General features: G+C 33.7%; 3 protein-coding genes across 3 annotated transcripts in view; 1 reads left to right on the top strand and 2 right to left on the bottom strand.

Moving 5' to 3' along the window:
• Positions 1-15332: 15332 nt before the first annotated feature.
• Positions 15333-44626, bottom strand: LOC114337586 (prenylated Rab acceptor protein 1). Its single transcript, XM_028288068.2, has 3 exons — positions 44401-44626; positions 31899-32108; positions 15333-15695 (listed from the first exon to the last, which is right to left on the bottom strand). Exons 1-3 carry the CDS (start codon positions 44472-44474, stop codon positions 15395-15397), a joined length of 585 nt encoding a protein of 194 aa, XP_028143869.1. The 5' UTR covers positions 44475-44626; the 3' UTR covers positions 15333-15394.
• Positions 44627-57898: 13272 nt separating this feature from the next.
• On the top strand, positions 57899-118081 carry LOC114337585 (sarcoplasmic calcium-binding protein). Its single transcript, XM_028288067.2, has 5 exons — positions 57899-58244; positions 94072-94221; positions 107053-107220; positions 108821-108961; positions 112896-118081. The coding sequence occupies exons 1-5, from the start codon at positions 58143-58145 to the stop codon at positions 113124-113126; spliced, it is 792 nt and encodes a 263-aa protein (XP_028143868.1). The 5' UTR covers positions 57899-58142; the 3' UTR covers positions 113127-118081.
• Positions 118082-134593: 16512 nt separating this feature from the next.
• LOC114337588 (nuclear pore complex protein Nup88) overlaps positions 134594-144179 on the bottom strand; it is a 579124-nt gene continuing 569538 nt past the window's right edge. The window contains exons 10-13 of the mRNA XM_050646001.1: positions 142523-142749; positions 137896-138055; positions 137010-137098; positions 134594-135203 (exon numbers count right to left, since the gene is read on the bottom strand). Coding sequence (XP_050501958.1) covers positions 135137-135203; positions 137010-137098; positions 137896-138055; positions 142523-142749 — 543 coding nt within the window. The 3' untranslated portion in view covers positions 134594-135136. The remainder of the gene's footprint in view (positions 135204-137009; positions 137099-137895; positions 138056-142522; positions 142750-144179) is intronic.

The following is a 144179-nucleotide window of genomic DNA, read 5'->3' as shown; positions in this document are numbered from 1 at the left end:
TCTTGGCCACGTTTCATATTTCCCTCCATTGTTGTCGGTCCTGAGCAGCTATTTCCCATTGCTGTACTCCCATTTTGCGTAGATCACTGGCTACTGCGTCCTTCCATCTCTTTCTTGGGCGACCAACTGACCTTTTTCCATCGGGCCTTTCCCCGAATGTGGCGTTTAGAAGTCTTTCGTCACTTGATCTTAGTACGTGACCCGCCCATCGTATCCCATAGGTTGTGACATAAGAACTGTTCTAGGAGGGTTGTTCTGCTGTGATTTTGCTATATGTCCTGCCCATCTTAGTCTTCCTATTCTTATAAGAGATACTACGTCTTTACCACCAAATATATGTTTATATCTGTGGTATACCTCGTAGCTAGTTGTACCTCCTCCAAACACTATTTTCACAGATGCCACCGAATACCTATTCCTCTCAGGACACTTCGTTCAAATATAAGCAGAAGGTTTTTTATCTGCCTTGGAGATGGTCCATGTCTGCGATCCATATGTCAACACTGGTTGTATAAGGGTTTTGTATATGGTTATTTTTGTTTTTGGCTTCTCATAATCATAATATGTCTACTCAGTCCAAAATAGCATTTGTTTGTTAGGATTATCCTTCACTTGATTTCTTCCGTCATGACGTTCTCCTTGGTGATCAGGGAGCCTAAGTATGTGAATTTGTCCACCACTTCAAAGGTAGAGTTATCAACCGTGAATTGGTGAGCGATGTTTCTGGCTCTATTGTTGGGTGTTGATGCCATCATCTTAGTTTTCTCCTCGTTTACTTGCAGGCCCATATTCTTTAAGGCATTTGAGAAGGTGGTATACATTTCTTCTAGCTTGCGTGTTGTGCGGGTAACTAGGTCCACGTCATCTACATATGCCAAAATTTGGGATGATTTATTAAAAATATTTCCTCTGTTGCCTATTCGGGAATTTCTGACCGCCTTTTCCAGAGCTATGTTGAAAAGGAGACACGCCAGCGCATCTCCCTATCGCAGCCCAACATGCGTTTCAAACGCTTGTGATTTTTCGCCCTGTATTTCGACTTTGCAAACAACTTTACGCATTGTAGCCTTAACCAATCTTATCAGTTTATCAGAGATGTGGAATTCATCCATGGCTTCATAAAATTTATTTCTTAGGACACTATCATAGGCCGATTTAAAATCTACGAAAAGATAGTATGTGTCGATATTGAATTAATTGGTTTATTCCAGTATTTTCCTTAGCACAAAAATCTGGTCTATTGTTGATAGACCAGGCCTAAAACCACTTTAATATTCTCCAAGAAGCTCCTCTGAATGTGCACTTAGGCGACCATATAAGATACTCTAAAACATTTTGTAAGCTTTATTAAAGAGGGTTATTCCCCTATAGTTTCTTCATTCCAATTGACCACCCTTTTTGTGTAGCGGGCAAACGATTCCAATACACCACTCTTCCGGGATTTGTTCCTCATTCCAGGGTCTCAGTATTATTTCATATATTTGATTAGTCAGAGTAGCACCTCCACATTTAATAACCATATATTGGTATACCATCACTTCTTGGGGATTTATTATTTTTTAGATGTTTTATTGCATCCCGTACTTCTTGAATTGATGGAGGCTCTAATGGTGTATTGTTGCTTGCTCCTGGGGGTGGTTGATTTGGATCTTCTACTTCGATTCCTTTTACAATTTACAAGAAATACGGAACGATAAATTAATAGACATGGGGTATCTACAATATGCATTCCACAATACGTCAAATTATATAAACAGAAATCCAACGAATTTTGATTCCTATACTCAATTTGTGAGTAGAACTAAGGTAATGAAAGGCAATTTACTATTTAATTTGGTTTACGTTTCATCCTCTTGGATTCGGCAGAATAGCCCGTGATATGCTCTGAATCGAAAAACTATTTACAATAATTATTTATTTTACATATCATCATCATCAATGGCGTTACAGCTCATTATGAGCCAAATCCTTCTTCATAACAATCCTCCATTCGTCCCTGCCTCTGGCAACTCTTCTCCGTGCTCTAATTCGAATAGATTTTAAATCATTTTTAAAAGTAGTGTTCGCGCAGTACAAATCGAGCATACCCAGAGTAAGTTCGTTAGTTTCCAATGCGCAGGCGTCAACCTGGACATGCTCAGGATTTTTCGCTCCGCGAACAATTTTCGGATTCGCATTCGCAATGTACTGACGGGTTGCATACATTAAGGTTAGAGAAGGAAGCTTTTTGTTGTCTCTTTCTTATTTCGAAATAAATGTCAAAAAAAATGCAAATGCAACAAATTTGTATGTCAACAAAGAGAAAAAGAAAAGAGAATAAAGGCAACAGGCAAAGGATTAACTTTCTATTCAATAATTCAATGCCTTTCTTAGAAGGTAGAAATTTGATTAGAGTCTTTCTTTATTATTTCCACTAATTCCACAATATAATGTGGTTATTTCCACTCTGAAATCCAGCTTACATTTTTGTAGAGAGTAAAAGATTGTTGATATGTAGATATAAAAATTACCTTTAACTTCATGAGGGTTGAACATTATCTGAAGGAAGGAATAATTTAGTAAAACAATCATTTCCAATTTTGATATCTACGTATTGAATTTAATGGGTTGTGGCATTGGTGTTGTGGTTTATTACACCACAAAAATAATGAAATATAACAAGACACAAGAAATAGTTTCAGAATAAGTTTGATGTATTGTTTATGTTTCATTATATTCAATAAGAGACTAATTTAACTCATAAATTAAACTGAAAAATAAACCACAAGAATATGTAGGTACTTATAAGCTCATTTAGATAGAAGAAATTAAGTAAAAACAGAGTACAATTTATTGTAATACATACTACCGTAATAGATAATTATCGAATATCGAATGAAAATAATACATGAAAAGGTACCTACTTATTTATAAACATACGAAATGGAAAACATTGACAAAAACAACTAAAAAAGCTTTAATATAAAAAATATTAAAATTTGTTTGAAGAATATTTAAATGACACAACACTACATAATTTCAAAACTTTAAAAACCAGAATCTACATCTACAAGTTGTTTAACAAAACAATATTTTAGGTTAAGAATTGGAAAGGGTAAGAACAGAATGTCAAGAAATTCTTCCCAAATATTTTGTGCGCCTGTGCGAACTTAAAATCCGAAACAAAATCCTCGAACGTCGAGAGCGTACCCCGGGCATGTTCAGGATCTTTATTCTGTACTGCGCGAACACCGAATTAAAAATCCGGAGGGTGTTCAGAGGGAAAGATTTGGACTCCGCGAACGCCCAATTTTGTAATGCGCAGGCGTTCTCCCTCTGGGTATACCCAGGACGTACTGCGCGATCAAAAGTTGTCTTGGTACCTACGTCTCGGTTTTCCTCTTGCTCGTTGTCTTATCGACTCTCTTCGGTCAAAAACTTTTCTGATTATGGCATCTTCCTCTCGCCTGATTACATGACCTCTATCTAAAGCGTGCTACCTGAATGAATTTTACATAATAAGGTAAAACAATATGTTCTAGTTTTTAAATTAAGTTTAATAGAAATCATTGAAGAGTATTCCTACAGAATGAACTGCAAAAGAAAATTATGTTCTCAGTTAATGTAACAATTAATTGAATATTAGGGAAATAAGTATAAGGTAAATGTTTAAAATGCCCACCTCCAACGTCTATGCAAGTTTGTAACCGACATTCAAATGACTGAGCTACATTTGTTAACATTTGTAAGTCAATATTATTAAAAGCTTCACTTATTCTACTTTTCTCATTATCGGGTGTTGTTGTAGACTTCTGGTACAAAGGGCTTTTTATATAGTTCCACATGAAAAGATCAATTTTTGATAATTCCGGTGATGTGTTCACACACACTGGTCGTCCAACAGTCAATACCGAAGCAGTGTGTGAGAGTGTTGATGAAAGGCCAGGAACTGCAATGCGATCTGCATTGCTATGCTTACAAAGTTTAATTGACAAAAGAAGTAAAGAGCGATGACTTCATTCACAACGAAGAAAGTTCCTTGACTGGATTATTGTGCGTAAAAGAGTGCGTATGTATCAGCAAAGCCATGGAGGCCATTTGAATGATACATAACCCTATTCTATTTAGTTTATGATTCAATAAAAAATTACAACCCAAAAACAAAAAAACCGTATACACCCCGTAGACACCCTTTATAACGTATCAACTCGTTACAGGTAAACAGAGTTGACAAAAAACCCTCAACGTCACTTGCACCATATAAACGAATGGCTGTCATCTCTTCTCCTCACGGTTGCAGACAAATTGGTTTAACTGTACTAGCACTGTACTGTACATGCCAAAGGTGAGGTATCTATGTAGTTATTAATCAATGACTGTACTATGCATCTACATACATACATACATCAGTGGCGTAGGAATCCACCAGGGCAGTGCCCCGGGGCCCCCCGAGGTAAGGGCCCCCGCGAGACTCCTGGGAAAAAAGGAGGGTCATTGTCTAGTTTATGTACTTCTCGAATTTTGAAAAACTAAATATACGTACGTGCTCAGAATTTTCTTTTAAACAAAATATCTATTACTATTTTCCCGGTATTACTTACTAAATTTTCTGGGAAGGAAAAGGATGAATCAATTCAGCTGAAAAAGAAGCTCGAATCTTTCAAATTTGTTTTGCTGCTGGTTATTCAATGTAAAGTTCTGAAATGTATTAATATAGTGTCTAAAACTTTGCAGTCGGAGACAGTAGACCTACTTTCAGCCTACAACTTACTCAATAAAACTGAAAGAGATGAGAGAACAATTTGATGATTTCGTATGTGAGGCGACAACAATTTGCAACCGTTGGGGTATTCAACCTGGGTTTTCTCAGAAAAGACAGATCAAGTCAAAAAAACATTTTGACGAACTGTGTGAGGACGAGAGGTTGCAGGAACCGGAATCATGTTTTAAAGTAACAGTGTTTCTCCCTATGATTGACATATTGTGCAGCCAAATACAAGCACGTTTTCTAGGAATGAAATCTGTTTTAGATACTTATAAAGTAACTTTTCCTGAATTCCTGTCAAAAGCAAGTGAAAGTGAAATTCATAACTGTGCTGTTGAATTTGTGAAAAGGTTTCCTAATGACATCTCTCCTTCATTCCCATCACAAAGGACATCGCACACATCTTATGGAAAATATAATGTTACTCAAATTCAATAAAATTTATACCAATAGATTCGTTTTAAATTAACGATCAAATCTTATCATTGCGCCAACTCTCTATTTTCAAAAATAAGAGCAGAAATTGATATAAATAAATCTGAAATCAAATGGGTAGGTACATAAGTTAGAGAGAGAAAAAATATTTTAAAATACCCAGATTTTCGGTACTCCATAAATCAGCGGATTAGTTTCACTAATCCGCTTAGGCCCAGCGGGATTTAAGCTGTTATGAATAGCACTCAGAGCAATAATGATTGTAAACTAACATTTTATGGACTAGAAAAATGTGATTTCGATAAACTTTAATTGCAATTTGCGCCGTAATTAATCATAATTAAGAGTTGGCGCAATGATAAGAATTGATCGTTATATTAAAACGAATCTAATCGTATAAATTTTATTGAATTTGAGTGACATTATATTTTCCATAAGATGTGTGCCATGTCCTTTGCTCCGTAAAATAAACTTTCAAAACAGAGCTTAAAACCATGTCCACTGTCAAAGAGCTTGCAGATTTATTGCTCATTGACCATAGCTCTTTGTCTTCAACTTATCCTGATGTGTGTACAGCGTGCGTCATGTACTTGACAGTCCCGGCCACCGTCGCTAAAGCGGAGCGCTCATTCTCAAAGTTGAAGATAATTAAGAACTATTTGAGAAGTACTATGGGCCAGGAAAGACTCGCAAATCTGGCGATACTTTCAATTGAAAATGATCGTGCCAAACAAATTGACATTGATAGTGTTACAGATGATTTTGCTTCAGCAAAAGTTAGAAAGAAAGACTTTTTTAAATAAATACAACCTGACATGTCAACATTGTACATATTCAACAAATTATTAAATGATATGATATTTTAAACTGGTGTTTTAGTTTTAATCTATATTTCCTAAAGATTTAATAAAAAATATAAAAAAAAATATTACACCTAAAAAAATATATTTAACTGAATATGCAGAGTTCAAGTTAAGTTTATATAAAAAAATCATTTTGAGGCTAAGCATGATTAGCTTATTTAAAAGTAGATTAAAGAGCTAGAACTGCAAAATAGTTAGATATTTTAAAATAAAAAAAAAATAAAATCAATTAAAAAATTTGTATTCACCCAAAAGCAAGCTGAAATTTTTTTTGTAGTAGGGGCCCCGTGAGTGGACTTGCCCCAGGGCCCCCGGATTTATCGCTACGCCACTAACATACATACATAATCGGTTGCCTCTTTTACCATTAGGTGTCGAGGACTATGCATCTACAATTGACCTTATTGTTGTCTTGCCACCAATAAATATATCTTCTTCTTTAAGTTCCATCTTCTGTCGAAGGTTGGAAATCATCATGGCAACGCGGAAACTGTTGACTGCCGCTTTAAATAGCTCTGCACTACTGCATTCGAACCATTCCCGTAAGTTCTTAAGCCAGGATGTTCGTCGTCTTCCCAAGATTCGGTTTCCTCGGATTTTGCCTTGTATAATAGGTTGTAATAATGAGTATTTTTGCCCTCTCATCACATGTCCTAAGTAATCAAGTTTTCGTCTTATGATAGTTAGTATTATTTCCTGTTGATTTCCGATCCTTCTAGTTACTTCCACGTTTGACATTCTTTGAATTCATGATATTCGTAGGACCATGAACTTATTCAAATGGACTTGTTTCAATGTCCACGCTTTCAAGCCATAAAGAAGAGTAGATAACACGTAACATCGAAGCATCCTTAGGCGTAGTGCTAACCTTATATCCCTACAACAAAATTAATATATACATACGTCCAATTATCTTAAAATATTTTAAAAAAATGTGAAATGCGAAAAAGATAAGATATATTTACAGTCTTTAAACATTATTGTATTTATCCATCATAATTTTGAATGTATTTCTTATTTAATTATAGTGTTAACCTTCATAGTCAAAATATATCAGTATAAATTATATAATATATTATAATTTTTAAAAATTTTGCTAAAAACTTTTCTAAACCTGTGTCGATTTTTTGAAATTTTCACTGTTTTATCTATTAAACCGTTTTATGAATAACTTTTACACAAGGTTGACTTTAAATTGCTAAAGATAAAAGTTTTTTTAACATTAGTTAAATGTTGGGTGTTTACAGCTTATATTTTTAAACAAATGGTTTTAATAAAATAATGGATGCAGTACTTTTAACAAAAAATAATAATCAACTTGAGCGAGGGCAGGTTATCACTATTTTTTCTGTTCCTGATAATTGAATTGAACCCAAATAAGTCCCAAGGGTATGACCTAATCACAGTAAGAATCTTAGAGGAATTACCAAGAAAAGTCTTACTTTATTTTACACAACTGTATAACGCCGCATTCAGAACAGTATATTTTCCCCTAGTTTGGAAACTAGACCAAATAATCCTCATTCTAAAACCCAGAAAATCCCTGGAGGAAATAAACTTCTACAGACCTATTAGCATGCTCCCCATAATGTCTCAAATATTGGAAAAATTGCTGCTATCGAGAATAGAGCCAATTTTAATTACCTCATCACCAGTTTGGGTTTACGCCACAGCACGCTACCATTGAACAAATTCATCGGGTTTACCAGCAAATACGGTAATCACCGGAAACCAGAACCTACATCACCAGAAGACACAACAGCAACTTATGCAGATGACACAGAATTAATATCTTCTCATGAAGCCCAGCCGTAGCATCACACAGAGTCCAGGCTAACCTAAATGTAATACAAACTTGGTTAACAATCTTCGCAGGTAACATTTACAAACCGCGAGGGCGAGGGAGACTATCCTCTGGTATCGTTAAACGGCCAATCTCTGTCACAGAAAGAAAACATAAAATACTTGATAATGTATTTAGATCGAAGGCTCACACGGAGCAAACATATTTTTACCAAGCGAAAACAGCTGGGCCTTAGACTTGGAGTTTTGGAATTCAACTATGGAGAACAGCAGCTAGATCCAATATCTACATTCTTGAAAGATTCCAATCGAAAGTCCTCCGAATGATAACTAATGCTCCATGGTACGTTCCAAACAAAACTATCGTACGAGACCTCAAAATGTCAACTGTCAAGGAAGAAGTCTCCAAACTCTGCTAATGATATGAATAGAGACTAGCAGACCAGTCCAATAACTTAGCTCAAAATTTAACGACACAACAAATCCGACAAAGGCTCAAACTGAAGACTCTATTTTTGTCATACAGTAAATAACAAAGGAATGAAATACTCGTAAGTAGCGCTGAATATTATCTAGCTTTCGTTCCGTATGCGGATCCATATGCCATGATCGTATTTCTACGTTGGTATTCGAAGTCATGTCGACAGATAATCTGTTTTCAAATTTGCTTCTCCTCAGCCTATGTAAAAATCACCGGGGTTTCACGCAGAGTGGCGAGTTCAAATTTCGGGCATATCTATCGCTTGTAAGCAATTTTTTCAACTACATACAAGGAGTGCTGTTTTCGTGAATTTAAATGGGATTTACCAGCATTTGACAATGACGGGCTTCGTTGACTGATTTTGTGGAATTATGAAGATTGATTTTATTTATATAAATGAATATATATAGAATTAAATGTAGTAATGAAACACAGACTTACTCACAATCATTTAATTATACTTTGACGACCGGTTTCGATCTCTACATTATACAGATCATCTTCAGGTCGGCGTTACAAGTAGTTAAATGCTACAATAAAGAAAACCAGAGTTAGAACATTATCTGGTTGCACAAGTGTTAACAGAAAGCCAAATTCGAAAAAATTTTTTGCAATAAAGGTTTTCAACTGTTGACAATTCAGAATATTGATACCTACAAATGCACACCTATGAGTTAAAATGCTCATAAGCATATATGAGCAAATGGGTGCATGTAGTTTGTGAGTTTGTGTTGAAATTTAAATTATTAACAATTAAAACAAATTAAACCATTAAGCAAACTTAAATATGCATCCAAACTCAAAATAGCAATAACAAATAGATAGTAATATTGTTCAAACCTACTTACATGCCGTTACAAGGAATGCGTTGCCACTTAGTTGTTATCATATTAATTCGTCCAACTTATGCTGATTGGTTTGCTGGTAGGGTTATACGGCAAACACACATGTTACGCAGGTCAAAACAAAGTAAATTTTTGAATTTGGAAAGGAAAAAAATAGGAAAAAAAAAACAAAAATTTACTTTGTTTTGACCTGCGTAACATGTCTGTTTGCCGTATAACCCTACCAGCAAACCAATCAGCATAAGTTGGACGAATTAATATGATAACAACTAAGTGGCAACGCATTCCTTGTAACGGCATGTAAGTAGGTTTGAACAATATTACTATCTATTTGTTATTGCTATTTTGAGTTTGGATGCATATTTAAGTTTGCTTAATGGTTTAATTTGTTTTAATTGTTAATAATTTAAATTTCAACACAAACTCACAAACTACATGCACCCATTTGCTCATATATGCTTATGAGCATTTTAACTCATAGGTGTGCATTTGTAGGTATCAATATTCTGAAATGTCAACAGTTGAAAACCTTTATTGCAAAAATTTTTTTCGAATTTGGCTTTCTGTTAACACTTGTGCAACCAGATAATGTTCTAACTCTGGTTTTCTTTATTGTAGCATTTAACTACTTGTAACGCCGACCTGAAGATGATCTGTATAATGTAGAGATCGAAACCGGTCGTCAAAGTATAATTAAATGATTGTGAGTAAGTCTGTGTTTCATTACTACATTTAATATGGACTCACATATGCAACCAATTCAATATTTCAATATATATATAGAATTATTTATATTATTATAAATACTAAATAATTATATAAATAATTATTAGGGTTTTGGAGAATGGCGAAAATGTGAAAAGTGGGATACAGAAACCATAAATAGCTTTTATTCTATATCTATATATAATAGTTTTTTAACTTTGCTTTTTTCAGAAATATTTACATTCTCAGATAATTGTTTTAATGTATTGGAATGCAAGATAAACGAGATTGGTTTCTGTGTAAAAAAATTAGCGAATTTAAGGATGCTATTAACAAAAAGAGAGAGATGACTTTGAAAAATGCTGGAATAATATGATGGCAAAAAGTTTTGAGCCTAAAAGGAAACGCATACGCACTGATAATGTTGGAGATGTCCAATCGTGCTACCGCCGACTATACTATCAGATTTTAGATCAAATATGCCAACGAATGGAAAATAGGTTTAAGAATTTTGATGACCGACACTTTCGTTCAGGTAGAAGAATTGAATTACATTATAAATAGGTGTTTTTACAATTTTTTTATAAATTGCTACCCCTGTTTCAAATTTAACCGCACGTCCCTGTTTAGAGCACACCAGTGTGCCGCGGCACACTGGTTGGGAAACTCTGCTCTAAAGAGATCAGCGGTAGTGTAGTTAAATCAAGCTGTTTATTCAAATTGTTTAACCAGGAGATGCGTCTTCTTCTATGACTCCTTCAACCCTAAATTATTCCTTGTATTATTAATTGCAACAAGTTATAACGCTCGCCTCTCATGACATGTCCCAGATATTGCAGTTTTCTAACTTTAATTGTATTCAAAACCTCTTTATCTTTTCCCATTCTTCTCAACACCTCGACATTCGTGACTCTATCCACCCAACTTATTCTTAATATCCTTCTGTAGGTCCATAATTCGAAGGCTTCTAATCTGTCCGAAACATCTTTCTTTAATTTCAAAGCTTCCAACCCATAAAATAATACGGAGAACATGTAGTAGGTATCTCAGAAGTCTTATCTTTAAATAAATTGTAATATCCCTGCTACATATATAGTTGAAACAGTACATAAACAGTATATAGTACATATATAGAAACTTGTTAAATACTGTTAAATATTATATACTGAATTCGCTCTGCGGAGACACAACTGTCTAGTGCCGTTGGTAATTTATTTTTTGGGAAATTAGGTTGCTGGACTTGACTGGAAATTACTACACAACCAAACATACCTGTGCGCATTGCCAATATTTTTAATAGTAAACAGACATAAATAACATAAACGTTACGCCAATCAATAATTATTTAGTCACACCATTATAATGTATTGATAACAAATGGGAAAATTACTTATTGTACAAAATAAAAATATTTTGTAGAAATAAATTCCACAAAATGGTATGGGTTTAATACACTCCCACTATTTCTAATAATTCTTCTTTTTTAGTGAAAGATTAAGTTGATTTGAGCAGTTAATAATATGAGGTAGGAATTTTTGTGCTGTATGTTTCCTATTCCGAATATGTGAAAGTGAATCTCGACAAAGCAAATTCAGTACACTTAATACTTATTGTAATTATATTACAGATTGTAAATATAAATATATTGGGATGTTAAATAAAAAAAATTGAATTTAACTAAAAAATAGTACAAAATAATTAAATATCTGGTACACAGGAATCAAATTTGTTTAAATATTTGTTTGTTAATATTAAATGAAACTTTAGAATTAGAAAAGCAATCTGAAATTGTGCTATTTACTTTTTTTGGGGGGAGGGGGGGAATAAGCCACAATTTTACTTTAAAATTAAGTTTATTTTATATTTTATAAATAAACTCAATTTTAAAGTAAAATTGTGGCTTATTCCCAACAAAAATAGTAAATTGCATTAAGGGGTAGGCGCAAAATCTTGGTGCAATGCTATTTAAACTCATTAATTTTTTTGGATCCTGAGAAAACTAATAATAGTATGGTATAGTTAGACCCAAACCCAGACATCCAAAGTGAAAGTTATCCTCCAACACCAAATTGTTCTATATGGTCCACATAATGTTCAGAAAAAAGTCACACCATTTTGAGCGTCGGGTTTAGGGGGAGAGGGGGGAGAAATCTGTAAATTCGCAGTTGTTTACGTTTTTCGTCAATATTTCTAAAACTATGCGGTTTAGCATGAACAACCCTCTATACAAAATTGTTCTACATTAAATTTGAAATAAAAAAGGCCCTATGCATAACCCTTCTAAAATGAACGGCTCCAAAGTTACAGAGGTAGTATAGTATAATTGGTCCAAAAAAAGGCCTAACCCAGACATCCAAAGTAAAAGTTTTCATTCAACACCAAATTGTTCTATATGGTCCACATATTGTTCGGTAAAAAGTTATACCATTTTGAGCGTCCGGTTTGGGGGGGAGATAGGGGAGAAGTCGGTAAATTAGTAGTTTTTTTAGGTTTTTCGTCAATATTTCTAAAACTATGCATTAGCGTAAAGAATGTTCTATAGAAAAATGTTCTACATAAAATTTAAAACAAAAAAGAATATATACATAATTGTTATAAAATCAACGGTTCCAGAGTTACGGAGGGTGAAAAGTGGAGGTTTTCGATACTTTTTATATTTACCGATTTCTCCACCCTCTCCCCCCAAACCCGACGCTCAAAATGGTGTGACTTCTTTCTGAACATTATGTGGACCATATAGAACAATTTGGTGATGGAGGATAACTTTCACTTTTGGATGTCTGGGTTTTTGGTATAGTTATACCATACATTGCCCAAAAAATATAAAAAGTATCGAAAACCTCGACTTTTCACCCTCCGTAACTCTGGAACCGTTGATTTTATAACAATTATGTATACAACATTTTTTGTTTTAAATTTCATGTAGAACATTTTTGTATATAACATTGTTTACTATAAAGCATAGTTTTAGAAATATTGACGAAAAACGTAAAAAAACTACTAATTTACCGACTTCTCCCCCATCTCCCTCTCAAACCTGACGCTCAAAATGGTGTAACTTTTTACTGAACAATATGTGGACCATACAGAACAATTTGGTGTTGGAGGAAAACTTTTACTTTGGATGTTTGGGTTAGGCCTTTTTTTGGACCAGTTATACTATACTACCTCCGTAACTTTGGGACCATTTATTTTAGAAAGATTTATGCATAGGGCCTTTTTTATTTCAAATTTAATGTAGAACAATTTTGTATACATGGTTGTTCATGCTAAACCGCATAGTTTTAGAAATATTGACGAAAAACTTAAAAAACTACGAATTTACCGATTTCTCCCCCCTCTCCCCCAAACCCGACGCTCAAAATGGTGTGAGTTTTTTCTGGACATTGTGTGGACCATATAGAACAATTTGGTGTTGAAGGATAACTTTCACTTTGGATGTCTGGGTTATGCCATCTTTTGGATCAACTATACTATACTATAAGTATTTTTGAAAAATTTAAACGCAGAATGAAAGATTACAATATTACCGAGGGCTGAAAGTCCCTGAAAACTTCTAGAATGTTTATTTTAAGAAGTTACAGGGGTGAAAAAAAGAGAAAATTTAGTGTGAATTTTAATTTTAAATATTCATTCAAAAGAAACTTTTTGTTTATTCTAAGGGACTTTCGGCCCTTTTTAATGTAATCTTTCATTCTGCGTTCAAATTTTGCAAAAATATTAGTTTTCTCAGGATTCCAGAAAAATTAATGCATTTAAATAGCATTGGACTAAGATTTTGCGCCTACCCCCTTAAGATCCCACAAGAAAATAGCTTTAGAACAATAGTAATATTATGTTGATCTGGTATTTTCAACGAAATCATTGATGAGAGATAGAAACAGTTCCAATTGCTTTTTGGTCGAAAATCAAGGCCCAATAATATGATGGACTCGTCTTTTTTCTTTCTTGAATACCTAAAGGTCCTATATTCGACTAATTCTTCAGCTAATCTGATGATATATGCAATGTTGCTCTTGTTATATAATTGTACAGAAATATATGAAACCACGAAGGTCACTCAGGTAGAAAATCAAGGAGAGGGGAACGCGTTGTTGCAGAGAGTAAACATCAATTTAAAATGCATTGTGCACGAAATTAGTGGTTTTGCGACATTGCCAGATAAAATCGTTGAATTGTTGTTTATTTAGAATACATTTAATATAGTTTTAATAAACATGAACATTACAAGGGGAGTAATGGCTACAATATAGGGGAGGCTATACCTAACTCTTAAATATCTAGACAAATTTGCACTAACAAAAAAATGCGTCAAAAAATGTAATGTAAGGCCCCATTTTTTGACCATTTTTTATTTACATTTCATAATATCATCATAATTTATAATTTCATAATATCACATCATTTTAAAAATAATTAGTCTAATTGTAAAAGTTTAATACCAAAGTTTGTGTCGTTTATTTCTTAACAATTCCATCTTTGTAAGTAGATATGCATATCAAAATAAATACCTACAGACTTGAAGTTTTGCAGTCCATACAGGTTGACGGTTCACATTTTTTAAGATACTGAACTGAATTTTTATAATTCTAAACGCGGCCTACTGCGAATCCAAAAACATGATAAATTACCGATATTTTGCTTTGAGTTACAAATATCGGAAAAAGTTATTTGAACAAGTTGTTCCAAATATTATTCTAACCCCAAATACCAAATTTCATAACAAAATTCGCACTTTTAGTTTTTTCATTATTTTTAGTCAGGACCCTAAAATTCGTTGTCCCGAGATGCACGCAACGGCAACGGAGCCGAGAAGCTAGTTAGCCTCCGTTGGTAAATCTCCGGGCAGCGTGTGATGGCACCGTAGGTGCCACTGTTAGGAGACCGGGTCTCCTTAAACGCCTGCTGCGCTGCGCGGAGCATTAGCAACGGAGGCTGGCCGGCTTCTCGGCTCCGTTCATGCATCTCGGGATAACCCAGGGTCCTGCCTACAATAATAATAAAAAACTGGACGCAATCATGCGTTCTAATGCTAATGCTCCATGCCTATGGATATATTTAGTGAAAATATGGAATTTACACGTTGTATAATAGTGAGAGCGCTTGTTGTTTTTCGCGATTCAAGATAAACAAAACAGTGTAGCGTGTGTAAAAAATTTATGGGGAGGCTAAGCCTCCCTTGCCTCCTCTGACGAGCCGCCACTGCAAGTGCCGTAAAAAATAGGACACTAAGTGCACAATCCCGTGAAATTATACACAATTTTTTTAAATTTATGCAGAAGAAAACTTTAGTGTGAAAAGGGTAACAAGCAAAAAACCGAAAAACCTTTGAAACCCGATTGATCTGACAACGTCGCGTGACCAAAGTGACCTTGGCAGTTTCAGAAGTTTCTGTCGACTTGTACTTAAAATTAAAAATAAGGTTACTAAATCAACACATCTCAATAAAACACCGATTTCTCGAAAAGATATTAATAATAAAATTATATACATTTCCCATAAATATACACTTATTTAGTTAAACTTCTTCCAGTAAGGCGTAGGAATCGTCTTCTCTTGTAACGAGCGCTTCAATGTTGTAAAATGCCGCATGTAGTGTGATCACGACCATCGAAGCACCCAAAACCCAAAATATCGCCCCGTGTGCGCCTACCATGAAAAATATCGGTAGTGAACATAACGTTACGATTACGTATTGCTGCGCTAAGGTTAATTCTTTGCCGAATAGGACTAGCGGTTTTTCCTGTTGTCTCTTGTTTAGGCGGTAACCTACGTAGAATGTGCCGGCAATTACCAATAGAATGAGTGGAGAGGTTACGCTGAAAAACAAGAAGTTAGAAATTATATATGGTTCGTACAGTATGAAAACCGTTGCACGTCATCCGCGTCATAGCAAGTGACGTCACATGATATCAACACAGAATATTTAAGTCGTAGATCTGTTCCTTTTTAGAATAGTTTAGCCAAGTACACTGGAATTACAACTATTAGTCATATTTTATTATATACGCGTAGAACTAATATTTGAAGATTTCTATTAATGTAAACTTAAAGAAGTACACAATAACTTGTTTCATTGCATTTATACAGGGTGTCTGCGTAACTTGGAACCATATGGGAAACTTTTTTAATATCAATTTTACGAAAAAAAGTCATTCTTTATAAAGTGCTCTGCATAGTCTAAAACCTAATATGCAACTATCAGATATCAAATTTTGTCAACAGTATACGAGGTATGTCAAAAAATATGAATTTCGCTAAAGAGCAAACTACCTTTATATTTCAAAATATCAAAAAATTTTATTATGAAAAGTCATTTGTAATTAAAAACCATATTCAAATATGCAATAACAGCCTTCTACTTGAAAAAAAAAATTCTGAAATTTTCCTAAATTACCGATTCCGAACATCATTTTTATTTATTAGACATGTAATAACTCTTTTATTAATAATTTTAAGAAAAAAAGTTATTCTTCATAAAAATCTGTGCATGGTCTAAACCTCAAGAAGCAACCATCAGTTATCCAAGTTTGTTAATTTTATACGAGGTGTGTCAAATAATATGAATTTAGAAAGAATTCTTCCTAAATTCATATTAATTGACACACCTCGTATAAAATTAACAAACTTGGATAACTGATGGTTGCATCTTGAGGTTTAGACCATGCACAGATTTTTATGAAGAATAACTTTTTTTCTTAAAATTATTAATAAAAGAGTTATTACATGTCTAATAAATAAAAATGATGTTCGGAATCGGTAATTTAGGAAAATTTCAGAATTTTTTTTTTCAAGTAGAAGGCTGTTATTGCATATTTGAATATGGTTTTTAATTACAAATGACTTTTCATAATAAAATTTTTTTGATATTTTGAAATATAAAGGTAGTTTGCTCTTGAGCGAAATTCATATTTTTTGATATACCTCGTATACTGTTGACAAAATTTGATATCTGATGATTGCATCTTGAGTTTTAGACTATGCAGAGCACTTTATAAAGAATGACTTTTTTTCGTAAAATTGATATTAAAAAAGTTTCCCATATGGTTCCAAGTTACGCATAAGTGAATCATAATAGTTATTAAGGTACCAAGGGTATTATAAGGATAATAACGCTTGAGGTCAATGGTGTATTTACCGAGGGCCTTTGGCCCGGGGGATATACGTCGACCGAAAGCGTTATTATTATAATACCCGTGGTGCCTTCAACGTTTAATGTCCGACTAAATTATTCTTTATATGCGAAAAATTTGAATTAATTTTGAATTAATTAGTTTTCAAATAAGTACATTTACCAGCAACAGTAGTAACGTAATTGTGGTAACCATAGTTTTACTTAGGTTGATATTTGTCAACTTGACAGTATCTAAGTCGTTATTTAAATTTAATGCCCAAGGGCGTTATATCGTACTTAACAGACTTCGAAATAATGTCATTATTTGTCAAATAATATCCCAGTCAATAACGCCCTTGGGCGTTAAATTTAAATAACTAGTTAAATACTGTAAAGTTGACAAATAAAACCTAAGTAAAACTATGGTTACCATAATTACGTTACGACTATTGTTGCTAAATGTACTTATTTGAAAACTAATTAATTCAAAATTCATTCAAATTGTTTGCATATAAAGAAGAATTTAGTCGGACTCGGTATATACACCATTGACCTCAAGCGTTATTATCCCTATAATACCCTTGGTACCTTAATAACTATTATGAGGTACACTTGTCCGGAGTACACTTTAACTGCGATTGAACGAAGGTGATATTTTGGCATAAATTGGTAAAGCTTATTTGACAGTTGCGGTGTTGACACTTCACATTTGTTTTTATTATTTATTATAAATATTTGTTTTATTATATTTATTGTTTTTAATATTTACTTTAACGTAAGATTATTACTTAATTCTTGTTTTATATTTATAATGTTTTTATTTACATTGAATATTAATTTGTTTTGTTGTACAATCCACTTCTGCAATAATTATGTGATATATTTGATTTAAAATGAATTCAGGATTTTTTTGTAATTTGGCAACAATGTTAACTGAGATCTCTGATATAAATAATGACATGCAACGGTATTTATACTATCAACGTATAGTATGTTTATCAGTAAATGGTTGAGTTCAATTAGTTACCACTATAAACATCCTGGATTAACCGATAATAGTATAAAAGGCCCGGTTTCAGGTAAAATTTATTTCAGGCTTTATTATGGGAGTACCGTCTAGTCAGTGTTAATTGTCAAAAGACCAACTCTGTCTACCTCGGTTGCTTATCGCTCCGGGTGGGTCTTAACAATGGGCCAGATCAGATAAATTTAATAATATTTACGACCGCACTAATTGAACTCAAACCATTTACTGTTGAACAAATCATACTACCAACTATATACAGGGTTAGAGAGAAAAGACGCACCAAATCATAGAAGTGTATTGTAAACGTAAAAATGACTAAAAATAACTCAAATGCTAAACAAAAAAAAAACAAAAAATATTAAAAAACAAAAAATAAAACAAAACAAAAAAGTAAAAATCAAATCAAATTATAAATAAAAAATAATAAATAAAAAAAATTTAAAACACAAAGAAGGTCTAAACCGCCGAGGTGTTGAACCGGGTTGAAGCCTTAGCGCGGTTTAAAAAAACTTATATATTTATTAGTATTAATTTAGTAATAGTATTTAGTATTAGCATTTAGTATTTTTGTCTAATTCACTATTTGTAAATTAATTTAAGTTGGTTAGGGCCATGAATGAAGATGGTCAATTTAATGTTTCCACTTCCTTTTTTGTATTTTTATTTGTGTCCTTTTTATTTATTTAAGTATCTACCTATGTATGTATGTGCGTGCATAAGTATTATATGTGGGCACATGTAAGTAATATTTTTTTAATTGGAATATTGTAGCAAACAGTAATTTATTATCTTCGTGGCTGAATGGATCAAGCAATCCAAAGCCAATAAGAAAAAAACTCAAATGCTGTTACTCGATGTTCATTTGATTTCAAGTTATAGCGAGAATAAAATAACGTTTAAATAGTGCATCCTGAATGTCATATTATACTTCGTATACATAAGCCGTTTTTGAATGCCGGATTATTTTTTCCAGTAAGTCGTCTGTACGACAGCCAGTTATAGACGGTCGTACTACAGCAATTGACTTATTCCATTCATCCATGATACCCCTTACAGAATGCTGGAACCCTGTACCAGCTTGAACAAATGGGAACGACATGTTTTTGGAGTCACTTGGTAGTCTACAAAAAGTGTTTGCTTCCTGCGATCTAATGATTAGCAGTCAGGAACTCGATATACTGAGTTGCAATGGATATACTAAGTGACCTAATACAAACAACACAAAGGAATAAACATATTTTGGTAATGGTGTACATAATGATATTTTCAAAATTCGTATATTTATACTACTGCTGAACAACAAAAGGGGCGGAAATAGTTGAAAAGATTGGTCAATTTATAGAATAAGTTTTTTCGAAATGATAGATTTAAAAGACAATTGAGACGAAGAAGGATCGATACGAGATCTGTGAGTATACGTCATCCATAGAGCAACCTTTCAGATAGATTTATGATTTATACACAAAATTTTTACGCATAGCATCGGATGGCCAACACAGATATTGGGATATAGACCAGGGCGCATCTGTAAAAATATTAGTACATTTGGACGTTGAGAGGTGACTCAAATTTTTTTGCAGAAATTGCTTGAAAATAACTCAAATAATAATATTTGAGTTATCGTCCCTTCAAAAAGGTCCAGAACATTGTTTAAATAATCAAAATGTCAAAAAATGAAGGAAAAATTCGATTTTTTTCTTCGTTTTTTGATTATAACTTTAAAAGTATTCATTTTCGAGAAAAGTTGTACTGACATAAAAGTTGCGTTATTAAATTTCCTACAATATAGAATTGGTTAAAAATTTAAAAAATAGTCACCCTTGTTGCAAAATAGCAATAATTGCGAAAAAGCCATACAAAAACAAGTATTCGCATTTTACGTTTTTCAACCATTTATGCTACACTTAGGACCTTCATATTCCACTCAGAAAAACTTTATGATACAGTAAAACAATACTGTAAATTTCATTAAGATCGGTTCAATAGATTTTGCAAAATAAATTTTGCAATCCAGCTTTCGCAAAAAAAATTCATTTTTTCAAAATGTTACAGGACTGAAAATAAAGCAGACAGCAAGTTGAAATTTTTTTGCGTATAGAAGTGTACTGTACCTTTCATTTGCAATTTGCAAAACTAAAATCGATTAACTACCACGGCGTCAGGAATTTTTTTAAATAAACATTAATTATTGGTGCTATGCGCAGGACAGCGGATAGTTTGCTCTGATTGGGCATTCCAATGACCCTTGATAATGATTGATACATTTTAATTTTTATTACATTTGATATAAATAAATAAATTTGTTTATTGCAAAATAAAAACACATACTCTATCCTTTGGAATAACACTTTTTTTAGCAAAAACTTTCTTTGTTCATATATTTTAACTTAGAGAATAAAAGTTAAAAATTTTTAAACATATGCAATTGTTTAAACAATATTTCACAAACAATAATAAAATTAGTTTGATTTTTGTGGAATTAAAATATTAAAATACAACAAAATATAGAGTAAGAAAATAATATATTAGATAAAGATTGGAAGAAATTTTGGTGGAAATCAACTTGTGTGAATCGAACACCACTGTCCTGCGCGTAGCACCAAAAATTCCTGACGCCGTGGTAATTCATCGATTTTAATTTTGCAAATTGCAAATGAAAGGTACAGTACACTTCTATAAGCAAAAAAAATTCAACTTGCTATCTGCTTTATTTTCAGTCCTGCAACATTTAAAAAAAATGAATTTTTTTTTGCGAAAGCTGGATTGCAAAATTTATTTTGCAAAATCTATTAAACCGATCTTAATGAAATTTACAGTCTTGTTTTACTATATCATAAAGTTTTTCTAGGTAAAATATGAAGGTCCTAAGTGTAGCATAATGGTTGAATGGTTGAAAAACGTAAAATGCCAATACTTGTATTTGTGTGGTTTTTTCGCAATTATTGCAATTTTGCAACAAGGGTGACTATTTTTTAAATTTCTTAACCAATTCTATATTGTACGAAATTTAATTACACAACTTTTATGTCAGTACAACTTTTCTCGAAAATGAATACTTTTAAAGTTATAATCAAAAAATGAAGAAAAAAATCGAATTTTTCCTTCATATTTTGACATTTTGATTATTTAAACAATGCTCCGGACCATTTTGAGTGGGAGGATAACTGAAATATTATTATTTGAGTTATTTTCAAGCAATTTCTACAAAAAAATTTGAGTCACCTCTCAACGTCCATCTCAAAACAGATGCGCCTGGACTAATAGAAAAGGGCTTGAATTCCATTCCTTACACAATAATAAAAGAAGCACCCGTATTTTTTATGAAAAGGATAACGCCACTAAGGCCATGGGAAGAACCAGAAAAAAATTTAAATACCAACAAATGACAGAAATGGTGGAAAGAAGATCAAGGAGATGTGGAGAAAAATATACCTCCAACGTCAACACAGACATAGAAAAAGAAGACCAATTACTTTTGAAGCAGGAGAAAAGGTAAGAGCGTCAAATTTAAATAACGGTGTATGTGCCAAATTCCTACCAGTTTTTGAAGGTCCGTATTATAGGGCGCATAATGAAAATGGAATCAACAGTTATCTTTAAGAACACTAAGGGTAAGAACAGAACAAGTGGGTCAAAGTGGAGGTGGAGGTCGATGTCGATATCCATGTAAAACAAACACATTGTAGTGAATGGAAGAGAACAGAGCAGGTAAGTCGCGGCGGAGGTTTAGCGCGATGCCAACCAGGAGGTTTACATCGATGCTTTTGAAAATAAAATGAGTTTGTTTTACATGGATGTCTACTGCGCGGCCTACAAGGATGTTTCCCTGTGATTGATCCGTTCGAAGCCAAGTTGTCATTCATGCCTATTCTGTAACTCATTTCGATGATAGAAGTCAGGAAAATCGAATAGAAGTGGCCAAGTCGAATAGAAATAGTCAAAATCGGTATTCCACAACTCCCTCGGAATCTCTACAATCGGAATAGTGAATAGAAATGACTTCGACACCATTTACCCTGTCGAAATTATATTTCGATAATCGGAATTGTGTTTGACGCAAGCGCATTGTATTTTGTTTTGACGTTTATATTTTATATCCACTAAAAATAATTTATTACTACTTATTTATCATTATTTATAGTATTTTTACCTTTGGTATCTGCTTAATTTTTAGTCTGTGGTGGCATTTACTTAGGGAATTGTATATTTAATTTAGACATGTACGAGTATGCATCAAACCTAACCTTAAAATTGATTTGGCATCCGAAATTCAGATTCTGAATGCTGAATGTTTGCCAATCACAGTGTTGCCAAACATTTTTTGGCAATATCTTGTACAATTTCAATCAATGGCATAATGTACAAGAATAGATTGTACAAGAACGTTTAAAATATAAAGATAGACTTATAGCGTTGATTGATAAATATTGTAACAAAATAATTATTGACCTACCCTCGTATACCAGCTCCCGTCTCCGGACAGACAGAACACTATCGATGTTTCGAGATACGCCGATGCAGCGCCGATGACGTCCAAGCGGTCGAGTCACATGGACATAGCTGGAGATATATAGATATTTCTGGAATATCTGTATCGCATATATAAATAGGACATATTTGTAAATAGAGTTAGTCTTAAGCTAAAGTTTGTAAAGTAAACTTGTATAAATAAATAATAAAGTCGTATATAAATTACGAACCGCTGGTTTTATTGTAATTAGAAGTAATTACAGTAAACAACCGCTACAGTGGTGTCAGGTGTGGGGTGTAAATAAATGAAAAGTGAAAAAAAGACTTTTGAACTTTATTCGTCGGGAATAATCGGAGTGCGTTAATTGTTCGGTATTCGGAAAGACTTTTGAACTTTATTCGTCGGGAATAATTGAAGTGCGTTGATTGTTCGGTATTCGGAAAGACTTAGACATTTTGAAAAGTACGTGTGTGCCGACCAAAGATGTTGCTACAAGAACTGACCATAAAACAGCTCCGTGAACAATTAGAAGAGTACGAATTAGACAGCAGTGGGTGCAAGATAGTCCTACAAGCACGACTCAAGGATGTCCTCACGAAGAACGGAGATGACCCAGAGACGTTCCACTTCCAGTCAGCAGAACAAGTAATCTTATCGAAATTAAAAACTGTTTCTGAAACGATCAATGAAACTTGTAGAAAAAGCGACGATAAATTCGAAAATGTTGCTAAAAGATTCGATGAGACTTCTCAAATAATTAAAGACGTATGTAGTCAAAACAATGAGAAATTCGAAACCATTTCTCAAAAGATCGATGAAACTTCTATAAAGAACAACGAGAAACTTGAAGAAGTTAGTAGAAAAAGCGACGAGAAATTCGAGAACGTTGCTAAAAAATTTGACGAGACTTCTCAAGTAATTAAAGAAGTTTGTAGACAGAGCAACGAGAAATTTGAAAGTGTTTCTCAAGTAATTAAAGACGTTTGTAGACAGAACGACGAGAAATTTGAAGAGGTTTCTAGAACATTCGATAAGATACAGAAAAGCGTAGACGACAGTAAAGAAATGTTAGAAGAAAAGATCAAACAGCTAGAGAGCAGGATAACCGATACAAAAGTACAACCATCAGTTAATGCAGCAACGTTAGATCCTTTAGTGAAAGATGAAACACCGAGAGACGAAACATCGCATCATATGAGATTTAAATTACCACCATTCGATGGGAAGTCCTCTTGGTCCATATACCTTAGACAATTCGAAGCTATTGCGACCGCCAACCATTGGACCGAACAAGAAAAGGCTGTTTCCTTGACTGCTGCTTTGCGAGGTGATGCTGCAGATATATTAAGATCAATTCCTAAGGGTCAAGAAAAATGTTACCAGACCTTGTTCACTCGTCTAGAAAAACGCTATGGAGATGCCCATCTACAACAAGTATACAAAGCACAACTGAGAAATAGAAGTCAACGAGCAGGTGAGAATCTGCAAGAATTTGAAGCAGATGTGGCTCGTGTGGTGCGGTTGGCTTATCCGGAGTTGCCAGACAGCGTTTTAGAAGAAATTGCAGTAGATACCTTCGTCAATGGGCTGAAAGATAATGAACTACAGAAAGCTTTACGACTAGCAAGACCGAAAGTTTTAGATGAAGCACTTGCTATTGCCTTGGAACACGAAGCAGCTAGCCAAGCTTCACGAAACAATCGAGTAATAACCGTGGAAAAAGGCGATAAGAGAAAAGATGAACGTTTGGTGGAAATGGTACGGAGGGTGATTCGTGACACGATGCCGAAGAGACGCATGAAGAGGGCTGGAAGAGTTGGTTCAAATACAGATGCTTCCTCGATACGGCCATGCAGTGAAAGTTGTAATCACCGGCTTAAAGTAGATGAACAGCTTTGCCCTGTGAGACGAACTACCGTCGTTAATGAGCAATGGCAGCCACAACAGTTACAAGAAGCCCAAGAAGACGATCCATGTATAAAAAGAGTATTGGATTGGATGCGTCGAGGTGAGAGACCTAGTTGGCAGAACATTAGTGCATGTAGTCCAGAAGTCAAGGCCTACTGGAGCCAATGGAATTGCCTGGTACTAAAAGATGATCTTCTGTACAGAACCTTTGAGAACGATGATGGTACAGAATCTAAGCTTCAGTTAATTGTACCTAAAAGTAAAGTGTCAGAAGTATTGCGTCAGTTGCATGACGGTACATCAGGTGGACACTTTGGTATTACGAAGACTCTGCAAAAGGTTCGAGAACGGTTCTATTGGGTGAACTGTAAAGATGATGTAAGAAGATGGTGCCGGAAATGTGGACTGTGTGCATCCGGTAATGGTCCAGTTGGTAAAAAGAGAGCACCCATGAGACAGTACAATGTTGGAAGTCCTATGGAAAGAGTAGCAATCGACATTGCAGGTCCATTTCCAGAAACCGATGCTGGAAATAAATACATTCTGGTAGCCATGGACTATTTTACGAAATGGACCGAGGCCTATGCATTACCGAATCAAGAAGCTGCTACCGTTGCAGAGGTACTTGTTAAAGAATTCTTCAGCCGATTTGGTGTTCCCTTGGAGATCCACTCCGACCAAGGGCGAAACTTTGAGTCAGCTCTTTTCCAAAACGTTTGTAAATTGATTGGTGCCAATAAGACCAGAACAACACCCCTGCATCCTCAATCAGATGGAATGGTCGAGAGGATGAACCGAACGATGGGTAAACACTTGTCTAAAGTTGTATCTGAACATCAGCGAGATTGGGACCAACACATTCATTTATTCCTGATGGCCTACCGCTCGGCCGTAAATGAAACTACAGGTCAAACACCAACCTGCCTGATGTTGGGTCGTGAAGTTCGGTTGCCCTGCGACCTAGAGTTTGGCTGCAGACCTTCCGAGGAATATGTTGCAGGCGAAGAATACGTAGACCGCCTGAAGTTACGAATGAACAACATTCATGAACTTGCCCGACAACACATCCAGATAGCCAGTGACAGAATGAAAGATCAATATGATTCTCGCTGCAAGAATGAAAGCTTCGAAGTAGGTGATCTTGTCTGGCTTTATAATCCACAACGTCGTCGAGGCCTGTGTCCTAAACTGCAAAGACAATGGGAAGGTCCGTATGAAGTTAAGAAGAAAATAAATGACGTAATATACAGAATTAAGAAGTTACCAAACGGTAAACCAAAAGTTATTCACATAAATCGTCTTGCACCATATGCTGGCTCAAATGAAACAGAGGAAGCCCGAGTCCTCCAACAGGAGATGAAAGATGCACCACAGCCAAGTTTTAAGGAATTTATGTCAAATTACGCAGAAAAAAAGAGTGCTAGATTCGGCGTGACCACAGAAGTTCAGCAAGATCTGTTTGGTGTTCCAGAAAACGTCTCTCTAGCCCACTGTGTTGCACAAGACCTCGAGATGACTAAAGGAATCTCGTCCGTATTCAATAGAAAGTTCGGCCGCCTGGACGAGTTAAGGAATCAACAACCTAAAATTGGAAGAGTATTGCGATTGGAAGATGGTCCTCGATCTTTGCTGTATATAGTGACCAGGAAGTCTTATACGGACACGCCAAGCTACGAGAACATATGGCGTGCTCTAACTAATTTGAAGAAAATGGTCTGTAATTATGACATCAAAGATTTGGCTTTACCAAAAATTGGCCATGCAGTAGAAAATCTGGATTGGAAGATTGTGAGAAGCATGCTGGAAGTGATCTTCAGAGAAACTGGCGTACGGATTACTGTGTGTTGCATGAACCCGAAGATGTCATACCCTTCAAAGACAGTAGACTGTTACTTCTTTTCTAGGGGTGTATGCAGAGCTGGAGAATCCTGTAGATTCCGCCATCCTGGGCCATCTAGAGTTGCTGATCGGGACGCTCAGATCTTAAGAGGGGAGCAGTGTAACAAAATAATTATTGACCTACCCTCGTATACCAGCTCCCGTCTCCGGACAGACAGAACACTATCGATGTTTCGAGATACGCCGATGCAGCGCCGATGACGTCCAAGCGGTCGAGTCACATGGACATAGCTGGAGATATATAGATATTTCTGGAATATCTGTATCGCATATATAAATAGGACATATTTGTAAATAGAGTTAGTCTTAAGCTAAAGTTTGTAAAGTAAACTTGTATAAATAAATAATAAAGTCGTATATAAATTACGAACCGCTGGTTTTATTGTAATTAGAAGTAATTACAGTAAACAACCGCTACAATATATTATACCAGTTTACTTGTATTTGTATTAATTAACCCTTATGGAAAAGAAAATAGATATAGAAAAGACGCCGTTTTTGGTAAAAGTTGTTTATCAGTTATTTTAGCTGAAATCAAATCTTAAGATTGTATAATATATTAGTAATATCTTACATTATACATCTTAGCTTCATTTATCTTTTTTATTTATCAGTTTATCTTCTTTTTTATAAAAATTTTAATTAACTTTTATTTAAAACCATTTATCATCTTTTGAGGTTTTTGTGTCCAATATTTACACTAACATTTTATTGTTTACTTTTCAAAACTTTTCTTTTTTGTTATTTCAAAACTATTTTTAAAAAAGCAACTGTATGTAATGTGATAATATGAAAAATTGAAGATATGGCAACGGTGTCGTATTTCAAATTTAGAACCAGCAGTAACAAACGGGTCACAGAACACTAACTTCGCTTGACAATGCGGGGTTGCCACCCCCGCTTGACCGCATGAAATAGAAATTGCCGATTTCGATTTAACTTGCTTACGATGTGAGTTACAGAATACCAATCCAAACACGAAAATGACGCGATAGATGTCAAACATTCCGATTTCGGGTAATTACGATTCGACTTGGTCATTTCTATTCGATTTGTTAAAAGTTGCAGAATAGGGCTGATTACCTGCGCTATCTGAGTTGATACTTTTTTTTAAATCCCTTTTTTGAAATATGAAGGAGGATCTGATTATTTACAGCTGACATTTCATCACTATCATCACTTGACTGACACAACATCGCAAAAGCACACTCTTTGTCATTCAAATTTCATTAAACTACTTCATTTGATAGTGGTTCTAGCTCGACTGACAGCGAAGGTGACCTCCTTGCTATGTGTTGTCGACATCGACCGCGATATAACTAGTAGCATCCACCGCGACCTACACCTCCACCTCCACCTACTTGTTCTGTTCTTACCCTTAGAGACTGGAAACATCAGGGGAATATTTTAATATAAATGCATGAATAAATCAAACCTAATACATAAAATTTCTTTATATATTTTTTAAAGCTTCGCAGTCAAGCCAGATATGGCTGGCTGTTTCAGACTCTTTGACAAATAGTCTACAGTTTAAGCATCCATGAAACAGCCCCATTGTACGTAGCTATTCCTTAACTACAGCATGTAGCTGTAGTATTTCCATTGCAAAAATATAAATTGACAAAAGAAATGTTAAATCTTGTTGATACTACACCAACACATATCCCAATAAACAAATTATCAAAATAAATTTGTATATTTAACAAACCGCAGATACCCGGTACAAAAATGTGATAATTAAAATGTGATAAGAAGCAATAAGTAACTTTTTATGGAGATTTATGGCGTTTTTGTAAGACCAATACGATATTTCATTTAAGGTATTATAACACGAAAATAAATAATAAAAATTAGGGCGTTTTATTACAGCAGTACTAAATGTTGTAAACATATTTCTTATTATAATAACAGTTAAAACTGAATTACTCATAAATTAGAAAATTCTGCCCTTATCGTTAAAACTGAAAAACAAATGAAAATCTATTAAAAACATAATGAGTTATTTTTAAGTGTTCAATACACTTCTAAAATTTGGTGCGTTCCTCCCTATTTTATTTCCGATTAATATTATAATAATTAATATAATAGTACGAGATCCCAATAGAAGGTCAAAATGTACTTACCCATCTGCTTGCCGGATGAAACATTTTTTTTATTAAATTTAATACATACACAAATATTTCTAGCATGAGTTGCCTATCAAAATCGTGTTATAGCTATCCTTAAGGGGAGGCCGAAGGGGTTGAAATCAATATTCCAAACACCTTTTTTTTAAAGTATGGTAGAATTATTTTATTTTTAAATTAAATAGGCGTATTCAGTACAATTCATAGATTACTCAAGAAAAAATTCAAGGAAAAATACTGAAAAATAAGCCAACGTTGGCAAATTTTTAAAAGACACCTCAAAATATAATGAATTTTGCGGTGGACATCAGAACTCATCATTGAATCATGGTAAACAAAAAATTCAAAAAGATTTTATTAGCTTATGAGTTTCTCGAGGTAACGCTGTCAAGTTTTTTTAGTTTTATCTAATTTTGACTTTTTGATATCACTCAGAAATCTAAACACAGAATTTTTTTGCAAAAAAGGGCGAAAATCAACATGTTTATTATTGTTAAACAAAAAATAAGTACAAAACAAAAATATCTTGACAGCGTTACCTCAAGGAATGTCTAAAGAAAACATATACAAAATTCCAGGTGAGTTGGTCAAGTAGCTTTCGAGTTACAATGTATACAGCCTGAAAAAAGCAGTTTTGAGAAAAACGCGTTTAAAGTATTGTCAACTTTTATTTTCAATTTCTTTTTTGTCTGTCAATTGGTAACGTGATGCACACCGAAATATGTTTTTAAATCGCGGAGTAATTTACAAAAAAAAAATAAGAACAGCTGTTGACCGTCTCTCACTACACTCAAGCGCGTTGGCACGAACTTGCTATAAAACTAGTAGAAGGTAGGGAGCTAGGGAGGTAGGGAGATAGTGTTAAATAGCCCTAGATTCGACTCGATTTGCAGTAGATTCGCGCCAGCACGCTTGAACGTAGTGAACAACAGTCAACAGCTGTTTTTATTTTCTTTTGTAAATTACTCCGCGATTCAAAAAGATATTCCGATGTGCATCATTTTACGATTTGAAAGACAAAAAGAAATTGAAAATAAAAGTTGACAATATTTTAAAGGCGTTTTCCTCAAAACTCGTATTTTTCAAAGGCTCTAGAAAATGTAACTCAAAAACTACTTGACCGACCCACCTGGAATTTTGTATATATTTTCTTTAGACATTCCTTGAGGTAAAGCTGTCGAGATATTTTTTGTTGTATGCTTATTTTTTGTTTAACAATAATAAATATGTTAATTTTCAACCTTTTTTACAAAAAAAAATTCGTTGTTTTGACTTCTGAGTGGTATCAAAAAGTCAAAATTAGATAAAACTAAAAAAACTTGACAGCGTTACCTCGAGAAACTCATAAGCTAATAAAATCTTTTTGAATTTTTTGTTTACCAAGATTCAATGATGAGTTCTGATGTCCACCGCAAAATTCATTATATTTTGAGGTGTCTTTTAAAAATTTGCCACCGTTGGCTTATTTTTCAGTATTTTTCCTTGAATTTTTTCTTGAGTAATCTATGAATTGTACTGAATATTCCTATTTAATTTAAAAATAAAATAATTCTACCATACTTTCAAAAAAAAATGTTTGGAATATTGACTTCTACCCCTTTTGCCCCCCCCCCCCCCTTAAGGATAGCTATGACACGATTTTGATAGGCAACCCATGCTAGAAATATTTGTCTATGTATGAAATTTAATAAAAAAAAAATATTTCATTCGGCAAGCAGATGGGTACATTTTGACCTCCTATTCGGATCTTAGACTATAACATCCAGTTTCTGAGTTGGATTTCGTCTAGTTGCGAGTTAGTTCAGTCACGTTCAGTGCACACAGTGTTCTAAGTTCATAATCCAATTCACTACTACTACTATAATTACTACTATTTATTGTACAGTAGTACAGAGTTAGTTAAAGTCAAAGAGGTAGTTAAAAACTTGGATTAAAAGCTCAACTCAACCCAATTCTACATAGTTCAACTCAGAAACTAAATAAAGATATTAAGTTTATTATAATTAGTTTTACCACCACTTCAAAGAATTATTAATAGTTCAATAATAAATTTATCTATGGTATTCAACAATCTCCTTTTTTGGTGCTTCTGAATCATTTAGAGACTGTACTCATAGAATTAAGACTTCTTTCAGGTCAAAGGCAAGCAAAAATTTTATTGCAACCTTCTGCTTCTTTATATTTCTCTTCATAGGCTTGCGTTACATATTTTCTTGGCTATCCAATGCTTATTCAGCCGTTTGGAGATTTATCTTCTGTTATTTTTTTATTGTATGTTCTTCCTTTTTACTTATGTAGATGTTCCACTTCTTTTTTCTATCTAATATCCAGTTGTTTGTGTTCTCTATGTTAGACCTGTGCCATTAATTTGTCTGTCACATAGTGTTTTGCTGCTATATCTCTATCTTTATTTCACATGTTTCATTAAACTTTGTGTTTTCTTGGTATTGAGTTTTATGTTTCTGGTTTGCGTTTGTCGTGAGCTTTGTGTTTCTGCAGTGTAATGCCTTATAAATCTGTCTTTTTAGAACATGACTAAGTAAGAGACATCTCAAAAATGGATAATAGGCTTTCTTAGAAGCCTAGTAGATCTTTTGGATCATAGGTCATAGCATAGCTGAACATAGATGTAGGGTATTCACAAAAGATCTTTCAGGTCACAGTATAAAAAGGTCTAAAGGTCTACGCCCATTAGATCGAATCGATCGGCAACGGAACGGAGCGCTACAGCCCGGAATTAAATGCCTACGGGCGCATTTATCGGCAAAATCCCGCCAGCTCAGTAGTGTATTTATATATTTCAGAAAAGATGGATCCAAAAATTATTATTGTTAGTTTGTTGTGCGCGGAAGAGGAATAACAAAATTCATTTTCAAAAAGGAAGCGTAATAAATACGTGCATGAAATTTGTAAAAAGAGTTACGAAAAATATCAAGAACTCTATTATAAAAAATGATCTCACAAAACAAAATACAACATTTAATTCTTTCACTTTAAAAATCAGCTAATTTATTGTTTTCAAAGAAAGCATATAATGGTTTCCGACAGCAAAATATTGAAATCAACATCTATTCTATTTACATCTGGTTACATTCAAATATATACAACCTTTTGACCACCCTCGTCCATATTTTCCGGTTCGTTTCGTTGTCGTAGCGCTAACTATTCATTCCGTATCGAATCGCTACACTACACTACACTCTAACGGCGAAAATATTATCTTCCGAGATTTCGTCGCGTTTCGGTGTGAATCGATGTGGTCCGTTTCCGTAAAGTATGCGCCGAGTCATTTGAATACACGAAGATATTAAATTGCCGATCGCCGTGGTCCGTTCCGTTGCGTGTTGGTCCAGACAAGTGAGCGCGGACCTTAAAAGGCCAAACAACTTCTTTGAAATCTACAAACTACAGAACTTCTGAACTAAATAAACTCTACATGATAATTTTGATCTACATTTCATAAAATGATATACTTACAGACAATACACTACTAGTCCTAGAAATACAAATAAATAGTTGGCTTGAAAATATTCGATATTCCTCATGATTCGTTTGCCGAGTCGTGGGACTGATACTGGTATTTTGAAATTAGAAGTCATTATAAAAATTAGCCAAGGTCTTACTTTCTGCCTTTGTTGACTTATCCATTCTTTGGGATCGGGCATCTGGGTTGGAAGTTGAAGAAAGCTAAAATAGATTCGAATTGAATTAAAATTAAACTTAAAATTCACAATTCAAAATTCACAGGCAACTATAACATCGTCGACTTAGTACAGTATTTCTCATGATCATCTTTCAGTGCGTCACAGTTTTTCGATTTCTTTCTAACGCATTAAATTGTATGTGACAGAAAAAAGGCACGTCGGTGATTACATTTCGTCGGTGACATTTTTATAACATTTATTCTAGTTATTCTAGTTGTCGATAGATGGCGCCATAATAAAAAAATAATTTTTTTTTAATTAGATAATAATATTACAAATATAATCTGTATAATTTATAAGACTACACAAATCAAAGAAAATACCATTTTATAAATGCAAGAAACACATTTGATTTGTTTTTATTCCAAATTGAAAATTAAATGTGACAACTGTCAGATTTAACTAAAATGTCATGTTAGAATAAATGTCATAAATGTGTATTATCACGGACTTACCCTTTTTCCTATCATTTGTTACGCACTGAAAAATGATCATGAAAAGGACAATACTATAACTTGATAACTCCAAAATTGACGTTTTTGAGATAACTAGTTCACAAGATGTATTTTATTTGCCTCCATATTGTGTAAAAACTTGATAACTCGCTTCAAAAGGGTTAGGTAAGTACACGGTTCTTAGACATACTACAGTTGCCCAGATCGACGGTGGAGGGGAGACTTCAATTTTTGACTTTACGTCACAAGAATACAGAATCCCATATTTTTACATGATTTTCGATCATTGAATGTGTGTTATTGTGTATATACGTGTAGTATTTGTGTTATTATTAAATAATAAGACAAATAATATACATTTTATCTTATACCGGGTGGTGAATCGTAAAACGGGCCATAGGAAACTCAACGTAAAATTCTAAACTGTTGAATTCCTGCTTCCCTAATTATTTTACATCAAAAGTCATAAGAGAATATTTGTAGAGAATTGAAATCTGTATTAAAATCAAAAGTTAAAATTGTTCTACGATTTAAACGCATTCCAAAATTTTGAAAAATATACATTTGCCACAGTAGGTATGTGTGTAAGTTAGGCCACACGTTATTATTTAACACTGACAGTTCTCACACAATTGACTGAATAAAAAATCTTTATTATTAATACTTTCTCCGCAGTCAATAGGTGCGTTCGAGGGTACAGTTGACAAATTGTCGCCGACAATTTCTAACCTCACTTAATATAAATAATTCCGTTAACACATAAATATACAAGGTATATTTACTTTTAATTAATATTAATAACTAATTATTAAATTATACTAGGTAAATATACCTAGTATATTTATCTATTAACGATATTATTTTAAAGTGCGCATGCGTGTTCTGTCAATTTATCCAATTTTCTGACAATTTCAGGTAGCCGCGAATGCAACTTGCAACTTATATACAGTGAGCACGTAAAGGTTGGAATAAATTCATTTTCTCGAGAATTGACGATTTTGGACAAAAATCCCAAAAGAGGTCAATTTTTATTTTTAAATTGTGACTTTTTGGCATATGTATCATACTAGTGACGTCATCCATCTGGGCGTGATGACGTCATCTTAAAAATTTTTAAATGAGAATAGGGGTCGTGCGATAGCTCATTTGAAAGGTAATTTAATTCTCAATTCAGTAATGTAAACATTAACATATTTATTAATACAGAGTGCCCAAAAAAAATTTTTTTTAATTACATTTATTGACATAAAAAGAAGAATGTGTGTAATTTATTTAACTCACAATACATTTTACTGCTATCAGAAAACAGAAAATAATGTTTATTTGCCAAATAAATATTGTTTTTTGCTTAAATTCAATATCAAAGCCGCCACCCACCTTCCTCTGGACAGTTTGAACATTTAGTTTAAGCGAAAAGCAATGAATATTTTTCAAATAAACATTTTTTTCTGTTTTCTGAGAGCAGTAAAATGTATTTCGCATTAAATAAATTACATGCATTCTTCTTTTTATGTCGATAAATTAAATTAAAAAAATGTTTTATTGGACACACTGTATAAATAATTACGTAAATGTTTATATTACTGAATAGAGAATTAAATTACCTTTCAAATGAGCTATCACACGATCACTATTCTCATTTAAAATAATCATCGATGACGTCATCACTCCCAGATGGATGACGTCACTAGTATGATATGTATGCCAAAGAGTCATAATTTAAAAATAAAAATTGATTTGTTTCGGGATTTTTTTCCAAAATTGTTCATTCTGGAGAAAATGCATTTATTCCAACCTTTACGTGCTCACTGTATATCAACTGTATTGCTTTTAATGATAAAATAAAAATATTGACAGTTCAAAAATGTGAAAATAATAACTTCATTGTAACACATAATTGCACTGTGTGTGGCCTAATTTTGGGCTAAAAAAACGTATTTTTACGCATTTTTACAAAATTTTGGAATATGTTTAATTCGTAGAACAATTTTAACAGTTGTTTTCAATACAGATTTCAATCCTCTACAAATAGTTTCTATAATGTCTTTTGATGTAAAATAATTAGGGAAGCAGGAATTCAACAGTTTAGAATTTTACATTGAGTTTCCTATGTCCCGTTTTCCAATCCACCACCCGGTATATCCTAGTTTACTTTATATTTTTGTATTTGTAATTTTGGTGTTGTTTCCCGTACAAACTTATTTTAAATTATTCATGAAAGTTGTAAGTACATCGTACCTATTGTAGGAGTTTAAATAAGAATATATATTTATAAGGTAGGTTAAAACGTTAAAATTTCATTATGTATTAACGTAATAATAATGTTGATGATGATGATATTTTAGAATGCCAGGTACAGGCTGTAGTGTGGCCAAATTTATTAGGTACCTATTATTTAAATTCTTACAATAAATTATACAAGTAATTCTAATTCACATAATCCTAGCTGACCTAGAAGGATAGTATGTATTTAATAGTTAATCCAGTATTAATGGAAATTCATCGGCAAATTTTCAGTGTAGAATGGAGATTGAAGTCCTAGATTTCCGTAAATATTGCATTAACAGTTTTCCATAATTAGTAGTCCAGGGTAATAAGGTTTTTCCCATGACACTCGAGCAGCCAGGGTACTGAAGCGTTTTTTCGACAGGCAATACCTATAAGAGCAAATTGTAACTATTTCCTGCGTAGGATCTGGCGGCCATTTTTATTTATAAACAATTAAGTGTCAAAAAATGACATTTTCCCTTTTTTTTCAAATCAATGGAAAACAGTGAAACTTATGGTTTTTTTAGTACAAATATCTTTGAGATTATGGCAAAAGCTTTAAAATGACGTATTACAAAGTTTGATATACTCATTAATTGTTAAATAATTGCGAAAAAAGGTTGGAATTGCAAAAAAAATTAATTTAGCAATATCTATTGTAAAAGTTAGTGTACAGCTTTGAAATTTTTGTCATATAAGGGTTCTTTAGTGCTTAATATGTGATAAAAATTTCAAAGCGATTCATTCAATTGTTTAAATTTTATTCAAATTGTTTATCCCAGAGAGCATTTTTTTTGCAATAACATAAGTCAGAAAAACATGACGTTAGAACCATTCCACAGGTGTCAAATGAAAGAGCATGAGCTATATTTTTAACTTGGTTTAAAAAATATGAATAAAAAATGCATTTATTAGTAATAAATAATTATGCAAAAGGATCGTAAATCTTTCTTTATAAACTTTTTATTTTGTTATATAAGAAATTATATATATTTATTACAATTTTTTATCAATTATGATATAAATAACGTTACTTGGTAGTTGTGCACTTAAAACAGGGTAAAAAAGTTAAGTTTTTTGGAAAAAGTTATCAGTTAAGTTTATAAGGAAAGATTTACAATACTTTTGCATAATTATTTATTACTAATAAATGAATTTTTTATTCGCTTTTTTTAAACCAAATTGAAAATATAGATCATGCTCTTCCATTTGACACCTGTGGAATGGTTCTAACGTCATTTTTTTCTGACTTATGTTATTGCAAAAAAAATGCTATCTGAGATAAACAATTCGAATAAAATTTAAAAAATTGAATGAATCGCTTTGAAATTTTTATCACATATTAAGCACAAAAGAACCCTCATTTGACAAAAATTTCAAACCTGTATACTAATTTTTACAACAGTTATTGCGAAAATAATTTTTTTTGCAATTCCGACCTTTTTTCGCAATTATATTAACAATAAATGAGTATATCAAACTTTGTAATATGTCATTTTAAAGCTTTTTCCATTAACTCAAAGATATTTGTACTAAAAAAATCATAAGTTTCACTGTTTTCCATTGATTTGAAAAAAAAGGGAAAAATGCCATTTTTTGACAGTTAATTGTTTATAAATAAAAATGGCCGCCAGATCCTACGCAGGAAATAGTTATAATTTGTTCCTATAGGTATTACCTGTCGAAAAAACGCTTCAGTACCCTGGCTGCTGAAGTGTCACGAACAGGGTATATTTTTGTCTTATTACCCTGGCCTATAGGTATTATAATCCACTAAACATCTTTATTTCTTAACTATCTTGACTACTTTCCATACATCAAAGACATATATTGTAAATAGCGAATATGGGAAAGAAGCAAAATGTAAAATTTTGACGCACGTCAAAATTCTCAATGTGTTTAAATGTATTCATTTTTTTCGAATCCTGAGAAAACTAATAAATATTTTTGAAAAATTTAAACGCAGAATGAAAGACTACATTATTACCGAGGGCCAAAAGTCCCTGAAAACTTCTATAATGTTTATTTTAATAAGTTACAGGGCTGAAAATAAAAGAGAAGTATGATTTTTAACTGCAAATATTTCATTCAAAAGAAACTTTTTATTTACTCTAAGGGACTTTCGGCCCTCGGTAATAACGTAATCTTTCATTCTGCGTTTAAATTTTTCTAAAATACTTATTAGTTTTCTCAGGATTCGAAAAAAATCATATTACGATTCAAATTACAGTATACTCGTGATGTAATCGCACCCTTAATGTTCATTGGTTAGTCGATCTGGGCAACCGTAGTAATGTCTAAGAACTGTGAGGTAAGTATATATTTATGATTGACGAAAGTTGATAAAACTCAAATGCCCCTAATATTCAGTGCTAAAACTTGACAAGATAAGTTATCAAGTTATTGTTTAATCGAAATAATCGTGAATATGACATACACTGAATGCTATAACTAGCTAACTCTAGTTATCTAGTTGTAGCAAGTGTTTTTCTGAAACCGTTGAGCTTACCACGTAATTGCTATCTGTTTATTCGGTTCATGCTAATGCAAAAATTTGAGAATAATTGTTAACAGATCTGGCAACCAACATCGCAGAGAGCTAATTTTCACCAAAATAATGCTTAAAATATTAGTTTTGTTAAAAAGTTCACTTAGATGCAACTTTGCACGACATGTGACATTACCAAATGTTACCATTATAGCAGTGCTAAAAGTTGATAACTTTAATTTTTCATGTTATTTTCCATATTGGAAAACAAATTTGCATCGTATTCCTAAATAGATCAGTAGCCAAAAAGTAAAGGAATACTATTTTAGAGCTGCAGAGTGAATTCCGTATTTAGCAACATCATAGTAGCAGCATAAATATCTTTAAAATCTTTAAACCCGTTTATCTCAGAACTACCAATTTCGAGTTATCAAGTTATAGTATTAAGGCGACGACATTATTCATATGAAATTCTCTTTACTAACTTCCTCCACTCTATATTGTGTATGATCATTCCATCGAATTGATTTTCATAAATTCTAAGTAAGTTCTACTGTACTTTGTTTAGGCCCTGTTTCTTTTTCCTTCCATTCCTTCTTTAACAAATTAATCTCTCTATAGATAGAGCAATTATTTTAAGGATGTGATTTCGTTGCGACACCGCAACGGATAGCATTTGCGGTCCGCCGTCACGTCCAACTGTCGCACACTGCTACAATGCATGCTAATGTATATGATGTAGATTTCGTTGACTCGGCTCATTTGGAAGACACAGCAGTCAGCTGCCAACGTCTGCATCTCGACTACTCAGAAAAAAGTTGGGACGCGAACGCCAAGCTGCCATTTTTCATATAGAGAATAGTAGTAATGATTCAAAAATGTCGAAAAAATGTTTCCATGTGGATGATGAACTTTTAATTAATGCAGTAGGTACGTGAATTGCCATGTTTGTGCAATCACGAATTCAATCACAATTATAACAATCACGAATAAACTGGAATGTTTACACTATTTGTGGATAGTTTCTTTAAATCAACATAAGTAAATGAGATTGTTCTACAAAATTAAATTGTTCTTTAATGAGTCTAAAAAAGCTTCGGAACTTTTTTTGGAGCTTCAATGAGTATGATGTAATAACGTTCTTGGCTTCAATCTGTACAATTCTTGGTTTGGTTCTCGTATGCAGAACAACCGCCGAATATCATCATCTTTATCTTCTATCAAAGTTCAAAGTGAGTGCTTCTAATCTTTCTGGGTCCATTAAATCTCACTTTTCACTTCAAAACTTTTTAAACGACTACCGAAACTCCAACGGCAGACGATTTAAGCAAAACATGTAACTGTAACAACTAGCTGTAGTTGCCAGACGTGACAATGGACCGCAAACGCTGGCCCTCGCAACGAAATCACACCTTATAGACAAGGCGAAAACGGCAGGTTCGTTGGAAAAAATATTCCCATGAGATTTTTTTGCATAATCACATTTGTAATACAGCCCAGAATAAGGTTCAAGAAGTCGCCCACGCGAAAAGTGGTCCAAATTTTTTTTAACAATTTTTTTTTAATCAAATTGCAAAAATTATTATTTTTGCTCCGGAAAATTTTTTTTAGGTTTTTTAGACCATTCTGGACAAAAAAGGTCTCTTGTAATTTTTCTCTAGATTTGATGGTTTTCGAGTTAAAAGCAATTTGAAATTTGAAAAACGCAAAAATGGCAATTTTTACGACTTAATAACTCGTTTAAAAATTATTATTATGAAAGTCAGAAAGTGACTAAATCAAAGTTTAAAGCCCCCCCCCCTACATGATCCTGAAAAAATTTGTGTCATTAATTTATTACTAAGCTGTTATTTTTAATTATTAACAATAAGCCGTAAGATCGTAATGACGCGGCTGTAAATGTGAGTGCGAGTAAGATGCCCCATTGGACTGCCGGAATGGCATCTCTCTCGCACTCACCATATACGGCCGCCTAATACGTGCAGGCGCTCATTATTATTACTTAAAAATAACAGCTTAACAATAAAATAATGACAAAAATTTCTTCAGGATCTTGTAAGCATTAAACTTTGATTTAGTCACTTTCTGACTTTCATAATAATAACTTTTAACCAATTTATTAAGCCTTGAAAATCGCCATTTTTCGTTTTTTTCAATTTTAAATTGTTTATAACTCGAAAACGATCAACTTTAGAGAAAAATTACAAGAGACCTTTTTTATCCAGAATGGTCCAAAAAACCTAACAAAAATTTGTACGGACCAAAAATATTGATTTTTGCAATTTGGACCAGTTTTCACGTGGGCGACTTCTTGAACCTTATTCTGGGATGTCTCATGAATGCGATTATGCAAAAAAATCTCATGGGAATATTTTTTCTAACGAACCCGCCGTTTTCGCCTTGTCTATTAAGAATTATAAATAGAGAATATGTATAAGAATTATTTGTGCACAGATGTAATATTTTTGTAGCAAATCTTATGTATACAAATCAAAAATTAAACCTTACACTGAAAAAAGTTCAAATATAAGGTAATTTCTGATCAAGCCTGACGAATCATATCTTTCTATATTCTGTAGAATTATGAAGCATTAGGAATATCTATCCTAAATAATGGAGAAGGTATTATTTGACAGAAACAACTGTAAAAAATGAAGGATTGACAACAAATCATTTTTTCAATCACAGAAGACCTGGTAGGCAGTGGTAGATCTAAACATTTGTCTTGGGAGGGGAAATTTGCCTTAGGAGGGGAAATTTGCCTTAGGAGGGGAGGAACTTCCAATGAAACACTAACCAAAAGACATAAAACAGATAAACCCAAACTACATAATAACATATACATTAAGTTCCGTTAATTTTCGAATAAGATTTTTTTCGAATTTAAATTTTTATGCAAGTTCCCTATTGGATTGAATTTGTCTGTCTGAGGTTTAAGTTGCATGTCAGCTACTATATTTTTATGTTTCAACAATTTTTATGTTTTTTCTTTAACTTAAAACCTAGGGACCTTCGTTTTAGATCCCTTTAGCGGATAGAACCGCTACTGGGTAGGAGGCATTTGGACAAGACATCTGAAGGGCATTAATATTGATACCATGTGTTTACTATTAAACTAGATATTATTATAGTACACCCAATACATGGCAACACTGCTTCCCCGTTCCCACGCCTGAGTAGTGACAATTTATTAAGTCATCTGTCAATTCTACAGTGGAAATGCAATTCTCATAAGCAATGTTGCCGATTTTCAGTGCTTCCTTCAGTCGCCTATCTCTAATCATAAACTAAACATATGGTAGATGGAAACCTATAGAGAAATGAATTAGGGAAGCCGACCACATAATATTAGGTATTTCAGAGTTCTTCAAGCAGTGTGCAAGGGTACTCTATGGTTCTACAGTGCCATGATTACGTTAGTTCTTGCTGTGAAGTGTAGGCTTTTCTGGGAAAAAACAGGACAAGTGCTGTTCAAGATAACTTATTGTCAGTTCTATGAGAATAATCAGAATTTGATGTACCATAGGGCAGCGGTCCGCAACCCTGGGGTCGCGACCCCATGTGGGGTCGCGAAAGATCTTTATGGGGTCGTCAAAAAAGTAAAAAAGTCAACAAGGTCCTGTACTTATCGAATTTTATTAAGGGTTATGCGTAAAATATAACCTCTCTTTACTTACACAATTACACAATTTCCTTGAAACGGAGAGAATCCAAAATAATTACGACTGTACGTCCTGTCCAGTCCTGCCGGAAGAAAAATCTCCAACGTGTATTTGATCTCAAAGATGAAATCAGAATTATTCTACTTGAACGGGAACCAAAGCTAGCGGAATATTTCTTAAATTATTGGCTGGCAACAGTTGGCTATCTTTCGGACATTTTTGAAAAACTTAATGATTTAAATCAACTGTTGCAAGGGGACAGTATAAATGTATTGATTTTGGCTAACAAAATAAAAGCTTTTTGTCGGAAAATAAGTTTGTGGATAGACGAAATCAGTGCTGAAAACTACAAGATGTTTGCATGTTTGGAGAAATTTTCTGAAGAAAACAATATAAAGCTCGAAGAAAAAATTAAAACCAAAATCATCATGCATCTTACAAGCCTTAAGCAAAACTTGGTAATACGATTCCCAGATATGTCACACGGCGACCAATGGATAATAATTAATCCATTCACTTGTGATCTTAATACTGTGAAGATGAACTTAAAAGAAAAGGAGCAGTTGATCGATTTATTGTCCGATGAAAGCCTTCGATCTATGTATTTTCAAAACCACGGATTCATCCAAGTTCTGGATAATGATGGAAAAGGAATATCCACTGTTATACAAAACATCTTTGCTGAAATTGCTGCCATTTGCATCTACATACATGTGCGAGACAGCTTTCTCCACATTGACTGCTATAAAAACAAAATATCGCTCCAGACTTAACGTAGAACCTGATTTGAGGGTGTCCCTTTCTGATAATATTATATCACCAAGAATTAAACATACTGACTGCACGTGTGCAAGCATAAGGTTCACATTAGTTTGTAAATTTAAGTATATGTACCTATTTTTTTTAAATAAAATGTTAAAATAATTGCTTGTCTCATTTAATGCCATCATAAATATTGTGTTAAATGCATAGTTTGCTCTAATATTACTTTCCAAAATAAATAAACTCTTCAACATAATTTACGAAATAAAAACAGCTAAGTACAACATGGAGGATAATTGAAGTTTACCTTAATTTCGTCCTGAACCAACCTTTGAACTTGTTAATTTAGTGATTTTTTTTCTGGGGTCGCTCATAACTCTTTTTTTAATTTTGGGGTCGCAATATAAAAAAGGTTGCGGACCGCTGCCATAGGGCATAAAACATCCATGCTCCGAACTTTTCAGTTGCTTACAACATCCTGGCTGAGTATATCAACCTCAATTTTTAAAAGATCTTAACCACCTCAATACCTTGGGGGTTATACACTGTCTCAACACAATTTCTTTAATAAACTTTTTGGAAAACAATTTCCAGAGTCATATAGAAATGTCAAATTTTTCCATTGGTATTAGCGTTCACAGACTTAAGAGCAGCATTTGACACAATAAAAAGACAAATTATAGGTACAGTGGAACCTCGATTATCCGTCAGGGCACCGGACCAAGGGTATGACGGATAATTGAAAAGACGGTTAACAGAACATTAAAAAAAAATAAAAATTCATAGTATTATGTTATGGTGACACACAGATATTGACTACTTAATAATAATTATTATTGTGCTGTGCGTTTTTATTTTCGGCTTGCGATTCTAAAAATAGAACTCTAAAAGCAGGGTATCATTTATCATTACCTATTTAAATTGAAATTTAATCCAGAGCCCTGAATAAGAACAAAAATTATACATAAAAAAATGTGGTGGTGGCATAAGTGCATGTGTACATTTCAACGAATTTCGTTTGGCTTATCGCAATGCTCAAACAAAATGAATTGATGACTAAATTTTTACTTATGTATACAATATAACTTATGTATGGACCCTGACGGTTAACACAGGTGACGGTTAATAGAAAGACAGATAATCGAAGTTCCACTGTAGATGCTTGAGGAAAATAAATGAATCGTTTATTATTGAAACGGCATATATAGGCCATTTTCTACTTTTCAAGTTATAGTAGAAAACCCTTCTCTCTTTATATTAGGGCCATTTGGTGTTAAATGCAGTTTTGCAGTATCAACTCTATCCATGCAGTATATCACTGTTTGCTTCTTTTCAATACCAAAGGATGCGGATATAAAAAGAGAGAAGGGTTTTTTACTATAACTAGAAAAGCGGAAAATGGCGCTTACCCCCTTTCAACAATAAACGATTCAAATGTACTAAATACATATATAGAAAGTACTTATACAGAGGTAAATGGAAGAGTACAAATAACAGGGGGAAGATCAGAAGAATTTAATTGGAAGAGAGGTATTAAACAAAGGAGATAGTTTCAGCCCTTTTCTATTCATAATAGTAATGAACGAATTGATAAGAAATACTAGAGTAAGAACCAACTAACTACAGAAAATAATAAGATACCACAGATTACAACCTGTAACAATAGAATCCTTAATGTACGAGGATGATATAGTATTAATAGCAGATTCCGAGAATAACATACAGAAACTAATGGAAATATGTGTAGAGCAAATAGAAGAACTAAAAATGGAAATACACGAGGAAAAAAGTAAGATAATGATAATCAACGGCAAAGAACATAAGAAAGATAATGAAATGTAAAAACTCAGTATTGGGAAGTATAATTACTAACGATGGAAAAACAGGCTGCGAAATAACAAAAGGAGCAAAGAAATCAAACAAGTTATACTTTGTGTTAGCCCCAATACTGGGAAAGGAGAGACAAGGATAAAAATATAAAACACAATAGTGATACCGACTGTGCTCTACGCAAGTGAAAACTGGACAATTCTGGAAAAACATAAGAGCAGAATAAATGCAATGGAGATGAGACATTTAAGAAGGATAGTTGGAAAGACAAAATGGGATAGATTAAGCAACGAGACTATTAGGAGAATGGCCAACCAAGAACCAATAATGAATCAATTAAAAAAGAGACAAATGAATTGGTATGGGCATTTGATGAGGATGCAACTCAATACAATTACAAGAAAACTTCACGAACCAAAAGAATATCCTAAATAGGAAAAAAAGGCAGACCAAGAAAAAAATGGATACAGCAAGTAGTAGAGGCGGGAAATCAAATCCAGGAAATTGAAAATAATGGCAGAAAATAGAAAAGAATGGAAGAGATGGGTGAATGAAAGTTAAAATAGCTAGCCCAAATCCGACACCCTGATAGAGTAAAAGGAAGGGGAGAAAGAAAGAAAGAAGATATTAATCATAATGTTTTAGGTTTTGAGAGACAAGGATCAGCAGAAAAGACAATACCAGGGATTTTTGAGGAATTTTTGAGAACAGTTCAACAAAACTTGTCATATATTCCTTTACGTTAAATTTATCTGTCCTATATAAAACTGATGTGTTGTCACTAAAAGAGGGTACTGCAATTAAACTTACCTTGGCAACTTGCTTTTTGGGGTAACCATAGGTGCATCCATTTCCCCAGACACTTCTACTGAGATGTCAGTCATTTTTAAGTATTATTTCTCAGGATTAAGTTAAACCATTCACCAAAATTGTCTTTAAGACAAAATAAATTAAAACCTCTGTTCTGACGTCCTGACGTGTTTACGTGTTTACTTCGTTCGTCTTCTCTTTCTGGTATTTATTTACATTAATTTGACAACTGTCAACTGCCCTTGAAATTTTGAATTTTAAAACAAAAAATAATCTAATCTATGCCTCCTCTTATCAGATGAAATTGTAAGCAACTTTTATTTTTTTAAACAATATAATTTTCCTTAAATTTTCCTATCATCTATCATAAGTCCAATAATAGAGGTAGGAATAGATTATTAGGATGAAACAGTTACAATACAAAAGGATTAAATCACAACTTTCTTTAACTACAATTTAAGAGCACCTACATGAAGAAAACATATTCCATATACCGGGTGGTGAATCGTAAAACGGGCCATAGGAAACTCATTTTATTTATACAAGGAGTTGAACTTGTTACGATTTTCATACAAAATTGGTTATAACTTTGTAAATATCCTGTATAATATTACAAACCTTTATATTTTTGTGATGGAGAAGTTAACAGGATTTTGAATATAAAATAAAATATAGGGTGTTCCATTTAAAAAAAAACATAAGTTAGGTCTGCCACTGTGTTATCGAACACCCTGTAACATTCTAACTAATTTTGTAATGTGAAGCTCAAAGGTGTTAACTTTTACTGCTATCTATTACTATAGCGGAGCTATTGAGCTTTACCCTACTAATCAATCACCCTGTATATCGAATTTTTACCGTCGAGTTGATACAAATTTAATTTAAAAAACTGATTTCAAGCGCGTAAGCAATATTCAAAGCTGCCGGCGCCGCGCCGGTCGCTTCAAGCGTCGTTTTTGAGAAAATGGTTCATTCTATAGAAAAATCATTTTTGTTTAAAATCATCTACATTTTTTGTTTCAAACAGTTTTTTCTACGGTTTACATTTACAGGTTCGTTAAATCGATATTCTTCGTTTTCCTCGTCTACGAGGTAGTTTTAGGTTAAAGCTCGTGGATAGGAGTAGCAAACTATTTTGCATCTTTTTTGGGTATACCAAAATTGACATTTCTCAGCAAAATGTAGCTTCTTCCTATGATTTTAAGAGGTTCAGAAGCATTTTTGACCCTGATGACTGGACTAATACTCGAAGGATAAGAAAACTATACCTATGTGTATTTTTGGTTGTCTAATTAGACGAACCAATTTATAGATTATTATTACACATTTTCCTTGTTCCTAAAAATCGAAAGAAAAAGTGTATTCTAAAGATAAGGTGCTCCAATATAGTATCCTATTAACCCAAAATGACGATGTATTACGATGTAACCCAAAATGACGATGTAAGACGTTAAAGCCGTAAATATCGAGGACTGAAAAGCGTAATGCAGATACAGGAAGAAATGGATAAACACGAGAACAAAGTATGAAGTACAAAGAGGAAGAATCCACGTCGAAACTAGAATAATTTGAAAACACAATATTATAAATACTTTTCGGTTTTTTTAATGATGATGATTTTCTTGTTGCACTCTTCATAAAGCCGGCCACACACGGTACTGCGGCGCCAATTTTGTCAAATTCAACTAAAATGGCAACATTTTGATCGTGTGCGGCCGTGCATCCAACAAAATCGTACTGTTTGACCCAGGCCCGGCCCCAGGGGTGGGCAAACTGGGCAGCTGCCCAGGGCGGCAAATTTAGGGGCGGCAAATTTTAGAGGACAGCCAATTTTTAAAATTGAAAAAATAATAAGCAACGGTTTTAATACTATAAAAAATCAATAGTATGAACAAGAGCGGTAAAAATGCAACTGTAAAAACGAGAATTAAATAAGTGAAACAATAACAATTGCAAGGTTCATTCGACGCGAAATTGGCGACACCGCCTTCTTCTTTATCGCATAAGAATAGTGGGATCAGAACTACCCCTCATCACAACTCCCTCCCAGGATTGTTTTTATGGTTCAGGTGCAGTAGCACCGAATGATAACTGTTCTGAAAATGAAGAAACACAAAAAGTTCTAAATTCAAAAACTCGTCATGTAAAAATGTAATAGAAGGACTTATATCAAACATACAGTTCTTAGCACAGCAGTGTCTTCCATTGAGGGGCGAGTTTGATAACTTAATTACAACAATGGTAACTTGGTAAAGCTTATTGAGCTCTTTAGAAAATTTTATTCTGTTTTATAAGAGCACATTAGGAGAACAATAATTAGTGGTAGTAACGAGCAGCATCACTACTTGGGAAAACGTATTCAAAACGAAATTATTCAGGTCCTCCATGACCAAAGTAAAAATAAAATTTTAAACTTTTTGAAATCAGCATACTATTATTAGACCAGACGCATCTGTAAAAATATTAGTACATTTGGACGTTGAGAGGTGACTCAAATTTTTTTGGAGAAATTGCTTGAAAATAAATCAAATAATAATATTTGAGTTATCCTCCCGCTCAAAAAGGTCCGGAACATTGTTTAAATAATCAAAATGTCAAAAAATTAAGGAAAAATTCGATTTTTTTCTTGGTTTTTTGATTATAACTTTAAAAGTATTAATTTCCGAGAAAAGATGTACTGAGATAAAAGTTGCGTAATTAAATTTCCTACAATATAGTATTGGTTAAAAATTTAAGAAATAGTCACCCTTGTTGAAAAATAGCAACAATTGTGAAAAAAACATACAAAAACAAGTATTCGCATTTTACGTTTTGCAACCATTTATGCTAGACTTAGGACCTTCATATTTCACCCTGAAAAATTTTATGATACAGTAAAACAATATTGTAAATTTCATTAAGATCGGTTCGATAGATTTTGCAAAATAAATTTTGCAATCCAGCTTTCGTAAAAAAAATTCATTTTTTCAAAATGTTACAGGACTGAAAATAAAGCAGATAGCAAGTTGAAAATTTTTTTGCGTATAGAAGTGTACTGTACCTGTCATTTGCAATTTCGCAAAATTAAAATCGCTTAACACCACGGCGTCAGGAATTTTTTTAAATAAACATTAATTATTGGTGCTACGCGCAGGACAGCGGATAGGTTGCTCTGATTGGGCATTCCAATGACCTTTGATAATGATTGATAAATTTTAATTTTTATGACATTTCGATATAAATAAATAAATTTGTTTATTGCAAAATAAAAACACATACTCTATCCTTTGAAATAACACTTTTATTAGCAAAAACTTTCTTTGTTCATATATTTTAATTTAAATAATAAAAGTTTATTATTTTTAAACATATGCAATTGTTTAAACAATATTTCACAAACAATAATAAAATTAGTTTGATTTTTGTGGAATTAAAAAATTAAAATACAACAAAATATAGAGTAAGAAAAAAATATATTAGATAAAGATTGGAACAAATTTTGGTGGAAATCAACCTGTGTGAATCGAACACCGCTGTCCTGCGCGTAGCACCAAAAATTATTGTTTATTTCAAAAATTTTCTGGCGCTGTGGTAATTAATCGATTTTAATTTTGATAATTGCAAATGAAAGGTACAGTACACTTCTATAAGCAAGAAAAAAATTAACTTGCTATCTGCTTTATTTTCAGTCCTGTAACATTTTGAATAAATGAATTTTTTTTGCGAAAGCTGTATTGCAAAATTTATTTTGCAAAATCTATTGAACCGATCTTAATGAAATTTACAGTATTATTTTGTTGTATAATAAAGTTTTTCTAGGTGAAATATGAAGGTCCTAAGTGTAGCATAAATGGTTGAAAAACGTAAAATGCGAATACTTGTTTTTGTATGGTTTTTTCGCAATTATTGCTATTTTGCAACTAGGGTGACTATTTTTTAAATTTTTAACCAATTTTATATTGTAGTAAATTCAATTACGCAACTTTTATGTCAGTACAACTTTTCTCGGAAATGAATACTGTTAAAGTTATAATCAAAAAACGAAGAAAAAAATCGAATTTTTCCTTCAATTCTTGACATTTTGATTATTTAAACAATGTTCCGGACCTTTTTGAGAGGGAGGATAACTCAAATATTATTATTTGATTTATTTTCAAGCAATTTCTGCAAAAAAATTTGAGTCACCTCTCAACGTCCATCTCAAAACAGATCCGCCCTGGACTATATAGCATAATTTTAGATTGTACATCTGATATTTCTGGGGTGGAAGAGATGACTATTATTGTACATTTTGTCGATTTAGGTTCTTGTTCACAAAGTGTTAAAATTGCAGAACATTTTCTTGGATTTGTGCCTGTACTTGAAACCACTGGCTTGGGAAGGAAAGAACTGTGGAGTTCAAAACAGAATTTTGAAAATGAATTCTAGAATATTTTTAGTCCCTAGCCATTGACTTAACTTAGTCGTAAACGATGCTGCTAAAGCCCCACAGTTTGTAGGTTCTTTTTGTTAGTGACAAAAATTTACAACTTTTTCTCAGCATCTATTCATCGTTGGGCTATTCTCAAAAATCATATTTCGTGCCTAACATTGAAACCTTTGTCCGAAACTAGATGGAAAAGAAGAATTCAAACAATTGTCCCATCAGATATGACCAAATTGAAGAAATTTACGATGCTCTTGTAGAAATCACTGTGAATAAAAACAACAATCAAAACCACACTGTGGTAATATGGCGTAACATTTTACTTTACATCAACGTAGTCACTTATGTGCAGAGTATTGATATGAAATCCATTTTAAGTCTCTCAGAAGTGATTTAAAATTTCAGGGCTATTTGACAGACGCAAAAGAGCTAGCATCAAAATTAGAAATTGAGAACCCGAAAATCGGATGCACAGTAATAGCCAGAAAGAGGAAAGTTAAAAGATAATTTGGCCATGTGGCTGAAGATGAAAGTATGGACCTAGATCCAGAGACACGATATAAAGTTAACTTCTGTTTAAAAATTATAGGTACAACCGTTAATGCATTAAGTGAGAGATTTCAGCTAATTAGGAGACATGGTGCAATTTTTGAGTTTTTAAAATTTCTACCAAGGGGGGCGGCGGTCGCCGATCTTGCCCAGGGCTGCAAAATCCCTAGGGCCGCGCCTGGTTTGACCACAGAGAGACTGGCCTGTCTGCTGCAGTACCTAGGTACCTACTGCAGAATTGATATCATCGTCGACCTTGTCGAACGACTCCGCAGCACCGTGAGTGGCCGGCTTTATGCCTATTCCATACATAGCAGTAGAAATATTTAATTATTTCGGGGGTAAGTACCTCATATTATATTTAACAGCACAAAAATCGTATATTGGTACTTGGTGTGATGAATATAATTCAAAAGGGACAAATACAAGAGGGAAATTTGCAAGACTGCATTAGTCTATAGCAACATAAATTAAAGCCAGAGTAAGAACAAGAAAGAACAATTAAATATTTTTCGACGGAAAGATAGAAAGAACAATTAAATATTTTTCTTATATCTAAGGACGATAATACCTAATACATACTAAGAACGAAAATCTGTTCATCGTACTGATTAGTAAATGCTATTGCAATGGCAGGTTTTTGCAATACACATTTTTGCATGTCTTATATTCATTAGAAAAAAGTATTCCTTCACTGTTAATCAGAAACATTTGTACGACTTTTTTAAAGATTTTCTCTTGTCCTGGGGTGATTTGTGGTTTATTACTGGGATTCTCAGTCATAATTATTGGAATACTTCCGAATACCTCCACAGGTGGTTTAAAGTGAGCATTAAGCTATTATAACCAAATAGACCTGGATCCCGCGTACCAAAAAAAAAGTTGATTAATAGCAAGCTGAAAATTTGTTAATAGCTTAACGGTGTCTAGTCGGACAAACTTTGATGTATCGGAACACTGGAACAGGGGAAGTTTTAATTGTGGAACAGGTTAAAAATTTGGAACTTCAGACTATGAAAACGTTCCATGTATTTTGTCGAATAGAACTTCCAATTGATTTGTTACCATTTCATTAAACTCTCATGCAAAAATCATACTGCTGTTTATCACCAACTGGGCATTTTAATGAGTGGAACACGAAGAACATGTCAAATGACAGGAATCGTGTTGGTTAGTAATAGCAATCTGCTTTTTGCATGAGAGTTTAATGAAAGGGCAACAAATCAATTGGATGTTCCCAGTGACGGTTTAAGGTATCATGAGGCCCTAGGCGGTCATAAGAAGTAGGTCCCCTTAAAGCGACCATTTACTTAAAACAAATTTACAGGATAGTTATGTTGTTTTGGAAAGTAGTTACTACAAAAATAAATTACGACAATGTAAAAAAGATCATTTTTCTTTTTTTATTTCTGTTACTTTGCTAAAGATTTAAGTAAAATAACTGCGTCTGATCAATTTATAGTTAAAATTTTTAATGTTTACTAGCAGCACTAAAATGTTCTAAAATTTTGGACAATATAATGGTTAAAAGAGCTATTTGATACTTATTCATTTTCCTATATAACATTTGTACTGCTATAACAGCATCAAATCTAGCTGACCATCTAGTATACGTCTATTGTGTATACCATCTAGTATTCTTTTAACCGACATTTGGCCACAACCGGTCATTAATAGTCCATTTACTCACGGTTCGAATAGAAGAACCGCTTGGCTTGACATTAAATTTGGCATACACATAACTAACATGCCAAATCTAAATATGTTGGATTTTTTGTTTTACTGTAAGACAAAAATTGGTTAAGATATGGCTGTTCAAAATTTGCATACACTCGTGATTAATGACTTGTTCAAGCCCTTTCTACTACAGCTCTTTCATAAATAAGCATTTTATACCGACAAAACTTACAGAGCATATAAAAAATTCATAAGTAAAGTAGCATGTGAAGCGGTAGCGATTAATTTCATTTGGGATGCTAATTAAGAGGTGATTTTCACAGTTTTTTACCCAATAAAAAAGAGATCAACTTTATTTTGAACGTATTTTGCTTACTTTAATGCTAGAAACTTTTTTAAAATACAAAAATAAAGCTTTTTAAACACTTCAAAAGTGCAAAAACACTTCATTTTTTGGTTATTTCACGTTGAAATATTCGATTTGTAATTTAACGAATAAAAACCTACTTTTCATTAGATACAACACTGCTTTTACTGGGTGTACAGACTTCACACATACACCATTTTTTTCACTTTTTTGTAAGCTATATTTTTACTAAGAATATTCTTTTCGATAAAATACTTACTTTTGAGTTGAACAAAACACATCCATTGAACAAAAGTTGCTTAGAATTAGTCAGTTTATCCACTTCCGGACGTATTTTGACCGTATATTTTTTCATCCCCGAGAAGGGGTGAACTTAACCTCAGAGCAAAAGCACACATCGGCACAATATCACTTTTTTTCTTTGACATGTTAGCTATGTGTATGCCAAATTTCATGTCAATCCAAGATCTTATTTTAAAATCTAAAGGTTCTTTAAAATCCGGAGGTTTTGCCATATTTTACCGTGGGTGAATGGACTATAAGACCCATCGGTGGGTAGAAATTGAAAAAAAACCGAATAGTTCTTGAACCATACCAAAATAATTAACAGCTTCTAAGCAAAATTTACTTGCAAAATTGATTACGAAATCGAGGGAATGATTAGAACATGGAATATAAAATTCCGTTGGAGATAACTGCTTAATTTTGGTTTGAAGTCGGTTGTGTTTTCCTGCCATATTTGAAAGAAGACAAAACAAAAAACTGAGTTTGATTGGAAATCATAAATTTACCACTCTCTTTTTTACATTTTACATTTTTTTAAATTACTGCTTAAATAATTCAATATTAGTTAATGCATTTGAGTGAAATACGGGCCCCATCAAGTGCGCGGGCCCTTAGCGACCGCCTAGTCCGCCTAATGGTTAAACCGGCGCTGGTTCCGCCCGACAAAATACACGGGACGTTTTCGTAATCTGACGATCCAAATTTTTAAACTGTTTCACAATTCAAACTTCCCCTGTTCCAGTGTTCCCGTACATCAAAGTTTGTCCGAATAGACACCGTTAAGCTATTAACAAATTTTCAGCTTGCTATTAATCAACTTTTTTTTGGTATACGCGGGATCCAGTCCTAATATGGTCAATAAAAGGGTAAAATAACTTTCAAAAGTTATATATTGATGAAGTTTCACCTAGTTCATTACTTGCCTTTCGGTCGTTCTTCTTATTATTGTGCCGTCTCCTTTCGAAGGTTGCCGATCCCAATGACAATTTTAGCTTTGGAAACTGCTGCACAAAAAATTTTTGCTGATGAGCGGTCAAACCATCTCCTCAGGTCCTTCAGCCATGAGTGTTGGCATCTTCCTACCGATCTTTTGCCCTGTACTTTACCTTCCAATATGATTTGAAGTAGTTCTTATCTTTCCCCTCTCAACACATGGCCAGAGTACTGTATTTTCCGTTCTTTGATTATTCTTAATAATTACTTTTCTTTGGTCATGCGCCGACGTACCTCATTGGTAGAAACTATTTGTACCCATAGAATTCTCAGCATCCGTCTGTATATAATACATCTCAAAGGCATATATTCTCTCTTCTGTTTCAGAGTCCATTGTCCAACTTTCACAGCCATACAGTAACACAGAAAACTCATCATAACGTCTTATCTTTTCATTATCCATACTTATCCATACTTATTAATATTATCCATTACTTATCTCTCTTCAATCCTGACCCCCCGGAGGGAGTGTAGTGGTCGACGTGATGTCGTGTATTGTCCGTCTCCAAAGATCTCTGTCTCTGGTCATTTCTTTTAACTCATGCATAGGTCTTTTGCATATTCCTGTAATTTGATCGATCCGTCTTGTTGGGGATCTTCCTCGTGATCTTCGGCCTTCCACCTTTCCTTGTATAATGAGCCTTTTCATGTTTTCTGTGTTTGCTCTCATAACATGTCCAAAGTATTTAAATTGTTCGAGATGGACTTTACTGGAGAGTCGTTGGCTAACTTTTAGCTCTCTTAAAATTGAATTATTCGTTCTATGGTCGGTCCAAGGAATTCTTAGCATTCGTCTCCAACAGAACATTTCAGTGGCGTCTATCTTTCTTCTTTCCGAATTTCTCAGGGTCCAAGATTCACATCCGTAGGTCAGTATTGGGAATATTAAGCAGTTGATCAACCTCATCTTTAACGCTCTTGAAATTTGACAGCGTCCTTCCATATTGTGGTCATTTTTGCTGTGGCGACTTTTGCTAGATCAAATCTACGTTTTATTTCTTCCTGTAATGACCCTGTACTGTTTGTGATTAATGATCCCAGATATAAGTATGAGCTCACAACCTCAAACCGATCAATTGTGGTTATGTGTGGATGATTGTTATGTAGTCTATCTACTATCATGATCTTTGTCTTTGATATGTTTAATTGTAGACCAAATATTTGAGTTTCGTTTTCAACCAGTCGTATAAGATCAATCAGCTCTGCTTGACTATTTGCAAGAAGGGCTGTGTCATCTGCGAAACGTAGGTTGTTTATTTTATAACCATTTACTGAGATGCCTTTTTCCCATCCTTCAAGTGCTCTTCTCATAACATTATGCTCTCCATATATATTGAATAATTGTGGAGATAGTATACATCCCTGTCTGACACCCCGTTCTGGATGAAATTCGTTTGAAAGTGTGTCAAGCACTTTAACTGATCCAGTAGTGTGTTCGTATAGTTCAGTTATAAGCGAAATAAGGTGTTGGGGTACGCCTACTTCTTTTAGTATTCGCCATAAGTGTCTCCACTTAACCCTGTCGAACACCTTACGATAATCTATAAAGCATACCCAAGTAGCAATTTTTCGACGCATTGGTTGTCAGTACAAACAAATGCACTGTATACAGAGGAAAGGCACCAAATTTGAGACACTTTTCTTGAAAAACAAATATAATACAGAATATAAAAAAATTTTTAAAACATTTATTTCGAAAACTTAAATTTAATGTTTCTACAACACAACAAAAAATAAATAAAGCGAATAAGACATATATTTTTGTAAAAAAATTACATTTAATTTTTTTGCGACATTTAATATTAAAAATAAAAGGTCGCCTAATTTGAGATAGTCAGGTATCCAAATTTGAGACAGGTACCCCAATTTGAGATACTATTCAAAAAAGCCCTTTCATTCGCAGAAAAGGCAAATAAATGTGCTGGACTTTATTTCTCCACAGTCTTCATGTGCCCACCTGCCACATTGGTAACACTTTGCCCATCGTTCTCCATATTTATCGTCGGAAAATTTTTCGGTGCAAAATAGACATTCCGTGTCGTTTTCTCCACTTTCGTCGGACGATGAATGAGCTAATGGAAAATCTTCGCTGCTATCTGAACTTGAACTGGAAGAAACTTTCCGTTTCCTTTTTGATGTTTTGCCTTTTGATGTAGAAGGTTGACCTACGTCTTCGTGTACTGCTATTTCTTCTTCGGACGTTGCTGTTTATGTGTAGAATGTGGTGGGAGGCAAATAATCGTCACATGATTCTGTTTGGCCAAATCTATTAGAGCAACGTTTCTCGTATGAGAATAGTGGCCATCAAGGACGAGAAGAACAGGGTCTGCAGCTGAAGGTTAGTGAATTTTATGAAGTGTTGTAGCCATCTAGTGAAAATATCGGCCTGTACCCAACCTGACATCAACTCTTCAGTGGGAGCTCCTAGCATCAACTCTGTTCTCATATTTTTTCTAGGGAAGATTAAAAATGGTTGTACGAAAACTCCTGCAGCATTCAAATATGTAATAACAGTAATCAGCTTGCTCCTTTCTGCTGAAGTAAGTGACGAAACCTGCTTCTTCCCTCTTATAGAAATGACTTTGCTATGTTTGTGCTGAACAATTGTAATACCTGTTTCGTCTACATTGAATATACGTTGTGCAGGGTTAGTAAGCTTAAGATATTCTGGTTCATACAGGTCAAAGAACTTGGATAAATTTTCATGAGTAAACGATTTTACTCGAGCAGATGACATTCCCTGAGGAGTACGCATTGAAAGCATCGGATGCCTTTTCAGAAAGAGTCTCAACTATTTCTTTCCGGCTGATTTTTTGACTACGCTAAATGGATGTGGTATTAGTTTCGTATTGCAAGTTGAAATGCCAGTCGTTTTATATCACGCGCTCTTAGCCCGAAATAACGTTGCTCCATAGTTAGGGCATACTCAACCAACTCATTTTCTAATTCCAAAGGAAGAATAGGTCGGCGGCCAATTGATATCCCGACGAGTTCTTCTGGAATCTTGTCTGATTTCACATATCGATCTAAGGTACCTTTTGGTACTCCAAAAACTTTTGAGGCCCTCAAATAGCCCATCTCTCTATTTCTTACTGTATTTATCATATCATTTGCATTCTATTTTTTATTTTTTGGAGGCATCTACAAACAAAAAAATACATAAAAATACAAATTGTACACGGGGTCCTAATTTGAGACACTCTCAAATTTGGAACCTACCAGGTGTCTCAAATTAGGATTTTTCCGTCAAAAAATAAAACGGATTTTTGTTGGTTATGTATGCCACACAATTACCGTTTAATTTGCATAAAATGTATTAACTAATATTAAACTACCAAAAAAAAATTACTGGAGTAAATGTAATCATCTTACCTTGATGTATTGTAAGTTTTTATAAATTCTGAAAAACTTTGTGTATGGTGTAAATCAAATTAACGTCGACAAAACAACAACGGTCACTTCTAAGCGCCAACTAAAAGCAGATCTACTACTAACTTCACCACAGAATGAGATCAGTTTTGAATATTTTCACTAGATGTCAACTGTCAACGCATCGTACACAAATATACGACGGTGTCTCAAATTAGGCGCCTGTCTCAAATTTGGTGCCTTTCCTCTAACGTTGCCACAGTGGACTTTCAGTTGTTTCGGCCAACGACCCCTAACCCGACTGACATTACGATGTTACAACGTTAAGTAATATCTTTAGTTATATGGGCAACTAAGTTATTACTATTGTGACAACTACATATCACAGTTAAGTTTTTTCAACAATAGCAACTACTTAAAAACGTTATAATGCTAAACTAATTTACGCCCATGGGTTTTCTGGCAGACTAGGTAGTTGTCTCTCACGACCCCAGGGCCTTTACGTATAGTTCTATAGATGTGTGACACGTTTACGGCAACTTCAGGAGCAAAAAAAGAATTTACTTTATAACCGTACTTTTTTATTATTTTATTTTGCTGGAAATTTTCGATTTATTTAACAACCTGTTTATTTGTTTTTTATTAGCTGGTTTCTCCATTGTCCATTGTTTTATCAGTAGATTTGATAAGCTTAAATCTTTGTATCAGCTTTGCTAGACAGGGTTGCCAGGCCAGTTCTTACTCTTTCAGTACTATATCCGTTGCAAGATAATTTGGCTGAAACTCCGACAAAATATGTACTTTTTGTACATATTTTGTCTGAATTCCATCCGAATTATCTTGCAGCGGATAGTAGTTTTGCTTTCAAAAAATCAATAGAAATCAGTAGATTCTTTTTAGGCCCTTTAAATACTAGTCTGGGCTATGATTACCGGAGAATAGGCCATTTTTGGGAAAAGTTATTTACCAGCAATTTTATTGATGGAATCGAATTATAAGATCCTATATATTAATAATATAGGTATGCAAAGTCCTCAGATAGTGTGCTACTTTTTTTATAAATAAAATGGCGCACGAAAATCGTGTTTTTTTCAATTATTGCTCTATAACTCCGAAGATTTTAATTTTACAACAAAAATATATGTACAGTGGAATATTGAATTCCCTAGATTTTTCGATTATCTGTCTTATATTCAACAGGTGTTCTCGAGTACCTCTACCTTTGGTAAATCCAGTTTGCTTTAGCTACCTTTAGCGACTTTACTTTTTATAATTAAAAAGAACGGGCCCTTTAGGCCCCTCCGGGGCCCGGGCTCCTGGGCGCCCGCCCCATGTCCCCAGTGGATAAACCGGCACTGAACACGGATGTTGCGTATCTTTTTTAATTTTTTTAATAAATAATAAAAAGTTGATATACTTAAAATTCATATTTTATAGGGTGATTATTATATTTAATATTATATATACCAGATACCATTTTAAACAACCGTAACCGTGGTATTATAAAAAGTACCTACCTACTGTAATTTAAGCTTTTTATATCGTCAAATTAGTTTATGTTCTCTCCTATAAACAATAAAAACGTTTTATAATAAAAAAGTTGTTTTTTAAAAAAGTGTAGTTATACTCAAGTACCTAATAATTATCTTCTTAATTTTATAAAAAATATTCTTCACTTTATATTGTTTTATAATCTCTCTAAAAAGCCTCGACACGACGCCTATGGACTACCCCTAATTAAATCACATTATCAAATCATTATCCATTAATATTTTTATTAATGCCAATCTCTTAAATATCAAACTAATGGATTTTGCCACCAGTAAAAAAATTTGAGATTCATGGTCAAATGCTAAAGTCTATATGCGCGCGCTACCACTTGGAGAGAAAGAACTAAAATTTCAAAGGACGTGAGACGTGACCGCGACTGGCAGGGTGATGGAAGCCTATTTACCAATCTGTGTGTAGAGAGACGCTAGAGAGAGAGACAACAGATAACAGTTGTGTAGTAAACTGTTCAAGTGTAAACAGTAAACCATCAGTAAACCAGTGACTTATTTAAACCCCTGACAAACGGAACTTATTATTGTTGCTAAAATGGCATTTTCGATATTTAGACAATGCGTGAAAAACGGGATAACAGTTTCTAACAGAAGTGCCCTTATGGAGGGTGTTTTGAAGAACACGCTGGCGAATGTGGTAAGTCGATAAAAAAAAGGTCAATAGTGTGTAGATATGTTTCCTAATTTGGTCGCCAAATTGATAAAGTCTTAATGTTGATACAACATGTTAATTTGAACAGTTGTTACCGTTTTACAATCCGTTATAACTCCAAAATGAATACAATTAACCGGCATGTATACAAAATATCTACAGCATTGTCAAAGAGGCATTAGCTTTCTATTAACTAATACTTATTACCAGTCTTTCTTGTAGTAATTTCTAGTAGATAATAAATAAAAATTATGTACATACGTGTAATAGAATACAGAATAAGGAATAAAATTCATATTTTATTTAACATTGATTATTTGCCTTTAATACGTCTCAACTCAATAATATTGCAAGTATTTTTAATTTGATTTAAGAAAATATGAGTAAAGTTGTTTTTTGACATATCTACTTATTACTTTTTAATCCTTTTGCATGTTTTATTAATGATTGACTTCTGTCTGTTTTTCTTGTTTTGTTTTGGTTTTGCCTTTCGTAAACACATTATTTTGTACACACGTATTCATACATTTTTTCTTTAAAACCTACGTCAACTATTGTATCTAACTCCCTCCTAATTTTTATATAATTTTTTTCTGTATTTTACACTATATTTTCAAAGGAAACACATTCAATTCTACAATGTCTATTATCGATTTGTGTTTTTCTAATAGGTATTTATTTATATTTCTTTATTAATTTTAATATTTCCTACATATTTTTAATGTTTCATAAACGTACAATTTCACCTATAAAAACTATTTTCACTATAAATCCAGTTATTTATAAGTACCCTCCTTTTGATCCTTCAATTTTCACAAAAAAACCTTATTTACGTTTCCCCTGATTATTTACTTATTTTTTCATTTTTTTCCCTATCTTTTTGACTATTTTATCTTACCTTGATTTCTGTTATAAATTTTCCATTTTTTTCCATTTATTTCTATATTATCTTCCTCTTCTCATTAATCTTTGGCTTCCGTTTATTACTTTATTTCTTCTCATTATATTCACGCAAATTCGTTTCAAGTTATGCCTTTCTAAGAGTCTTTACTGCTTTGTTTTGGTTTTTCTTTTCGTACCCATATTATATTTTTATACACGTATTCATACAATATTCTTTAAAACCGGCTTCAATGTTTATTATCTGTCTCCTCATAATTTGTGTTATTAGATTTTTGTTTCTATTTTACACGATGTTTTCAAAGGAAACACATTGAATTCTACAATGTCTATTATCGATTTGTGTTTTTCTAATATTATTCACAAACGTAGAGTATCACCTATCCAACTATTTTCACGATAAATCCAGAAATCCAGGTATTTATCACCTTCTTTTGATTCTCTCATTTTCATAAAAGACCTTATTTACATTTCCCCTGATTATTTACTTATTTTCTCATTTTTTTCCTTATCTTTTTGACATCTTACCTTGATTCCTAAATAGCTTCTGTTGTACATTTTCCAATTTTTTTCATTTATTTCTATATTATCTTCTTTCTTATCATTACTGTTTGGCTTCCGTTTATTCCTTTATTTCTTCTCATTATATTCACGCAAATACGTATCAAATTATGCATTTTCAAGAGGTTTTATTGTTTTGTTTTGGTTTTGCTTTTCGTACCCACATTATATTTTTATACACGTATTCATACAGTATTCTTTAAAATCAGCTTTAATGTGTATTACCTGTCGCCTCATAATTTTGTGTTAGATTTTTGTTTCTACATATTTTACACGACATTTTCAAAGAAAACACATTCAATTCTACAATGTCTATTACAGATTTGTGTTTTTCTTATATTACCCACAAACGTAGAGTATCACCGATTCAACTATTATCAGTATAAATCCAGTTATTTATTACCTTCTTTTGATTCTCCCAATTTCACAAAAAAACTTTATTTACGTTTCTTCTGATTATTTACTTATTTTCTCATTTTTTCCTTATCTTTTTAACCATTTTATCTTACCTTGCTTCCTAAATAGTTTCTGTTAAGTATAAATTTTCCAATTTTTTCCATTAATTTCTATATTATCTTACTCTTTTCTTTTTATTAATTCCGTTTATTCCTTTATTTCTTCTCATTGTATTCACGGAAATTCGTTCAAATTATGGCTTTCTAAGAGTTTTTATTGTTTTGTTTTTGTTTTTCGTACCCACATTATATTTTTATACACGTGTTCATGCATTATTGTTTAAAATCGTCTTCTCCGTCTCCTCGTAACTTGTGTTAGATTTCCGTTTTTCTTTTACATGACATTTTCAAAGAAAACACATTCAATTCTACAATGTCTATTATCGATTTGTGATTTGTGTTTTTCTAATATTATCCACAAACATAGAGTATCGCAGAGTATCGCCTATCCAACTATTTTCACGATAATTCCAGTTATTTATTACCTTCTTTTGATTCTCCCAATTTCACAAAAAAACTTTATTTACGTTTCTTCTGATTATTTACTTATTTTCTCATTTTTTCCTTATCTTTTTAACCATTTTATCTTACCTTGCTTCCTAAATAGTTTCTGTTAAGTATAAATTTTCCAATTTTTTCCATTAATTTCTATATTATCTTACTCTTTTCTTTTTATTAATTCCGTTTATTCCTTTATTTCTTCTCATTGTATTCACGGAAATTCGTTCAAATTATGGCTTTCTAAGAGTTTTTATTGTTTTGTTTTTGTTTTTCGTACCCACATTATATTTTTATACACGTGTTCATGCATTATTGTTTAAAATCGTCTTCTCCGTCTCCTCGTAACTTGTGTTCGATTTCCGTTTTTCTTTTACATGACATTTTCAAAGAAAACACATTCAATTCTACAATGTCTATTATCGATTTGTGATTTGTGTTTTTCTAATATTATCCACAAACATAGAGTATCGCAGAGTATCGCCTATCCAACTATTTTCACGATAATTCCAGTTATTTATTACCTTCTTTTGATTCTCCCATTTTCACAAAAAAAACCTTATTTACGTTACCTCCGATTATTTACTTATTTTCTCATTTTTTGACCATTTTATCTTATCTTGATTCCTAAATAGTTATAAATTTACCAATTCCGTTATAAATTAAAAATGTCAATTTTTCGATTTTTTTCTTACCACTAAAGGTTTTAAAAGTTTATCGTTAAAACACAAATAGCTTTAAAATGACGATTTTTAAAAGTTGTAAATTTAATTCGTTGCTTCGAAAACTGCAAAATAAAGCAAACTTGTTGATTGTTTATAATTACTGTAATAATCAATCTAGATATTTGTTATTGCATCCAAAGTTGAGTATGTATTGTGTTCTTAAATATACCTTCAAAATTTCAGATCGATCCATCAATTAATTTCAAAGTTAATTATTCTATCTGTTTATCCAAGAGACCTTTTTTGCACTAACATTAGTCACAAAATAACGAAGATACCGCAATTCTACGCAACCAAAAGAAAATTTAAGTCAAACTATTAATATGTATCAAAAAAGGTTAAAAAATCATTTATATAACAAAAATCGTTTTGCACAATAATTACTGTTATTTTTAACGTCTACGGTCTACACCAGTGATTCCCAACCGGGGGGCGATCGCCCCCTTGCGGGCGATTTGAGATTTTCAGGGGGGCGATAGAGCGAAGGGGGCGATATGGGGGGCAATAGAGAAAAGGGGGCGATAAGGTGGGCGATTAGCATCTGGGAAAAGAGAAATGGGTAATAGAGAAGAAAAAACAATACTTTCGATCGGATATCCATAGGATAATAAAAAGTAATTAAATTTACACCAATGCAGGTAATAATAACACAAACATCTCGTCTAGTAACAGAGGGCTATGAATCATGATACAATTTAATTCTATAGGTAAGTAATACATTATAATTAATTCTGCATTTTCCTTTTATCGAGCTTTCGTATTGGGCGAATATCCGCACAAAAGAGAAAGGAATAGAAGTGGGATAAGAATGATGAGAGTAGGTACCGACCCTGCCGATCTGACTCCAACAAAAAATGTACGGCCAAAATTGTGGTCGTTTTGTCATCTATCTATCTTTTGCCCTTCATTTGTCCAAAGTTGAACGTATGCCTCCCCCTTATTTTTCCACTCTTCTTCGTTCAGTGCTAATCCTGTCCATCTGGTCCCAGCGTATCTTTTTGGGTCATTCGACCATCTCATCTGTGGTCTGCCCTTTCCTCTTTTACGGTCCCAAGGTCTCCAGTGGATTGTCGCTTCATTCCATCTTCCGTCTTTTTGTCTGTTGTTTTATCATGTTTTTAACTAGAGAGTAGCTGCATGTTTGTTTAGATCTTTCACTTTGGTTTTATTTCTGATCCATGTATTTTTATTTTTGTCACTTATCTTGATACCCAACATCTTTCTTTCCATTGCCCTTTGAGTATTGGCCATTCTTTCCATATTTTCCTTCGTGAAGGTCCATGTCTGTGCTTCATATATAAATATTGGTCTTGTCATAGATGAGGTAAATAAAATTAAAGCAAAACCAAAGAATGATGGAATATTTCGTATATTCTGATACTCTGTAAAGAAAATGATGAGATATTTAATACATTCCTACTACAGTACTACATACGGAAGTCCGCTGGCTTTCGAAAGGGAATTGCTTACGGCGGTTCTGCAGTCTCATGGATACTATTATCGAATTTCTGATAACTACTGACCCCACACTGAGTACAGCACTACAAGAGAAGCGAAATGACATCGCTTAACTATCAGATATTTCTGAAAAATTAAATGGAACGAATCTGGAATTACAAAGGAAGAACATAAATATGGCCAAAGCGAAGGGAGTTGTCGGAGCATTCATTGACAAACTATCTATTTTTGAAGAAAATATACAGAGAGGAGGTCTGACCAAATTCCCCAGAAATCATCATGTGGTTATTTTGAGGATCTTCAAACATATTGCCTCCACCTTGGAGGGGATTTGAGGTACATAGCTATTAACCAACATTGAGCCAGACATAAAGAAATTATGTGAGTATCACCAGGCCTAAGGGAGAAATTAACATTTATTACTAACCATGTTCACCAACACGTGGACAAAATGCAAGAGGCACAAGATCGAAATAGAGGGAAAATTATGAGAGAGATCTATGTCCAGCAGTGGACAAGCGAAGATTGAATGATGACTTACCATGTATCATTTTACGAAATGTAAAAATGTTGAATGTTCGAGGAGCACTCTCAAATCATGATTTGGGAGTGCTCCTCATGCTTGTTTATTTCTAGTGCATGTTTATTGTGATTTGTAGTGTAGACAGTTGTATCTCAAATTAGCGAATCGACTATACCCATTTTTTATATTTAAAAAACTAACCGTTTTAAGGGTAGTTTTCACTCTACGTTTTATTGTACGTTTTGTGTGTCATACAAAACGTACGACAAAACGTACGTTTTGTCCAGTGTATAATGTGGCGTGTAAACAGCAAAACGTACGTCTTGTCGAATCGAAAAATGTATAGGATTTGTCCTATCACACAAAACGTACAATAAGCCGTAGCGTGAAAACGACCCTTTACACGAATTTAAACAAAAAACAAAGGTGTTCCAGAACGATTAGGTAAAAAGTAGAGATACGATTAAACTTATACAGTATTGTCTGTCATTGTTAGGGGTCGTTTTCACGCTACGTCTTATTGTACGTTTTGTGTCATACAAAACGTACGACAAAACGTGCGTTTTGTTAATAAGGGGATTTAATTTTTTCGATTCGACAAGACGTACGTTTTGCTGTTTTCACGCTACGTCTTATTGTACGTTTAGTGTGATAGGACAAATCCTATACATTTTTCGATTCGACAAGACGTACGTTTTGCTGTTTACACGCCACATTATACACTGGACAAAACGTACGTTTTGTCGTACGTTTTGTATGATGTATGACACACAAAACGTACCTACAATAAGACGTAGCGTGAAAACGACCCTTTAAAAATGAGGCTGAAATGAAGATTAGTCGACCACGTAGAGAACCAAAAATTCAAGCGTTCAAAAATGTTAATGAACTTCAAAATACTGCAAGTTTCTTTACCTCCGGTTCTAATTATTGATGGTCTTTGATCTCTTTTTAACTCGTATGTACTGTTTGTGTACATTACAAATACATAATATGCAATGTTTTCATATTATTAATAAACAGACAATGTAATTTGTTTAAACAGTTAAAAAATAAAACTTATGTTTTTATCTTTAACATGAAACTATATACATACCTAATAACTTCTTATCAATCCGCCCTTGCTTTTTTATCTAATCGTCTCAGAATAAATTTCTATTTCTTTCAAATTTTTGTAAAAATTGCCAGCGTTTCGAATATGAAAGAAGTAATGTAAAAAATGTAATATTCTGAATGTTTGTAATTCAAAAGAAACTATAATTTTGCAGAAAGGTTTTGCATTGTGATTTTTTTTATACAAATTGATAGTTTAATTCTTAACTTTCAAAATGAATTTAGTGACTTGTAACCGTTGACCTGAAGATGCTCTGCATACTTTAGAGAGCGAAACCGGTCGCTGAAAGTTACAATAAATGATTGAGAGTACGTCTGTCTTTTACTTCATTTAAAATGAACTCTCACATGGAACCCATTCAACATGTAAACTTTCAATTTTTATGCGTAGAATTACCGTATGACCCTTATTTATTAGGTATTCTGATCTTTAAAATCCTTTCTACTCTTCAATTTTTGGAAGAATTTTCTAGTTTATGTCGTTTTCTTCAATAATTCTTTTAGTTCACGAAGTTCCGTTTCTGTTTTTTCTCTTGTTTTACTAAGTTGTATTTTTTTCTCTTTCTTTCTCAGTCTTTTATTTTCTTCTGTTTGTCTTTGTTGCATACGCCGATGGGCATATACTAGTTCGCTCCGGGCGGTCAGATTTTAATCCCCGACAGAAAAGGGTCAAAGGTAAGTTCGCTCCGTCCATTAGAAACCAAAATTTCTAATAAAATTGCTTACATACTAAGATTTTTCAAAATAGGAACCAAAATGAAGTGAATAGTATACAAATATGTAATCTAATTTAACTATCTTGTAAATAAATATGTAACAAATAATATTTTAATATAATTTCTATATAAAATACAAAAATCACAGAACCAATTTTGCCGATATTAATTCTCCTAGAACTTAGTAGATAAATATTTAATCCGCTTTAGCCATGGGAGCGAACTAGTATATAATTAAAAGGGTTTTTTGACCGCACGGGAGCGAACTAGTGTGCTCCGACGCCGATACGCGTGATTACCATTCTGCTCTTGTTCTTTGTCTTGTCTCAATGCCCAATATCTCTTTTGCGGCTTCTTCTATAATATTTTTATATTATGTTTCCCACTATTTACCAACATCTCATGCTTATGTCGATTTTTTAATTTTCTGTCTATTGGTCTATTGATCTATTGTATTGTTCAGTACGTTGCCACTTAGTTAAAAACTATAAAAGCACCAACATTATCTCATTGAATTGTAAGTGCAAATAACATTTTTATTTGTAAACCAAATACACCAGAGAAATAAGGTGAGAAAGTGAGTACCTTGTCGGTGACTTTGACCCGGCCATGTACCTGACAAGTTTTATAAGTTTTATGGGCTTCGATAACGATAACCCAAACCTATTATGTTTCCTACAATGGGTTCGGTGAACTTGCTAAATTATTAATTTTAAGGTTTAATATTTTAAGACCAATAATGCACCGTTTTGTTTACGAGTAACAATTAAAGTATTTTGAACGGATTTGGCGGTCTTTCCGATGACCAACCTTTTTTTGTTACACGGATGACCAACGGGGGTAAAAAATGACCCCAGGTCAAAAATGATAATTGACAAAAGAAATAAGTTGTTTTAAGAAATAAAATAATGTAAGTATTCTTAATTTTAATATTAGTATTGTAGCAATAAATGATAAATAAACATTAGTAACACATATTATCTCCATCACAACTGAACCAAAACAGGACTCATCATTCTGAACATCATAGAACTAAAGAAATTTTGAAAAATACACTAATTTACGTCGTCACAGGTTTAACAAACAACTTTTTTTCAATATTGGAATGTTTCTTAAAAACAATGTGCACTTGAAAGTCGAAAGAGACCACCCTGGCATTTCTTCTTCTTTAAGTACCGTGCCCAAATTTTTAGGCGTGGGCAGCTTCCATAACAATTTGCCGATATCGTTATCGATCTTGTACCCTGGCATTATGTTTTATAAAACAACATTTTCCCAGGAAAATTTTAAATCTGTCAATTTTAAAAGGAAAATGAGAAGTTCTCTCGATGGTCTCCTACCAAAGACATTGGACCAAATAAATAATGAAAATTCAATTCCAATTGATAGTTCAAAATATAACCACCTAATGTAATTGCTAGAATGGGTACCTTCTATTTACCATTCCTACTATAAATCTTTAAAAACAACAAAAAATAAAGTTGTCGTTAACGAAAATAATTCTTCATGTTCCGAAGATGATTAAATGCTTTTTAATTTAAGTTTGAGTTTTATATTATTTTTGTAATGTTAAGTTCTGATTAGAACGTTCTTTTCCTAATAAAATCATACCAAAAGGGCGGCTGTCCTGTTTTTCTATTGCTATAGTACCACAAAACAATGTTTCTTAAAAACAATTCCACATAATAGACGGTATTTACACAAACTTTTTTTACAACATTATTCCAACATTGCAAAACATGATTGAAAAAACATTGCAATTTTTTTGCTCATAAACATTTTTTTCTTTTGAACTATTATTTACAATCAACTTATACATAAGAGTTTAAAGTAAATTTGAATGAATTTTTAAGCAAGGAAGCAGAGGCATCCAATGGTGCATCGTCTTATAGGTTTATTTCATTGTTATAACAAATCTTGTGGCCACGTTCGCAGGAGTCTTCTGATTGCTTGTCCATTCTGGTAGAGATGTCTCGCGGTTCCTAGATCCGGGCCTAAATGCAAGTCACCAAGAGGAAGACGTAATAGCTATTAGAAAACCTAGAAAAAGATGGAATAATATGCAAATAGAATAAGAGGCAACCTTGAAGAAAAACAGTATGACTAAATAAAATAAGTTTTCATATGTCTGTGAATAAACTTTTTTACTTGTGATTTCCAACAGTTTGTAGTTTTGAAAAATATATAGACTATTGGATTTTAATGAAAGTTCAGCCACGATTTTATCCATTATGCCCTTGAGAGTACTGAACGATGAAATTAAGGAGAGGAGAATCCCCACAGAAAACTGTGGGGTTTCCTAGGGAAATCAACGTAAAAATTGAATTTTCTTTTGAGAAGAAAATCGCTCGTGCTGCGACGATTTTCTCCCTTATGCCATTTTACTATAGTGGATGACATACATAATAGATCTGTTTGAGGATAATAGACAAGAACCGGTAGAAATCGACAGCGAAACGGTACCAGAGATCATAATAGAGGAAATCGAACAAGCAATACGAAACGCAAAAACGGAAAAACTGTAGATCCAGACGAAATACCTGCGGAATTACTGAAATGTCTAGACGATGAAACTCTACCAATACTACTGGATCTGTTTAATGAAGTATATAAAACCGGAAAAATCCCTCAGGAATGGTTGGTGTCCACCTTTGTAACAATACCAAAAACAATATATGCCAAAGATTGTTCGGACTATAGGACAATATCACTAATAAGCCATACCCTCAAAATATTTCTAAAGGTGATTCATGGAAGATTATACAGAAAGCTAGAATATGATATGGATGATACCCAATTTGGGCAAAGGAATTGGAACAAGAGAGGCATTGTTTACGTTTAATTTCCTCTCTCAAAGATGCTTAGATATGAACCTGGATATTCATTCCTGTTTCATCGATTTCGAAAAAGCGTTCGACTGGGTCCGACATGAAAAACTAATAAAATTATTGAAAAACAGAGATATAGACAGACGAGATTTACGAATTATCATCAATCTGTATTGGAATCAAAAGGCCAATATAAAGATAGAAGAACAAGAATCCGAGAATATTGATATAAAGAGAGGAGTAAGACAGGGTTGTGTTCTGTCGCCGCTACTGTTTAACCTGTACAGTGAAGCCATATTTCAGGAAGCGATAGCGGAGCTAAGTGATGGAATCTCTATAAACGGAAAAATAGTAAATTACATAAGATTCGTTGATGACACCGTTATATAGGCAGACACCCTGGAATCTCTACAAGAATTGCTAAATAGAATTAACGATTATTGCATTCTATACGGACGACTAAAAATAAACAAGAAAAAAACTAAATTTATGATTGTCTCAAAAACAGAACATGGAAATGAAAGGTTAATGATAGAGCAAACCCAAATAGAAAAAGTTAAGACATACAAATATCTGGGAACCTGGGTTGATGACAAAAATGACCAAAGCAAAGAAATTAAAGTCCGAATTGAAACTGCAAGGCAAGCATTTATAAAAATGAAGACACTGCTTACAAACAAAGACCTTCAGTTGCCTCTCAGATTGAGGGCTCTAATATGCTACATATTTTCTATATTGCTATACGGAATGGAAGCTTGGACATTGAAGACACAACACATAAGAAGAATAGAAGCGTTCCAAATGTGGTGTTACAGAAGAATATTGAAAATTCAGTGGGTTCAAAGGATTACCAATGTTGAAGTGCTACGACGTTTAAATAAGGAGCTAGAAATTATGAAAGGTATAAAAACTAGAAAACTGGAATATTTGGGTCACATTACCAGAGAAGAAAAATATGAGTTGCTGAGAATTATTATGCAAGGAAGGATCCAAGGAAGAAGACGCATTTCCTGGCTGAGGAACATTAGAGAATGGTTTAACTGTAGTTCATTACAACTGTTCAGAGCAGCAGCCAACAAAGTGACCATAGAAATTACGATATCCAACCTCCGATAGGAGAGGGAACTTTAAGAAGAAGAAGCCAATTTACGAATCGATAGAGGATTATTGATTCTATTTTTAAAAAATTTGGCATAAGGGCTACTGGCGCCTTAAGGATGTTAAAATAGGTCAGTGTCCGTGATTTTCTCCTTCATGTCGTTCATATCCCTGCAACAAATTTTCTTTTCTTTTTTTTGCATTGATGTGGTCTGATAGTTTTTAATTCATGATTACAATTTTTTTTAAAACAAGTGTTCACCCTTTTACATTGTGTAAGTAATAAAAACCAGATTGGAGAACAAATTTAAATTAATATGCCGATAACCTACAGGGGACATACAGTTGACCTTGTGTTTAACCATCTTGAAAAGTATTTATAGTAACCTAATACGAAATTTTGACAACATGGAACCGACCTCAACTCATTTGAATGCAGTAGCAAAAAATTAGAATAAAAAACATATTAAATGATTGTATAGTTGTATTTATTGTGTATTTTGGAAGATAACTATGTTTTGAACGACGTTTTATAAATATAATATGCGTTGAAGAAAATTAAAAAGAATATTATGAAGAACACTAACAATATTTTTAGGCGCAAATAATCCTGAAATAACCACAAGATCAAGTGGTGACAGTAAAAAAAAAGAATAAAAAAAGCATTTATTATAACACGCTAAAGAAATTTTGTTAAAAATGTTTATTGGCATATGTGGGGAAATTGCTACGTGTTCTAGACTCTGTTGTATCGAATGGAAAATGGACACTAAAAGTGGATAATATAAAGAAGTTGGAAGCATTTGAGATGTGGTGCTATAGAAGGATTTTGAAAATACTATGGATCCAACGAGTTGCAAATGCAGAAGCGTTAAGAAGGCTACAAAAAGATTGCGAGGTGATAAAGAACATCAAAACAAGAAAGCTGGAATATATAGGCCACATCACCAGAGGTGCAAAATATGAGATATTAAGGCTCATATTTAAGGGGACCGGTTCTGATGACGTATTCGTGTTTAGCAACCCCAAAAACCCCCCGAGTAAAACCCCAAAAAAAAGTATAAAAATATATAAAAAAGATCAAAAAAAGAATGTGTGTGTACTTTGTACGCACGTAAGAAGTTATACTTCTATTATATAATATCAACGAAGTAAATATACTTAACAGGTCATTTGTATTTTATTTAAATGTTTACATAAAATGTGCGTTTTTTTAAGGATTTAAATCGAAATTTCGTCTCAGTTTTGTTTCCAACATGTCTTGTGTTGAATTCTTTTGTCTATTATCTTTAGTAATATTAAACAAGTGGCATATCAGACTAACGGTGCCATACTCGATCTACTTAGTGTTGTGCACTAATCTTTTTCGGTAAGACTATAAACGTTGATTTAAACCAAGTTTGCGGTGTGATATCTGTCTCATAAACACAATTGAATATTCTTGTTAACCATTTAATTCCCGCATATCATAATCGAATTAGCAACACTTAATTCAATTGTAGTTGAATTAAGAAATAAAAAGAGTGCTACTATCTTTGAGATAATTTTAAATATCGAATGGCTTTAATTATAAAACTATTAATACAAGGTAAACAATAAGACTTATATCTGAATAATGAGTAATTTTCTAAATCTTTGTCTAGAGAGAAAATGAGACTAGTTCACAAACCTAGAACAAGGGTCTCATAAATCAGACGAATTTATGAATAAACGGAATAAGTCTTGCACGACTTAAGGTTTGTCACTCCCGAATATACTTTTAAAAAGTCTCTTTCAAAGTTAGAACTATTATTACAGTAACAGAACTTATTGGGAACTTGTACACTTTTATTATGACATAATAATGTTCAGTTTTGTTTAAAAATGAGATTTCCAAAATTTCACGCCGCGCCGCAAAAACTCATACATAATAACTTAGAAGTACAAATTTAAGATCTTCTGTATATTTAAACCATTTCAAACGACCCAAAAAGAACGCGAACACTTGTGACGTCACATAATTATATTTTATAATGACATTTATCGTATGTCATTGTAGTAATATAATATAATTTATAAAACAATGTCATAACGAATGCCAAACCTAATGAATTAATGGCGAAGACATCAAATACCATAATGATATGGCGTCACGACAATTAAGGGCGCATTTTGGGCTGCCTGCTATAATTTGAATTTTCTCTCGATTTTAATAGTCTTTAGCGACCAAACGAAAGACAAAAAAATTTTTTTCTTTTATATAATATAATTATTTTCTGTTGTGATTTATAGCATTTTCTTCGAAGTTAAAATTTTATGCAAGTTCCCTATTACATTACAACTGACTTTAAAACAGAAATTTACAATATTCGACTGGGTTATTGGACTGCAATACCGCTAATGTACGGGGTTATTGTACCGTAATTTACGCTACCGTAATACCAGATCATGGAAAAAGAATGAAAAAGAAAACATATTTGAAATAAATAATAGCCAAATAATATGTGCGCTGTCAAAAACCAAATGCAAAATGCAAACTTGGAAAACTGAACACTAATCGACCGTGGTAAATAGAAAACACAGAGAATAATGAAGCTGGGAGAATTATACTGCACTAAAGATACAAACAAATAACGGGAAAAAGTAAACATAGAGACAGTAACCTGAATGGAAAAAGAGTTGATAGAATTTGCTTTCGAAAACAATATGCGAATTATGAGCATTTACTTCGACCACAAAGAAATTCATAAAGGTACCTGGGTATCGCCAGATGGATAAACAGTAAATCAAATATATCTTTTTTTGCTAATAGAATCAAAACGAAAACGAGATGGAAGCCAGAAAACAAACGAGAGCCATAAAAGATAGCTGATATTATAAGAGATGCAGATGCAAATTCTCATCACTTTTGATCAAAGTCAAAATGGAGCAAAAAACTCCCACAATTAACAAGACTAGTTGTACAAAAATTAAAAGATATAACGGTGCACTACGTCAGGATGGAGAGGTTAAGAAAAATGCAGGCAGCAAAATGAAGAGAAACTGCAAAGCGAGACAACAGTAGATTAGTGTTGCCCAAAATCGGTCTTGGTCTTGCAGTCTTGGTCTTGTTCTTGCGTTTTCGCAAGACCAAGACCGCCTAATTTTAGCAAGACCAAGACCAAGACTTACCGTGCAAGACTTGAGCAAGAACAAGACTAAGTCTGCGAGATTCTTGCGTCTTGCAGTTAGAACTGAGGGTCGTTTTAGGGAGTATATAAGTTCGGCTATATTCTTATATACTCTATGAGAAACAAAAAAAAAATTGTAACAACAATTTTGAAAATTGGACTTTACGAACAATACCATAAACATACATAGCGAATCAAAATATCTATTAAAAAAACACTCGACACATTTGACATATGTACTCAGAGGTCATTATTATAATGTAAAAATAAAATTTTAAGTACATACTTTCTCAGCAGCCGACTTCTTTGCTCTGAAGTTAATTGTCCTCGTTTTGAGAATAGTCGTCTTCTAATCATATTCATATAACACAACATTCCTGCGTTGCGACTGCGACGCCTACTAGGTCTGGATCCCGCGTATGAAAAAAAAGTTGATTAATAGCAAGCTGAAAATTTGTTAATAGCTTAAGGGTGTCTAGTCGGACAAACTTTGATATATACGAACACTGGAACAGGGGAAGTTTTAATTGTGGAACAAGTTAAAAGTTTGGAACGGTCAGAACACGAAAACGTCACGTGCATATTGTACGACAGAACTTCCAATTGATTTGTTACCCTTTCATTAAACTCTCATGCAAAAATCAGGCTGCTATTTATCACCAAATAAGAATTATAATGAGTGGAACACGTAGATTCACGTTTATATGTTGATGGTCATATAATTCAAAGAGTACCCAGTTTTAAATATCTTGGTTGCCGTATTACTGAACAACTAGATCCAGATAAAGAGATAAAATGTAAAATAGAGATAGCCCGCACGACATTTTAAAAAATGAGGCCATTCTTCTGTAATGATACCTTGCAACTTCAACTTCGAAAGCGCATGATTAAATGCTACATTTGGTCAGCCCTCTTGTATGGTGTCGAAGCATGGACATTAAAAATATCCACCATTAACCGTTTGGAGGCCTTTGAAATGTGGCTGCACAGACGTATTCTGAAAATACCATGGACGGCTCTGCTGACAAATGTGTCAGTCCTTAAGAGAGCAAATGCTACCCGCGAGCTGCTTGATAACATCAAATATAGAAAGATGGCCTATTTTGGACACGTAGTAAGGGGAGACCGGTATAATATTCTTCAACTTATTATGATGGGTAAAATCGAAGGACGCAGAGGAATTGGTAGAAAGCAGGCCTCTTGGTTGAAGAATATCCGGGAGTGGACAGGAATAAAGAAAGCAGAACACCTATTTAGAATAGCTCGAGACAGAGACAGTTTCGCCATGTTAATCGCCAACGTCAAGGGGACTTGATAGGGCACGTTAAGAAGAGAAGAAGAAGGAACACGTAGAATATGTCAAATGACAGGAATTATGACAGGTGATAAATAGCAGTCTTATTTTGGCATGAGAGTTTAATGAAAGGGTAACAAATCAATTGGAAGTTCTGTCGGACAAAATACATGTGACGTTTTCGTGGTCTGACCGTTCCGAATTTTTAACCTATTCCACAATTAAAATTTTCCCTGTTCCAGTGTTCCCATATATCAAAGTTTGTCCCACTAGACACCCTTAAGCTATTAACAAATTTTCAGCTTGCTATTAATCAACTTTTTTTTCATACGCGGGATCCAGACCTATACAGTAATATCGAATATCGTATCCAAACTTTTTAAAATTATGTCACCTTAGCACTTATATAAATTTATATAAATAATTTTTTTCATTATTAGTTTTCTAGGAATCTAACCAGAAATCTTATCAGTATACATTATTATAGTAACACTATTGCTGTACAGTCAGCAGAAACAATACATAGTAGTCTTACTATAATAATGTATACTGATGTGTCCTGTGTTATGGGGTCACTCGGCTAAACAAAATTTGCCGAAACAGCGCGGCTATTATTTGTAAGTATCATAACCAGACAAAAGTATAGAGATAATGCCGGATATCGTGTAAACATAATACCGAAATATTATTTTAACGATATACACTTCTCCAAGAAATTAACGCACCACCTTCAAAAACGGGTCAGTTTTAATGTCTCAAATTTCCTAAACCTGTTGTCCACTTTAAGGTGATACAGTAGCGATCAACAGGTAGCAAAAACGCGTTACAAGATTGCGGCTGTAATTTTGAATATTTTTTTGAGATATTTGGCACACGTATTCGTAATATAATAAAGAATGACGGTACAGAGCCCAATTTGAAAAATATACTAATATGTGGAAATTACTCTGTAATTAAATACAATATTAAAAAAACGAGCCTGTACCTCCATTAAGAAGAACAAAAAAATACACTTTCTTCAAATAAACTTTTTTATCCGATGCCTAGATTTTGTGTCATTTTGGAACTACTAAAATTTTTTATTTCATTAGTAGTTCCAAAATGACACAAAATCTAGGCATCGGATGAAAAAGTTTATTTGAAGAAAGTGTATTTTTTTGTTCTTCTTAATGGCGCTACAGGCTCGTTTTTTTAATATTGTATTTAATTACAGAGTAATTTCCACATATTAATATATTTTTCAAATTGGGCTCTGTACCGCCATTCTTTATTATATTACGAATACGTGTGCCAAATATCTCAAAAAAATATTCAAAATTACAGCCGCAATCTTGGAACGCGTTTTCGCTACCTGTTGATCGCTACTGTTTCCTCTTAAGTGATTTTTTTTTAATATATTGTCTTATTCTTATAAATATGGCAGTAATAATAGATATTGTTGCTAGACAGGTCAATTATTGTCAGTGTATACCGGGTGTACCAATCAAACTGTTTTTTCTCACTCTGTGGAATATTGTAGCATTATGCTAACTTATTATTCTAGCATGCAATAGCATACTAAAATTAAAGCCCCACTATAGCCTCATATTTTCTTAACATTATGTTTTTTTTATTCATTCACTTATATTGGATAATAAAAAAAAGTTAGGTACTTTTTTAACTAGCCATGTTTTTCATCAATACAGAATGTTTTTAAATAAGTATGGCAAACTTTAATGGGCAATTCTGCACGAAAAAGTAATGACAGTTTGCTTCATAAACGTTTACTTTATAAATGCTTTTTTGTTTACCAAATAGAGGGGGTTGAAATTTTTCTTACAAACTGACGATTTATTTATTGCTCTAAAACCGGTTGAGATATGCAAATGAAATTTTGTGGGTTTTAAGAGGTAGTTTTAACTTTAGTTACCTAGTTAGAACATAGGCAGGGATCACTTAGATCGTGGGTTCAAACCCCACCCGGTGTCAGTTGTTTCGATATATATTAATTTGGCTAGTCTTTACTATAGCTATGATATTCAAGCTTAAAATGTACCTCTTTGTTACGTTGTTCTAAGATATGCAATAGGCTAATGGGCAACTGCGAGACTTGCAAGACCAAGACCGGAAGCGCAATACCAAGACCAAGACCAGGTGTACTAACGCAAGACCAAGACTGTCTAAGTCTCATCTTGGTCTTGCATTTGGGCAATACTACTATACAGTAGATCAGCGGTTCTCAATCTGTGGTACATGTACCACTGGTGGTACATATCATTATTTGCGGTGGTACACAAAACACAAAAAAAAATAAAATAGTAGTACCTAGTAAGTCTTGGTAATACAATCTAAAAATATAGGTGGTACCAAAAATAGTAAAAGGAAATGTAGGTGGTACATAACTCAAAAAGTTTGAGAACCGCTGCAGTAGATGATACAGAAAGCAGATGGGTATATATAGGTACATCCTTTTTTGGTTGATTTGAATATCAATTCAATATCACTGTAAAATTTCTTCATTGCCTTTATCCGCAGTTGGTACTATGCTAATGATATTATCTACTGTTTTTACGTCTGTACTATTTTTTTTTAGAAAATGTTTTATATTCGGTATTTTCCACTGTGACCTTATATCTACCTGCAGAATTTGTCTATCCTTGAACCTCTTGATGGTTTGGTTTTGTATTATTGAATATGTAGGTTGCTATAACGAGCTGGTAAGTAATTAAATAATTACGTGTTCAAGATACAAACATAAACAACACGAAATTACAAAGAATATAATTATAATAGGATTGAAGAAACAATGTCGTTGACAACGACACCCGATTTGGCCGTAGAAACGTTAATAAAATTATTTCTTTCAATTTAATTGTGGCTTACTTCCCATCTAAATAGTTAATTATAAAAAATGCCACAAGGAAATAGCTTCAGAACAACAGTAACTTTTAAACCATTTGACCGATCGCTTTGAAATTTGGAGCATATTTTAAGCACGGCAATAACCACGATTCCATGTAATATGAAGATCCTAAGTTCATTTTTAAAACAGTGAATAACATTTAAAAAAAAAAAACAAAATGTCTGACTTATTTTGTAATTTTCTAAGCATCAAATATAGTATATTAAGTGTGGAGGACGGTAAGGGTTTTATACCGATCGAAGACAATTGTTTGGAGGAGGAGCGGAGCGACGACTCCAATTATTGTCTGAGATCGGTTACCCTTAACGTTCGACATGCTTATAACGTTTTTTGCACGATTGATACCATTATAAATTATAATATTAAACATTTTCGTCATATTGACTAGTTTCATTCATTTTATCAAGATAGATACTTTGGTTGTTAGGTAGTAACTAGGGTGCATAACAACCATGGAGAATTGAGTTTTTATTTAGTTGTCAATAATTTTAAGTACAATTTTGATTATTATAAATTAAAATATGAGCGAAAGTGAATTTGAAGAAATTGAACGGGCTTGGGAAGAAGGGTGTTCCGCAATTATTCCCGAAAAATCCAAAATCCGTTATCAAAATACCTACCAAAGTTTTAAAAAATGGTGCGAAGGCAAGAATTTAAGAATCGAAGAAAAGACTCTATTTGGCATATTTCGTTCAAAGACATATGCAGTTGAAAGCTCCTGGAAGCCTTTGTGCAGAATATTCAATGATTAAATCCACCGTTTTTCTTTACGATGGCATTGATATTTCCAAGTTTTCAACTTTGATCGCGTATTTGAAGAGAAAAAATGTTGGATACTACTAATGTATGCGATTCTGCAGGAGTTTCTGTTAGAAGTGAAACCACAGCCCAAACAAGTGGGATTTCATTAAATAATTTAACAAATTGTACCATAAGTTTCAATATTAATAAATAATTCGTTAGTTTTCTTTATTCTTTCAAAAAATAAATTAAAATTAAGAGATTTGTCAACGGTAAGTGAATTACTTACCGTCGAGTTGGAGTACTTACCGTCGAGTTGGATTACTTACCGTCGAGTTGCTAGTAAATGTCACCTACTGACGTAAAATCTGTCACGGTAAACAGTCAAAAATGATCAATCGTGCAAAAAGGATAGTAACATTAAAAAAAAACGCCTTTTTGAAGGTTTTTATATGATTTATAAGCTTCTTTCTCTCTAATTTGTTTTAAATGCTTCACTTTTTGCTGATAGGCGAAACAAGTGAAAATTTACTGTTTTTTCACCTTAATTTGTTATAATTGATTAGAATAGAATAGAATAGAATATTATTGCAGATTAACTGCAAGTCCAAAAAATCAACTACAAGAAAACATTTTTAGGTTCTTGGTATAGAGGTCCATTACTGCTCAAACCTTCCTTTTTGAAAAAGGTAACAGTACCTTTTTTACTTATTTCTCTGAACTAAAAATATTGACGTATGTACTAGTACCACTCATATCGGCAACTATTCCCTTTCGTTACCTGGGAAAGCGTCTAATGTAGTACTAGCAAGCTCTCACAGGGTTTTTAGAACAGAATTGTATTATTATTATTTGTATTTTCTGTTTCTATCTATTTCGTAGTAAACGTCCTTCTTTCAAAATTTTTTTGCTTGATATGGTCACGTGGTTGTTCCATATTGTCTCAATACATTGCTATGTGTGGTTGGTTATTGAACAAGTAAATGCATTGTATGATACTATGCCATTTATTCAATTATTCATATTTGTTTCAATAGAAACATATCGCTTTCGAGGTTGTATTTGATTAGTGCATAAGATAGAAAAATAGGTCAGTGAACTTCGCGTGCTACGTGCGTTTTCGTACGCATACAACAGACAACGTTGTCTGAATACTTGTTTACCAACAAAAGTTTTGTAAGTGTTTTACAGTTAAAGATTACTCTTAAATTTATTCAAAAAAAGTAGGTCACCTTTTTTACCTGTTTACCGCTAAAATAATTAAATGTTGTTGTTTTCAAAAGTCCTTTATATGATATTAATTTCTGTACAATATTCGTTTTCACATCGTAAATTTTTTTATAATGTTCATAATTTGGTTAATAACCTGTTAAATGCTTTTAGATCGGTACTTCAACAGCTTTCACATAATTAGATGTTATTAGATTTTTTCGTTTTTAAACCTCGAAATATGTGATCGTGAAGAAGTTAACGAAGGTTTTGGGAATAACAATAAACAGTTTTGGAATAAAATAAGAAGCATGAAAGAAACAAAAAGGAAACAAATAAGAGGAATTAGAAATGAGCGAAATGAATTGAAAACAAACATACAAGACATACTAACCATATGGAATAAGCACTATAAAGAAAAATTCGAGGCAAGCAACCAACAAAATGAGGAGAGAGGACAGCAGGCAAGGATTGGCAAGAAAAGCGGGAGGTGCCGATGACATAGATCCGGAGATGATGAAGTACGTGGGAGAACGAGGCAAGCTTTAGCTACTGGAAATAGTGAGGGAAGCATGGAGAACAGAAAAGATACCGAAAGACTGGGAAGAAAATTTATTGATACCAATACACAAGAAAGGAGATGAAGCGGAATGTGATAACTATAGGGCTATATGCTTATCATCAGTGGCATAAAAAGTCTACACCTGGATAATAGAAAGGAAGCTCAGGAAAGAACTGGAAGGAAAATTAGAAGAAGAACAAGCGGCTTTTAGGAAGGAAAGAGGAACAACAGATAATATATACATACTGAGAAATATAATTGAAAGCAAAAACAAAATAGGAGAAGACTTACATATTACGCTTATAGATATTAAAGCTGCTTTTGATTCTATAAGTAGAGAAGTAATATGGTCAGTAATGGAAGATCTGCAAATCCCGCAAAAGATAGTAAGCGTGGTAAAAAGTACATATAGAAACGTACTTGCTAAAGTACAAATAAACGGAAACAGATCGCCAATAATAAACCCAAGGAGAGGAATAAAACAAGGGGACAGTCTCAGTCCAGTTTTGTTTATATTAGTAATGGATGGAGTAATGAAGAGCGCTAAAAGAAGGTCAAGGCAATTACAGTCAACAATAGGGTACAGTAATTTAGTACCAGTGAGAATGGAGGGATTACTATATGCAGATGACTTAGTAATAATAGCAGACAATAAAGAGAAAATGCAAAAATTAATCGATATCTGGGTGGAGGAAATAGAAAATTTGAAAATGGAGGTAAATGTAAAGAAAACGAAGACGGTCTCGGAAGAAAACAGTCTCGACGTTTGAATACCTTGGAGTAATCATATCAGAGGATGGAAAGATAGATCAAGAAATCTCATACAGAGCGAAAAAAGCAAATATGATCTACTATGCACTAAATAAAACAATATTTGGAAAGGAAGTGTGTGTGTGTGTGTGTTTATGTTTTATTGGCACTGGTTTAAGCAACCAACTGGCCAGTCAATGTGGAAAGGAAGAAATAGATAAAGAAATAAAACTGAAGATATACAACGCAATCTCTGTACCAACTTTAATATATGCAAGTGAGACATGGGTAAACAATGCAAAAATAGACAGCACAATAAACGCAGCGGAGATGAAGCAGCTAAGAAAAATAGCAGGAAAAACGAAATTGGACAGAATAAGAAATGAAGATATTAGACAAAGACTGAAACAGGAATCGATAATAACCAAGATACAAAAAAGAAAATTAAAATGGTTTGGACACATTAACAGAATGGACCAGGGAAGACTACCAAAGCAGGTGATGGAATCAAAAAGATATGGTAAAAGAAGGAAAGGGAGGCCAAGGGGCTGAGGGGCATAAGGAGTTTCGAGAAAGAAGAAGAAGAAACCTCGAAATATAATCACTCAGTTCTTTCCAGTATTCTATTCACTGGGCCGCTTGTAGCCAGTTTTCCGCTACTCTCCTTACGTCGTCGGTTCATCTAGTCGGTGGTTGTCCTCCGCTTCTTTTATACTTTCTGGGCCTCCATTCCACGATTCGTCTTGTCCACCGCCTATCTTGTATTCATGTAGACATGACTCTGTTTTTTCAATGTGCCTCTATGTAGTTGTGAATCCAGATCCATCGTTTTCGAGGTCTTCCCACTGATCGCCACTGATCATCTTCCTATTGAGGAACCGTCTTTCGCTGTCCTTACTACTTTATTTTTTGTAATTTGGCTTATGTGGTCATTCCATTCTACTACTCTGTTTCTCACCCAGTTATTAATGTTGTCCACCTTGCATCTCCGTCGTATACCTGTACTTATAGCTCTGTCCCAGAGAGACTGCTATTAGTAAAAAAAATTGAAAATACAATACTTTATTTCACATTTCTATTTGATAAAAGGTTGTAACTACAGAGAGTTGTAATTAAAGATGTTTTTCATCTTAATTTTACATGGATGTTAATGCACTTCATGAAGTGCATGGCACTTCATATTATCCACAAGTTAGCGCAGTATCCACCTTTCCCATGTGTATTCTTTCCGTGAATCGCGATCGACTTCAAAAACTTTGGCGATCGACCGGTCGATCGCGATCGACCGTTTGAGCACCGCTGCTCTATATAGTATACGATCACGTATTTCGACCTCGTGGTCAAGATCGTTTGTTATCCAGCAACCAAGAAACTGGAATCTTTGTACAAATATCTCAGTACAAATACCTAATCCAAAACGTCAAGACATACCCGATTTATAATATTTGCTTTAAATGATTTATACTTTTATAAATTAATAATAATATTTACGTAAGGATTATTATAAATAATTCAAATATTTTTTTTACATTTGGATTAATAATTCTATTTTTGTTTCCATTCTTACAATTCAACGTCCCTTGAGTCAACCAACCGTAAATAAATACACATTGTTTTGTCTTAATCCTTGTTTTTTGACATCCTGTATGTGTTTGTGAAGCCAATATATTTTGACTCGAAAATTTGTACCAAATAGTGTTGCCGATAAGAACCAATGTTATCTAACCTAATTTTAAACTGTTATCGTCTATATTGAATTTCAAGTTTATGTAAGGTATCAACATTTCGATAATACCAAAGAGTATTTAACCAGTTTTTGGGAATTAAAACGATAAACTACTATAAAAAAAATTGTAACTATATATTGTTCTTAACTATGAAAGATGTTTCAGTGCCATCTCAGTTTTGCTAATATCTTCTTCTTAAAGTGCCTATCCGTTCCGAATGTTGGCGATCATCATGACTATCTTAACTTTGTATACCGCAGCGCGGAACAGTTCAGTGGTAGTCGTGTTATACCACTTTCGTAAATTTTGAAGCCAGGAAATGCGTCTTCTTCCCGGTCCTCTTTTACCATTTACCTTCCCTTGGAGAATCAGTTGGAGAAGGCCGTAACGTTCTTGATTTCTCATTACATGTCCTAGATATTTGAATTTTTTTGTTTTGCTAATATACAGTGTGTCAATTTGAAAAGGTGTGCCACCCTCGATAATTTGGTCCCTATAGAAAATCCAAAAATATGCCAAAACGCGTCAAATTTATTTGTGGGGGGGGGGGGGGACATTTTGTAGACCAGTTTTCAACTTAAATTACATACATCAATCCTCTTGCGGGGGCGGACACAACCCCAAAATATTTCATGGAAAGGGGGTTGAGTGATACCTCATTTTAAATCCATTAAAGTCCAACTTCAACACCATACAAAAGAGTCGAGTCAGACTCAAAAATAATATTGTTTCCACATAACAGTTTCTTTATCTTAAAGAATGCAGCTCTGGCCTTCTCTATACGCATTCTAATTTCTTTGCTCATGTTCCAGTTCTCATTTAGATTACAACCAAGGTAGGTGATATTGTTAGTTATCTCCAGTTGTTCACCATAAGCTGTTACCACTAACGGTTGCATTAGCGTTTTACTGGAAATCATCACCTTTGTCTTTGCGGTGTTAAGCCATATTGCGTCCATATTCATCACACATTGTGGTAATCCTATTAATCAGCTGTAGAAGTTCTTCGTAATTGCTTGCAATTAACACCGTGTCAACCACGTAATACCTCAAATTATTATTATTATTGAAATAAATTCAGTTTGATGCCACATTGAACATTATCCACTACTTATTGAAAAGGAACTCAGAATAGATGTTAAATCTTAGTGGGGACAAAATGTAGCCCTGCCTTACTCCTCTTCGTATTTGAAGCTCTTCGGAAGTGTCCCGACCGATCCTGATGATTGCACGTTGATGCCAATAAAGATTTTTAATAATGCGTAGGTTTTTATTATTAACACCGAACTGCTGAAGAATGGCAATTATTTCAGTATGTTTTACTCGATCACATGCCTTCTCAAAGTCAATAAAAAACATATAAACCAGGTATGCGACACCTCTGCAACTCTATACCATAACCTGAATACTAAATAGTGCTTCTCTGGTTACAAGGTTATTGTGGAACACAAACTGTGTATTTCGTAGAAATTTTTTACTAAAAGAAAATGTTTTCTTTTCTACCTTAGAGACAAACAAAAAGAATTATATTCCATGATTTAATCGTAACTGTTTAAAAGTTCCCTATTTATTCATGATGATGACAACAACATACAAACCTATTTGGTCAGACTTTTACTTTTTGGAAAAACTTACAAATTTCATGACAATAAACTGGCTAGTGTGGTCAAAACAAAAATATAATAGGCAGACAGAGTTTGGGTGTTGCCAATGATCATCTAGTACACTTATGCTAATAATATTTATATGCACTTATCTAAGATTTGAAAATTGTACAAGAACGAATTAACCAAGAAGTGATGTATTGTATCGAAAAAGTAGTAGTAGAACTTTTGAAATGAGATCAAAGTATTAGGAGCGCAAAAGAGAAGAGAAATATACGGCATAAATTATGAAAATAACAAGATACAACATAAACCACAGGAACTGGTAAAAGTCTGGAAAAAGTATGATACCTGTTAATTTAAATTAAAAGATGATATAAAAACAAGCCTGCTCTCAAATGACACAACAAACTCAAGGAAATAAGAGAACAACAGAACGTGGAGAATAGAGAAAGAAGAAGTCATCGAAGCAACATAGAATTAAAAATGGAACAGCTGGAGGAGAAGATGGAACAGAACCAGAAATGACGAAATGGATGGGCGAGGAAGCCATAGACTTGTTCTGGATCTTATTTTAATGATGAGTTGAAGCAAAATAAAATATTAAAAGATTGCGAATATATTCTTATTCTACCATTTTATAAGAAAGGAAACAGAACCAACTGGTCGAACTGTACAGCGATATATCTAGCACTAACAAGTGTCATTTAAAGTATTGTTAAATAATTATTATGCGAAGAATTTAGAGAATTAATTTTATGTCAAAGACCACGAGATCGTAAATTTTCATCGCCCTGTATATAGCCAAAATTCGTAAATAATAAAATTTAGCCGTAAGCAGTGTTGTGGACAGAGGAATGTAATGTTTAGTGATAAAGATTCTACGAACGGACTTAAACAAATTAAACAATAAACTAAAATACGGGCGGATTAGAAAGTGAATTTACTCGCTTTTGGAGTGGAAATAGAATGTTTCTAAATGGTTTCCGAGAAAGAAACGACGATAAACAATTTGTTTAGTTTTAGAATATAGGGTTTTTCTAAACTGTAAGAAAAAAAATTATTTTAATATCTCCTGGAAATTATCAAGACAGAAAATTTGTATACATACAACACTATTTGTTCTTAAGAAATGAAAGTAGGGATGTAATGTGTAGAGAGAATGCTTATGATTGGCGAAGAGATGGATGGAGGGAGAACAGAGTGGTTGAGTCTCAGATTGATGAAGGAAAAAGATTTACTGTGTAATTAAGATCGGAAGGGAGCAGTCCAGTTTGAAAAATAGTAATTTTGTGTAAAGTGGTGAATTTGGTGGCCGTGTAAGCAGATTCCTGTTGAGACGAAATCGTGATCGAGTCGAGAAGTACAATCTCCTCGTGTCCGAATATATTCCAGTTTCTGTCTGGAACGAGTAGCCGGTTTGTATCAATTTTGCACAAAATATCGAGCTGAGAGAAAAAATATTGGAATTATAAAAATTGATATTATTTGTATCGAGTCGGAGACTAAATAGAGGAGAGATTTCGAGCAAGGAAAAAGATTTACTGTGTAATTAAGATCGGAAGGGAGCAGTCCAGTTTGAAAAATAGTAATTTTGTGTAAAGTGGTGAATTTGGTGGCCGTGTAAGCAGATTCCTGTTGAGACGAAATCGTGATCGAGTCGAGAAGTACAATCTCCTCGTGTCCGAATATATTCCAGTTTCTGTCTGGAACGAGTAGCCGGTTTGTGTCAATTTTGCACAAAATATCGAGCTGAGAGAAAAAATATTGGAATTATAAAAATTGATATTATTTGTATCGAGTCGGAGACTAAATAGAGGAGAGATTTCGAGCAAGTGCTGAAGAGATTTTTTGTTTGTGAAACAGTTTGGAGGAGAAAGACCGTAGCAGCATCGAGCACGTGTGGGAGAACCGAGGACAACACAATTCATGAGAAGAAGTAAAGAAGATAAAAAAAGGTTAGTCAGATTATTTGTGAAAAGGAGAGAGTTGTTGTATATTACATACCATATTTGTTTTTTTGTCAATTTAACAGTTTTACAGCATAATTTATTCATTCATAAATTCATAGAAGATATAAGTAGGTTAATCTATTTAAAAGGCAAAAATTAAATTTTGGTTTTTTTATAATAATAACAGTCTAACGAATCATTTAAATTAAATTTTGTTAATAAGAAAGGAGATATAGTGTTTTTACTACAAAAGCGATATTACGTAGGTCAAAATTTTTGACGTAAGAGAACTGTCAAAACATTAGAATGTGACTTTTCATTTTTGTCATGGTTATAAAAACATGGCAATAATGAAAAGTCACATTCTAATGTTTTGACAGTTCTCTTACGTCAAAAATTTTGACCTACGTAATATCGCTTTTGTAGTAAAAATACTATAGTAGAATTAAAGATTAATTTATTAGATAAGAAAATTTTACAATAGAATACAGTTTTAGCATACATTTTAAATCTTATATTTATGGTATAGTATATGAATAAATAAAATTTATAAAATTTATATGATTTTGAGCATATTTATTTTCCATGATTTGTCCTGGATAAAGTAAGCAACGAGAAATACTAGAAGCTACAAACTAAAGGTGATACATTAAAATCAATTAGCCCTGAGAATATTTTATTGGAAATTTTTTTATTAAATTTTGGCTTTGTTTCCATGAGTAGCAATTAAAATAATTAATTAATTAATTGAATTAATAAGATGCTGATCAATCTCATAACAGAGAGAAAATACAGAGCATAACCGTATATACTAAAATAAAAGATGGTCAATTAAGTCGAAATTGAAAAAATCTAGAAAAAGAACAAGCGTCCTTCAGAAAACAGAATGGATACCATTTGTGTACTGAGAAACATAATAGAAAGAATAATAGAGGCAGGGGAGGAACTAGTACTAGTTCCTTTTTTCAACTTGTTCTGAATTTTCGTCTGTGGCGACTGGACTATCAGGATTTTTTGTTCAACTCTAGCTAGCAGTTGCTTTTGCTTATCGCTTGTTGACAATGTTCACGTCTCTGACCCATATCGGTCTTGTCAGGGTTCTGTATATTTGACATTTGTTTTTTCTTGTAATGTTATTGGATATTAGATCTTTGTATATTTTACTGCATTATGTTTTATTCGCAATAGTTCTCTTTATTTAAAACTCTTCGCTAACATTGTTGTCTGCGGTGACTAGTGAGCCTAGGTATGAAATGTTTTTAACGCTTTCAATGTTGTAATCTTCTATGGTTAGATTCTATGTCTCTTATTCCTGTTTATTTGCTAACATTCATTCATGTATTCCATTTTTTATCTATTATTCTTATCTATTCCTATTCTATATCTTTTACTTCTATCTACGTCATCGACTATCGACGTAATCAGCAAACGATAGTATTTGTTCAGTTTTGTTATAGTAGGTGAGATAAGTATGCTAAATTTTCAGTTACAGCGTTATGAGGATCTATTGGATTGTGAAGATTAGGTCCTAAAACCAAAAAAAGTTAAGTTTTCTATTTTAGTGGGATTTTCCATTTTTTAATTTAATTTTCCATTTTCAACAATCGTTTTTTCCAATTATTGCACCATCTATCCATAATTCGAAAAAATAGCGGGGTCCCGATTTAAAATTTTAAATTTACCACCCACCCCACTCCGTGGGGTCTGTGTTTGGTATCATTCGATAGATTTTTGAAAAATATTGAAAACGTGTTTTTTAGTTTTTCGATCTGACGTTCATTTCGCGAAATATTCGCTTTTTTTGTGAAACTTTGGGACCCATTTCCTTACGCCCCACTCAAATCGTCAAATTTTTGAAATATACACTGTTCTGCATGTACTTAACTTACCTTATCTTAATCTGACGATTTTGAGCTTTTCTCAGGATTGATTTTTTTTCGGACCCCCCTTAACGAACTCCCCTGTATTAAGAGCCAATATATGGTAGAGGTATATTTACAGGGTACAAGGTTTCTCCCCATGTTATTTTCTGACGCGCACGAGTAACTGCAAAAATCCCCGCTTGGGCTACCTTACCATTATTATTGCGCCTCTTGATAATTGTATTGGATAATTTTGTTTTTCATCTCAGTTTTTTTCTTCAATTTGATTTATTTTCTGTTTGTCATATTATGCCAAGCAATCTATCAAAATTGTAAACTTGCAATTCGATATTGCAAATTTAACACAGCCTACGTTGCACTATTTGCAACGCGCTATTTTGACAGAATTGACTTTTCTCAGACGTTGCATAAATGCAGATATTGCTGAACATTTTGGTTGCGGTATTTTACTGCTCGATTAAGATTAGTTGTTTGTCTAACTTGTATGCAATTTAAAATGGATCAAGAATTAGAAGCTCTCATTTTGGCTAATGCTAATGATGAAGACATCGGGTTTATCATCGTGCATAACATTCTGGGAGATGAACATAATATTACATGCTCAAAATCCAGAATTTAATTTAGATGGAAGGAAGGTTTGTAGTTTCTTCCAAATATCGAACATAAGAAACAAATGATCCTTGAATGTTCTTATAAATAAAAGATTTCTTCATGTTTTCCTGAACTTACGACCAATTTTCTGGAGAGGTCAATGGATTTTGATATAAAACTTGTTTTAATAAACACAAATCGTCATCAGACGTAAATCTAATTCGTTTGCTACTTCTGAGGTACTCATTTTAGCAAGTTATTACGAATAAATTTGGTTTAAATGAAAGACAAACAACAAACCTAACCTGAAAAGAAAATAGCGCAACGAATACCGCACAGCGTACCGACTCCCCTAATAACGGCAGGCCGTATTTCCAATAACGCAGCGTAAGCCAAATATCACATCTGCGCATGCTCTACTGTCAAAATAACAGGTGCGTTCGCGGGTACAGTTGACAAATTGTCGCCGACAATTTCTAATCTCATTTAATATAAATAATATCGTTAATAGATAAATAAGCAAGGTATATTTACTTTTAATTAATATTAATAACTAATTATTAAATTATAATAGGTAAATATACCTTGTATATTTATCTATTAACGATATTATTTATATCATTTTAAAGTGCGCATGCGTTTTGCTGCTAATTTGTCACCGACTAGTCGCCGACAGGCACCCGCGAACGCACTTAACGTGTGCTGTAATACAGCAAGTGCAAAAGTGACTCTGCAATATCTCTCTAGATGTTCTTCAGCGACACATCCTGCATAATGTCAAAAATAGACCGGAAGGTCAAATGAATCTATTTTAGTATTTCATAAACCTTCTTTAAGGGTAAGAAACTTAGAAGCTGGAATTTTATTTATAAACTTGTTTGCGTACCAAACCATTTTGTTCTTTTAAGTCTAGGCATTATTTTTTTATTTGTTAAGAGTTTTCTATGGTCTTTTTTTTTCAATTTTGATAAATTTATAAATATATTTAGCACTGTTTTTTATAAAGGGTGATTCCTTTAGAGGTACCTACTTTTTTCGGTGGCGATTTGATGGGGGATCGTGCATGAATCGTATCACTTGAAGTTGCGGTTTTGGTTTTGGTCAGTAGTGCTTGACATTTTATCCTGGAAAGCAGTGGCGTAACAAATTCCGTCGGGGCTCCCTCGCAGAATTGGAAAAGGGGCCCCCTTTAAAATATTACTAAATGCGACTTGTGTAACAAAATCTAATGTGTGTTTTAGCCCAGTAAATGAACATGATATACGGCGATACCGTGTAATTTTCAGTGTCACCACCTAAGTGGTCAAGTCAATACTTTTCGTGATATTTGCGAGTGAAAATGTTTATCGTTTAGCAAAAAAAAACACGTTTTCAGGCGGTTTTTCGCAAATAACTCAAAAGTAAATATTTTATCGCAAAAAATATTCTTAGCAAAAATGTAGCCTATATAAAAATGAAGTCTATCAACCCAGTAAAAGCAAAGTTGAAGCTCATATAAAATGGTTTTTATTCGTCACATTCGTCTATAAAAAAATGAAGTCTATCAACCCAGTAAAAGCAAAGTTAAAGCTCATAAAAAATGGTTCTTCGTCAAATTCCAAATTGAATATTTCAACGTGAAATAACCAAAAAATAAAGCACTTTTCGGGGAAAACTCACTAAAATATTGTTTTTATTTTTATAAAAGTTTCTAGTATCAAAACCAAGCAAGTTCCGCTCAAAATAAAGTTAACGCCCCTTTTAAAAAAAATGTGAAAATATCGCCCTATTTAGCTTTACAAATTCCTAAATTTACTTTATATGACCTGTATGTTTCACCAGTTTAAAGTGCTTATTTTTGAAAGGGTTCTAGTTGAAAGGGCTGAAACGAGTCACTAATCACGAGTGTATGCAAATTTTAAACAGCCATATTTTAACCAATTTTTGTCTCACAGAACAACAAAATAAAACCACCAAAATATTTATAAAAGCAAAACTTACATTTCTTTACTCTTTGAGATTTTCGTATCACTAATACTTTTTAAGTTATTTTGAAACAGGGCATTTTTTTAAAATAAGAAACTTTTTTTAATATAAAATCACATTTTTTCAAAAATGAGAACTTTGAACCGGTCAAACTTACAGATCATATAAGCAATACACATGCCTATTATACACATGCCTATATATAAAGTAAATGGTACAACTCTAATGATTAATTTTATTTGAGGTGCTAAATAGGGGGAGATTTTCACGATTTTTTTATTAAAATAAAAGGGGTCATCTTTATTTTGGGCGTAACTCGCTTAGTTTTGGTGCTAAAAACATTTTTAAAAAAATAGAGCTCTTTTAACATTTATAAAAAATAAAAATGAAGCTTCTTTTAAACATTTAAAAAAAAGTTTTAATGTTTTCCCCGAAAAGTGCTTCATTTTTTGGTTATTTCACGTTGAAATATACGCTTGGGAATTGGACGAATAAGATCAATTTTTCATGAACTACAACTTTGCTTGTACTGTGTCGATAGACTTCATGAATACTTACACCATTTTTTTTTGTTTTTTATGAGCTATATTTTTGCTAAAAATAGATTTGTTTTCGATTATTTCATTCATAGGAGATTTAGAAAAATAGAAAGCTACAGAAATAAAAATTAAGGTGATTATTTTTTAATATTTTTATTTAGTAAGATATTTGATCTCGTGTTTAATTCTGTCCAATCCGATTAAAATTATACTGAGAATTATCTACTGTAGAAAATTACCGATAGAATTTTTTTAAGTACAGTATTTCCCATGATCATCTTTCAGTGCGTCACAGTTTTTCGATTTCTTTCTAACGCATTAAATTGTATGTGACAGAAAAAGGCACGTCGGTGATTACATTTCATCGGTGACATTTTTATAACATTTATTCTAGTTATTCTAGTTGTCGATAGATGGCGCCATAATAAAAAAATAATTTTTTTTAATTAGATAATAATATTACAAATATAATCTGTATAATTTATAAGACTATACAAATCAAAGAAAATACCATTTTATAAATGCAAGAAACACTTTTGATTTGTTTTTATTCCAAATTGAAAATAAAATGTGACAACTGTCAGATTTAACTAAAATGTCATGTTAGAATAAATGTCATAAATGTGTATTATCACGGACTTACCCTTTTTCCTATCATTTGTTACGCACTGAAAAATGATCATAAGAAATACTTTAGATTGTTTCTGTTTAATGGCAACCAGTTTCCTAGTTTTGACAACTGTCACATTTAAGAAAATATCCATAATATACGTATTAAAAAATAATCTTACGAATATCACACGACAGTAAGAATAAATAAGAAAATAATGCTTCATTTTTACTCAAATTTGTTGTCATTGGGCAATAGCCACTCGAGCGCTGCGGGCTCTCGTGTCTATTGCCAGACAACAAATTTTCGAAAAACTGTCGCATTATTTTCAATTTATTCTCACTCTCTTGTGATATTATACCCGATAATTTTTGATAATATCCCGTCGTCAAGTATATTACGTCAGATGCCATTCGTTGCTACGAAAAAATACATTCAGTGACATCAATGACAATTAATGTTTTAAAAATTATAAAAGTGATGACTTTCAACCGTCAAATATTTATAACAACTGTGTGTTTAATTGTACTAATTTGTACTTACATAAATAAATTACAAAAAACAAAATTGCACTCGATCTCTAAAATTATTATCGTGCCACTTTGACATTCGTGAAATTAAAACTGTCAAAGTGTCACTCGGGAAAAATTCGATAAATTTAGAGCTCTTGTGCAATTACTACTGATTATTTCATTCATAGGAGATTCTGACCAATAGAAAGCTACAGAAATCTAAATTAAATCGATAATTTTTGATAATTTCCCGTCGTCAAGTATATTACGTCAGATGCCCTTCGTTGCTACGAAAAAATACATTCAGTGACATTAATGAAAATTAATGTTTTAAAAATTATAAAAGTGATGACTTTCAACCGTCAAATTAATATTTATAACAACTGTTTGTTTAATTGTACTAATTTGTACTTACATAAATAAATTACAATAAAATTTTGGTTTTGAACAGTTTTATTCATGAAATAATCGCAACAAATTGCACTCGATCTCTAAAATTAATATAGAATTTTAGAGGTCTTGTGCAATTACTACTGATAATTTTTTGATAATATTTAATTCGATAAAATACTTACTTTTTCAGTTTTTTGCGAACAACTGCCTGAAAATGTAGTTTGCTTGTTGAAAACAAAAACAATTTCACTCGCAAATAACTCGAGAAGTATTGACTTAGACTTAGACAAAGAAACTCCTATAAACCAAAATTTTCTTATAATTAGTCAATTTATCAATTTTCGCACTTATTTTAAACGTATGTTTTTCACCTCCGATAAGGGATGGCTGTCACCCCCAAGTAAAAGTAACCAACGGCACAACTCCAACTTTGAAGTGGAGGGTAAATAGAACTTAAATCTAAATTGTCAAGCAAATCCGTCGTGACGCTGAATTACATTCAAAAACAGTCATTTACAGTCAATTATTATATTATTGCATAATATTATTCTGAGATACAGCTTTCTTCGTCACTACTATCAGCGATTATATCTACAATTTTATTAATATATATCTATCTGAAGGGCAACTTCATTTTCAATACTACGCTGATTAAAAAACGTTGCGTATGTATGTATAAAATAATAAAACAATAATATATTTTTACATTATATTAGACGACAGGATGGGGCCCCTGACATATTGGAGCCCCCCGCAAGCTTCATGCTGCGGGGGCCTCTGTTACGCCCCTGCTGGAAAGACTTGCAGAGCGTCTATAAATTATTCAGCTGTATTACGAAAATAAGCGTTCAATGAGGAATGTATTTCGTGCGCTTAGAGCAACTTATGATCCACATAATTGTCCTACCCAATGCACAATTCGCTATACCATTAGTAAGTTTGAAATCCAGTCTTCATTATTGGATAACATGCGACAAATAGACTGCATTTAGCACGTACGGAAGAAAATCTAGCGGCGGTAGCGGACGGTGTCGCGAAAATAATGAAGAATCATTCGTCGCTGTTCCCAATAAAGATCTTGGCTTAAAAGCCTACAAAATTTAATTAATGCAAGATCTGAAGCCGATCGACCTTTCGAGTCTTCACCGTTTCAGTCGATATGCTCTTGATAAGCTGGCAGAAGATCAATTATTAGACTCATTAGGCTCATTTTTGGCTTAACGGGGACGTGAATAAAAAACATGCCCGTATTTGGGGCGATGAGCAACCCGAAGAGGTTCAAGAGTTCCTATTATATTCAGAAAAAGAACTGTTTAGTGTGGTTTATGGGCCAGTGGAATCGTCGGCCCATATTTCTTTAAAAGAGAGGCCAGCCAGAATGCTACTGTTAATGGAGATCGTTATCGCGCTATGATAACGGATTATTGGATGCCTGCAATTGAAGCTCGTGGTCTCGATGACATTTGGTTCTAACACGATGGTGCCACTTGCCATACATCTCGTGAAAGCATGGCTCTACTGCGAGAACGATTCGGTGAGCAATTTTCACGCTTTGGTCCAGGGAATTGGCCGCCGATATCCTGTGACATGACACCTCTAGACTTTTTCTTTTGGTGCTACCTCAAGCCCAAAGTCTACATGAAGAAACCGGCTACGATTGAGGCATTGGAGATTTGAGGCCAATATGAGTTATTGGTCAAATACCAATCGAAATGCTCGAACGCGTCATAGAGAACTGGAACTTCAGAATGGACCATCTTAACCTCAGTCAAGGTCAACATTTGAAAGAACTTATCTTTAATGTAGCGTAATTACTGTTAAAATAACACTCTTGATTCGTTTATACGAATTTATTTATACAAGTTACAGATCGAATTTATATTACAACTAACTCTATTTACAAAATCCGTGTCGTTATATACTCTAGCCGTCATTCCGGAACGTTCTGTCCATCTCTAGTTATGACTACGAGATTCGGTTACTTGCACGTCCTCGTCGCCGCTGCATCGCGTCTTACATCGAAACATCGATATTGTTCTTCTGTGTGGAGACGGGGGCTGGTATACGAGGGTCGGTCAAAAGTTCTCTTTCGTTACATTAAGAAGTACATAATTGTAAAGGATGGTTATTTTGTATGGTAATAAAGATTTTCACATAAAATTCATTATTTTCATTGTTTTTTCTTTTTGAAGTACCTCTAAATGAATCACCCAACCACAGAAACAGACAAACCACTCTGCAGCACTACTCTGTGGCGCCACAAAGTAGCTTCCGATGATTAGCTGTAAATTAAACGTGCCATTCCAGACGAGGGGAGGGACAGTGGCCAGTCATTGTCGTTTATCCTCGCTGCTAGAGGCGTCCATTACAAAATCATTGGCGCTACAAAATCGCCTGTCTAAGCCACTTTGTGGCTCCACTCAGTGGCACTGCAGAGTGGTTCGTCTATTTCTGCGGTTAGTGACATTTTATCATTTTAAAATATCAAAAGCAAAAAAATTGTTGTAAAATCATGTAATAACCTTTTAATGATGAAATATTATATTTTTTTTCAGAGTTGCAGATGTGTTCCCGTGGCAGCTGTCAATTTTAACAATTCTATAGTAGCTAGAAGTTATAGCAAACATGCCAAACACACACACGCAGAAAGGAAATATCAGTCAGACTCAGAATCAGATAGTGATCTGGAATGGATTGGACACAGAGTAAGTAAGATAAACCGATATTCATAATATACAGTAAAACCTGCCATATCCGGATCAATGTGGCGACAGACCGATCCGGATATGAAAAAATCCGGATATAAAGACCACTTCTTTTATAGTCTCTGAAACGTTTTCTCCTTTATACATTCCAGTAATCAACGCAGTCAATAACTTTCGTCGATGGACACGTTTTATAGATTCTATAATACCTTGATCCATAGGCTGACAAAGGGATGTCACATTTGGGGGCAAAAAAGAGACTTTATTTCTGGGTCTTTTAGTTCTTTTGGGTCGTATGAGAGGGTGCGTTGTCCAACAGCAGGACTGCCTTTCTTGGTAGATTTCGGTAGATGCGGACGGCAGAACCGTCCGGATGTGGCAGGTTGTACTGTATTGTGTATTATGAGGAATTGGCATATTTTATTGTTGTATTTTGTATTTTATTATATTAATCACATTTAAGCCATACCTACGGCTATCGCTACCACTAAAAGAGGAGTATTCACTCATCTCAGGTATCCACGGTATCAAAACGATTGAGCTGTGGGAGGCTCCTCCCGTGTTATCAGGATGTACGCGGCCCGGTATGCTGCAGTAACTCCCAACACCTTTAATTTTTAGTACAATTTCGATTAACCATCATTCTTTTGTGAACCGGTAGTTGTGTCAAAACAAAATAACTATTTATATCCACTATACCACTAAATGTTGATGATACTATCTACCTAAAATGATTTACAGCTGTACTCGAATATTGTTCAAGCGAATGGAACAAGAGGATAATATAATATGGGAATTAATATAAATGGACAGAATCTGAACCACCTGAAGATTTGTCGATGACATCGTTTTACTATCTGATAGAGTTGATAAAGCTACAAAAATGCTGGAAACGCTCCATGAACCGTCAAAAACAATTGGTGGTATTAAAATTAACACTTCAAAGACAAAATTTATGACCAACCTTGTAGTCAGCGATAAAATTCAAATTGAAAGCCACAGCATCGACCAACTAATAGCTTACAAATATCTAGAATCTGGGGCATGAGACTCGCTTATGCCGAGATAATCAGACAACTCAAATACAAAGAAGGCTAGGTCTCATATGGGGCTGCTTTTGGTAGATTGAATATCATTTTCAAGTCTAATATTCCAAAAGACTAACAGCCTTTTTCATAATCATTCGAAAAAGTGGACTTTAGTAAAAGGAGGCTTTATGTTAAAGTGGACTTTAAAGCGGCTGTTAACGATATTTGATTTCATAATTCGCTTTAAAGGATTCTTCTAGTAAAGTGCGTTTTAATGAAATTTTATACTGTTGATTAAACTGAATTATGTATGCTAAATGGGGATAATGACATTTGAATGTCATACATTTTGCAAGTTTGTAGGATACTCCTCCTATAATTATTGTTTTTTACTATAAAAAGTTACTTATTATTACTTAATTATTATAATTAATATTACTTATTGTTATTACTATTTCTATATATTTATTATTACTCTACTTTTCTTTTTAATCACCTAATACTTACTTTTTAATTTTATTATTGTATAGGTATTACAATTATTTAATAATTATATACACCTACTATTACTTAATTACTCATCAATGAAAAGAGAAATCTAAAAAAATGGACAGATAACGAGATGACAAACAATTACTTCTACAAACTTTAGCAAAGAGAAGGAACTTCTTTTGTTACAAAAGATAGAAAGTTATAGAAATATAATAAATAAATGTGAAGAATAAAGGAAAGGCCGGTACAATATTTTTTATTTGTTTAAAATCATTTAAATTATCCAAATAATTGAGTATCATGTACAGGCAAGCTAATGTTCATTTGCATTGCATATTTGCAGAACAGAAGGAAAAAAAGGATAGAAAGGGAATAGGCAGAATAAAAAAATAAAATTATTGGATTTAAAAATAAAACTACCTAAGGCCGATGCCACATTATGCGTTTTGACAGGATGCGGTGAAAATGCATCCGTTTCCAACGCAACCGGACCGATCTGTCACACTATGCGCTTTCACCGGATGCGGCGGAAACGCATTCGGTCAAAACGCATAATGTGGCATCGGCCTAATAGGCCTGGATCCCGCGCACCAAAAAAGTTGATTAATAGCAAGCTGAAAATTTGTTAATAGCTTAACGGTGTCTAGTCAGACAAACTTTGATGTATGGGAACACTGGAACAGGGGAAGTTTTAATTGTGGAACTGTTTAAAAATTTGGAAAGTCAGATTACGAAAACGTCCTATGTATTTTGTCGGACAGAACATCCAATTGATTTGTTACCCTTTCATTAAACTCTCATGCAAAAATCAGACTGCTATTACTAACCAACATGATTCCTGTCATTTGACATGTTCTTCGTGTTCCACTCATTAAAATGCCCAGTTGGTGATAAATAGCAGTCTAATTTTTGCATGAGAGTTTAATGAAATGGTAACAAATCAATTGGAAGTTCTGTCCGACAAAATACGTGGAACATTTTCGTAGTTTTACGTTCCAAATTTTTAACCTGTTCCACAATTAAAACTTCCTCCATTCCAGTGTTCCCATACATCAAAGTTTGTCCGACTAGACACCGTTAAGCTATTAACAAATTTTCAGCTTGCTATTAATCAACTTTTTTTTGGTACGTGGGATCCAGGTCTATAAAAAAATGGGATAAACTACAATAAATAAAAAGTTCAGTATATTAATTTTGCTTTTATTAATAAATATATTTACAATCTACCAAAGTGTTCATTTATTAACACAGTTTTATTGTTTTCTGAAATATTTTCATTATTTTTTATCGGTTGTAATTATTCATCGTTTGCTTCATCATCAATTTTATTCACAGGAAAATTGTCATCCATATCAATGGCAATATTATGAAGCACTCTAGTTGCAACAATCACAGTCATGTTTTCTAATTGTAGTCTCATTCGTAAGCGGAGTATAGGAAATCTTCATTTCCACAACCCATATTGCTGTTCTACTACATTCCTTGTTCGTCACTGTCACCAACGACAAATGTAATGTCCAAAGATATCACTTTCAAAATTCAGGGGCGTAGGGTCACACAAACATAACTACATTAAACTTCTTATTTAAGATTCACATGAACGTATTATGTCCACCGGCTTTAGTTCTGATTTGCACATGCATACCTAGGTACATAGTACATAATATAACGTTCAGTTACCGTAACCCTAATATTTCTGTAGACGAAAATAAAACAAAATGTAGCTACGTTTGTGTGATTCTAAGCCCCTGAATTATGTTCAGCCTACTATTATTAAAATTGTCTTATTTGATGGCCACAGTACAACAATATCTCTAATTTTAAATTTTGCATCACTGACTGGACATTCAATGCAAAAAATGATTTTCTGGACCTGAAAATTTCTGCATCCTGGACACCTACAGAATCTATTTTAATTAAAGTATAACCCATTGCACTCATTATTCTAGGGAATACAGCAATCTTGTAAAAATCTTCAACAGCTTTCCATCTCTTGATGATTCTTGCAATTGTAAAGGATACTATTTTTATAATTCTACTCGCTGAACCTCTGGACACTGCCGTAAAATCAGCTACATTTAATTGCATACTTCCTGATGCATAAAATACAACAGAATTTGTTGCATGGGAGTAATACATCCACCTCTAAAATAAATAAACAGCATTGTTTTTACTTAATATCAACACATTTTTAGTCACTTACCTAATAGTAGGCAAAGTTATTGGGTTTTCTATTTAAGAAGGCACACAAAACTGTTTGTTTTCAACCTAAATCTTTGATAAAAATCCAGATCATCATATTATTATTGTTCAAAATAGTTTGTTCTTAATCTGTTCTGGTTAATTTTTGGTCTTCTGAATACAATAAATTTCTTGAACTAGACGTTTCAAAATTATACATAATTGTGCATTTAAAGTACACTTAATTAATCCTAGTAATAATATAATAATTATTATTGACTGTTATGTTAACCTTAAAAGTTAAATACAAAAACAACTGTGTTTTCAACTCACAAAATAGGTTATGTACCCTTTAAAGGACACTTTAGCAACTTAAAGGTCCGAAATCTGCACTTTAAAGTTAAAGAGGGCTTTTGATAAAAAGGGCCCTTTAACTTGATTATGAAATGAAAATCTCAAGTTAAAGGCAACTTTAAATTTAAAGTCTCCTTTAACTTCATTATGAAATCGGCCGTAAGTTTTCAATGTAATACCACATAAAACAACCAGATAAAACTAATCCTACCAGATTGAAAACAATGGGAACCTTCTTTGGTTACACCTCCGAGGCTTCTAAAATTTGCAAGCCATAACGGATGCTGAGACTAAGGAAGATGAGGGAATTTTACAATTTATAATTCACGTCCCATCTGCTCAGCGCAGTAAAATTCCAACGAGAATGGTTCCCTTCGTACTCCAATCAGAGTAAACATGTAAATCAAAAATGAATAACCATTTTCAATTTCGTTGCAACACGAAACTACTGCTGCATCATATTCTAGTTTAATCAGAGAGTGCTGCAAGCACCTCTACCGGTTTTGAAACTTATTAGTCTCTCTACCAGGACAAACCTCGGCGTGCAGTTACGAATTGCAACGAAGGAAATGACATGGATGCCCTAGCGGCAACTGCTACCAAAAGACTAAGTTTTCAGTAGTAATTGCACAAGAGCTCTAAAATTCTGTATTAATTTTAGAGATCGAGTGCAATTTGTTGCGATTATTTCATGAATAAAACTGTTCAAAATCAAAATTTTATTGTAATTTATTTATGTAAGTACAAATTAGTACTGGTAAACACACAGTTGATATATACAAATTAGTACTGTTAAACACACAGTTGATATAAAATATTTTACGGTTGAAAGTCATCACTTTTATAACTTTTAAAACATTAATTGTCATTAATGTCACTAAATGTATTTTTTCGTAGCAACGAAGGGCATCTGACGTAATATACTTGACGACGGGATATTATCAAAAATTATCACCTTAATTTGCATTTCTGTAGCTTTCTATTGGTCAGAATCTCCTATGAATGAAATAATCAATGTAATAGCACATAAAACGACACCAAAAATGTTGCTCTACATCCTACCAGATTGAAAAAAATGGGAACCTTCTCTGGTTACACCTTCGAGGCTTCTAAAATTTGCAAGCCATAACCCATAACGAATGCCGAGACTAAAGAAGATGAGGGAATTTTACAATTTATAATTCACGTCTCATCTGCTCAATACGGTAAAGTTCCATCTGCTTCCCTCATCTTCCTTAGTCTCAGCATCCGTTATGGCTTGCAAATTTTAGAAGCCTCGGAGGTGTAACCAGAGAAGGTTCCCATTGTTTTCAATCTGGTAGGATGTAGAGCAACATTTTTGGTGTTGTTTTATGTGCTATTACATTGAAAACTTAGTCTTTTGCTAGCAGTTGCCGCTAGGGTATCCCTGCCATTTCGTTCGTTGTAATCCGTGACTGCACGTCGGGGTTTGTCCTAGTTGGGTCAGTGAGAGCAGCATATGTGCCTCCTGATGAGAGACTAATAAGTTTCGAAACCTGTAGAGGTTCTTGCTGCACTCTCTGATTGAACTGGAATAATGATGCGGCTGTAGTTTCGTGTTGCAACGAAATTGAAAATGGTTATTCATTTTTGATCTAATATTCCAGTTTATTTAAAACTAAACTAAAAATACCAAACCTAGAAATAAGAAGAAGAACAGGAGTGACGGATGCGGTTGAAAGAATAGCCATGGCTAAATGAGCTTGGGCCGGACATGCTACCAGATTGACGGATGATAGATAGACTAGAAAGATTCTGGAGTGGTGACCAAGACAGAAGGCATGTGAAAGTAGAGGGCGATCACGACCACCGACCAGAAGCGCATCACCACAAATTGGATGCAAGAAGCTCAAGATAGAAATAGGTGTAATAGGTGTAATATTTTGTAAATAAAAATTTACAAAAAAAAATTTACAACCAAAACAGAGTATTATTTAGATATTGTAGATAATAATGTTAGTTTGTTATGTAAGTATTTAGAGTTAGAAATACAGAAAAAATTCCTCCGATTGAAAAATCAAATTTGTTTGTTTTTAAAATAACAAAATGTCTGGCAATTGGCTCGGCCAAAGCCATCAAATTCACACAAAAAAAAAAAAGAAATAGGTGGAAAATTTTACGGAAGGCCCACATCCAGCAGTAGACAAATATAGGCTAATTGATTGATCCTACTAAATTTATGATCCTTAATAATGGTGACAGCCTTTGAAACGAAGAAAGTTATGTTATTCGTAAGCTTAAGAACTAGTTTAAGTACAAAGTTGCTGAGCAGGTGGTTTGAGCAAATGGTGGTTTGATAAACCGTTCTACTGATTACAAAATCACAACCCCTTTCTTTGATAAACGAGATTGTGATTTAACTGCCCAGTTTGAAAAGATCGGTGGAATGGATCAACCTATTTTTTGTGATTGTTTACACACACAGTTGGTGCCTCAAGTTGGAGCATATCTGCTAACAATTTAGCAATACAAATAGCCAACTCGTATTATCTAGGACCGAAACCCAAATAAAAAAAAAGGATGTTCCATACTCAGGAATACAATCACTTACGATCCCACTGGAGCAATACGCTAGAAAGGTTTGTAAAATTGAGACGCCAACTTATCTTCTTGAAACTGGTGACAGGATTTCTAGCTGTATACCTCTAAGCTATTGCCTCATTGAAACTGTCATTGCCGAAAAGAAAAAACCAACGTCAAAAGGTATACCTGCAACTGGGGGTGGGGGAGGGGGTTACACATAAAAATAAGGCACATGCTCCTTAGAAAACCAATTAACTGAGCCACTAATATTGGCATGCTAGAGTTGAATTAGATAAGGGTAATAGTATGTAATAGACAGAAGATCTTACCTCTGCGGTTGGCACGCAGAGAGGCTAAATATCCTATACTTAGACTTGACATATAAAATGGACGATTTGGAACAAGACAAGACAAGCCGAACAAGATGGAAAAGAGTTATATAGATATCACAGAACATGCCTGGATGAGATTTTTTAAGAAAACGGAGGTAGGCAAAGGGTTTTTTGCTACTGCTACAATTCCATGTAAGAAAAGCAGTAATAAAATTATGTTGTTCCAAAACTTCTCTCGTGACGTAAACGGGTGACTATTCTTCTTCTTATGACGCTATACTCAATTTGGGCTAGGCTATTATTCTGGATCTGTGTTATCATTAAGTGTGTACAGAGTACAGATATACGGGACCAATAACCAGGCCGTCAGGGTCTCTTACCTCAGAGATTTTCAAGAATTACAGGAAGTGATCGACAGCGACTAGAGGGCTGTAAGAAATGGTCGCTTATCACAAGATCTCGACTTCTTTTTGAAAGAGATTGACGTCAATCACTAAAGTCAACTACTAGGATCATCCACTAAGACCACCACCGTGTAAACCGAGAGCAGAACTCATCGGTTATCTCTTGTTTTCTTCTTCTTTTCCACAAAACTATATAGTGTGTCTCAAAAGAGTGATGGTCAATGACTAGAGGGTAACTGAAGAAGGGTAAGAACTGATGGTCAATAACCAAGAGTCTGGTAGAGTATCACACCGTGTATGTTGAGATAGCTTATCGCTTCATTTCTGCTTCTTTTCATAAAATTTGTACATGGCGATCTAAATAAATTTGTGAGTATTTGAGAAATAACTATTTGAGAAGTATTATTCAGTCAAAAAATTAAATTAATTATGTATGAAAAAAAAACTTGTTTAGCCTTATCAAATTCTGATCAGATACAAAATTGTGTGATTGGTCGAGAAACCCATCGCAAAAATAATACTTTGATGCATCCAACCTTTCTTTTGAGCATAGTATTTGGCAGGTTAATATCTGAGGTGAGTGAATTCTCCCCTTCTCTTCCCCATTGTTGTACCTACCCTTTAAATATGAGTATTATAATAATAAAAAAGATACAACCATTAAAAGCTTCAGAACCATCCTAAATACTAACAACCCCTCATAATACAAAACACTTTTTTAGGTGCACTATTTTTATGACTGTTTTTTTAACTCTGTCAATTCCATTCTAAAGGTTTCTTGTGACGTTTGCAATATTATTTTTGTTTATTACTTGGTTTATGGGTTAACCATTAATATATATGCTATACTATAGTGCAAAACAAATTTTTAAATAAGTGACTGCACTTTACATTGACCTACAATTAATAATTGGCGATATGAAAACGATCAGACGTCTGGTGTTAATCAATACTGTACTTATGAAAACCGTTAAGAAGTAATTGAATACTGACACATAACCTACTTTTTATACATTTTATATTGCAATAACACTGGATAGAGATCAGTGAAAAAGACAGAGCGAGGGATATGTCTAAGTCCAAAACTAAATAATGTAGGTATTGCTTGATAGATAATATTGTTACTATTACCTACTGCGTGTTGGTTTATAACTACTTCCAATCGCCACTTCGTACGGTAGTTCCATAGGCATCTTCTATGTTTCTTTCTCTCAACTCTTTTTCTATTCCTTTGCTCCAACTTTTTCTCGGTCTACCTCGTTTTCTCTTTCTTTCTGGTTGCCATTTTAGTATTTCGTTTGGTATTCATTATTCATACATTCTTTGTATCTATTATGTCTGAACCAGATAAGTTGTGTTAATGATGTCATATATGATTGTCCGTTTGATTCCCATTATTTCTCCAATGCGTTCGTTGGTAATCCTTTCTCTTCTAGATCTTCCTGCTTTTCTTCTCCAAAAATCCATTTCCGTTGCCGTCAGCGTTGCCAGTGTTTTTTCTTTCGGTGACCATACCTCACAGCTATGTAGGGTGATCTTTTCACTATACATAGTCTCATATATCCTCTTTTTATTTTCTTTGCTGATGGATTGGTCCCATAAAATAATGTTTAACATTGTGATGGCTTTTCTACTTGTCGTATTTCTTTCTCTTAAGGCTTTGTCTTATGTTCCATCGTGCAAAATATTGATACCTAGATATTTGTAGTCCTAGCAGTGCGTTATCGTGGTCTTGTTTAATATGCGATCTTTTTGTTCTCCTCCAAAGCACAAGTATTCGGTTTTCTCTTTGTTCACTTCTAGACGCCATTTATCATACTCTTCAGTTAATTTTCGGGCCATATAGTTTAAATCGTCATAATCTTTAACCATTATTACTTGATCGGATTTTTTCTCTATTTGCCTCTCCACCGTCTTAAAATTTTTCGAGAGACTTATAATTTCGGGAAACGTTGAAGGGCGCAGAAGTAGAGGTCGCTCACCTACTCGATGGACGGGTCAAGTACAGAAAGCCAGTGGAAAAACATTCTCTGAATCCATGAGGGAAGCTCAGGACAGAAGCCGATGGAAAGAGATAGTTGCTCGTATTATAGGGAATCACGACACTCAGCAATGAGGAAACGACTGAGGAGGAGACTTGATCGGATGCAAAATTGAGCGCATATACATACTATAGTTGATAAGTGGTATCCCCATTGTTCTACATCTTTGTTTCCATCTTTTTAAAGCAATTTCGAGGTATATTTTAAATAAAGTGGGGGACAGGCAACATCTTTGCTGTCATCATCATTCTCCTTGTCTTATACCTATGCGGGGTCGGCTCCCCTAATTGCATTTCTCCACACAATTCTATCTTGGGTCATATCAATGTTAATCCCCTTTACCAACATGTCCTGCCTTATCGTCTCCCCCCAGGTCTTCTTTGGTCTTCCTCTCCTACTTCTTCCAGGAATCTGTACTTCAGCTATTCTTCGTATTGGGTGATTAACGTCTCGACGTTGAACATGACCAAACCATCTTAACCTATGCTCTCTCATTTTGGCATCAATTGGTGCCACACCTAGACTTCCCCTAATATACTCATTTCTAATTTTATCCTTCTTTGTCACTCCACTCATCCATCTAAGCATTTTCATTTCCGCCACATGCTTTCGTTGTTCCTCTTTCTTTTTCACTGCCTAACATTCAGTTCCGTACATCATAGTCGGTCTTATGGCTGTTTTATAGAATTTTCCCTTCAGCTTCATTGGAATTTTTCTGTCACACAACACACCACTCGCTTCTTTCCACTTCATCCATCCAGCCCTAATTCTACTGCATGCATCTCCATCTATTTCTCCATCACTCTGTACTACCGATCCTAGGAACTTAAAACTATTGCTTTTCACAATCATTTCACCATCCAAAGATACTATTTTATTTGTAGTAACTCCATCTTTAAATGAACATTCCAAATACTCTGTTTTTTCGTACTAAGTTTTAAACCTTTTTCCTCTAGAGCTTGTCTCCACTGTTCCAGTTTTTGTTCTAAGTCTCTTTCACTATTTCCTACTACCACTACATCATCAGCATACATTAGGCACCATGGAATGCTACCCTGTAGTTTCGCTGTTATCTGGTCCAAAACTAATGAGAATAAATTAAGGACTAAGCACCGAGCCTTTTTGCAATCCTACTTTCACCTGAAATTTATCAGTCTCTCCCACACCTGTCCAAACACTAGTCGTTACTTCCTCATACATATCTCTCACAATCTTTACATATTCGCCAGGGACTCCTTTCTTATTGAGTGCCCACCACAGAATCTCTCGAGGAACTCTATCATTACATATGCTTTCTCAAGATCAATGAATACCATATGAGCGTTGGTCTCTTTATTCCTGTATTTTTCCATCAGTTGCCTTACAATGAAAATTGTATCTGTTGTTGATCTGCCCTGCATAAAGCCAAATTGATTATCGGATATTTCGGTTTCTTCACGTATCCGTCTATCAATTACTCTCTCCCATATTTTCATGGTGTGGCTAAGTAGTTTTATAACCCTGTAGTTTGTACATTGTTGTATGCCTCCCTTGTTTTTATAGACAGGCACTAATATACTGCTTCTCCATTCGTCTGGCATTTGTCCAACTTCCATAATTCTATTAAATAGACCTGCTAGCCAACTTATTCCCGTCTCTCCCAATGCTCTCCTTGCAACATCCTTGCTGTAACCCTTTTAATGTTACAAATGCTGTTGTTATCTCATATTCATTTCATTCATTAGAACAAATAAATAAATTTCTTGATTCCGTGTCATCTCTTTTTCTATTACCCAGGTTAAGAAGAATAATGGATCGACCAAATCATGCTTGTTCTTCTGCTTCAGAATCTAAATATTCTTTCTCCGATTCGAATCTTCAAAACCTTTCCATATGTTCTACTCATAGATCCGGTTACAGTTCATCGGTATGCTTCGGTATGTATAGGACAACAGTTTCAGAACCTTCCTTCTTCAGCCTGTTTTGCATCCACTCCTGGACAAAGGCTTCTCCATGAGCTTTCCACTTTTCTCTGTTTTGTGCAATTTGGTGCCAGTTTCTCCCTACTTTGGCTTTGATGTCGTCTTTCGTTTCAGAACGTTTCAGAACCTTATTCTTCCGTAATTTTTTCAATTGTTTTTATCACCCTTTTTGTATAGGTACTGTTGAGATATGATGTTTTTCATTCCATAGGGATTTCGCTTGTATTTTTACATATGTACATTCTTGCAATAATTGCCGAAGATGTTCGTATAATTTTTTGGTTCCGTACTTAAACAATTCTCCGGGTATATCTCCCGGTCCAGGTGCTTTGTTCCTCTTCAGTTGTTTATATACAATTGTAATTTCTTGTGTTGTTAATATCTTGGAATTGTAATTGCGATAATAAAAGCCTGCAAGCCTTTTATTTAAGTGTCTTGATCAATTAGATCAAATGATACCACCGTTTCAACTTTATTGCCTTTCTCTGGTATGATAAACTCAGTGTTACATTTGAAACATTCGGCAAGAATATATTATCAAATGATTTGAATTTCAATAGCCACAGGTAGTAGACAAATAAATAATTCTCAAGGCTGTTTCCTACGTATCAACACAAGACAATCTAAGCTTTAAACAATCTTGCTAAACGGTCTTTTGAATGTTTGTTAATACTTTGGAATTGTGTGGACTGAAAAGAAGGTGCGTTCACCCATAGATATACGAGTGTATTGTTAAAAATAACTCGGTTTCTGATTGGTAGGTATGGTTTTGCCGACAGTAGGTCGATGGCATTGAAAAAGGAATAAATAAAAAACGGAAGATTATATAAGATTATATAAACACGAATCCAGAAGGATGTATGAATCCTTCGAGGATGTCCTCGATTTCAAAAATCGAGAGAATACAATAGAAATGAACGTGATATTCATAGATTTCAAAAGCGCTTTTGATACAATTAATCGGCCGAAAATGATGGAAGAGCTAGAACACCACAGCAAAGGTCAGTTTCAAGGGAACAACTTCGAAGGAGATCAAAGTAAACAAAGACGTGAAACAAGGTGTCTATATCTCCCGGACACTATTTAACCTGATATTGGAAGCAATAATATGGAGGACAAACTTTGCAAACAAACACATTTTTACGGATTAACTTCAAGTAATAGCGTATGCAGATGATCTAGTCATTATAGCGAAGACGAAGATGACACTTATAAAAACAGTTAAAAAATTAGATAATGAGGCCAAATACATGACAATAGGGAAGAAAGACACAATAAATTGAGTAAATAAACAATAATCTATCAAAACGAAACTGAAAAGCAAATACATAAAACAATATGAAATCAATAATAATTAACTGTCTTAATTTCAGTGGCTGTATTACCCCGATTACCCGATATTCATCTATATGTATATCATTAGAACTATTATTGTTAATGACATTAGAAGTAATGAAAATTCTAGAAAATAATAATTTATTTGATATTTTTAGGGTGAATCAGATTTTTGGAGAAGAAAAATCAGAACCTTCCATGGAATCCTCGACTTAAATAAGGACGGTGTTATTTCTTTTGACGACTTCAAACTGCTCAGTGATCGGTTTATAAATCTAGGTCATTTACGTTCAGAACAAGTGAAAAAATTCCAGGATGTTCTTAAGGTAAGGTTTTTAATATGTTCTTAAACTATTTTGTAGGATAGAAAAGGATATCAATTAACTTTCCTGTAGAGTCTACGGAGAATTTTCTTTGGCATGTCCAAGATCCTGTTTCTCTGTCTTCGTTCAAGAAGCGACCACAGGGAGCACGATGGGTCCTATAACAGTTTTGTTAACGTCGTTTTCTTAGCCTGTTCAGGGTGTTTGCAATCTTGTTATCTGAATTTAGAGTCCTTGTTAAATGTATTTCCTAGTATGAACCTGATGATTGAAAATCGAGCAATTTTCAGGAGAAGAAGCAGTCTGGATTGAGTGAATCTCTCCGGTCAAAACACTATATCTTTCAACCAAATTGATTAAGCGTTGATCGTGATTGAATACTGCTGGATCTCTACCCAGATAGAATCTGATAGAATCCCCAGAAAGTTGCTAAAAGCAAGAATGCAAGGAAAAAGACCTGGAAATATTATCGAAAAGAACAGCAATAAATTAGAGTCCTTGTTAAATGTATTTCCAAGTATGAAACTGATGATTGAAAATCGAGCAATTTTCAGGAGAAGAAGCAGTCTGGATTGAGTGAATCTCTCCGGTCAGAACACTATATCTTTCAACCAAATTTATTAAGCATTGATCGTGATTGACTAGTGCTAGGTCTCTACCCAGATAGAATCTGATAGAATCCCCAGAAAGTTGCTAAAAGCAAGAATGCAAGGAAAAAGACCTGGAAAGATTATCGAAAAGAACAGCAATAAATTAGAGTCCTTGTTAAATGTATTTCCAAGTATGAAACTGATGATTGAAAATCGAGCAATTTTCAGGAGAAGAAGCAGTTTGGATTGAGTGAATCTCTCAGGTCAGAACACTATATCTTTCAATCAAATTGATTAAGCATTGATCGTGATTGAATACTGCTGGGTCTCTACCCAGATAGAATCTCCAGATAGTTGCTAAATGCAAGAATGCAAGGAAAAAAAACCTGGAAAGATCATCGAAAAGAACAGCAGTAAATCGAAATGATTGGGGAAAGGCCAAAGCCTGGTTTGGGCTGTAGAATCATTGGATGGATGGATCTCTATCCACGGCCATGAGTACTGTGTCGTCCGCAGATAAAAGTGTTCCTTGGGAAGGGAGGTGAGGACAGGGAAGTCGCTATTATATGCTATGTAGAAGATTGGAGTCAGAATGCAACTTTGTGATACACAGGCTTTTGAGACGAATAGGGCATTGAGGTATTCTGCATTTTCAATTTATATGGTTCTGCCGTAAGGTAGGAGTACATTAATTTTACACATAAACATAAATGTTTTTGTTCTGTCATTGTTTTATCGGCTTATTGTCATTGACCATAGATCTGTGAAAGACATCAGAATAAATCAGGAAACTGTATAGAGGTTGATGTTTATGATGAGATGAGAAATTTATTTACAGAAGCGAGAGATACCGTATTCAAAAAAGGAACTGTTTCATTTCACGCTAAACAGTGTTAGTCGGTGGTACATGTGTATTTAAGATGTGCCAACGTTACCCTCATTATGTTCAGCTACGGTTAAAACTTTGATTTCCTTCACTTTTAATGTATATTTACTTATTTTTTATTTTTTAGAATCTTTGGGAGAAGCAGTTTGGAGAAATATCCCCTTACAACTTAGTCTCAGTGGAAAGATATTTAGAAAATATGCACCACGTGCTCAACGATAAAAGACTGGTCAGGAAGGCACATTCCTTTTTGCCTTACTTATTCAAGGTAAATACCAAAATATCAATTATTTAGAGTAAGCAATGCAATAACAACTTACCATTTGTAGAAAAAATGGTCATCTTCAAATAAAACTAAATAAAAAATAAATCATGTATGTAAGGGTAAATAAGGTCTTCTACTCACAATCCGTATTAAGGTTTTATTATATTAAAGTAAAATGGGGCGACCGGTTTCGCTGTTTACATGTTCAGCATCGTCAGGCCCACAAGAAACTTAGGATATCAATACAAGATCTTGTATAGTTTAGTTAACTGTTGTTGGTTAATGTTAACTACTGATGTATGTTGTTGATATTGGTCAAAGGCCCCTGTCCTCAGTGTCCTCCAGTTATTACTTTCTGTGTGTGTAAAAAATGACAACAAAAACACAGTAAGGACATACGAACATAAAAACACATAGCACAGTTGAGTTCGCGAATCTTTACCCGTGCGTCATCATTTAAAGCATACGAATAAGTCGATGATATCGGAAATTGAAATTTACTAAACGCAAGATCAAGTCACTTACTATCATTTGCTGTTGCGTTTAGTAAATTTTAATTTTCGACTTATCATCGACTTATTTCGTGTGCTTTAAATGATGACGCACGGGTAAAGATTCGCGGACTCAACTTTATATATTAGTCCATTGATTGTCACATTTTAATCAGCATTTGTTGGTCCCCTTTTTTTACATCATTTAAAAAATAAATCATTCAGTCAATATGAAAATTATGATAAAAATTTACATAAGAATCCACGAGGAAAATGTTTTCCGGTAGTTGGCTGTATACCATATATTACAAAAACGATAAAATCCTTTATAAAAGGTATATTTGTTAAAATCCCTAAAAAGCGCTACATCACAGAACTAGTTTTCGATCGGATGACCGATCATCATCAGTGCTTACGTGAATCTAACATGCTAACCACCAAAATACAAAAATATGTGGGTAAAAACCCTTTACAATTGATCCGTCTTGGGAACATAGATGAATAATGTGAACTTAAACATGGATGTCTAAAATATCCAATGTATTATGCTCTAGGTACTATTGAGCTCGAAATTGACTTGTTCACATGTTGACTATATGGTGGCAAGTGAATGGTATATAAGAATATCATTCTGTGGAACTTGCTGGAGAAAAATCAGAATAAAGCTGAGCATCAGCTCAGCAAAGTCCTCATGAAAGTTGTACGAAACACTCACTAAGTACCTCAAGCCTCAACAAACAGGTCGTGGAATATCAAGGGGGATTTAAGAAAGGTAGATCTACCTTGGTACCAAAACCAAAAATTAGTACACAAAAAACCATTCAGTTCTTATAAGAAAGCTCTATACACCAAAAGCAAGTTTATGATTCAGTTATGTATAACAAAAAGGTAGGTATATAAAGCTCGTAGAACAAGTGAGCACTTAGATATTAATTACAATAAAAAATATATCAGAGAAAAACTGACATTATTGAAGAGGAGAGAAGACTGGCGGAAAAATTTAAGTATAATTCAAGAAAATGACATATGTACATACCTAATCGTTCCTTTTCTACCATTAGGTGTAGAAGAAGATGTGTCTAGCTTTCCCTATTATTTTAGCTTCCCACACTCTTTTCACTGGCTCTCGTATTCTACTGTCCATCCGTATGATTCGAATGAACCACTATCATTTTTTCTCCTTTATTATGTCAAGCAACGGTCTAATTTTAAGTCTGCCTCTTAGTTCTTCATTTCTGTCTGTCTGTACTGCCCTTATCGTTCTTCTTATGTATTTCATCTCAGCTGCTTATGCCCTACTCAGGTGTCTTCTGGTTAAAATCCAGTTTTCTGCTCCTTATGTCAACGTTGGTTTATGTTTATATATTGTTTCGTATATTGTCATCTTCGCTTTTCTTGATATTTGTTGTTAAGGGATCATTTATTTAGTGCCTAGAATTTCATTTTTCTAAATTGTACTTTAGTTTTCGTACTGTCTCGACGAATAGTACTATGTCATCTGCAAATACGCTTATGTTTGAATTTATCTTTTGGATTCTATTTCATCATATATGCAGTATTTTTTAAAGGTTTTCGTACATTCTTTCACCCTCTCATCCATTACATTTATAAAGACTACAGTGCTTAAACTTCCTTCTTATCTAACTTCTTGCGTTATTTCAAATCGTTGCGATGGCATATTTAGTGTTTTTGTTGTGTATATTGTTTTCGTATTTGGTTGCTTCTATCAGGTCTTCGCTTACTTACTTACTTAAGGCATTTGACCATTCTCTAGAGTCTAGGCAATACGTTTTTGTTCCATACCTATTAGATTAATACATAATCTTTCTATAAATCAAAGAAATGAAAGAAAGCATAAAAATACCACAAAAAAGACTAGAAGCATGCGAAGGTGATGTATAAAGAGCAGATGTTATGGACTAGAAAACACACTGTCGAGGTCAGAAAACGCGAGAAAGGCACTATTAGAAAAATTTTGAAGGCATTAATCTTTCAGCTCAACAGCGCTTTACTCTGTAAATTTGTAAATTTATAATCTGTGAGTGTGGTCTATTGAACGCATTCACATCTATATATGAGCAACTGATCAACGGCAAATCCCACCTCTGTTTTAGATGGATCAAACGGAGTACAAACTAAGAACTGCCATGCACTTATGCTTATGTGGACGGTTAGGAACCTCAAAACAACTCATGAGTCCAATTTTATGTCCTACACATTACTTGTATTCTTACTTTCTTGACGTTCCTCGTTAATTAGTACCTATTCGCTTCGTGTGACCGTGGTGGGAATACACGAAACTATGCCAGCGTCCGTGGCAAAATATGACAAGTTTGTCGAATTTTTGTAATGTCAGGACCATGTCGGTGACTTTTAGTCCACGACAACGCATGCGCACTTTAACTCCATATTATATTTATTTAATGTATTATCGTTTATTGATAAATATACCAGTATATTAATAATTAATAATATTAATTAATAGTAAATACCTTGTATATTTATCTATCAACGGTATTATTTATATTATATTAAAGTGCGCATGCTTAGTGATGTTGATTATGGTTACTTTCGAAGATTCGTTACAAATCGTAACTTTTGTATAAAGTAATCATTTACAGTATTCGTTACTTTGATTACTATGATTACTTTTGTGTTTGAGTACCGGTAATCATATCGAGGATCGTATTTCTCAGTAGGTAGGTATTTTGTATAGGTATTCCGATATAACAACGACCTTCACCGATCTGTTTAAGGGATAAAAATGATTTGGTTACTATGATTACTTTTGTTACTTTTGTATTTGAGTACCGGTACTCATATCGAGAATCGTATTTCTCAGTAGGTAGGTATTTTGTATAGGTATTCCGTCACACCCTTAAAACGGTTCATACCGATAACGATATTCGATAACACTCATAAAATACCGGTCCCGTCCGTTACTCGCTGGGATACGATTCGTATTTTTTTATAGAAAGTAATCAAGTGTACTGGTTGTAGATACAAAAGTGTACTCGCTCTGATACGATTGGTACGAAGTAACGAAGTAATCAGAGTAATGAAAGTAACGATTTGCCTCTTTGTATAGTAATCGTTACTTTCGGTATTCGTAAGTAACGAGTACTTTGTAACAAATAGTTACTTTTTCAACATCACTAGCATGCTACACTTGACTTGGACTAGACCCTGCCTGTCTCCACGAACACAATTATTGTTTGTATAACAAATTGTATAAAAAATGGTAAATAAATATTACATATTAACGTCAAATATGTCATATGTGTAGCAGATGTTTAACGTCAAATTGTGGTCGCCAAAAATATCAGGCAACTACGCTATGTGTCGCGTCAGTCATGCAGCGTCATGCACGGAGCGAATAGTTAATTTATTTTTTTTTTCTACATCATTCGTAAATTATTTAATTGTTATCTTTGGTTTTATTTTAGGCAGTTGATAAAGACAGATCCGGAGAAATCTCCGTGGAAGAATTTAAATTATTTTTCAATGTATTGGGCCTCAAAGAACAAGACGCCATCTTAGCTTTCCGGGCAATAGACTCAAACGGAAATGGAAAAATTACCCAAAAAGAGTTCGTGAAGCACGGAAGAGATTTCTTTTTGACTGAAGACCAAGAAAGGATAAGCAAATACTTCTGGGGACCATTAGTAGACCACTAAGATATTTTATACCAGTGACGTTAAAACAAGTGAAACATTACTTTAAGGTCTAAAATATTTGCATTTATATTTAGGAAAGAGCTTTTTAATTTTAGCTAATTTTAATTGTTTATTTGTATTTTCCATTTGAAAATTTTTTATGCTGTGTATAAAAATATTCATTTTATTTTAAGAGATAATACAATGAACTTAAATTAAAAATCGACGTACGTCGTATTTACACTGTTGTCATATGGCTTTACAAAGTAACCATGGTTTATAATCTTTTTTAAGATTTATTTTGGAAATAAATATAGTAGTTAACTTCCATCCGATCCATCCTATGGCTTTACAGCCCAATTTGAGCCCTGCCCTCCCTCACAAACCTCTTCATTCGTTACGGTCTGTAGCCATTCTCCTCCACAATCGACTGCCAAGGAGATTTTTGCGTCATCCACATCGTCCTCCTATCGTTTTCTCGGTCTTCCAATAGGTCTCTTTTCCTAAATTCAACGTGTTTTTAGAAGCCTGTTTTCTATCATCTTGAATACATGGCCTGTCCATTGAAGACGCTGTAGAAGGACATAGATACAGGTGGTTTCTTTTAAATGACTCAAGAACACAATTTGTTAAACCCTCTGTACATGAATCGGCATCAATAGCATCTTGTAACGGGTAGCTCTTTGAGGACGACAGACTCAGTAAAACGCAGGTTAAAAACAAAGTAAATTTATTTAAGATAATTATATACAGTTTAAAATAAATAAAATAAAATATAATTCTATCTTCTACAAAGGGAAAATAACATTATGCTTGCCACAGTCATTCGAACATACTAGAAATAATAAAACGATCCAATACACCACACAATATATACAATAACTATGGAGCGTTTCACGGTAAGAATAGAACATTGCGGAGATAGCCCCATGTATTTCTTATGAATTTAGAATCGCGTCGATGCCACGCCGTACTGATTAGAATGAATCGTATATCGGCGGTCGATTAGCCACCCGCGCCCGAGAGGCTTGGCAACACTGATTTCCATAAGCGTAACGTTCTATTATTAACGTGCAACAAAGTATATCTCGCTACGCGGAATCAACATATCTACATTTTCAGACCCAGACATCGCATTTCAATTCAATGCGATAAGGTTTAACAGCGACACGCAGTCACCCGTTCATCGTTGCTACCGCTCACTGCGGTAACGGTTATGGTGGAACGCCACGTCACTACTGTGGCGTCTACCTAGGCACAGTTCCACCTCAACCCGGTGCATCTCTGCCATCGAGCTATTGCTAATTTAATTCGTTAGCAATAACTGATTTTATGATTCACCTGGCTCGTCTTAAATGTGTTCTCGATGTCACTTCTCCTTCAGTTTCGCCCAGCGATGATATGAAGAGGAGATGCGTCAACTCGGATACTCCTACGGTCGTCTCTGGTCGACCGGCCCATCGCCCGCTGTGGCGTCATATCATTACATGTTTCGGTAAACCCTACCTCTAAATGTCCCACTTCAAGTGGATAGCTACAAAAATACCATCTACTCTGATGTTCATAAACGAATCTCGACTCGATAAAGTCGGTTCCTATCTTTTGTGCTGCACGAGATGTGCGTGAATGTAGAAATTTTGCGGTAAAAATCTGGCTACATTAACATTTTATAGCAAATTGTATCAGAGAACAGTCAATAACACATTATTTATAACTTTAAATTACTCTTTTGACTGTCAACTAACTCAAAGATCGATTACCCCATATAATTGCAAGGGAAACAAATATTGAATTATCTCGGTATTTTGAAATTATTATACCGTTAGGTGAAATGATTCTTGATTTGAGTTCATTAGTATTCCATTTATACTAGTTAATTATATGCAAGGTTGCATTGATATTTTATGCGAATAGTTTAATTGATTAAGGTCATTGACCATTAACAATTATTCATACTCCCTTTCTCTATATTTTTAATGTTGTTCAATTACAATAATTATCATAAGTCTCACCTTTTATATTCTATAGAAAATTGATACCTAAAGTATGGCAAACTGATTGTTTATTTAATTTGCAATACATTTTCAAAACTATCTAAAATTTTTGTTTTTTAATGGCATACAGCAAACATTAATTATGGTGAAGTTTCGTTGCTAAAATTTTGAAAGAACCCATGTAGAACCCATATAGAACATGTTCGTCAGTTTCGTTTTCTCGTTCATACTTCCTGCATAAAGGTGTGTCTACTAGCCCCAGTGTGTGGAGGTGGTTGCTTAAATCACAATAACCAGTTAAAAAATCAACTGACAAGCGCAGGTTTTCCTGGTCATTTCCAAGTAATTCTTTGATGCTGACTTTTCAAGGTTCCTTAGTGTTACCTTGACAAATCTACATCCTTGTTCTTCTTCTCATATTTTCACCGTTTGCGTGTGGGAGTGACATTTAGCAATTTCCGCAATTGTTGTAGTTGGTCACCCAAAAAGATCACCAGGTCCTAAGAATCTTGGTCTGCCGCCTTCCTAGCTGGTTAGTCGGCAATACGTTTCACGCACTTCACCATAATTGGTGTTTCTGTACTGTTTATCTTACTTTGTATAAAAAATCTTTGAAATTGATTGAAGATGCGGTGAATTTTTATAATTTATATTACTATACATCACATTAACCTACTACAAATAATACAATATGATATCGAAAGATATGTTTCACACGATTATTGATTATGATTAACAAAAAAAAACTCCAAGGAAATATCTTGGAGTATTTCTTCCATCTTTTTGCAGAGGAGCAATCTACATCTCAGTTTCGTAAGGGTTAAATTATCACGGTTTATCTCTTGACGAAAGATTAGGGAATCATTTCGTATTTTTTTTCTTTCTTTGTTTTATTCTGCGTAAGACTGACAAATATGTAGATACGAACAATTTTTAAAGGACTTTTCATATAATCATAAGAGCTGTAAGAGCAAGAAAATATTTCGATCTATAATAGAAGCTGAAGTGGCAAGTGTATACTCAATATTAAAATAATGTAGTGTCTAATAATAACTCCACCAAAAAAAACAACATCCGAACAAGTGTAGCGATTACAGAATGATAAGCCTTATGAGCCACATTTGAAAATTTTTCTACGTATCATCCACAGTAGAATTAAAGATAAATGTGAAGATGACCACAGGATGCAACACAATTTGGCTTCATAAATGCACTGGGAACCCGGGACGCACTCTTTGCACTAAATGTATTATTGCAGAAATGCCGAGATAAAAGAAAATACGTCTTTGCTGTATTTATTAACCATAAAAAGGCCTTTGATCGTGTAAAGCATCACAAATTAATTACAATATTAAAGGATAAAGGAGTTGATAGTCAAGACGTACGAATTATAGAAAACTTATACTGGCGTCAAACAGCGACAGCTTGCATAAATGGAAAATCAACAGAAATATGTAAAATTCAAAGAGGTGTCAGATAGGGTTGTATACTGTTCCCACTGTTATTCAAGTTATATTCAGATATAATATTTAAAGAAGCGCTGCATAATTTGGAATAGGGCGTGAAAGTTAATGGAATTCTGATCAATACAATCATATATGCAGATGATACAGTTATTTTAAGTGATGACATGAATGGATTACATGGCCCCTAAATGCCATTGACACAGTGGGAAGAGAGTTTGGCCTGAACATTTTTTTAAATTTAATTTGATGGCTTTGGTAAAGACCAATTAGCCAAACAATGTTTACATTTAACTATGATATTAGGCCTGAACATAAACTTCAAAAACAAAATACATGGTATTTAGCCGTTTGGCACATCAAGATTCACGGTTATATGCTGATGGTCATATAATTCAAAGAGTATCCAGTTTTAAATATCTTGGTTGCCATATTACCTACTGAACAACTAGATCCAGATAAAGAGATAAAATGTAGAATGGAAATAGCCCGCAAAACATTTTTAAAAATGAGGTCGTTCTTCTGTAATAATAACTTGCAACCTCAACTTCGAAAGCGCAGGATTAAATGTTACATTTGGTCAGTTCTCCTATACGGTTTCGAAGCATGGACATTAAAAATATCCACCATTAATCGTTTGTAGACCTTTTAAATGTGGCTGCACAGACTTACACTAAAAATACCATGGACGGCTATGCTGACAAATGTGGCAGTCCTTAAGAGAGCAAATGCTGCTCGCGAGCTGCTTGATAATATCAAATGTAGAAATATAGCCTATTTTGGACACGTAGTAAGGGGAGACCGATGTAATATTCTTCAACTTATGATGAAACGTCAACAAAATCGAAGGACGCAGATGAAATTGGTAGAAAACAGGCCTCTTGGTTATCAAGGAGTATATTAGGGAGTGGACAGGCATAAAGAAAGCCGAACAACTATTTAGAACAGCTCGAGACAGAGACAGTTTCGCCGTGTTGAGAAAAATAAACCTATGAAGAAGAAAACTGGGGCCGAACACTCGCAAAATACGGTCATCAAGAATTCAGAATCATAAACTTCGTAAATTCGTAAAAATGCCATAAAAACTAACAAACTAATCGTCCTTTATTCTGAGTAATATGATAACTTCATATGGTTCTATTCAATTCTTGTTGTAGCTTTTTATCGTTGCCTTATGAATAAGTCTGAACAACAACGTATATATTTTTGTAATATGTCTATAATCTTTGTGGATTTTTTTATTTTATATTATTTGTGGTATATATTTATTAGAGTAAGAGTTAAAACAATAGGATGAAATTTATAGCAATCACAATTTTAATTGTAAGACAAGATTGTCCAGGTTTGATAATTTTGTACCAGACGTTAGAAAAGGTGCTCAATTGTGTCCGGCTGCTACATTGATACTGTATTGTAATACTTTAAGAGAGTGAGAAACAATTGCATATATGGAAAATTATCAAATCTACAACTTTATATTTGTACGTTTTGTAATGTAAATAAACATAGTGTATATATATTTGTTCATTTTTTACCTTTTTATTCCATTAATGTTGGTCTTTGAAGAAAGAAATTCGAAAATTTTATTTTAAACGCATATTTCTTTGAAATTTTATGTTAAGGAAATTTTGAAATTGCTGATTACCAATACATTTTCTTCTTGAACTATAATATTCAGGATCTATTATGTACAACTGCACATACATACGCAACAATCGCCAGAATCATGTAATATGCGTCATTTCACACTTTTGTATTCAACAACTGCCAGCAATGCATAGACAGTGAAAGGCAGCTAAGCAAATGTAATTATGTATCTTCTCACTACATTTTGAAATTAATAAATATTAATCGGAGAATTATGCAGAATTATGTACATTTTGAATGAATTTTTACGAAATTTTGATAATTTCAAGTATATTTTTACTGTTTATTCATTAACAAATATTATGCATTTATTATCAAATCTATAATCAACTTTTATCTTATATTAATACATACTTGAAAAGGAAGAATGTGCTTTATAGCAATAAAATTTATAAAATCCGTTTTACAGCGTTTTCAATATATGCGTTCTTCTTAACTTTCACTGCCGGCTAAAATAAGGTCGTACATGGCTCACTTATGAATAAGAATAGATCTGGTCTGATCCTTATACCTGCGTATTACGACTCTACGACAGTATGAGAAAACAACTGTAAACATGAAAATCCCTAAATAGCGACTTATTATTTCTGTGGTGCTAAGGCAAAGCCCGATATGTCAAAAAACGTGATTTTGCAACAGATGAGTTTAAAAGTTCGTGGTGTTATTGTAATAGTGGACATATCGGAAACTAATTTTATCATCTGCTGGCATAGAGGCGTTTAGCCATGTAGGTTTTTGTCATCATATTCTTCATCGCTCACTCAATGTACATATTGGCATTAAAAACGAAAAATCGATAATTTTTGACATCGGGTTTTGCCTTGGTGCCACAGATTTTACCTCATGACTACGTTTTCAGCATTTGGAACCACTGTGCACCGGCTTTATAAGAGAATTCGTCTAAGAGGGTTGTTCTGCTGCGATCTCACTATATGTCCTGCTCATCTTAGTTTTCCTATTTTTATGAGAGATATCACATCTTTACCACCAGATATCAGTTTGTATTTTTGTCGTATATCTCATAGTTGTACCTCCTCCTCCAAATACCGTTTTCACAGAGACATTGATTAAAAACTACCCATGTAGTAGTTAATAATCAATGACAGAGACCACCAAATATTCCTCTTAGGATTCTTCGTTTATGTGCAAAAGTCAAAAAAAATTTTCATCTGTCTTGGAAATGTATACGATCCATTTAACAGCATTCGTAGTATTATATAAGGGTTTTGTATATGGTTATTTTTATTTTATGGCCATATTTTTTAAGTTTCTACATTGCATGTGTTTACGCAGCTCAAAATAGCCTTGTTTGGCAGAATTATTCTCTGTTTGTTTTCTTTCGTTATGGAGTTTTCATTGGTCATCAGGGAGCCTAAGTTCCTACGTGAATTTGTCAACTACTTCATAGAGTTATTAACAGTGAATTGCGACCAATATTTCTTTCTATGTTGTTACGTGTTGCTGCCATCATTTCGGTTTTTTGTTTATTTGTAGGCCTATATTTTTTTAGGTATTTGAAAAAGTGGTGAAGATTTCTTCTAACTTGCCTTTTGTATGTGAAATAGATCATCTGTATATGCTATAATTTGTGATGATTTGTTAAAAATATTTCCTTTGTTGTCTATTCTGGCATTTTTGGCGTGTCTCACCGAAATTTCAAGACTATGTCCAAAAGTAGGCACGTCAGCGCATCTCCCTGACGCAGTCCGACATGCGTTTTAAACATTTGTCATTATTTACCCTGACTCTGCAGGCCTTCGCTCCGATTTTCATTGTGAATTTCCGTTCGGTCTTCACTGAATTCTCTACACTATTTGCGAACATGTTGAACAGATATGAACTGACGATGAATGCCAATATGTGAAATCCATTTTGTATTAAAAAAAGCGTATCACAGCATGAATTTCACATTGGCGCTAACAGCGGCCATCTTCGAAGGCTGCTGCTGCTAGGCCGATACTGAGCAATGCAGTGAGGCGAAACTGGTGGGGTAAGACAGAGGGAGAGTTGATGTGTAAGGCACTGTTGCCAGATTTATCCCAGTACGACGCACTTTTTCTCGGCGGCATAGGGAACCTTTTTTTACGAATGACCCCCGTATATCAATATTTCATTTGATTAAGGTATTTTATATTAAAAGTAATTCCATATATGATAGATATCTCAGGAATTGTAGTCAATTGTTGCTGAATTTTGTTGCAATGAATACTAATAATTAGGCAACCAGTTATACTTCCTACCTTTGTGCGACATCTCAGGGATTAACGCCGAGAAAAAAAAATTGTTTTCGACAAAATTTATTGAAAATCATTAAATGTAATAAATAATATTCTGTACAAAACGTAACAAGAAAATTTTTTGTAAATGAAACAATTATTCAGAAAAAAACTGTTCCCATATGGGACCACTAGGCTCGAACCCGGTAAATGTTCGTTAAGGGTTACTTGGTATGAAAATTGCGAAACAGTCAATACAAAGGACCACATCATATTTGCAGCACATTGTTCTCCCTCGGCTTACAAATTCAATGAGTGCGCATCTTCATCTTTTGTTTTCTTGTACAGAATCCACAAAATGATTTAATTCCTCGTACTGAATATCTCCAATTCTAGAGTCACTTCTTGCAGCTGCGGACACTCTTCCTGGTGCTTTCGGTGGGATTTTATATATTATTGGGTACATTTGGATAATATTCCGTGTAAATTCCAATTGGCTAATGTTACGACCAGATTTTCTATACAGCTTGCATGCATTTTTAATGTTCGCATCTACTACGTATGTAAAAATAGGCCAATACCATTTTTTGGAATGGATTCCAATTCGATAACAAGATACATCGCTATATCCATCAAATCAGTACCACCTATATTATTATTGTATTTTAAACCGTTGATTGAAATATTGATATGGATATGATGGATATGAATACCTCAATCAACGTTTTAAACACAATACTTTTGGCCTCGGAACAACAATGTTTTTTTTTCTCCTGTCTTGAAAACCTTTTAACAGGTCTAGTTGCTGTAATCTAAAAAGTTCTGAAGGGCTTGAACCAGCATACTTTGAGTAATCAGACTCTAGAAAATCATACACCGTAGAAACCAAATCCCTTTCTTTGCAAAAATCTGCATTTTGCTGTAGCGTGAACATGTTTAGACCTCCATCAGTTGGCGCAGATGGAATTGCTCTACTAGTATGGGTTGGATCTAACCGTTGGTTTCTTCTACGATCGTGTCTTCAGCAGTGCCTTCGATTCTAGTATCATTCGAAAATCCAATTTCCGCGCCTGAAGACAGCTGGTTCCGATTTCGATTATCAATAAAACCCGCGTCATTTTTATCTGCCGAATCTTCGTCTGTCAAAATGTTAGTATCTGGAAATTCTAAGTAAACGGCAGAAACATTATTACTTTCGTTTTCCTCAAAAGCTATATCGAGATCTTTTTTCAAAGAAATTCCTCTAAAAATAAGAATAGTAAAAAATGAATAGTGAAAACAACATATCCAGCAAACCGCCTAGCGGTTCCATTTGGGAACACCCATATTTTTGGCCTATTTACGAAAAAACCAAAAGGTGAAGTACTATGAAAACCTGTACAAGTTATTTATTAAAGTTTGTAGAGCATCTTTTGAAAACAAAAACGGGGATAATACTGCAAAAAATAATAAATAAAACATTTACACGAAACGAATGTCCATATTTTGGCACAAACAAAACCAACCGTAAATTCAAAAATTTATTACACTGGAAAATAGGAATAAAACTAAATTTGGGTTGTTGATTTAAGAAGAGGTAACCTTGAACCACAAATAGTCCAAATTTCTCTCCTAAATTTTACCTAAAAATATGGTAAATAGACTCCGATGCGTACGCAATTTGTTGGCTCCATATGGTACCCGTAGGCGTTAATGGGTTAATGTGTAAACTTGAACAGAAATTACAGTATAGTTCTGCAGTCTAAAGGCCCCGTCTCACCATCAAATAATTGACAGTTATTTGATCAAACTTGACTATGGTTTGTTTTTTAACCAAGAGGAGTGATTTAAATTTACCGCGCTTTATTGCTTGTTTGTAATTGGTCCAACCGCAGGCAAGTTTACTCCACTGTTATAAAATTTTGACACTAATGACATTTATCAAATTTTGACACTAGTGACATTTCATAGGTTAATTAAGTTATATCGGCGATTTTTGTGTTTTCTGTGTTATTCCTTTAATTTTTAGATTGTTAGTCTGCTTTTATATAAAAAGCAGTTGTTTTTGGAACTCTTAAGCGACGTATTAATTTAATATAATATTTATCGATTACCGTTGAGGGCCGACTAGATCAACCAAAAAAGAAGATGTATTTGGTTATTATTCTAGTGACTTTCTTGGGTGTGAATCTGTCTTTTTAGTTTACTCCTCCTGGTTAAAAAATAAACTATAGTGACACAAACTATACATACTAACTGTCACTTTGTGTCACTAACTGTCAAGTTTGATCAAATAACTGTCAATTATTTGATGGTGAGACGGGGCCTTAAGTCATCCATATACAGGGTGTTTCATTACTTATTGTCCATATAGTAACTGGAGAAACCTTAGCACAAAATACGAAGATTTAACCCAAAACACTTAAATAAAATGTGGTTCCTTACTGAGTTACAGGGTATTTTATCTAAAAATTTAAAAACTATTTTTGCTCAGCATTCTAAAACTATTCGACGTATCCTTTTCATAATTGGCAGGAAGTGTAGGTACTATACAAACTACTAAATTATGTTAAACAAACGTTTCTGGCTATTACCAGAGGCGTACGACGGGGGAAAGTGAATAGTTGACCCTTTCCAAATTCTACGCCACTGGCGGAATTGCTATTTTAGTTCAATTTTTGGATTCTCCAATACTTTCTATGAAAATAATACACTCTTCATTCATAACGATAACGTTATTAGTTTTCGAGATATTTGAAGTTAAAAATGAAACGACACGGTTATTTTGATTAATGTATTGTGTCACTTCATTTTTAATTTCAAATATCTTAAAAACTAATCATTTTATCGTTACGAATGAAGAGTATATTATTTACATAAAAAGTATTGGAAAATCAAAAAATTACACTACAATAGCAATTTCGTCAGTGGCGTAGAATTTGGGAAGGGTCAACCAGACTTTATCCCCTGTCGTACGCCTCTGGTAGTGGCTAGAAACGTTTATATATCTTAATTTAGTAGGATGTACAGTACCTACACTTTCTGCCAAGTATGATAAGGATACGCCAAATAGTTTTAAAGTACTGGGTACAAATAATTTTTAAATTTTAATCACATGAATCATCTCATAAATTAATCAAAATAACTCTGGCGTTTCCTATTTAACTTCAACTATCTCGAAAACTAATGACTCTATCGTTACCAATGAAGAGTATATTTTTTACGTATAAAGTATTAGCGAATCTAAAAATGGCACTAAAATAGTAATTACTCCAGTGGCGTAGAATTTGAGAAGGGTCAACCATTCACTATCCCCTGTCGCACGCCTCTGGTAGTAGCTAGAAACGTTTGTTGATCATAATTTAGTAGGGTGTATAATAGTTGCACTTTCTGTCAAGTATGAAAAGAATACGTTGAATAGTGTTAATATGCTGAGCAAAAATAGTTTTTAAATTTTTAGATAAAACACCCTGTAACTCAGTAAGGAACCACATTTTATTTAAGTGTTTTTGGTTAAATCTTCGTATTTTGTGCTAGGTTTCTCCAGTTACTATATGGACAATTATTAATGAAACACCTTGTATATGTGTCACCACTAAATTGTTAAATATGTTAAATAAATTATTATAATAAGTACGAAATAATGGGGTTCAGACCATTGACATATTAACCATAGACCAGGCTAGGTATATGCCGCTCAATGCATCGGGGTGTAACGCCAATATCAAGTACAGTGATCTAGCTATCTTTGTCTGTCGTACGAGTGTGAGCATATCTACCAAGATGTGGAAGTAATGGAACGACGAACAGACACCAGAGTACAGCGGCCATCATATGCTAGAGAGAGATAGATAGACCACCGCGTGGTCTGCTCCGCGTTACGCTATTTTTCGTACCTTGCCTACTCTATTTGTTCTTATATCTATGGCTCAGGGTTCAGGCAAATAATCCCCACAAATTATCCCTGGACAAAAAATCTCCAGACAAAAAATCCCCACAAATAAACTCTGGACAAAAAACCGAATCAAAAGATTCTGGACAAATAATTTCCACAAATTTTTTTGGAGAAAATATCGCTACACAAAATCCCCAAGAAATATTTGCTGCCGAATAGTTCTCTAAAAGTTTTTCCGTAAATGCAATCGACGCAACTGTTTTTCAGCCTCAGTGCATAAGAGTTATAGCAATCGCTATGAAACCGCTTTTCGACACGAAAACAATGATTAACACTTAAAATGCTGCTTGCATTAAATTGAAACTGATGATGAAAAATCTGTACCATCTGTGAATAAGTCGATAACTCAAAAATACAATTTTTCGGTATGGCCATTTTAAAGATTTTATTAGTTATGAAGAATAAAAATTTAAGATTTGACTTATCCACTTATTCACGGTCTGTACCATCTGTGAATAAGTCGATAACTCAAAAATGCAAACTTTTCGGTATGGCCGTTTTAAACATTTTATTAGTTTTGAAGAATAAAAAAATTTAAGATTTGACTTATCCACTTATTCACGGATGGTACAGAAATATTCTTGAAAGATGAAGTTAGTTTTCAATCCTAATAGCAAAATTAATAATATTGAAAATATTAAAAATATTACTAAAAGATTTTTAAATTGAAAACTTATTGGTACATTTCCCTGGTGACACCTCCAAGGATTCTACAATTTGCAAGCCAAATGGATGCTGCAGTGAAGACAAAGGGAAGGAATTCTACACTATTCAATTCACATCCCCCGTCTGCAGCTCGGTAAAGTTTCAACGGAAAATGCACCTGGTTACTCTACGGAGTAATACGACTATAAAATAAAAATGTATACCATTTTTATTCAGTTGCAATGCGAAGGCAAAACAATCTTACTTCTCAATTAGAATACGGAGCGCAGTCCAGTACTCTGAATCGCGATTTTCGGCTCTTATTGGAGCCTCATCGGAAAGAACGTAGGTACTGTTCTCCATACCCTAATTATTGACCAGCGTCGAGAGTTTTTCCCACCCATTGCAACCGAAGTGAAGGTATAAAGGCCGGTATACATATGCGCTCTGCTCGGTGTGCGAGCCGCTCGCGCGCAGCATATTTGTTAGATTAGTATGTGTTTTCAAGTGGCACACAAACGGCTCGCACACGGTGCACCACGATCTAACTTCTGTCGGCTTTTCAACAAATGCTTTGATGGTTCGCAATACGTATTTGGACGGGTTTGCGAGTGGTTTGTTGGTTTTGGGGCGCCTGAGTTGAATATTTGTTAGTAATGGAGTTCTAGGAAGGACATATCAAACTAATTGATGTTTACCGTGAAAAGTGAAAATGAGATGATGACATTGAATATATTTAAACATAGCTTGCAACCCCCAACTTGTAACCAACTTGTAACCATCTTGCAACCAATTTGCAACCAACTTGCAACTCAACTTGCAACCAATCGGAATGAAACCAAACACTTCTCGATGAGAATAGGAGAAGCTACTCCCGACGTCGGCCGATATCGGATCTGATCTGATCGGAGAAAAACGGATCCAATGTAGGCACCCACATTTAATACTAATTATCTACAATTACTAAATGTTCGTAAGTTTCCTCTTAATCGCGGAAGGTTCGTCAAAATGAAAAATTTTAGCGAACATTAACCGCGCCACGAACGCGCGGCGCTCACACGGCGCGGATAGGTATTTCCGCCTTTAGGTGACTAGCATCATCTGGCAATTGAAAGATGAAGTTAGTTTTCAATCCTAATAGCAAAATTGATAATATTGAAAATATTAAAAATATTACTAAAAGATTTTTAAATTGAAAACTTATTGGTACATTTCCCTGGTGACATCTCCAAGGATTCTACAATTTGCAAGCCAAATGGATGCTGCAGTGAAGACAAAGGGAAGGAATTCTACACTATGCAATTCACATCCCCCGTCTGCAGCTCGGTAAAGTTCCAACGGAAAATGCACCTGGTTACTCTACGGAGTAATACGACTATAAAATAAAAATGTATACCATTTTTATTCAGTTGCAATGCGAAGGCAAAACAATCTTACTTCTCAATTAGAAGCACTCCGTATTCTAATTGAGAAGTAAGTTTGTTTTGCCTTCGCATTGCAACTGAATAAAAATGGTATGCATTTTTATTTTATAGTCGTATTACTCCGTAGAGTAACCAGGTGCATTTTCCGTTGGAACTTTACCGAGCTGCAGACGGGGGATGTGAATTGCATAGTGTAGAATTCCTTCCCTTTGTCTTCACTGCAGCATCCATTTGGCTTGCAAATTGTAGAATCCTTGGAGGTGTCACCAGGGAAATGTACCAATAAGTTTTCAATTTAAAAATCTTTTAGTAATATTTTTAATATTTTCAATATTAGGTAGTAATTTTGCTATTAGGATTGAAAACTAACTTCATCTTTCAATTGCCAGATGACGCTAATCACCTAATACCTTCACTTCGGTTGCAATGGGTGGGAAAAACTCTCGACGCTGGTCAATTAGGGTATGGAGAACAGTGCCTACGTTCTTTCCGATGAGGCTCCAATAAGAGCCGAAAATCGAGATTCAGAGGACTGGACTGCGCTCCGTATTCTAATTGAGAAGTAAGATTGTTTTGCCTTCGCATTGCAACTGAATAAAAATGGTATCCATTTTTATTTTAAATATTTTTGACGTTAAATTTACAAAAAGGAGCAGGTTTTTTGCATTTAATTCAAGATTATCGTTTCCGGGACCAGCAGTTATCATCACGAATAGGCAATGTTTTGAACATAGCTATTCAAAGCAGAGTGGGCAAAAGATTTAAGCAAATAATTACAACATGATTTCCACAGCACAATTACATCATGATTTTTGAAAAAACTCACAATTGGAATTCAGCTGCGGCTCGTGGCCTAAAAAAGTGGTGAATATGAAGAAAGTCTGCCGAACCCAAAAGAAATTTCGGTATACTTATACTTATGACGCGCCCAAATCTCATTAAAAATTCTTTAAAATATGTTTAGAGTTTAGGGTCCTAACAACTTGAAAACTTTTTTATGGCACTTATATTAGAGACGAGGATGAAGAGATACTTAAGCAAAAAAGCAGTATGTATTAGATAGATTAATAAAAATGACTTAATTAATTTTCATAAATCAAGTCGAGTCTTCGATCGTTTATGGAGGCAAATCTATCAATGATATCCTCGTAGAAAGGATGCTTGTACATAAATTTATTTAATAGTTCTCTATGAGTGCGATAACAGTCAAACTAAAAGTTTTTGGCCTTTTTAAGCACGAAAAACTTTTTTCTACAGATGCGGTATTCGATGGAATTGTCAGAATTAAACAAAACAAATTATAGGCTTCTGTAACAATGTCTTTAATTGGTTGTAATTTTATAACCAATTCTTGCAAATTACCATTTTTTTTTTAAATTTGCGTCAGCATAAAAAAGGCAGAGCTCTCTTTTAAGTCTTTGAATTTTAGTAAATTTTTTGCCAAAAACTTAAAATAAATTTTGAAAAGCGTCGGAAGGAATGATCAAACTGTATGACCCAAACTTTGTTGTATCTGCTTAGCTTACGAATTTTAATTCATCACAATCATGAAAATGTACATCCATTTCCATTAAAATATAATCATAGACCTATCAGATAAAAAAATTAATGCTCTGTATTGGGTAGAATTTGCATTCGTCCTCATATCATCATCACACCTAGATCTTTTCAAAGTATTAATGACGGTCATTGTGCTTGCTTTGTCAAAAATAGAATTAAAAAATTATTCGCTTCTTTTATCACGTATTAATTGACGAGTCTTTTTATCTAGTTTAAACAAAAATGAATATCTAGGGACGTTTTTTTTTTTTTGAAGAACGTCATATAAAATATCTGCTATAATATGAAAAATTTCGCTAAAAACTGTTGCTAAAAATGTAAACTCAAAATCATTTAAATCTCCTAAAAAGCCTTTAGCCAGCTAAACTGATTTGCGGTCTTCCATCTTCCGAAAAAAACGAATACTGCCCATCATAGCACGCGTCCAACTAAAACTTTACTTAGCTTAGGTCTTAGGTGAATATGGCGGATTTATTTTTAAATTCATCTTCACTTGCTAATCTGGGTACTACCAGTGCCGATATGATGACGTCACGTTGCCATGACAACCGTTGATGCTTCTGCAGCTGAGAAACGAAATTTCATCCACGTCTTCATCTAATGCTCGAGTCATAGAAGTCAAATGACACAGGTCAAGATCTGACCGTCAAGGACCTACAGTTTTAATTTTTGGATTACATATTGAAATTCTAGTAGGTTTATAATTAATTTTAGTATTTATAATATAATAATGCTACTTATATTTTTTAATTTTTTTGTCTCAATTTAATTATATTTTTGGTGAAGCTCGCCTTCACCTACTTCACCTGGCCGGCCGCCGCTGTTAGAATTCGAAATTTGGTAATCGAAATTACAATTTATACTTCAATTTAATTTCTAATCATTATTTTTGGATTTTCTGTTCGGGATTATTTGTCCTAACGTCGAAATAATATATTTTGTAAAGTAAAATTAGGATGAAAATAATTAAAAATACGTATCACAGGTTACTTATTTTTCTGCCTCCCATAGTGATTCTTCCATTCCATTCGTCTAGTACTTTTCTCATTATATATTCAGAATATATTTTGTATAGTAACGGTGATGGTAAGCAGCTCTATCTAGTTCCTATATTAGCTTTGGACGCAAATGAATTTATTGCATATACTTTAACTTTGGCTGAGTTTTATGATACAGATTTCTTATAAGGCAGGCCGAAACGTAAATCACGTTTCATGGAAATAAAACACTGCTAAACAAATAGACGTCCGGCCATTTATGGAACTTTCCGAAAATAAAAATGTGTTATGAGCATGAATCACACTCGTTTCATTGGTAGGCGGACTTCAAGATTTGTTTAGCCGTGTTTAATTTTCATGAAACGTGTTTTACGTTTCATGTTTCGTTGGTGTGCGGCTTGCCTTAGGTTAGTTTGTTAGTTACTCGCATATTTTTCATTATATCTGAGGGTAACCCATTTTACTCAATTGAAAGCCTTCGTGTAATCTACGAAATAAAGCAGCATTGTTATACTATGTTCGCATGCTTTTTCTACTATCTGTCTGGTGTTAAATATGAACGGTGTAAACCAGTGATTCCCTAATCGGTCCAGGTGGACCCACAGGGATCCACGAGGGACTCAACGGGGGTTTACGTTGGCGTGAAGTAAAAATGGGGGTTCACAAGTTGTAAGTGGGGGTCCACGAAAATTTTATAGTGATTTGGTATTTATTTAAACAAATTTGCATCTTTTTATCGTAAAATATCAATGGAAAAAATAAAGTTTTATTAGTAGGGACTCAAAAATGTCATTATAACAAGTTATTTTGATTAAAAACAAGTTTTTGATCAAATTTTAGTGTAGAAACATTTTTTACATTTTCCTCCCTTCTCAAAATACCTATCATTCGATTTGACTGAAAATTTGTCCACAGACAGCCAAAATACAGGACTTTCAGTGGTTAAAAGAAATTTAATTTGTATAGTTTTACAATAAAAAAATATGTGGAATAATATCAGAGTCAAAAATATAGGCGTCTACTGTAGGTACAATTAAGTCGGAAAATTTCGACCTTACGAAAAAAATGGTTAAAAAAATTGTAATAAATATTGTAAACACGATTTATTTGGAACAATTTCAGTTTTACAATTTTTGTCGATAAATTGAAAATGGCGTAAATATTTAACAAAAACCACTGCTATCAAACCAATCACGTATTATGCGCGCGCTTTTACCGCATACGTACCACCTGAAGTACATATTGATTTTAGCAAAAAAAAAAAATGAAAGAGATCAGAGTTGTATAAAATTATAAAATTTAATTCTCTCCATTATAATTTATGCTCTATTTCCCCCCCTAACTTGGACAATATCGACGGCACAAAAAATTTATAATAAAATAAATTATAGGAAATCATATTTTCAACAATTTCAGTCCTTACACTTTTTGTGGAAAAGTTAAAAATGGCGGAGATATTGAGCAAAAACAGTTATCCTTTAAAATCAAGATGGCGGCTAACGCAACGGCGGAATTCATTCGCGATTTTAAATTTACACTACTATTGACCCCTTAAAGATTAGAAAAATAGAATTTTTGCTTGGGTAGCTCGGCATGCAAGATCAAATGCTAACCCGACTGACCACTGGCTCGACTGGCTACTGGGTGTAACAAAGATACGGGTCATAAATTAAATCTCATATTCTGAGTTCTAAAAATAGTTCGATTGAACCTAACTTACCTTAGTACAAATATGCACACAAAAAAAGTTACAACTCTTTGAAATTACAAAATGAAAATTGATTTTTTCCGATATATCGAAAACTATTAGAGATTCTATAATGAAAATGAACATGTGGCATTATTATGGCAGGAGCATCTCAAAAAGAAATTATAGTGAAATTTGTGCACCCCATAAAAAATTTATGGGGGTTTTGTTCCCTTCAACCCCCTCCCCAAACTTTTATGCACGTTCCAATTAAATTATTATTGTGGTACCATTAGTTACACAATGTTTTTAAAACTTTTTTGCCTCTCAATATTTTTTCGATAAACCAGTTTTAATCGAGATGCGGCTTCTTTTTTAATATATTTACATAAAAATTTTATGGGGGTTTTGTGCCTTTAAACCCCCCAAATGTTTGTGTACGTTCCAATTAAACTATTATTGCGGCACCATTAGTTAAACACAGTGTTTTTAAAACTTTTTTGCCTCTTAGTATTTTTCTTATAAGGCACCTTTTATCGAGATGTGGCTTCTCTTCTAATATGGTTCAAAATATGTATACTGTAATTTATAAATAAATTTTCATATTATTACCAGGTCTCTGTAATCGTACGTAATAGTATACAAATATGTGGTGGACTTGACAAATATGCAAAATAACTCGATAAAAACTAGCTTTTCGAAAAAGTACTGGCAAAAAAGTTTTAAATATATTTTTTATTTATTTATTTATTTATTTATCCACGGGAAAACCCCATTAACAGTAAAAATACAATAATACAATAAAAAAAATGAGGTACAATCATTCATTACAATATAAAAAGTAAAAATAAGAAAAGCAAAGGCTTGAAAAATCACCAGGCAAGATATTCAAAACATAACAGTTGGAAAAATAAAATATAAAATGTACACATGTAACTGAAACAAATCAATAAAATTATACAAAGCACAAATACAATAATAAAATACAACAACATTGCAAGATGAGACCTAATTATCACATGGCAAGAGATCTCCTCAGTTGGCCCAGGCTTATATTAAACAGATCCATATCAAAACCGTTAAGGAAGCACATATATCTATCTAAAGGCATGTTACTACCGTAGGATGTTCTGTGAAAGGCAGTGTTAAAGGTAACATTGTAGCGTAAACCTGGATATGGAACATTAAATCTTATACTATCCAACAAACTGGGACAATCAATAAGTCCATTAATGATTTTGAAAACAAAGACACCTCCCGAAATATCACGCCTAACACTAAGGGGAGCTAATGATAAACGTTGCTCAATCCCAGTGTAATCATGGTTCTCAATATAAGTCTGAGTTTTATAAGCACAGAATTTTAGGAACTTATGTTGGACTTTTTCAATATTGTCAATATGGATTTGATGGTACGGAGACCAAACTACCGAACACTATTCTAATACAGATCTGACTAGACAACAATAGGTCAACCTAACAGCATCAACAGAGAAGTATTTAGAGTTTCTTTGAACAAATCCAAGTAATTTAGAAGCTTTTACGGATAATTAATTGATATGTTCGACAAATGAGAGCTTTTCATCCATGATAACACCTAGATCTCTAATAGACGAGACATATCTAAGAGGTTTACTGTCTATGTGATAAGCAGTATCAATTCTGTTTAACTTACGGGAAAAACTAATATAACAACACTTCTCAACACATAACTGAAGATTATTGCAAATGCACCAATCAAATAAGCGATCCATATCAGCCTGTAAAAGTTTCTGATCCTCAATATCATTCACAACTCGCCAAAATTTTACATCATCAGCCAACATTAAACATTTACTATATAAGAAGCAATTAACGATATCATTAACAAATAAGTCAAAAAACAGGGGAGACGTATGCCCACCCTGTGGAACACCAGAATATACAGTAATAACATCAGAAAAAAGACCACCCACTTTAACTCGTTGGGTACGACCAGATAAAAAGTTCTTAACCCACTCAACAAAATGGCATGAAAACCTATGGATCAATTTATTAAGGAGAATTTGGTGATCAACACGATCAAATGTCTTACTGAAATCCGTATAAATAGCATCAATCTGCTTACGATCTTCCATATGCTTTAAGAGATCAGATTGGTAGCAAATTAGATTCGTTACTGTAGATTTTTGTCTGCAAAAACCGTGCTGAGATTCAGAAATCAGACCCCTGCACACCCACGACAGCTGCTTAGCTACCAAACTATCAAAGAGTTTAGGAATTGCGGATTGAATGCATATACTACGATAATTTTCTATGTCATTCTTCTTACCTTTTTTAAATATGGGTACAACAAAACTCTCCTTCCAAGCACCTGGAAATGTAGAAGACTGTCAGGATTTATTAAATAATAACAGTAATGGCCCAACAACAGTGCAGACACATTTTTTTAACAGGAAATTAGGAACAGCATCTCGACCGCTGGAAGTTTTATTTGGAAGAGAACATATACCATCAAAAATATCAGTGACAGTAAAGTCAGTGATATTGAAGCAAGCACCGATGTTGCTATCTAAATGTGCACTGGGTAACTTGAGATCGTTATTACTGGGTAAGTAAACAGTCTGAAAGAAATCTTTGAATAAATTAGCAATACCTTGTCCATTAGAAGCTGACCGTTCATTATAAAACATCAAATCAGGAAGGTTGTGACTAGACATTTTATCCCTAATATATTTCCAAAAAGAATAAGGGTTATTCTGCAATTCAGCATCTAAACCTCTAATATACAGGGAAAAGCATGCATCAGACAACCGTTTACATTCTGAACGGAGGCGAGAGAAATTGGAATAATTAACAACAGACCGATTCTTCATGTACAGAGAGTGGGCATACTTCTTTTCTCTCGTCAAACATCTAAGATCATGAGAAAACCACTTATGAAAAGTAGAAGATCTATAGCGTTTCAAAGGTACAAAAAAAAGCGATACCTGTAGCAAGAATTTCATTGAAGACTTGAGTTGATACATTTATATCGCTTAACCTAAGCATTCCTGCCAATCTATAGCAGCCAAGAAGTTATTAAACTCAAAGTAGTTGCCGTTCTTGAAATCATAGTAGAATTCATCATAGGACAGACATGAAGAGGAGGATGTGTTTAAGGCCATCAAACTAGCTTCATAGCCAAAATGATGTAAACTAGAGTTCAAGAGAGGATCACCCGCCCTTGTGATAACCAAGTCCCTATCGTTAGAGAAAATCAGGTCTAAAAATACATTTCTGTCATTAGGTAAAGAGTTTAGTTGGTAAAGTTGGTAGTTTAACTAACGGCGCCACAATGATAATTTAATTGGAACGTACACAAAAGTTTGGGAGAGTTTATGAGAACAAGACCCCATAAAATTTTTATGGGGTACACAACTTTCACTATGATTTCTTTTTAAGATGTTCCTGTCATGAGAATGTCACATGTCCGTTTTCAATAAGAAACCTCAAATAGTTTTCGATATATTGGAAAAGATCGATTTTTATTTTGTAACTTCAAAGGGCTGTAACTTTTTTTATGTGCACATTTGTACTAAGGTAAGTTAGATTAAATCGAACTATTTTTGGTGCCAGACAATTTGATTTAACTTATGACCTGTATTTTTGTTACACCCTGTCTAATTTTGACTCTGATATTATTGCATGTAACAATACTGGTATAGTAAAACTATACAGATTCTTTTAGCCACTTAGAGTCCTGTGTTTTGGCTATCTGTGGGCAAATTTTCAGCCAAATAGAAGAACATGTATTTTGGGAATGGATCTTCACATTTGGGACGAGTTTTGGGAATATGATAAAAATGTAGCAGCATGGGTCCACCGAAACCAGTATATTTTTTAAAGTGGTCTACGAGAAAAAATAGTTTGGGGACCTCTGGTTTAAACAAACGCATGAAATTATTGGAAATATTTATTTTATTGTACAAACGTTAAAATCATTTACATTGTTATTTTTCCTACTTTAAACAACATTTATGCCAGTAACTAATGTAAAATTAAATTTATTATGGATGGTGATACTGCTCTCTTCTTAATAGCTTATGACTTTATGTACTTTATTTTTAAACGAATCATGCAGTTGAATCTGATTATTACATGTTTATTAGATTTGGAACTTAGACCTGGCTCCCTCGCCAGTCTTTTAAAAAATTCGATTGGTGCATTCACCAAATTTTTAATTGTCAAAATTTAAAGCATACAAAATTGCTAAGACACAAAAACAAAAACAACATTGGATACAAAAGCAATTAACCTAAATACTTTTTTTATTGTATAAACCTTCAAATCATTTACTTTTGGTACAATCGTAGAAAAATTATAATATTAACTAAATAAACCTAAATGGAAACACTGATGACTATTGAATAACTGTATTATTTATTTATTTATTTGTAAGTATTTTTTTTATTTCGACACTGAAAGACATTTATAGGACACAAATCATTGTAAATCCAGTTGTATTTTGTATTCGTTTATCTTTCTGACCATTTCTGTAATTTTCTTCGTCCTGAAACATTTTAAATAAATATCATAAATATAAATGAAAAAAAAACTTAAACAAAAAATAAAGGCATGTTAAATATCCTCTTTATATCCTAGCGACTATAAAGTTCCAATTAATTCTATCAACTGCTGTTTTAAACAGTTTGCTCGAATACATTCATCATTTAAAAATTCTGGACATCATTTATTATAAGATTATTATTACATTCTTAATTCATCAGTTGAATTTTTCATTAGAAAATCTTGCACTTTTTTCTTCACAAAACAAAAGTGACGTCAAGAACGTCGAGGAAACGTCAGTTTTTGGTTGAATATATACACGTGTTTGAATAATACGTCGTATAAACGTCTTTTGTGGGTGATTTTAAATACGTAAGATTAATGACGTTAAAATACGTCTAAAAACACGTTTTCATTCCAGACAGCCTAGATCCGACGTCACAAAATTGAGAGGAGATTATTACAGACTTAATGCTTATGACTCCAAACAATTTCCATAAGAAGTTTTTCATTTATTGTTTACGTGCTTTGTATGGTAAAATAAGACTTTTCATTTAGATATTTAGTTGAAGAAACGTGTTAATTAAGAGATTTTCATTCGTTTTTCTCAAGTGAGTTAGTCTAATGCAATAATTGTTCTTGAAAATGTGTTATCGAGTTTAATTAAATAAAGTTAATAAATTTATTAGTTATATGTTGTTTCAAGTTTGGCACAGTAAGTATATATAAAAAGTAAAAATTCTATATAGGTATGTTGCATTAAGGGTATTGTAATTCTATATTCTATACATTTTAGAGAGTCTTCCATTTGGTTTTACTTTTAGCCTATGTGCTAAATTTAAAACGGTTAAATGAAAAATTGCAATACCAACAATGCCCATACGAATAAATATTGTGTATCTTTAAAACCATAAAACGAAAAATAATCTAAAAAACGACATAATAACTACGTTTTTGATATCACGTATTCAAGACGTGCTAAAAATGACGTCAATTATGGTGGGACAAATTCACCTGACTTTCGACGTCGAAAAAAGTGATAAACTGACGTGGTCTGGTGATAATTATGACGTCTTTTCAACGTTTTGTAAACGTTATTTGGTTGCCTGGGATGGTACATAATACAAAGCGCTCTATAAAATGAATAATAGAATTTTTTTTAAAGATACCGTTATTAAATAATGGACGACAATAAATAATTATTCTTTCAAGTGTTTTGTCCGGTCTCCCAGACGTTGGCTATCACTATAGCAAAACTTCCTTTTGAAAAAGCTGTTCAGCACTTTTGCCTGTTCATCCTTGAATGTTCGCAGATGAGTATTAACCCTTTTCCGTGAACGAACTGTGCTTTTTCTTCCAATTAGGGACTTTTCCTGGGCTATTCTAACTACTCTGTTCTCCGCCATTCGACTGATACGGCTGTTCCATTCTCTTTTTCTTCCTTGCACCTATTCATTTATATTGTTGATTCTTTTAACCTCATTACTCCTTGTTCTATCTAGTAATGTTTTTTCGGCTATTCTTCTTAGGATAATCATTCGATTTGTTACCAAATAGCTTCTTGTCGTGCTTGTGTCTGGTCTTGTTTCTGCGATATATGTCATGACAGGTCGGATTACAGATTTGTATATTCGCGATTTTATTGGTGTTTTCAAGAATCTGTTTCTCTATATTGTGCGTTGAGGCATCCCGCGCTACTCTACTTTGGTATCCTTTTTTTGTTTTTACTTGTTTTACAATGTGATCAATGAAAGTTTTACATAAAAAATTGTATTATCAAGTACTCAAATAATACTGTTATACAACTTACGTGTCCGTTAGATTAGTTTTGATAGTAGATATATGTTTTTCGTTAATAGTTCCAATCTTTTTAACTTCCTGGGATTTCCAGTTTTCCATCTAAAATAAGAAAAAAAAATTATCAGATCAAATAGAGGTGTCAGGCCAGATACGCAGTATCTGGCCTGCTGTAAGAAGACAAAAAAGAAGAATATTAAGAAAGGGAGATTACGTTGAAAAAGAAAAAACTTCCAATAAAACTTAATAACGTTTTCGGTTTAGTTGTAGCTAATATTCAAGTAATATCAAGTAAAGCCTATTTCGCGATGGGCCACATATTCAAATCGCGAGACGTACACCGGAAAACAAAACTCCGGGTATATAAAACAATAATCAGGCCCATAGTAAGTTATGGCTGCGAAACATGGGTGGTGACACAGAAATCTGCCAATGCATTAGATGTGTTTGAAAGAAAAGTATTACGTAGGATACTGGGCCCAATAAGTGAAAATAACAACTGGCGAATTAGGTATAATAGAGAAATATACGAGCAATATAGCGAACCAACTCTAGCACAACACACTAAACTGCAGAGATTACGGTGGGCAGGGCACGTGGTCCGCATGCATGAGAATAGAATCCCCAGAAAATTGCTGAATGCAAGAATGCAGGGAAGAAGACCTGTTGGAAGACCTAAAAAGAGATGGGAAGACGAAGTCGATGAGGATGCCAGGACCTTCCTGGGAACGCGGTCATGGAAAAGAACAGCGGTAAATCGAAATGATTGGAGAAGCTTATTGAAGGAGGCCAAGGCTCGATTTGGGCTGTAGTGCCATTGGATGGATGGATGGAATATTTAAGTATTCTTCTTTCTGAAAATTAATATTTCTTTGGATATGTTCCGAAATGTTTTTTACCTGTATTTGCTGGTACTTCAATTTGTTCTTTACTTTATCGATCCTGTCATGATACATTGCGATTTTACGACTGCAGTCGTCCAGCTCTTTAATGAATTCCTGCTCTGCAGCTGAAGGTGAACTTCTTCTACGTGAAACTAACATCAACAAGTTTTCGGACCTACAAATAACAAATAAAAAGTTATTTATAACAAATTAAATTATGTTTGTTAATTTGTTGCTTAATTATTGCAAAAATAACTTCAAAAGTAGATTTTTTGAAAACGATTATTAACTTTTCTAAACATGCTCAAAAAAATTTATTGCAGCGAATAGGGAAAAAATCACAGCTATTGATTATATTCAGCTAAGAATTATGGCATTATTATTAGAAGCCTACGAAGATTGGCGTAGATAATAATAAAGAAATGTTCCGATGGTAGGTTACGGAATCAATTAAAAATAAGTGTAACCAATGAACAATAATATATTTATTTGTGTCGATAAAAAGACGCGTTTTGCTTATATCTTGAAAGGGTGTGTCGTTGACGCACCGCGTCTATCCCGACACCCGCTGGGGTGTGACTGCCTACGGAAGGTTTTAAATCGACCCGTGGTTGTGTATTGACTCACTGTGGCTGAAAAAAAACCACAAACGCTAATATGTTTGTGTTTCTACAATATGGCTAGAAAAGGCAATAAATTACTACATCTGGCGTTTTAAAAGTTGAGAACCTTTCTGTATTTTAAAAAGTTGATATAAAGTCTGATAATTAAGCATTTTCTATGGGAAACAAGCCACAATTTTACAAAAAAATATGAATTCATTAACGCTTCGAAGCCCAAATCGGGTTTCGCTGTCAAAATACAAAATACAGTAGTATTTTGACAGCGAAACCCGATTTGGGCTTCAAAGCGTTAATGAATTCATTTTTTTTTTGGTAAAATTGTGGCTTGTTTCCCATAGAAAATACTTAATTATAAAAATGCCACAAAGAAATAACTTCAGAACAACATAAAGTCTGATAAGGTAATTAATTTATGGCGAATTCAGTTTATTAAACTGAACACACCAAAAACATATTATGGTTAGGGATACATTTCGTTTCGTAAAACTTCTTAGCATCTGGTTGTGAATTAGATGTGAATTTATATGACCGTTTCGAGAAAAGTTATTAAAAATAAAATTAGCAAAAATAGTAATTAAAGCATGTCGCCACAGAAATAACCTTGTAAAGATAAACAATTTCAATTTTGCAATATCGATTAAGTGAAAGTTCTTGAAATATTTATAGCTGAATACATATAGCAACAACCAAGAGATAAGAGCGCGCATCGGAAAAGCTAGATACACCTTCAACCGGATGGGAGCATTTTTCAAAAGCCACAACTTTTCCCTTGGTATAAAAGTAAGAATGCTGTAAGGATGCTACGTCTTCCCTGTCTTTTTTATGGGGTTGAATTATGGACCTTGAACGAAAGATATGTGCTTAGAATTCTTAAAATTCCGTAGACTGACCGGGTCACAAATGAAGAGGTCCTAGAAGAATGAGGAAGAACCGACAGATATGTCCTCCTACAAGCCATCCTGAAAGGAAAAATATTTGGAAAGCGAGGTCCAGGAAGAAGAAGAACATCCTGGTTAAAGAACCTCAGAACCTGGTTCAATACAACATCCGTGCAGCTTTTCCGCGTTGCTGCAGATAAAATAAAGATTGCCATGATGATCGCCAACATTCGTCACAGATAGGCACATCAAGAAGAAGAAGAATACATATTGTCCCTATTCTCAAGCGAAATTAAAGCTTTTTGTGCATTTTTAAAGGAGTTATGGCTTCTGAAAAACCGACTATTGAAGCTATTTTGCAAACTCTCATTCTAAAGAGACATGGGATGGGGTGAGACAGGGATGCGTATTATCGTCAATTCTTTTTAATGCCTACTCGGAAGAGATCCCAAAAAAATCCTTTTGAGGGTGAAACAGCTGGAATAAAGGTAAATGGAGTGTCCATTAACAACATTAGATATGCGGATGACACTGTCATCTTAGCCCAGTGATTCTCAACCTGTGGGGCGCGCCCCCTAGGGGGGCGTGCTTTTAGCAATGGGGGGCGTGAAAATATAAAAAAAAAAACACCTAAAACATTGACTAATTTACTAAAACCAAAGCAAAACAAAATTCTGACAAACAAAAAAATAAAATACCCATGAACAAGGAGCTATACATAGTTATGAGCACTGAATACTAAATCAACAACTTTAATGTAAATTAGTGACTTCCTTGGGCCTATTTTGGCCCAAAACCTATTTCCCCTTCCTTTGGCCTATTTTGAGCTTATCGAAACAGGGTGTAATATTAGAAATAGACGCTCACAGTTCTTTCTCTATATTTAGTTGCGATCTATATTTGGTCTTTAAAGCAACCATCGCGGAAAATCCTGTTTCGCAAAGGTAGGATGGTGAAAACGGTAATAGTATACGGAACGCTCTGATTTTCAGTGCAGAAAACTCATCATTTACCCCTGCCCAAAATTCAAAGAGGGCTCTAATATTAAACTGTTTCTTTATTTGGGCATTTGCTGTGAAGTCTATGAAGGTTTCTTCTTCTGCAGTAGAGAGGTCTTCGGGTGTAATTTGAAACGGATTCCCGACCCACTCATAACTATTAGGTACGTATTAATTGGTCGTCGGCAGAAAAATATCTTTAAAATTTTTTGTCAGCATTGCTAAATGATTTTCAATGGTTACAAAAACAACTTTCACGTGTTACTCTTCAGCCTGGTAAGTTTTAAAACATTCATCCACATTTTCAAATATTTCTAGGTTTTTTGCTTTAAATTTCTGCTCCACAATTTCAATTTTCTACAGAAAGCGGTAACTTTATCATTCGTATCAAATATATGTGTATTGGCCCCTTGAAGTTGTAAGTTCAAAATATTTAGTTTCTCGAATATATCAACCAAGTAACTCAATTTCATCAAAAATAAACCATCGTGCAACATCTAGGCTTGCGGCCTCTTTTCTTCTTCTAGAAAAATGGCGATTTCATGTCTTAATTCAAAACACGTTGTAAAAATTTCCCACGTAATAACCAGCTTGCCTCACAATAAAATAATAATGCTGAATGTACTGCATCCATGTCTTTGCAAAGTACAGAAAAGATTCTAGTTTTCAAAGGTCTCATTTTTATGTAGAATATTAACTATTGTTACAACCGTAGTTAGCACAATATTCAAGCCAGAGCTTCTCTGTTGATCATACAGTGTCTCTATTTTTGCTTCATTTATATAATCGTTTAACATAGCAAATAATTCAAGCGACTTTGCTATCAATTTTATTGGTTTGCAGAAAAGTAGTTCTACTACTGATCTGCCATCACAAAATCGAACGTAGGCAATAAAATGAGCATATTTATTGCTACTGTTGTCTCATCAAGCTGAATCGAAAACAGCTTTTCACGCAACTTCCTGATTAGCTGATCCTGTACATATTCAGCTATATCACCAATTCGGCGGGCAACAGTATCATTCGATAGAGGTATACACCCCAATTTTTTAGCAAAATTATCTCCAAACACAGTTTCTACAATTCTGATTGCAGTTGGTAGTATAAGATCTTCACGTAATATAAGATCTTCACCAATAGTGTTAGACTTTTTAGATCTGGCTATTTAATATCAGACTTTATAAGAGGCAAGTAAAGCTATTCCATTCACAGTCAAAGTTTTTACTAAAACTAATTTTTGCTTTTTACACCATTTTAATTTTAACTCAAAGAATTCTCGGGGTTTGTTAATGTCCTAACTATGAAGCGTTTCCCAATGTCTTTTTAGTTTATTAGGTTTCATGCTGCTCAAGATATATTATTATTGCATAGTATATTGTTATTGAACGAGGGGGAGGGGGGCGCGGTGAAAATAATTATGGAAAATTGGGGCGCAAATGGTAAAACGGTGAGAAACGCTGTTTAGCCGAATACATTTAATACAGTCTAACAATGAACATGAAGAAGACAGAATTTATGAGAATATTTAAAACTCAAAGAAATAACGAGAATCTCCTTACAAGCGGAACCCATTTCGAACGAGTAGACAGTATGCATACATTGGAACAATGATCAACTCCACAAATGATCACTTCCAGGAAATTAAAAGTAGAATAGAAAAAGCTAGAGCTAAGAGTTAGGTTGGATAGGTCCTACGTTGTCTTGCCTTCGTTTTATGGAATGGAAGCTTCGACCTTGAAAACTGCGTCAATGAAAAAACTGGAATAAGATAAGATATTCTGAAAAAGATGAATAAAGAAATGAAAGTTTTAAATACAATAAAAACCAGAAAATTGAAATATCTCAGACATATTACACGTGGAGAGAGATACAACTTGCTCCAACTCATTATGCATGGAAAGATACAAGGAAAAAGAAGTATAGGGAGACGTAGTATATCGTGGCTGCGCAACCTGAAACAATGGTACGGATGTACATCAAGTGAACTTTTTAGAGCAGTCGTCTCTAAAATCCGAATAGCTATGATGATTGCCGAAGTCCGTCGCGGAGATGGCACTTGAAGAAGATTTGTAAGAACGAGGCATATATGAAGACGCCTGGAATGATCAAGACGGCTAGAGACTTTTTTTATAGATATACTTACTTCTTTAAAAGTTCATCTTGCTTATCTTTAATGTCTTCATACTTCTCCGCTAAATTACTCGCTTTATCTCGAAGCATTTCTCTTTCAAGTTTCATATTTTCGATTTCATTTTGTTGGTTTCTTTTCATTATAGTTAATGTCTTGATTCGCTTCTCTAACTCATCCTTTACTTTTATGTGGTTCTTGAAATATTCATCTCTAAAACATTGGGCTGTTCTTTGAAGAAGCTACAAGTAAAAAAATATCTTTAGTTGGATGCTTCTTGTCTAGTAAAAATAAAAACAAACTTAGATCCACTATACAACAACGGGTATTTTTACATGGAAATCTGCTACTCTCATTTCCTAGATTGCACACAAATCTGATTCCTGATAAGAGGACACTGTAATTTTAATCTTATTGTAATTCTTGGTACGGTACAGTTAAACAACGCATTGAGATTTTGAATTACCAATTTTCGGACTAGCACTAGATGAAGCAAAATGGTTTTGTAACTTAACATACTAAAACATGTTCCACAGATTTCAGTTTTGTAATATTAACAATACACTGTGAATTTATTGTGCCACGAGAAATAAAATCCACGCAATATCCTCTTCCTGTCTAACAGAGAGTAAAGCTTTGGTAATGTTAAAGATCGCGTTCCCATAGACTGTTCAATCCATTCTGGCATACCATTTTGTAGTCTGTGACAAATGTTTAAAAACGTAATTATCTTTCCCACTATATCGTTAAAACAAAAATAATATCCAGCTAAGAGTTTGGTTTCGTGTACCAAGATTAATATTTTTGTTGTAACTTTCACTAATTTGTGCATTTAGCCACTATGTCGTACAAACGTAACTAACATCTATTCTGCATCAAATCTTTCATCAGGAGTGAGCGTGCTCCCTTTGTTTTCATCATAAATCCTCTTCCTGTATTCTCTGGTTTTGTTGACACTTTTGATGACTGTATCCATGATTAAATTGAAGAGGTTAAAGATGGTTTAAAGAGTCTGTATTATTCCGTTGTCTATGTCTATAGGTACTGTAAGTTGTCAATCTATTCTCATTTCCATTTTATTGTTTTTGTAAATGTTTTTAATAGTTTTTATGATATCATATGAACTTCTCTATTAAATAGATGCACAAATTAGAAGCCTTCGAGATGTGGTCGTATCGTAGAATACTCAGAATATCTTCAACGCATTTCAAACAGAGAAGTCTTAAACGGAGTAGGTCAAGGCGAAGGTGACTTGATGAAGATAATAAAAAAGAGAAAACTTTAATACCTGGGGCATATAATGAGAGGTAGCAGATACAGGATGCTGCAGTTAATACTCAATGGAAAGATCGACGGAAAAAGAGGAATTGGTCGAAAGAAATAGTCATGGCTCCGAAACCTTCGTCAATGGACTGGCTTATCAGCAGATCAACTATTACATGCCGCACAAGATCGAGAACGATATCGGTAAATTGTCATGGAAGCCTAAACTTTGGGCACGGTACTTAAAGAAGAAGATTAAATAGAAGGTGGATTATATTTTAAGTTCTCTTGCACAACTTTGAGTAATTAATTGTAAGATTCAGGGTAGTATTTAACGTTTTTGACTATTTTTTCTCCAATTTTTTGAATAGTATGATTAGTTCGCTAGTTCTGCATTCTTACGGCATTT

Source organism: Diabrotica virgifera, chromosome 3, assembly GCF_917563875.1.
Source record: "Diabrotica virgifera virgifera chromosome 3, PGI_DIABVI_V3a".
In the NCBI taxonomy this organism is placed as follows: domain Eukaryota; kingdom Metazoa; phylum Arthropoda; class Insecta; order Coleoptera; family Chrysomelidae; genus Diabrotica; species Diabrotica virgifera.
Note: the sequence above shows the minus strand (reverse complement) of the source record. Positions and strands in the feature narration are given on the sequence as shown.

What these genes read in the sequence shown, in the direction of transcription:
- LOC114337586 (XM_028288068.2), bottom strand. Translation starts at nt 44,474, where the DNA reads ATGACTGACATCTCAGTAGAAGTGTCTGGGGAAATGGATGCACCTATG. An exon ending in CCAAAAAGCAAGTTGCCAAG is followed by an intron (nt 32,109 to 44,400) that starts GTAAGTTTAATT and finishes AATCTATTTTAG; the next exon opens with CTTTCTTCAACTTCCAACCC. An exon ending in GGACTAGTAGTGTATTGTCT is followed by an intron (nt 15,696 to 31,898) that starts GTAAGTATATCA and finishes CTTGTTTTTCAG; the next exon opens with CGTAACCTCTCCACTCATTC.
- LOC114337585 (XM_028288067.2), top strand. Translation starts at nt 58,143, where the DNA reads ATGGCATTTTCGATATTTAGACAATGCGTGAAAAACGGGATAACAGTT. An exon ending in AATTCCAGGATGTTCTTAAG is followed by an intron (nt 107,221 to 108,820) that starts GTAAGGTTTTTA and finishes TTTATTTTTTAG; the next exon opens with AATCTTTGGGAGAAGCAGTT. An exon ending in TTTTGCCTTACTTATTCAAG is followed by an intron (nt 108,962 to 112,895) that starts GTAAATACCAAA and finishes GTTTTATTTTAG; the next exon opens with GCAGTTGATAAAGACAGATC.